At 43.5% G+C, this 116,442-nt stretch overlaps 1 protein-coding gene across 3 annotated transcripts; it reads left to right on the top strand.

Moving 5' to 3' along the window:
• The first annotated feature begins 5,558 nt into the window (after positions 1–5,558).
• Positions 5,559–113,849, top strand: PHAF1 (phagophore assembly factor 1). 3 transcript variants are annotated; one of them, XM_089692893.1, is made up of 19 exons: positions 5,559–6,416; positions 53,478–53,602; positions 58,023–58,105; positions 61,891–61,974; positions 62,068–62,111; positions 64,097–64,176; positions 64,259–64,353; positions 68,310–68,407; positions 68,785–68,897; positions 72,007–72,140; positions 75,264–75,347; positions 81,752–81,834; positions 89,101–89,144; positions 89,257–89,300; positions 93,475–93,533; positions 94,523–94,595; positions 97,499–97,584; positions 109,071–109,178; positions 112,735–113,849. In XM_089692893.1, exons 2-18 carry the CDS (start codon positions 53,539–53,541, stop codon positions 109,150–109,152), a joined length of 1,350 nt encoding a protein of 449 aa, XP_089549019.1. In that variant the 5' UTR covers positions 5,559–6,416; positions 53,478–53,538; the 3' UTR covers positions 109,153–109,178; positions 112,735–113,849. The 3 variants fall into 3 exon arrangements, with proteins under 3 accessions (XP_089549019.1, XP_089549020.1, XP_089549021.1); XM_089692894.1 differs by lacking the exon at positions 109,071–109,178 and having other exon boundaries at positions 5,561–6,416; XM_089692895.1 differs by lacking the exons at positions 109,071–109,178; positions 112,735–113,849 and having other exon boundaries at positions 5,566–6,416; positions 97,499–97,995.
• Positions 113,850–116,442: the final 2,593 nt, after the last annotated feature.

Below are 116,442 nucleotides of genomic sequence, written 5' to 3'. Positions count from 1 at the left end.
GAGATTTTGATCAGCCGCAAGGTGGATCCTCCTCCTCTGTTAGAATTCACTGATCAGCGCGACAACCAGTAGTTCTCCAAGATGTCTGGAGCAACCTACCCACCAGTTTCCTTTTAAAAATGGTACGCAAGTGAACATAGAAGAATTTATGCTGCTTTTAAGGCAAAGGGTGGTCATGCGAAATATTGATTTGATTTTGCTTCCTCTAATTCTGAAGTTTTTCCTGATTTACAGCGCTTTTTCACACCTGCCTAAAATTTTCATGTGTGGCCTTGTTTACACAGGCATAGACTACTGTATACACCTGTGCGAGAAAAGTGTGCTATTAACACAGCCGATGCTCTTGGGCCCCATTCACACACCATGTTTTTAGCGTTGGGTGTTTTTTTGTTTGTTTTTTTCTGGGGTTTTTTTTTAGTTCATCTTTGGGCATTTGAATGGTCCTCCCTCCATTCCAAATAGACACCTTTTTGGCTCACGAGCTTGCGTAATGTTTTAAATGTGCTTTTTCTGTGATTGACATGCAAATCTGTTGTGTGACAATTGCGGCAAAATTGCACCGCGTGTGCCGAGCCATTCAGAATGAATCTTATCCAGATGCGTGTTGCATGTTTTGCTGTGAGTCTAGCTCAATTTGGAATTGAGAAATTTTGTCGGCAATTCCAAATCACTTAGTGGGGCCTTAATTTTGCAGCTTTATTATTTGATTTATTAAGATATTTTTCTAAATTTTATGAATGGTGTATAGTTGCATGATAGATGCAGGTTCCACCATTTTGCTATATACCATTCAGATGAAAAAAGCATGTCTAATTGTTTAAATGGTGACATTAACTATTTTATATTTTATAAGAAATTGTATTATTTTTGGTGCTTTGTGATTTATTTTCTTTTACAAAGAATTTTATTATAGAATAGATAGCAGCAGAGAATCAGTCAAAAACAGATGCATCGACCAACAGGAATAAAACCTACAAGGTATTCGATGAATATTGCAGAATATGTACTGATGGAGGTGATTTATTTTTAGTTTGCATTTATAAAATTAGTCGTGCAATTTCTTGTGAGATTACAGCCTGCGTTCAGAGTTTGCAGATCGCTTCTCTTCTCCTTAAGGGAAGCGATTTACAATTCTTCATAAACTATCACTCACACTATCTCACAGAAGTGAGTACACACCTCACATTTTTGTAAATATTTTATTCTATCTTTTCATGTGACAACACTGAAGAAATGACACTTTGTTACAATGTAAAGTTGTGAGTGTACAGCTTGTATAACAGTGTAAATTTGCTGTCCCCTCAAATCAACTCAACACACAGCCATTAAGGTCTACACCTCTGGCAACAAAAGGGAGTACCCCTCTAAGAGAAAATGTCCAAATTGGGCCCAATTAACCATTTTCCCTCCCTGGTGTCATGTGACTCGTTAGTGTTACAAGGTCTCAGGTGTGAATGGGGAGCAGGTGCATTGTAGCGAAGTGTCATTTCTTCAGTGTTGTCACATGAAAAGATATAATAAAATATTTACACAAAGGGGAGGGGTGTACTCACTTCTGTGAGATACTGTACGTAAGATTTTACAGAAAATATTGCCATCTTTGCACAGATAGGGTTGTTCTCGATGTGCATAAGGTTGTTCTGGGCAATCATCTGGCAGACAATTTGTGGGTGAGATTAAGATTTTTTTGATCATGGGATTTACATAAGGCCCTGTTCACACCTGAGTATCAGAAATACATGCAGAAATTTTTATTTCGAAAACGCACCTACAATGTGAATTTGGGCGCCATTCATTCTCAATTGTGTCCCAAACGTGCTTAAAAAAATGGGTGTTTTGTCATGTGACAAAATGCACATAAAATGCACAAATTCACAATATCTAATAAAGTACCAAAGTCTGCTCCAAAAAAGTACACAGGAGCTACTTTGGCTCATTTTTGGAGCGGAGGGCAGACAATTCAAATGTATGGTGTCACTACAAAAACATGCAGAGAAAAAAAAATCATGAAATACTCTACGCTCCCATGTCGCCAAGCCTTACATCAACAAATGCAATGCAAAGCGTCGGATGCAGTGGTGTTAAGCGCTTCTGGATGAATGGTCAAATCTTCCCATAGATCAGTGTTTCTCAACTCCAGTCCTCATGGACCCCCAACAGGTCATGTTTTCAGGATTTCCCTCAGATGAAACAGCTGTGGTAATTACTAAGGCAGTGAAACTGATCAAATCACCTGTGCAAAATAATGGAAATATTGAAAACATGACCTGTTGGGGGTCCATGAGGACTGGAGTTGAGAAACACTGCCATAGACACACTCCTAAACCTTGTGGACGGCCTTCCCTGAAGAGCTGAAGCTGTTATAGCTGCAAAGGGTGGGCCAGCTCAATATTGAGCCCCCTGGACTAAGACTGGGATGCCATTAAAGTTTATGTGTGTAAATTACTTTTGGCAATATAGTGTGTGTGTGTATTATTTATACACACACCAGTATTCAAGTGCTAAAAAAAAATGAGTTCTAGTGCAGCAGCTTGAGATCACTTGCACACTTGATCAGATCCTCACAGTGCCAGGATTCCACTCAAGGCTTTGCTGCCCCCTTCAGATTGGGGAATGTTTCATTCTAGACAGACAAAACAACAAAAGAGTGCACCAGCCTAGTGTATGTAGTACCTAAGGCACCAATTATTGTTAAAAATATATAAGATCATGTTTAAGGGAAGGATAATAAAATGACTCATGTATGATGAATGAAGCTGTGGGTTTATGTAGGATTATGCTGTTATTTATATGGATATAAATGAATAAACCATAAAATGAATGATTCATATGAAATGGAGCATCTAGTGACATGATCATGTATTGAGTAGATAGATTTATGGTAGTACATGAAAACAATCTGGCCATATGAAAAGTAAAATCTGAGTAGATAATGTGATAGTAAAGACTGTCATAAATGTCATTTTAACCACCTCCCGCCCGCCATATAGTAATATGACGGACGCAAGGTGGTTCTCTTGTTCTGGCAGGACGTCATATGACGTCCTCCCATTCTCACCGCACATGCGTGGCTCAAGGAGCACGCAGCTAGGCGATCGGCGGTGCTCTGCGTCCCTCGAACACAGCAGATCACCGATCATGGAAAGAGCCGAAGATGTCGGCTCGGTCATGTGATCAGCTGTGTCCAATCACTTTATTTGGGTTTAATCGGAGGCACTTTAAACAATGGGAGGTGTGTACTGACTCCTATTTAACATGAGTCTGAATGTGATTGCTTAATTCTGAAAATCCGCTACATCCCCAGTTTAAGAGGGTGTGCACACTTATGCAACCACATTTTATTTTTTATGTTTTCTCCCCCCCTAAAAGATTTCAGTTTGTTTTTCAATTGAGTTGTACAGTTTATGGGTCACATTAGGTGGAAAAAGTTCTGAAATTATTTATCTTTGTCTCATTTTTTTACATCACAGAAACCTGAGATTTTAACTGAGGTTTGTAGACTTTTTATATCCACTGTATGTGTGCAGAGAAATGTCTGTCCGGTAGTACTGCACCACAGTAATTTTAACTCTATATAAAATATAACTTTCAGATTTGTATTTTATTTCCTTTTGCATAATTGAATACATATAACTGATACAGAGAGTAGCCAGACAGTGGTAAAGTGGCAACAAAACCAATGAATCCTTCTAGACAGATACAGTATAAGATCCTGACCTTAACAATAGCTGGTCAGCATCCATCGCTGTCTAGTGACTTTTGTCTCATCATGTATGAATCAAAGCATGGAAACTATAAGCACTCGGTCACACCAGTGCACTTTGTGAATTGAAATCACATCTACTGAATGTGAATGTCAGTGTCCTAACGTGCGATTTGCTGCAGCACGATTTCTAAAATAGTTCTTGCATTAGTTTTGCTGTTTTTTGTTGCGATTTCACATACATTGAATACAATGGAAATCGCACTGCAAATTGCAAAAAATCATTAAAAATCTTCACAAGTAGCAATAAAGTCTTCAGAAATCGCACTGAAATTGCACACAAATCGCACAATTTTAAAACACAGCGGTGTGACCGGTGACTACCACCCCGGTCAGGACTTGGTATGCGCTTTGCATGCCAAGCGACTTGCAAATCGTATGACAAGTCACACCCTATTGTCCATTATTAGAGTGGTCATATCAGTGTGGTTCCTACTTGATCAGAGCCGCACCGATTTCTAAAGTAGTGCATGTACTACTTTTGTTGCGATTTGCATAGACATCTGTGTCAGATATCTTGCAAAGTGCAACTGAAATCGGCAGGTCACCTGATTTTGAAATAGTGCGATTTCACTGTAAGTCACACGATTTCAAAATCGGCTTTGATGTGCTGAGGGGCTAAATGCCTGGACTTACTGGAGCGGGGTGGGGGGGGTGTGTGTGTGTGTGTTTATATAGCGCTGAAAGGTTTGCTCAGCGCTGTACATTATAGTGGGGGGCAGTACATGAGACAATGCAGTAACAATACAATACACGAGGGGTATGAGGGCCCGGCTCTTTCGAGCTTACAATCTAGGAGGGAGGGGATAGTGGTACAGGAGGAAGTGGCTGTGGTGGATGGAGTGGTAGGAGGAGATCGGCTATTAGGTGAGGGCGGGGTAGGCTTCCATGAAGAGATGGGTTTTCAGGGTGTGCCTAAAGGTGAGGAGGGTAGGTGACAATCTGATGGATTGGGGTAGTGAGTTCCAGAGGATGGGGGAAGTCCTGCAGTCGGGCGTGGGAGGTGGAGACCAGGGAGCTAGAAAGTAGGAGGTCTTGTAAGGAGCGAATATTACGGGTAGGGTGGTATTTGGGTATCAGGTCGGTGAGGTAGTTTGGGGCAGCGTTATGAATGGCTTTGTATGTCAGTGTTAGTAGTTTGAATTTAATGCGTTGGGCAATCGGGAGCCAGTGGAGGGAATGACAGAGGGGGGTGGCAGATGCGGAGCGGTTGGTAAGGTGGATGAGTCTGGCCTCTGAGTTCAGGATAGACTGAAGCGGAGATAGTCTGTGATGAGGTAGGCCGGTGAGAAGGGAGTTGCAGTAGTCCAGACGTGAGATAATAAGGGAGTGAACGAGTTGTTTAGTAGTGTCTGGGGTTAGGAACGAACGTATTTTGGAGATGTTGCAGAGGTGGAGCCTGCATGAGTTTGCCGATTGGACATGGGGTTGAAAGGACAGGTTTGAGTCTAGAGTGACACCTAGGACTTTGGCTTGTGGAGTGGGACTGATGGTGGCATTGTTGGTCATGATGGAGAGGGTGGGGGGGAGGGGGGCATGGGCTGGGGGGAAAATCAGGAGCTCGGTTTTGGAAAGGTTCAGTTTGAGGAAATGGAGCGACATCCAGTCTATGTCGTTCAGTAGGTGGGTGATACAGGCGGAGACTGAAGGGGTGAGGCAAATTTGTGTGTCATCAACGTAGAGGTGATAGTTGAAGCCGTGGGAGTGTATCAATTTGCCGAGGGAGGAGGTGTAGATGGAGAAGAGAAGGGGCCCGAGGACTGAGCCTTGGGGGACCCCAACAGAGAGGGGGAGGTGGTAGCGTTATAGGTAACGCTGAAGGAGCGCTGCGATAGGAGAACCAGGAGAGAGCGGAGTCTCTGATGCCGAGGGTGCGTGCGTGCATGCGTACACACACATACGCGTATGTGTATATATCTCATTATAACCCAGTATTTCACCTTCCTGAAAAAGTGGCCATGAAAAAAGGAAAGAGTGAGAAGAAAAAAGAATAGAGAAAGAAGGGAGGAAGAGAGAATGGAAAAGAGAAACTAACAGAGAGGAACAGAAAGACGGGAGGAAAGAGAGAAATAAAGAGGGAGAGAAAGAAAGGTAAAGAGAAATGACATGAGAAAAGGAGAGAGAAAGGAACATGGAGAACCAAAGGAAAAAGGGAAGAGGAAATGACTAGAAGAAAAAGACAGAGAAATAAAGGGAGAGAAAGAGGACAGAATGGAAAAGATGACCAGAGTGAAAGGAAGGAACAGAAAAAAAGAGCTGAAAAGAAGAGAGACCAGAACAGAGGGAGAAGAGAGAAGGAATGGACAAGAGAAATGACATAAGAGAAGAAAGAAAAAAGATACAAAGAAAAGAGAAACGGAAAAGATAGAAAACCTAGAGGAAGAAGGAGTGGAAAATAGAGAGAAGAGAGGGAGGGAGAGATAAGAAGACACGCAGGGTGGACGTGGTCTGGACGGGGATGCGATCTCTGTGTCTCACTCTGTGCTCTCCTATACAAGGATCCCCTTCCCCCCTCTCCATCCCCCTGATCCCCGTGTCCCTGTCACCCTCTCCAGCTCCTCCCACTTTGGGCGGGTCCAAGTGTCACTTTACGGCCCATCTCCTCAGAACCGGAAGTTTTTCAGCAGCGACCGGGAGAAGAAGGTAAACAGAGGTGAGAGGTGTGATTTGTAGAGCGGGGGATCCCCGTTTCGTGCCGTGTGTACCCGTGGTGGGCTCTGTCATCAGTGCCGGAGGTCAGGACATGGCTGCTGTGTGCACAGAGGAGATTATCCTACACAGGCGAGCTGTTGCGGAACTACAAGTCTCAGCAGTGTGTGTGGGGGATGGTGAGGATCCCTGTATTGTAGGCTGTGCTGTGTGGTGTGTCCTGTATGGAGCAGCATTGTGCTGTATGAAGTGTACCTGACATCTGCCACGATTACTGTTAGCAGGGCTGTGTATAGGGGGAGGGGAGAGGGAGACTCTGGATGAGGAGCCACTACAACTCCCAGCATGCCCAGCCAGCAGTATGTACAAAGCCAGCTGCTGCCCAGATCTGGTCTGGACTGTACCTCCCCTCCCCCTCCCTGTATAGTACCCTGTGTATTGCCTCCATTCCTATGTGTGAGATCTGCCATGACTGCTGATGCTGGAGACCTGGCTGGTGAATGGTCTAGTATAGGGGAAGGAGAGTCCTACAAGTCCCAGCATTTCTGCTCACATCAACAGACTGGCTGTGCTGGGATCTCGGAGCGCCAACTACTGTGACCTGGCCCGGGGATCACACATAGGCCGGGTACACGTCACGTGAGGTGCGTTTCCTGCGCATTGACATGAGATAACTTGATTTGGCTCTTTGTGTTGATGTGCGTGTTTTGTGTCATGGCGGGAGGTAAAACACTATTTTTTTTTCCCGTGACACATGCTGCAGTGTGCTGGGATGTATTGTGGTGATGTGTGCTTAATTTTAATGCATCTTTTTCCATTATCGTCGTGTCAGTGTGTCCTACGCCTATTGGAAACCATGGATTCCAGCTTGTCATTGCCTAGGGCCTGTGTGGAGCAAAGCAGCCCAACAGATGTTTTGAATGGGTCTTTCAAGTGGTAGTAAAGTCAATTTTGTATCTTTTACCTTCATGTAATCCTACAATAAGGCGTACCTGTAGGTATTGTAAATGTCTCCTCAATGTGCTCCGTTTAGGAGATATTTACTGTGTAGTAGCCGGTGACATCAATGGCGCATGCACTCTGAAGGAACGGAATACCCATGCCGTTCCTTCAGAGCTCTGTGCTGTAAAGAGTGACTCTCACGCGTATGCACAGGAGTGACGTCATCGTGGCTCAGCCATTCAACTCAGAAGGAAGATTGGGTGAAGATGGAATCCCTGTTTGGGGTGACAGTGCATCGCTGGAGGGCTTTGTTTTAAGGCAGGGGTCTCCAAACTATGGCCCTCCAGGTGTTGAGGAACTGCAAGTCTCGTGAGGCCTTGTAAGACTCTGACAGCCACCGGAAAGACTCCCAGAGGCAGAGGCATGATGGGACTTATTACATTATTATTATTACAGGTACTTATATAGCGCCATCAATTTACGCAGCGCTTTATGTACATATATTGTACATTCACATCAGTCCCTAACCCTCAATCTAATGTCCCTAACTTACATTCATATATACACATACTAAGGCCAATTTAGACAGGATCCAATTAACCTACCAGCATGTGTGGCAGGAAACCGGAGTATCCGGAGGAAACCCACGCAGGCACAGGGAGCACATGCAAACTCCAGGCAGGTGGTGCCATTGTTGGGATTTGAACCGACGACCCTACTACTGCCAGGCGGAAGTGCTAACCATTTAGCCACTGTGCTGCCCTTGCTGGGACTTGTAGTACATCAACAGCTGGAGGGCCATAGTTTGGAGACTCCTGTTTTAAGGTAAGTTTCACATAATATGCATACTAGCACTTCATAACATTGCCTTGCAGGGGGGGAGAAGTTTTTTTTTTTTTTAAATTTTCTCATGTTTACTACCATTTTAAAGCAGGACTACATTGCATCTGAGCACCACACACCAAAAACACTATATCATTTGCTTTTAATATTTAAGGAAAACTCCCCCATCCAATCATGTCTCCATGCTTTATTTTGTCAAATTACTTCCTCTAGCACACGGGTGTCAAACTGGCGGCCCTCCAGCTGTTCCCATGAGGGCCGCCAGTTTGACAAGTCCCATGAGGCATTGCAAGATTGACACAAGCATGAATCCCAAAGGCAGAAGCATGATGGGACTTTAAGTTTCACAACAGCTGGAGAGCTGCCAGTTTGACACCCCTGTCCTAGCATTTTTAGCCATGGCCATCTTGAGTAAGGGCAGATGATTCATATAGCATTTACTTCCTGCAATCCATCTGCCCTTACAGAAGATGTTTACAGCATGCAGGCAGGAGGGTGTGCTTAGCTGAGAATACCTCTCCTCCCCTCCTGAAGACTCCTGGTATGTATGACATCATTTGCCTAGGCATGGAAACTGGGAAGTAACTAAAGAAGTGTAAAAAGAAAAAAAAAAAGTCTAAAACAAGCAAATATATTTTCCTATCTATTTCCTAATGTTAGCAGTATAAGGATTAACACTCGTCAATGTTGATTGGGAGTGAAGTTCTGCTTTAAATAGGAACTTTACCCCCCTACTTCAATAGTTTCCCCCACCACTTTTAGCTTTTAGGGTGGGTTGGCCTTGGTAGGCATACATGCCCAACGACTTCAGTATTAAAGGTTAAGTTCACCGTTGGAAAATGTTACATGTTATACCCATGTTTAGGATGTGACATATTCCAGCACCCCCTACACCCCCACCCCCTTTCCTGTGACATCAAGCAGGGATTCTTCTCCCCCACAGCCGCTGTCATATTATATTTTAATATTTAAAAGTTCCACCTGTACGGCTGCGTTATTCATTCACAGTGATCTGTGAATGAAGAAACTACAAGTCCCACCTCCGACCATGGCAGACAGAATTGCAGTTCTCAATGAACTGCAAGGGCTGGATGAGCACTCTCATGGCCCACTGACATTTCCTCAAGCTTTCTAATAGAAAGCCAGTTCAGAGATATAGGCAGAAAACTGAAGGATGTGTCTGCAGGAGCCTGACATGCTTTGCAGGCTCCTGTAGGAAAAAATAATAAATGCATGTATTTTTACAGGGAAAAAAAAGTAATTCTTTTTTCCTGAAATGTGAGTTTAGTCTTGATGCTGGCCATAGACTGATCAGAACTTGGTTGTTTCAGAAGAGATCAGATAAATTTTGATCACTGTCTAGCCGTCTGTGCTTGACGGATAGTAATCATTTGAATAACTTCTGTCAAACTTTTTTTGATCGGCAACCACAGCCACTGATCATTATATTCTTACTACGGTGGGTCCTGCTGTTAACATAGAATGACCCTTTGGGGGGGAGGAGGGTGTTTCTCTTTCTGCCTAGTTTGTGTGGATGGAGGAAACTACCTGTCTATGGCCAGCTTTACTCTGTTGGCATCCAGCGCTCTGCTGCTACACAACAGGTTCCATGTCGCCATCTTCCTTTCTTTGTCATTGGGAGATAGCTGTTCTTGTAGCTAACCCCCCTTGATGACACCTTAAAGTGGAACTTCACTCTCTTAATCAACATTGACTATTTTTAATCCTTCTGTTGCTTTAGTAAATAGGAAAGTATACCATTTTTACAACTATTTTTAATTTTTTTTTTCAGTTACTTCCTGGTTTCTTGCCTAGGAAAATTATGTCATACATCCCAACAGTGTTCTGGAGGGGAGGAGGGGTTTTCCTCAGCTAAGCACACCCTCCTGCCTGTATGCTTGAACTAAGGGCAAATGGATTCCAGGAAGTCAGTACTACATGAATCATCTGCCCTTACTCAAGAAGTCCACAGCCAGAAATACTACAGGTTTTTTTTTTCAAAATTACTTTTCAGCACAATAAAGCATGGAGACATGGGTGGACGGGGGAGTTTGCTTTGAATATTAAAATTGAATTAAATAGCATTTTTGCTTTGTGGTGCTCGGACACAGTGCAGTTCTGCTTGAAGAATGCGTTGTTACCAGTACACCATCTTCACAAATGCAGACAGGATATTTATTCCTCACTCACAGAAAGAGACAGTTCAGGGCCACTACTATGACCAACTACTATGATGGTGCCATCTGCCTTGTCCCCTTGGCAACTGCTGTATAGTCAGTTATTGTGAGATGTGTGCTGGATTCTTTGTACTTATCCTTCAATGACGTGACTAAATGTCCTCCCTCCTCCAGCCACTGCGATGCTTCAGCTAATTTCCTCCTAGGATACCTGATGTGGATATCCCCGGAGGTTGCAGGGGGACATCATCCTCACCTAGGCAAGAATGGAGGCAGGGGGTGGGGTGGACAACAGATCAAGAAAAATGGTGAATTAAATAATAACTTTTACAAAAAATAAAGGTGGGGGAAATACAATGGGACAAAGGGGTATTTGTGCTGAAGGTCCACTTTAAAGACCTCTGTGTTGATCCGTGTATATAAACATATTACATAGGAAAATGATAAATGTGCTCTGTAAGGACAGCTTAAGGCAGTGTGTGTCAACTTATGAGGTACAATGGGCTTCAACTCTGGCTCCTGACATTATCGAAGGGCCACACATAAGGTCCAGTGTATGTATTGCTAAAGGGGACCATCAGAGATTGCAGACATATCAGAGAAACAGAAAAAATCAAAATCAGAGAGTGGTTAGAGAATGTAGACATGATACAGGGGGGGACAGATGTGGGGGATGGAGTGGTAGGAAGAGTGGAGGAGTTTGGCAAGTTAGCAGGGGGTGGGGTAGGCTTCCCTGAAGAGATGGGTTTTCAGGGTGCGCCTAAAGAGAGGAGAGTAGGTGATAATCTGATGGGTTGGGGCAGGGAGTTCCAGAGGATGGGTGACACCCTGGAGAAGTCCTGGAGGCGGGCATGGGAGAAGGAGACCAGGGAATTAGAGAGAAGGAGGTCTTGTGAGGAGCGGAGTGTGCGTGCTGGCTGGTACTTGGATATTAGGTCAGTGATGTAGTTCGGGGCAGTATGGTGGACAGCTTTGTACGTCAGTGTTAGGATTTTGAATTTGATCCGTTGCGCAATCGGAAACCAGTGGAGGGATTGGCAGAGGGGGGTGGCGGAAACGGAGCGGTTGGAAAGGTGAATGAGTCTGGCAGCCGTATTCAGGATCGACTGAAGCGGGGATACCCAGCGACGAGGCAGGCCAGTGAGGAGGGAGTTGCAGTAGTCGAGTCGTGATATGATGAGGGAGTGGATGAGCTGTTTAGTGGTTTCTGGGGTTAGGAACGTGCGGATTTTGGCGATGTTGCGGAGGTGGAGTCTGCATGAGTTTGTTAAAGATTGGACTTGGGGCTGGAAGGATAGGTTGGAGTCCAGAATGACACCAAGTACTCTGGCCTGCGGGGCGGGTTTGATGGTGGCGTTGTTGGACATGATGGAGAAGTCAATTGGAAATTCTGACACTTGCTCCATAACGGGAGTTGACTTCCTAGATTTTGTGTACACGGAATATCATGAGCATTCATTAAAGGGGTGTATAATATTCACATACTGGTGTATTGTGCAAGGAAAGCTTAGGCTAAACCCTCATTTGTCACATCCTAGTGACCAATACACCTGGGAAGAATTTACATAAAGGGGGCTGGGAGGACAAACAATGGCTGCTCCGGTTAGATTTCAGCTTTTAGCTGCAGTTAGAGGAACATACTTACCACTAATAAATGCAGACAATGCATCCCTATGGCTCCATTCACACACTGCATTTTTAGCAACGTTTACATAACATACAGTTTTATGCGTTTAGGAAAAATAAAATTGACTGCTTCCAGGAGTGATGTACCACAGCTATCTGTACATTTATTTATACTGGTACTTGTATAGCGCTGTCAATATATGCAGCGTTTTATTTATATATATATATATATATTGTACATTTCACATCAGTTCATAACCCTCAAGGGGCATACAATATATAAACGCAGTTAATCGCAGTACAAAGAAAAAATAAGTCAACAGTTGGATTAGAAAAGGCAAGAATTTTCTACCGTAGCTAAACGCAGCCGCATGTAAACGCAGATAAACCCAATGTACAAACGCAAGTGATCTCTGTGCCAGGAGTGTTGGAATTTCACAATAAAAAAAAAACCTGCATTTAGAAGCAGCAGAACAACCGCCCTTATGAAAGAGGCCTTAAAGGCTTTGGAAAAATCCATAATTACCAAATTACCGTATTTGCCGGCGTATAAGACGACTGGGCGTATAAGACGACCCCCCTACTTTTCCTGCTAAAATGTAGTGTTTGGGCTATACTCGCCGTATAAGACTACCCCTCTTCCAATGCACACCAGTGGGAGGAATAGTGCCCCATCATTGATGTCAGTGGGAGGAATAGTGCCCCATCATTGGTATTAGTGGCAGGAATAGTGCCCTATCATTAGTATCAGTGGAGGAATAGTGCTCCATCATTGGTGTCAGTGGGAGGAATAGTGCCCCATCATTGGTATCAGTGGCAGGAATAGTGCCCCATCATTGGTATCAGTGGGAGGAATAGTGCCCCATCATTGGTATCAGTGGGAGGAATAGTGCCCCATCATTGGTATCAGTGGGGGGAATAGTGCCCCATCATTGGTATCAGTGGGGGGAATAGTGCCCCATCATTGGTATCAGTGGGGGGAATAGTGCCCCATCATTGGTATCAGTGGGGGGAATAGGTGCCCCATCATTGGTATCAGTGGGGGGAATAGGTGCCCCATCATTGGTATCAGTGGCGGGAATGGTGCCCCATCATTGGTATCAGTGGGAGGAATAGTGCCCCATCATTGATGTCAGTGGGAGGAATGGTGTCCCATCATTGGTGTCAGTGAGGGGTGGAATAGTGCCCCATCATTGGTGTCAGTGGGGGGTGGAATAGTGCCCCATCGTTGGTGTCAGTGGGGGGGGGGGAATAGTGCCCCATCGTTGGTGTCAGTGGGGGGGGGGGAATAGTGCCCCATCATTGGTGTCAGTGGGGGGGAGGAATAGTGCCCCATCGTTGGTGTCATTGGGAGGAATAGTGCCCCATCATTGGTATCAGTGACACCAATGATGGGGCACTATTCCTCCCACTGAGACTTGCTGACCCTGTTCTCGTATGGTGCTGCTGCAGCCAGCATATGTGGTTGCAGCAGCACCTCTACACAGAACACTTACCTGCTGCTCCGGCACTCAATTTTCGCGGGGCCGCTCGGCTCCGCCCCCTCGCCGGTGATTGGCCGCCTGTGTGCCTTTCCTGAGCTACAGTTCTGGTGGCCAATCACCGGTGAGGAGGCGGAGCCGAGCAGCCGCACGAACATCCAGTGGCCGAACTGAAGGAGACGCCGCACTTCCTGGACCGGATCGTCGTGGGACTGGATCCAGGTAAGAGACATCAGCCCCTGCAAACCCCTGTACTTAATGCCGCAGCCCCCCTAAACGTGTACCGGCGTATAAGACGACCCCCGACTTTTGAGAAGATTTTCAAGGGTCAAAAAGTCGTCTTATACGCCGGCAAATACGGTACTCAATCTGTACTGTGGAGGTACTTTTGATGGGGTATGTCTTCTTTTAAATACATTTTCATTATGATAGATTAGAGCTTTAGTCAATAATACATCCTATACAAAACACTTATTATTATTATTGTTATTATTATACAGGATTTATATAGCGCCAACAGTTTGCTCAGCACTTTACAATATAAAGGGAGACAATACAGCAACAATACAGTTCAATACAACAGGGTTAAGGACTTCTGACATTCTGCTCCTTGGAGCTTACAATCTAAGAGGGAGGGGCTGGTGCTATAAAAAGTAATAACTATGGGGGATTAACTGATAGGAGGAATAGAAGATTCCATTACCTGAAGGCAGGATAGGCTTTCCTGAAGATTTAGGTTTTCAGAGATCGCCTAAAAGTGGGCAGAGTAGGCGATAGTCGGATAGATGGGGGTAGAGAGTTCCAGAGGATAGGGGAGGCTCTGGAGAAGTCTTGGAGATGAGCATGGGAGGGGGAGACGAGGGAGCTAGAGAGCAGGAGGTCGTGGGAGGAGCGGAGAGGATGGTTTGAGTGATATTTGGAGACAAGATTGGTGATGTAATTTGGAGCTTACAATGTAAGAATCAATACTGTTTTTAGTTGTTTAACTACCTGCCGACCGCAGATAGCCGAATGACGGCTGCACTGCGGCCGGCCAGTTCTGAGTGGATGTCATATGACGTCCTCCCAGAACGCGCTCTCCTGCGCGCCCCAGGGGGCGCGCACCGGGCGATCTCCGTGATCGCTGTGTCCTACGGACACAGCTGATCACGTGATGTGGTAAAAGGCCAATCACAGCGGCCTTTTACCACGTGATCAGCGGTGTCCAATGACACGCTGATCAGAGGGAAATGCAAGTGCCGGTTCTCGGCTGCACTTTCCTCACGCTGTCAGATCGTGAGGAAAGTACTGCCGAGAACCGGCAGTTGTCAGAGCGGGGATCGGCACCGATCATCAGGGCACTGATGATCAGTGCCCTGATGATCGGTGCCCAGCAGTGCCACCCGCAAGTTCCGCCCACCTGTGCCCAGCAGTGCGCCCACTAGCTCCGCCCACCTGTGCCCAGCAGTGCCCCCACCTGTGCCCAGCAGTGCACCCACCTGTGCCACTCTGCAGTGCCACCCACCTGTGCCCAGAAGTGCCACCCACCAGTGCCACCCACCTGTGCCCACCAACCTGTGCCCACCTGTGCCCACCCACCTGTGCCCACCCACCAGTGCCGCCCACCAGTGCTGCCCAGCAGTGCTGCCAGTCAGTGCCGCCAGTCAGTGCCCAGCAGTGATGCCAGTCAGTGCCATCTATCAGTACCCATCATCAGTGTCACCTATCAGTGCCGCCTATCAGTGCTGCATATTAGTGCCGCCTATCCGCGACACCTCATTAGTGCTGTCTATCAGTGCCGCCTATCCGTGCCACCTCATTAGTACTGCCTATCAGTGCCCTTTAGTGCTGCCTATCAGTGCCCATCAGTGCTGCCTCATCAACGCACATCAGTGAAGGAGAAAAAATACCTGTTTGAAAAATTTTATAATAGAAACAAAGAACTTTTTTTTTTTTTTTCAAATTTTTTGCAATTTTTTTATTTATAGCGCAAAAAGTAAAGCGCCCAGTGGCGATTAAATACCACCAAAAGAAAGCTCTATTTGTGAGAAAAAAAATTATCAAAATTTCATATGGGTACAATGTTGCATGACTGCGCAATTGTCAATCAAAGTGCGGCAGCGCTGAAAGCTGAAAATTGGCCTGGTAAATAAGGGGGTATAAGTGCCTGGTAGGCAAGTGGTTAAAAACAATTTTTTTCCTTCTGAGCATTCAAACACAAGTAGGGTTATTGAACTGAAATATACCCATGTGAATGGGTTTCTTGAGATTAGGTGATTAAAATAGAGATCAAGCTGGACACAGCTCAATATTGGGCACCACCCGGCTCGACCTATAAATCAGCATTTTGCAACATTTTATTCAGTTGCAGCACCCTAAAAAAAAAAATATGGAAATCTCAAGGCACCCCAATCAAAAATGTGAGTGGGGAACCTGAGCCTGGGATGATGTACTCTACCGCCTTGAAGTTAACTTTTTATACCAGAAATCCCCATTCACATCAGATTCCCCCCATCATCTCAAAATCCTCTCAGCACATCAAAACCCTTCATCACATCAATTTCCCTTATCATGTCAAAGACCCTTGCATCACATCAGAGGTCTCCCCATCATTTCAGAGTCCTGTCATCATATCAGAGGTCCCCATCAAAGAGCCCCCCAAATCACACAGTTCCTCCATCAGAGATCCTCAATCGCACAATGGGGTCCAGATGGTTGGTCAGAATATTTGGAGCTGGTTTAGCTCTTCATTTTCTGTGAAATGACAAACTTGCCCTTTTTAAAGTGATCTACCTTTCCCCACCTCAGATGCCTACTTAGCTGAATCTCTGAACTGCAACCTACTGCTGTGTTGATGTCCTATGGCCAGAAAGTTCTGGCTGAGTCTGTGCAGTTGATCCTTTAGTCCCTGTTCACGCCTGGGCATTTGTGATCTGCCTGAGATCCCAAACGTTCTGCGAAACTGAAAAATTGCACAACGCTTGTTCAGGTGCCATTCATTTTCAATGGCACCTAAATATCGGTGCAGTTTTGCCCCTATCGCCACACAGTTAACCGAATTGCGCGAAGATTGTTGCTCCAAAGGGGGCGACAAGATTCGTGTGATGCGGGTTGCCGCGAATGCAGCACGATTTATGGAGTGGCAATTGAGGCAGAACCGCAACCTCGTTGAAAATGAATGACACCAGAACAAGCGTGGTGCAATTTGTCAGTTTTGCAGAGCGCTTTGGGATCGTGGGCACAATTGTTGCGATTCTGCCAACGATCAAACGCCCAGGTGTAATTACGATCGCAAACTCTCAAGTGTCAATGGGGCCTAAAGTGAGAGCAGCAGCTCGTCTGGGTCTCTCCCTCCTCATTGGTTCAGACACAGCTCCGGGAGCCAGCTAGTTAGGAGGGAGTGGGGGGCGGGGCTGAGCCATGCTTTCTGTGTCAATGGACCCAGCGAGTGGGGCTCGGGAGTGAGCAGGCATGAGTGCCCCTATAGCACCAGCAGGAGACCCCAGAAGAGGAGTATCAGGGCAAAACCATTACACAGAGCAGGTACATATTACATGTTTGTTTTATTTAAAAAAATATATACTTTTAGTATCACTTTAAGGACTTCTGACATCCTGATGAGCATACTCCTGTCAGAGGGTGATAATAACAGCCAGACACCTACCCTGAGGGCCCTTTCTTTTGGGCAAGGTTTGTTTTATATTGCACAATACCTGCTGAGGTATTCTAGGCATATATTTCAATCTTTGTACATACAGGCATTTAGGGCACTTGGGAACTAAATGTGCTTCAAAAGCGACTGGTTGGGTATTTCTTCTCATTGAACAAATGTTGTCTTTATGTTCTTTGAAACGCTTGTGTCAGCATATACTGTATGTATAGTCCTGAAGTTATTTCCTGTTATGTTTTTGATTTGTGTGTAGCTTTTTATACAATGTTACATTACGCCAAATCTGCTTTGTGAGTAAAACTGGTCTGCATAATTCAGCTTGTGCTGCTGGCATGTTAGGATGTACCAGGTTAAACAAATAAACACTTATTAAATATTGAGCAATACGTGAAACACACAGAGTATTCTGTCATGAATAACTGGTAAATCTGGATGGCAACATCAGAAATATTGGGTTAAACATAAAGGGGCAGTATGTTCAAATTGTACTTGTTTTCTGATAATTAAAGTGGTAATGCTGTCGGTTCACACTGAATTCGATTTTGAAATCGTGCAACGCCGCTTGAAGTCGCACGATTTCAAAGCTGCATGCTAGTGTGACTTCAGGGGTGACTCGGCTGACAATAATGCAACAGATGTCTATGCAAGTTGCACCTGAAATCGCAAAAAATAGTGTAGGAACTTTTTTTTTTCAAATCGGTGCGGCACCACAAAGTCACAGTCCCACCGACTTGAACTGTTCCATTGCTGACAACAGGGTGCAACTTGTCATGTGATGTGAAACTGTCAAATCGCATGACAAGTCGCACTGGTCAACCAGGGCTTAAACATAAACCTGCAGGAGGTCTGTTTAATTAAAAAAAAAAAAAAAATATGAGTTTGTCATAACGTGCCCTTCAGTACTGCGCTGGCACCACTCCCCCTGGGACTGGGGGCTTCCATCTTCTCCTGGTCTGCCATCCAGTTTCCGTCTGTTCCGCTGCTTGAATGGCCTGGCAGTGAAGATGTCCCATCACAATGGCACAGGTCAGGTGCCATAAATACATGCTGAAATGTACCACTTGGTGTACATGACAGCTGACTGGCAGGGGTAAGTATTTATGACAGAAGAACCATATTACAGTCTTCCATTGATCGATAGTCCACGATTTATGGGTGTTGCACCACTCTCTCCTCTTCTGAACATTTATATCAGTCACTAGTGGATTGGCAACTGTAGCTGGCCTGTGAATGTTTTGCTTATGGAGTTCTCCCTGATAAAGCCAAGTGACCTGGTGGCGTAACACGTAGAGGAGGGGCTCTGACATCACGACGCTTAAGGAAAACCGCAACACACAGCAAGTACACAACAGTGATTTCAAATGCACATTGTGGATTGATTTTTAAGGGGATTAAAGTGATTTTAACTACAATTACATGTGAGTGCTCTACTATTTATTTAATAAAAGTTTTAAAAGAAGATAAGGCACTGTGTTTTACCTCTTCTGTCCTAAAAACCCTTCCTGTCTGCAATTTTTTGAAACTGAGAGTTAAATCCCACTTTAAACCACCTAAGCTTCCCTTTTGTCTCCCAGGCTAGCCTTCATCTCAGTTAGTCCTTTGTTTTTATTGCTATAGCTTTGTTGAAAATATAAAACTTTGTGGTATAAAAGGTTTGCATATCAGATTTCATATTGGATTGCCAAATTCACATACTTTAAATTGTTTTTTTTTTTTTTTGTGCAAGCAAGTAAAATCAGGTAAAACAAAACAAAGGGAAAGTTGGCAAATTGACATGTATACCTAAATGTCCTACAATAAAAATGCTCACAGCTAGCCTTTAACCTTTCCTATTGCTGTCTGTGAAAGTTCCTGAAGTGCATGCACTGGCTCCTGAAATTTAGAATTAATTTGTTACCCCTTGATTCAGAATGAAACTGGTAGAAACATGGGCATTTCGGACTGAGCATATGATGTAAATAAAATGGGGGGAAAGACTATGCTTTTGTGAAACCAAACAAAAAGTAGATCCAGAGATATAGGTAGTTGTTGACGTTATATGGAAATATTGACTTTTCATCTGAAATCCAGGCTTAGTCAGCTTTTTCTCACTTCCTGAGCCTTCCTATCTGTCCTTTTTGTATGATGTGCAGCATTTCTGACCATTCTTGTTAGAGATGGCTTTAGTGAAATTGTAGACAGCAGAACATTTTTCAGATCCAAGAAATATATAATAGTGTTGCGCTCGACTGACAAACAAAATAGGTGGTTTCAAAACCAAATATTTAACCAAGTTCTGTATCCAAATACAATATTGCAACATAAAGTGTGCTTATTTAATCTGTGACTTCACACTCCTTTGGGTGATGTAAACTCTTCCTCTATAGGTGTATATGCCATAAAGAGTAATAAAAACAGTGCCTTATCTTCTTTTAAAACATTTCTTAAATAAATAGTAGTGCACTCATGTGACGGGAGTGACATTTGGGGGTGGGGGGACCTCTGTATCATCTCCCCAAATCATTATGTTTAACCCACCCTGTGCCTGTTTAGGGGTACAGGGTGTGAATGTCCCAGTAATGTGCATTTGTGTGTTGTCCTTTGTCTAGGCCACATGGCTGTCCATTGTTTGTTTGCCATGTGCTACCCCCCATTGTGCTGTGCCTGGCTGGCCAGCCAACTATTATGGGATGTACTCTTTGTGTATTGGTGTGGGGGTTGGTCAATGTCCTTTGCCATGTGCTTCATCCCATTGTTCTGTGTCTTGGTGGGATGGGGAGGGGTGATGATGTATTTCCTGTTCTTGGTTGTGTTTCCCCGCCCTCTGTATATATCCTGTGTTTTGTGTTAAAATAAAGTGGAGTTGGCTTCCTGTTTTAAGAAGAGCTGGGTGCTAACTATTTCCTTAGGGATTTCAAGGGTGTGGTCCATGGATGGTGTTCGGACAGAGGAAGCTGCGGTATAACGGAATATACCAAAGTGCGGTCGGGTACCGATTCCGTTACAACTCACATGTAATTGTAGTTAAAAATCGCTTTAAACTGCTTAAAAATCAATCCACAGTGTGCATTTGAAATCACTGCTGTGTATTTGCTGTGTGTTGCCTGTCTCCTTAAGCGTCGTGACATCATAGCCCATCCTCTACACGTTACCCCATGGGTTCACGTGGCTTCATCAGGAGGAAATTAATAATTTTTTTTCCTGATGAAGCCACGTGACCCAGTAGCGTAACGCGTAGGGGATGTGTACATCACCCAAAGGAGTGTGAAGTCACGGATTGAATAAGCACACTTTATGTTGCAATATTGTATTTGGATACAGAACTTGGTTAAATATTTGGTTTTGAAACCACCTATTTTGTTTGTCAGTCGAGCGCAACACTATTATATATTTCTTGGATCTGAAAAATGTTCTGCTGTCTACAATTTCACTAAAGCCATCTCTAACAATAATGGTCAGAAATGCTGCACATCATACAAAAAGGACAGATGATGTGCAGCATTTCTGACCATTATTGTTAGAGATGGCTTTAGTGAAATTGTAGACAGCAGAACATTTTTCAGATCCAAGAAATATATAATAGTGTTGCGCTCGACTGACAAACAAAATAGGTGGTTTCAAAACCAAATATTTAACCAAGTTCTGTATCCAAATACAATATTGCAACATAAAGTGTGCTTATTCAATCCGTGACTTCACACTCCTTTGGGTGATGTACACATCCCCTACGCGTTACGCTACTGGGTTACGTGGCTTCATCAGGAAAAAAAATTATTAATTTCCTCCTGATGAAGCCACGTGAACCCATGGGGTAACGTGTAGAGGATGGGCTATGATGTCACGACGCTTAAGGAGACAGGCAGCACACAGCAAATACACAGCAGTGATTTCAAATGCACACTGTGGATTGATTTTTAAGCAGTTTAAAGCGATTTTTAACTACAATTACATGTGAGTTGTAACGGAATCGGTACCCGACCGCACTTTGGTATATTCCGTTATACCGCAGCTTCCTCTGTCCGAACACCATCCACGGACCACACCCTTGAAATCCCTAAGGAAATAGTTAGCACCCAGCTCTTCTTAAAACAGGAAGCCAACTCCACTTTATTTTAACACAAAACACAGGATATATACAGAGGGCGGGGAAACACAACCAAGAACAGGAAATACATCATCACCCCTCCCCATCCCACCAAGACACAGAACAATGGGATGAAGCACATGGCAAAGGACATTGACCAACCCCCACACCAATACACAAAGAGTACATCCCATAATAGTTGGCTGGCCAGCCAGGCACAGCACAATGGGGGGTAGCACATGGCAAACAAACAATGGACAGCCATGTGTCCTAGACAAAGGACAACACACAAATGCACATTACTGGGACATTCACACCCTGTACCCCTAAACAGGCACAGGGTGGGTTAAACATAATGATTTGGGGAGATGATACAGAGGTCCCCCCACCCCCAAATGTCACTCCCGTCACATGAGTGCACTACTATTTATTTAAGAAATGTTTTAAAAGAAGATAAGGCACTGTTTTTATTACTCTTTATGGCATATACACCTATAGAGGAAGAGTTTACATCACCCAAAGGAGTGTGAAGTCACAGATTGAATAAGGAAGGACACTTTATGTTGCAATAGCGATATTGTGTTTGGTTACAGAACTTGTTTGGTTAAATATTTGGTTTTGAAACCACCTATTTTGTTTGTCAGTGGAGCGTAACACTATTATATATTTCTTGGATTTGTTCTGACACATTAGTATGGCTATGCATAATGTGTAGGCGATCTACTGTTGTAATTTAATCTAATAGTTTAATCATTTACAGCACTTTATTGGTTTAATATTTTTTTGGCATCATAGTAGCTCGCAAGACCCCACATATTAACTTTTTCAGAACATTTTTCAGACTGTACATATTTTTAACAACCCCTTTTTAACCTGTTATGCATATGAAGTGGGACACAAATTTCTGGATTTACAATTTTAACAGTTCGTACTGATTAGAAAACTGTGGGGCTCATGGCAACTGTGCAGATTCCTGCCTAGAGTGCATCAAAACATAAGAACAAAAATGTACAGGGGTTGGACAAAATGTGGGAAGGCTACCTGATTTGCAGGTGTGAAAGTGACCGCATGTTTTGCCTTGAAAGCAGAAGTGATGTAACATTCTTTTGCTTCTGCTGTGTGATGAGACACCTAGCCGGTGGGAAGCCTCACTTTCATCCTTCACTGTTTGCCTCTAATAATATGGAGTCATGTCAGAGCTCACTGAACTTTAAAGAGGGCAAATTGTTGGTGCCGCTAAGCTAGTGCCTCTGTCACTGAAGTTGCCAATTTATTTGCTGTGTCGCAAGGTACAGTATCAAAGGTTATATAACGGCATGTTCCAGGACAACATTGTCTAATAAACAGAGGTCAACTGACCGAAAGAGACAAAAAGATATTGTGCAGGATTGTGACCCGGAATAAGAAAAGAACTTCTGCAAAAGTGACTGCAGAGCTCAATCTCAGTCTTCTAAAGCCCGTATCCACAAAAACTGTGGATAGAACTCCATAAGCAAAACATTCACAGGCGAGCTACAGTTGCCAAACCACTAGTGAGTGATATAAATGTTTAGAAGAGGAGAGAGTTGTGCAACATCCATAAATCGTGGACTATCGATCAATGCAAGACTGTAATATGGTCCCGCGAATTAGCTTCCTGCTGTCCCAACCACCGGTTGTGTTTTTGTGTGGCGAACACCATCCCAAGTTTATGACCAGGGCTGTCTTGTGCGATGGTAAAGCGTGGTGGCAACACAATCTTGGTTTGGGCAGCCATATCTTGGTATTCTGTAGGCCCCATCATCACCTTGAAAGGTAGAGTCACTGCCAGCGACTATGTACAAATTCTGGACGACCATGTGCACTCCATGGTGCAGACATTGTTTCCCGAAGGCATCGCCATTTACCAAGACAATAATGTTCAGATTCACAGAGCTGGTGTTGTCAAATCTTGGTTTGACGAGCATGTAGACAAAGTCTTGCAGTTCCCTGGGTGCTGCAGTCGCTCTAGCTCAATATCACACAGTCGCTATGGTCTGTTTTGGTGAACATGATTCTGTCTCTGTTTCCACCACCAGCATCTCTGCGAGAACTGGAACAATTTTTGCATGAAGAGTGCTATCAGATTCTAATAATTCTTATAATCCACCATCCAAAACTTTTGCCAATTCCCAGGAGAGTTCAGCCTTGGATGCAGAAGGCGGCCCAACAGCATTTTGGGTAACAATTTTGTTCTTTTACCTGGTGTTTCCAAAATTTTCTCCAACCCCTGTAATGGCCTAATTGTACATTATGGGACACAAGATGAGTATTCAGGTATAATGGGTATGCTGCTGCCTTCAGGAAATTGGTCTCTGTTAAAAAGAAAAAAAATGTAAGAACAGCCCCACATAACTGTTCCCACTTCCAAAATGCCAACCTTGCAAGGTTGCCTTTCTTAACGCCATCACTTCTGTGATGTGAGTTTTTGAGTTTGCGGCCTTAACCTCTTCCCGACCGGCCGTTGCATATAAACGGCCGGACGGTGGAAGTGCAGGGTCGGGTGGCCGTTTATAAACGGCCTCCCCGCACCCTGCTTGTGCGTGCTCCCTGGGAGCGCGCAGCACCGCGATCCGGTGCCCGCTGTGTCCTCCAGACTAGAGATGAGCGAATCGAAGTATCCGAAGTGGAATTCGAGTCGAATATCGGAAAAATTTCGATTCGTGCCGAATCCGAAAAACAGCCTAATTCGGACGCGCGAATCGAAATTTTTCCGAAAATGGCGGCTGACATGTGCGGCGACGGAGCGGGGATGTCGGGGAAGGCGCGCAGACAAGGCGCGCTGCCCCATAATGCATTCCTCAACGACATGTGATCGCATCAGCCAATCAGCAGCCAGCCAGCCAGCACTGTGTAATGGTCGAGGTATATATAGCGGCCATTTTGGAAATCTTCATTTGCCTGCAGTCATTGAACAGAGGCAGACCGCTCTGTACTAGGGACAGGGACAGAGTTAGGGCCACAGAAACGAGAATTGGGGACAGAGAGAAGTTACTTAGGGACAGAGAACCATTACTCAGGGACACAGACTTGTTAATGAGGGCCACAGAATCGTTATTTAGGGACAAAGAAACGCTAGTTAGGGCCACAGAATTCATACTCAGGGACAGACAGAATTGTTACTCAGTGCCAGAGAATTGTTACTTAGGGCCACAGAAACGTTATTAGGGCCACAGAATTTTTACTCAGGGACAGACAGAATTGTTACTGAGTGCCAGAGAATTGTTACTCAGGGACAGACAGAATTGTTACTGAGTGCCAGAGAATTCTTACTCAGGGCCACAGAATTCATTCTCAGGGACAGACAGAATTGTTACTCAGGGACAGACAGAATTGTTACTGAGTGCCAGAGAATTGTTACTCAGGGACAGACAGAATTGTTACTGAGTGCCAGAGAATTGTTACTCAGGGACAGACAGAATTGTTACTGAGTGCCAGAGAATTGTTACTCAGGGACAGACAGAATTGTTACTGAGTGCCAGAGAATTGTTACTCAGGGACAGACAGAATTGTTACTGAGTGCCAGAGAATTGTTACTCAGGGACAGACAGAATTGTTACTGAGTGCCAGAGAATTGTTACTCAGGGACAGACAGAATTGTTACTGAGTGCCAGAGAATTGTTACTCGCACAGACACAAAATTGTTACTTGCACAGACACAGAATTGTTACTCGCGCAGACACAGAATTGTTACTCAGGGCCACAGAATTCATACTCAGGGACAGACAGAATTGTTACTGAGTGCCAGAGAATTGTTACTCAGGGACAGACAGAATTGTTACTGAGTGCCAGAGAATTGTTACTCAGGGACAGACAGAATTGTTACTGAGTGCCAGAGAATTGTTACTCGCACAGACACAAAATTGTTACTTGCACAGACACAGAATTGTTACTCGCACAGACACAGAATTGTTACTCAGGGCCACAGAATTCATACTCAGGGACAGACAGAATTGTTACTGAGCGCCAGAGAATTGTTACTCAGGGACAGACAGAATTGTTACTGAGTGCCAGAGAATTGTTACTCAGGGACAGACAGAATTGTTACTGAGTGCCAGAGAATTGTTACTCAGGGACAGACAGAATTGTTACTGAGTGCCAGAGAATTGTTACTCAGGGACAGACAGAATTGTTACTGAGTGCCAGAGAATTGTTACTCGCACAGACACAAAATTGTTACTTGCACAGACACAGAATTGTTACTCGCACAGACACAGAATTGTTACTCAGGGCCACAGAATTCATACTCAGGGACAGACAGAATTGTTACTGAGTGCCAGAGAATTGTTACTCAGGGACAGACAGAATTGTTACTGAGTGCCAGAGAATTGTTACTCGCACAGACACAAAATTGTTACTTGCACAGACACAGAATTGTTACTCGCACAGACACAGAATTGTTACTCAGGGCCACAGAATTCATACTCAGGGACAGACAGAATTGTTACTGAGTGCCAGAGAATTGTTACTCAGGGACAGACAGAATTGTTACTGAGTGCCAGAGAATTCTTACTCAGGGACAGACAGAATTGTTACTGAGTGCCAGAGAATTGTTACTCTCACAGACACAAAATTGTTACTTGCACAGACACAGAATTGTTACTCGCACAGAGACAGAATTGTTACTCAGGGCCACAGAATTCATACTCAGGGACAGACAGAATTGTTACTGAGTGCCAGAGAATTGTTACTCAGGGACAGACAGAATTGTTACTGAGTGCCAGAGAATTGTTACTCTCACAGACACAAAATTGTTACTTGCACAGACACAGAATTGTTACTTGCACAGACACACAATTGTTACTCAGGGCCACAGAATTCATACTCAGGGACAGACAGAATTGTTACTGAGTGCCAGAGAATTCTTACTCAGGGCCACAGAATTCATACTCAGGGACAGACAGAATTGTTACTCAGGGACAGACAGAATTGTTACTGAGTGCCAGAGAATTGTTACTCAGGGACAGACAGAATTGTTACTGAGTGCCAGAGAATTCTTACTCAGGGACAGACAGAATTGTTACTGAGTGCCAGAGAATTGTTACTCTCACAGACACAAAATTGTTACTTGCACAGACACAGAATTGTTACTCGCACAGAGACAGAATTGTTACTCAGGGCCACAGAATTCATACTCAGGGACAGACAGAATTGTTACTGAGTGCCAGAGAATTGTTACTCAGGGACAGACAGAATTGTTACTGAGTGCCAGAGAATTGTTACTCTCACAGACACAAAATTGTTACTTGCACAGACACAGAATTGTTACTTGCACAGACACACAATTGTTACTCAGGGCCACAGAATTCATACTCAGGGACAGACAGAATTGTTACTGAGTGCCAGAGAATTCTTACTCAGGGCCACAGAATTCATACTCAGGGACAGACAGAATTGTTACTCAGGGACAGACAGAATTGTTACTGAGTGCCAGAGAATTGTTACTCAGGGACAGACAGAATTGTTACTGAGTGCCAGAGAATTGTTACTCTCACAGACACAAAATTGTTACTTGCATAGACACAGAATTGTTACTTGCACAGACACACAATTGTTACTCAGGGCCACAGAATTCATACTCAGGGACAGACAGAATTGTTACTGAGTGCCAGAGAATTGTTACTCAGGGACAGACAGAATTGTTACTGAGTGCCAGAGAATTGTTACTCTCACAGACACAAAATTGTTACTTGCACAGACACAGAATTGTTACTCGCACAGAGACAGAATTGTTACTCAGGGCCACAGAATTCATACTCAGGGACAGACAGAATTGTTACTGAGTGCCAGAGAATTGTTACTCAGGGACAGACAGAATTGTTACTGAGTGCCAGAGAATTGTTACTCGCACAGACACAAAATTGTTACTTGCACAGACACAGAATTGTTACTCGCACAGACACAGAATTGTTACTCAGGGCCACAGAATTCATACTCAGGGACAGACAGAATTGTTACTGAGTGCCAGAGAATTGTTACTCAGGGACAGACAGAATTGTTACTGAGTGCCAGAGAATTGTTACTCAGGGACAGACAGAATTGTTACTGAGTGCCAGAGAATTGTTACTCAGGGACAGACAGAATTGTTACTGAGTGCCAGAGAATTGTTACTCAGGGACAGACAGAATTGTTACTGAGTGCCAGAGAATTGTTACTCGCACAGACACAAAATTGTTACTTGCACAGACACAGAATTGTTACTCGCACAGACACAGAATTGTTACTCGCACAGACACAGAATTGTTACTCAGGGCCACAGAATTCATACTCAGGGACAGACAGAATTGTTACTGAGTGCCAGAGAATTGTTACTCGCACAGACACAAAATTGTTACTTGCACAGACACAGAATTGTTACTCGCGCAGACACAGAATTGTTACTCAGGGCCACAGAATTCATACTCAGGGACAGACAGAATTGTTACTGAGTGCCAGAGAATTGTTACTCAGGGACAGACAGAATTGTTACTGAGTGCCAGAGAATTGTTACTCAGGGACAGACAGAATTGTTACTGAGTGCCAGAGAATTGTTACTCAGGGACAGACAGAATTGTTACTGAGTGCCAGAGAATTGTTACTCGCACAGACACAAAATTGTTACTTGCACAGACACAGAATTGTTACTCGCACAGACACAGAATTGTTACTCGCACAGACACAGAATTGTTACTCAGGGCCACAGAATTCATACTCAGGGACAGACAGAATTGTTACTGAGTGCCAGAGAATTGTTACTCAGGGACACCTAATCGTTGAATTAAATAGTATGTCAGACAACATGCAGAGGAGTGGCAGAGGAGGCAATGTTTTAGGAGCGAGCAGACGTGGCAGCAGAGGAAGGGGTCGAGGCAGCAGTATTCGCAGCCAGAGGCCAGTGCTCCCGGTGTCATCCAGCGGTCGTGTCTCCACCGACAACCCTGCCGTCATTGATTGGTTGGCTCGGTCGTCTTCCTCTTCCCAGGTCACCTCTGACACCTACAGCCAACGGTCGGTGGGTACGTCAGACACAACCGTTAGTTGGCATGGCCCGGGACCAAGCCCACTGAAATCACGTGTCCTCTACCTGCCCCTGTCCTTTGCTGTTCCCTCACCAAGCGAAGTATCGCATGCTGTGGGCTCAGCCCCACTGTACAGTGAGGAAGAGCTAACAGAGGGCGGTCAGGAACGGGGGGAGACATCGGCCTTTTCAGCAGCCAAGCGAACAAGTACTGGCGAGGAGAGTGGCTCGGTAGCCGGTCTAGAGACAGGTCTGTCTCCTGACCCAGACGCAGCCGAGGGGGCTAGTAGTGAGGCGGAGACCCTACTTGATGATGAGGAGGTTGATCGCACTTGGCAGCCTCGTCGTCATCAGGCAATTTCTTCCGCATCATCAGGAGAAGAGGGTGGCAGCTTGGCAGCGAGCAAAACAGTCGGTGGGTTGCCCAGGAGACAGCAGCAGGGTCGCATCAGTGTCAGTGGAGCCAAACGTCCACGGAGTAGAGCACCAGCTCCACTGCAGCCTACCACCACGGCCAGTAGTGGTGCCGGTGCGCACGGAGGAAGTAGCAGTCAGCCAGTGAAGAGTAGCGGGGGCAAAGTTTCCTACTCGGTGGTGTGGCAATTTTTCCTCAAGCCGCCCGAGGAAGTAAACGTAGCCGTATGTCGACTATGTGGCCAGAAATGCAAGCGTGGCCAGGGGGCCCATGTTGGGACTACAGCGTTGCGTCAGCATATGCAGCGTCACCATTCGGTGGCCTGGGAAAACCGTGATAAACATACGGCGGTTCTGCCTGCCCCAGCCCCCGCTCCATCACCCGCTCCGTTACTTGCTCCGTCACCCGACGTCGTCAATCGCCCTCTATCAGCCAGTCAAGGCTCCAACACCTCTGCTGAGGGGAGTTGTCGCTCATTGGCATCTTCCGCTCGTTCAGATGCTCCTTCTCCTGCTACTCCTCTTCTCGGATTCCGTCAACAGTCTTTCTTGGAATCCGTATCCAAGAGACAACAGTTTGCGAGCACGCACCCGACGGTGCAAAAGCTGAACGTCCTCCTGTCCAAGTTGCTGGTGCTGCAGTCCCTCCCTTTCCAACTGGTGGACTCAGCACCTTTCCGAGAAATGATGGCTTGTGCCGCGCCGCGGTGGAGAGTGCCAAGCCGTCATTTCTTTGCCCAAAAGGCAGTGCCAGCCCTGCATTCACATGTAGAAGAGATGGTGGGCCAGTCTTTGAGCATGTCGGTCTCTGCCAAAGTGCACGGCAGCGCCGACGTGTGGAGCTGTAACTACGGTCAGGGACAGTACATGTCATTTACGGCCCACTGGGTGAACGTGGTGCCGGCACAGCCGCACCAGCAACTTGGACAGGTCACGACGCTTTTGCCTCCACGTTTGCACGTCCTTGGTCCAGCAAGCATGTCCGCCTCTACCACCTCTTTTTCCGCCGTGTCCTCAGCCGCCACCCCCGTGCCAAGTCCCATTACCCGACCGGCATATCACATGTGCAGGGCGCAACGGTGTCACGCTGTGCTGCACCTGGTATGCCTTGGCGAACGTAGTCACACAGGGGAGGAACTGCTGAGTGTAATGAACAGAGAAATCGACAGATGGCTGTCTCCGCGCAAACTAAAAATCGGAACCATGTTGACTGACAACGGAAAGAACATGGTGTCTGCTCTGCGTCAAGGAAGGTTGTGCCATGCGCCATGCATGGCTCACGTGTTCAATCTGGTTGTCAAGCGGTTCCTAAAATCCACCATCCCACTGCAAGACATCCTTAAAATGTCACGTAAACTGTGCATGCATTTCAGCCATTCCTACACCGCAAAGAACACCCTCATTGAGCTGCAGCGGCAGAACGGAATTCCACAGCATCGCCTGATCTGCGACGTTGCAACAAGGTGGAATTCAACCCTACACATGTTAGACCGCCTTTACGAGCAGCGAAAGGCCATCACCGATTTCCTGATGTTACAAGCGGATAAAGGTACTCCCCTGTGTAACTTAGATGTCAGCCATTGGCAGCTCATGCGTGACACCTGCCGCTTGCTCAGGCCCTTTGAGGAGGCCACGCTATTCGTGAGTCGGCAGGACTATGGGATGAACGACGTCATTCCTCTGTTGCACGTCCTGGAACAAATGCTGTTAACAATGGCTGGTCAGGGTGCGGTAGACGTGGCGCACAGATCTCAACGCCACATGACCCCTGTGGGGGCAGGACAGGAAGAAGAGGAGGAGGTAGAGGAGGACATTTGTGCTCAGGAATTATTGAGTGAAATGGGTGGTTTTTCCACTCAGCGGACAGGAGTGGAGGAGCAGGAGCATCTGGTAGAGGAGGAGGAGGAGGAGACAGAGGACCCAGACGCACCGTGGCAGTATGCTGTGGAGATGGAGGCAGGGAGTCCCTCGCATTCCTTGGCACAAATGGCCCATAGCATGCTCGGTTGCTTGCGTAGCGACAGCCGAATAATAACCATCAGACAGAGGGATGACTTTTGGCTGTCCACCTTGTTGGACCCTCGCTACCGGTCCAAAATGGTGGCCTTTTTCACACCTGCTGAGAGGGAGGCCAAAATTACGTACTATAAAAACCACCTATGTAGTCAGTTGGTCTCTGCCTTTGTGCGCCATCGTCCATCCTCAGACACTGTGGGCCCTGTGCGCTCGCGTTCCGCTGGCATGGCAGCAGGGGAGGGGTGGGGTGGTAGGAGCAGTGGCAGCTCCACCAGCAGCGGCTGCCTCAGTCTGCAGTCGATGATGAGTAGCTTTCTTCACCAGCGCAGTGAGGAAACTACTAACCAGCCGCAGCAGCAGCAGCAGCATCAGGTGGACCTGGAGCAGGAGCTCAAACAACAGGCTTGGGCCTACTTGGACAGCACCCTGCCAACCGAGGTAGACAATCCCCTTGACTACTGGGCAACGAAACTTGACCTTTGGCCCCAACTAGCTGAATTTGCCCTTGAAAGGCTGTCATGCCCGGCCAGTAGCGTGGCATCGGAGCGCGTGTTTAGTGCGGCAGGAGGTATTGTAACTCCGCGGAGGACACGACTGTCCACCCAAAGTGTGGAGAGACTGACGTTTGTGAAAATGAATCAGGCGTGGATTAGTCTGGATTTCAAACCACCAGTTCCTGACACAACTGACTAAATCCGCCATGAATCATGCCTCAAACATGTGCCACTTTCAGGTCTCCTCACACTGCTGGTGTGTTGAATTTTTTGACATAGGGTGCTGGCAGATTACGGGCCTCCTATAGCTGCTGCCAGGCCCCTAATCTGCCATAGGCCCCTATATACCACCTCCTCCTGCTGCTGCCAGGTCCAGAGTCTCTCATGGGTCCCTGTACGGCCTCCCATTGCTGCTGTCTCCATCGCCACACTCTGCTGCCATGTGCCACTTTCAGGTCTCTTCACACTGCTGGTGTGTTAAATTTTTTGACATAGGGTGCAGGCAGATTACGGGCCTCACATAGCTGCTGCCAGGCCCCTAATCTGCCATGGGCCCCTATATACCACCTCCTCCTGCTGCTGCCAGGTCCAGAGTCTCTCATGGGTCCCTGTACGGCCTCCCATTGCTGCTGTCTCCATCGCCACACTCTGCTGCCATGTGCCACTTTCAGGTCTCTTCACACTGCTGGTGTGTTAAATTTTTTGACATAGGGTGCTGCAAGATAACGGGCCTCACATAGCTGCTGCCAGGCCCCTAATCAGCCATGGGCCCCTATACCGCCTCCTCCTGCTGCTGCCAGGTCCAGAGTCTCTCATGCCATGTGCCACTTTCAGGTCTCTTCACACTGCTGGTGTGTTAAATTTTTTGACATAGGGTGCTGCAAGATAACGGGCCTCACATAGCTGCTGCCAGGCCCCTAATCAGCCATGGGCCCCTATACCGCCTCCTCCTGCTGCTGCCAGGTCCAGAGTCTCTCATGCCATGTGCCACTTTCAGGTCTCTTCACACTGCTGGTGTGTTAAATTTTTTGACATAGGGTGCTGGCAGATTACGGGCCTCCCATAGCTGCTGCCAGGCCCCTAATCTGCCATGGGCCCCTATATACCGCCTCCTCATGCTGCTGCCAAGTCCAGAGTCTGTCATGGTCCCTGTACGGCCTCCCATTGCTGCTGTCTCCATCGCCACACTCTGCTGCCATGTGCCACTTTCAGGTCTCTTCACACTGCTGGTGTGTTAAATTTTTTGACATAGGGTGCAGGCAGATTACGGGCCTCACATAGCTGCTGCCAGGCCCCTAATCTGCCATGGGCCCCTATATACCACCTCCTCCTGCTGCTGCCAGGTCCAGAGTCTCTCATGGGTCCCTGTACGGCCTCCCATTGCTGCTGTCTCCATCGCCACACTCTGCTGCCATGTGCCACTTTCAGGTCTCTTCACACTGCTGGTGTGTTAAATTTTTTGACATAGGGTGCTGCAAGATAACGGGCCTCACATAGCTGCTGCCAGGCCCCTAATCAGCCATGGGCCCCTATACCGCCTCCTCCTGCTGCTGCCAGGTCCAGAGTCTCTCATGCCATGTGCCACTTTCAGGTCTCTTCACACTGCTGGTGTGTTAAATTTTTTGACATAGGGTGCTGGCAGATTACGGGCCTCCCATAGCTGCTGCCAGGCCCCTAATCTGCCATGGGCCCCTATATACCGCCTCCTCATGCTGCTGCCAAGTCCAGAGTCTGTCATGGTCCCTGTACGGCCTCCCATTGCTGCTGTCTCCATCGCCACACTCTGCTGCCATGTGCCACTTTCAGGTCTCTTCACACTGCTGGTGTGTTAAATTTTTTGACATAGGGTGCAGGCAGATTACGGGCCTCACATAGCTGCTGCCAGGCCCCTAATCTGCCATGGGCCCCTATATACCGCCTCCTCATGCTGCTGCCAAGTCCAGAGTCTGTCATGGTCCCTGTACGGCCTCCCATTGCTGCTGTCTCCATCGCCACACTCTGCCATGTGCCACTTTCAGGTCTCTTCACACTGCTGGTGTGTTTAATTTTTTGACATAGGGTGCAGGCAGATTACGGGCCTCACATAGCTGCTGCCAGGCCCCTAATCTGCCATGGGCCCCTATATACCGCCTCCTCATGCTGCTGCCAAGTCCAGAGTCTGTCATGGTCCCTGTACGGCCTCCCATTGCTGCTGTCTCCATCGCCACACTCTGCCATGTGCCACTTTCAGGTCTCTTCACACTGCTGGTGTGTTTAATTTTTTGACATAGGGTGCAGGCAGATTACGGGCCTCACATAGCTGCTGCCAGGCCCCTAATCTGCCATGGGCCCCTATATACCGCCTCCTCATGCTGCTGCCAAGTCTAGAGTCTCTCATGGGTCCCTGTACGGCCTCCCATTGCTGCTGTCTCCATCGCCACACTCTGCTGCCATGTGCCACTTTCAGGTCTCTTCACACTGCTGGTGTGTTAAATTTTTTGACATAGGGTGCAGGCAGATTACGGGCCTCACATAGCTGCTGCCAGGCCCCTAATCTGCCATGGGCCCCTATATACCGCCTCCTCATGCTGCTGCCAAGTCCAGAGTCTGTCATGGTCCCTGTACGGCCTCCCATTGCTGCTGTCTCCATCGCCACACTCTGCTGCCATGTGCCACTTTCAGGTCTCTTCACACTGCTGGTGTGTTAAATTTTTTGACATAGGGTGCAGGCAGATTACGGGCCTCACATAGCTGCTGCCAGGCCCCTAATCTGCCATGGGCCCCTATATACCGCCTCCTCATGCTGCTGCCAAGTCCAGAGTCTGTCATGGTCCCTGTACGGCCTCCCATTGCTGCTGTCTCCATCGCCACACTCTGCTGCCATGTGCCACTTTCAGGTCTCTTCACACTGCTGGTGTGTTTAATTTTTTGACATAGGGTGCAGGCAGATTACGGGCCTCACATAGCTGCTGCCAGGCCCCTAATCTGCCATGGGCCCCTATATACCGCCTCCTCATGCTGCTGCCAAGTCTAGAGTCTCTCATGGGTCCCTGTACGGCCTCCCATTGCTGCTGTCTCCATCGCCACACTCTGCTGCCATGTGCCACTTTCAGGTCTCTTCACACTGCTGGTGTGTTAAATTTTTTGACATAGGGTGCAGGCAGATTACGGGCCTCACATAGCTGCTGCCAGGCCCCTAATCTGCCATGGGCCCCTATATACCGCCTCCTCATGCTGCTGCCAAGTCCAGAGTCTGTCATGGTCCCTGTACGGCCTCCCATTGCTGCTGTCTCCATCGCCACACTCTGCCATGTGCCACTTTCAGGTCTCTTCACACTGCTGGTGTGTTTAATTTTTTGACATAGGGTGCAGGCAGATTACGGGCCTCACATAGCTGCTGCCAGGCCCCTAATCTGCCATGGGCCCCTATATACCGCCTCCTCATGCTGCTGCCAAGTCCAGAGTCTGTCATGGTCCCTGTACGGCCTCCCATTGCTGCTGTCTCCATCGCCACACTCTGCTGCCATGTGCCACTTTCAGGTCTCTTCACACTGCTGGTGTGTTTAATTTTTTGACATAGGGTGCAGGCAGATTACGGGCCTCACATAGCTGCTGCCAGGCCCCTAATCTGCCATGGGCCCCTATATACCGCCTCCTCATGCTGCTGCCAAGTCTAGAGTCTCTCATGGGTCCCTGTACGGCCTCCCATTGCTGCTGTCTCCATCGCCACACTCTGCTGCCATGTGCCACTTTCAGGTCTCTTCACACTGCTGGTGTGTTAAATTTTTTGACATAGGGTGCAGGCAGATTACGGGCCTCACATAGCTGCTGCCAGGCCCCTAATCTGCCATGGGCCCCTATATACCGCCTCCTCATGCTGCTGCCAAGTCCAGAGTCTGTCATGGTCCCTGTACGGCCTCCCATTGCTGCTGTCTCCATCGCCACACTCTGCTGCCATGTGCCACTTTCAGGTCTCTTCACACTGCTGGTGTGTTAAATTTTTTGACATAGGGTGCAGGCAGATTACGGGCCTCACATAGCTGCTGCCAGGCCCCTAATCTGCCATGGGCCCCTATATACCGCCTCCTCATGCTGCTGCCAAGTCCAGAGTCTGTCATGGTCCCTGTACGGCCTCCCATTGCTGCTGTCTCCATCGCCACACTCTGCCATGTGCCACTTTCAGGTCTCTTCACACTGCTGGTGTGTTTAATTTTTTGACATAGGGTGCAGGCAGATTACGGGCCTCACATAGCTGCTGCCAGGCCCCTAATCTGCCATGGGCCCCTATATACCGCCTCCTCATGCTGCTGCCAAGTCCAGAGTCTGTCATGGTCCCTGTACGGCCTCCCATTGCTGCTGTCTCCATCGCCACACTCTGCTGCCATGTGCCACTTTCAGGTCTCTTCACACTGCTGGTGTGTTTAATTTTTTGACATAGGGTGCAGGCAGATTACGGGCCTCACATAGCTGCTGCCAGGCCCCTAATCTGCCATGGGCCCCTATATACCGCCTCCTCATGCTGCTGCCAAGTCTAGAGTCTCTCATGGGTCCCTGTACGGCCTCCCATTGCTGCTGTCTCCATCGCCACACTCTGCTGCCATGTGCCACTTTCAGGTCTCTTCACACTGCTGGTGTGTTTAATTTTTTGACATAGGGTGCAGGCAGATTACGGGCCTCACATAGCTGCTGCCAGGCCCCTAATCTGCCATGGGCCCCTATATACCGCCTCCTCATGCTGCTGCCAAGTCTAGAGTCTCTCATGGGTCCCTGTACGGCCTCCCATTGCTGCTGTCTCCATCGCCACACTCTGCTGCCATGTGCCACTTTCAGGTCTCTTCACACTGCTGGTGTGTTAAATTTTTTGACATAGGGTGCAGGCAGATTACGGGCCTCACATAGCTGCTGCCAGGCCCCTAATCTGCCATGGGCCCCTATATACCGCCTCCTCATGCTGCTGCCAAGTCCAGAGTCTGTCATGGTCCCTGTACGGCCTCCCATTGCTGCTGTCTCCATCGCCACACTCTGCCATGTGCCACTTTCAGGTCTCTTCACACTGCTGGTGTGTTTAATTTTTTGACATAGGGTGCAGGCAGATTACGGGCCTCACATAGCTGCTGCCAGGCCCCTAATCTGCCATGGGCCCCTATATACCGCCTCCTCATGCTGCTGCCAAGTCCAGAGTCTGTCATGGTCCCTGTACGGCCTCCCATTGCTGCTGTCTCCATCGCCACACTCTGCTGCCATGTGCCACTTTCAGGTCTCTTCACACTGCTGGTGTGTTTAATTTTTTGACATAGGGTGCAGGCAGATTACGGGCCTCACATAGCTGCTGCCAGGCCCCTAATCTGCCATGGGCCCCTATATACCGCCTCCTCATGCTGCTGCCAAGTCTAGAGTCTCTCATGGGTCCCTGTACGGCCTCCCATTGCTGCTGTCTCCATCGCCACACTCTGCTGCCATGTGCCACTTTCAGGTCTCTTCACACTGCTGGTGTGTTTAATTTTTTGACATAGGGTGCAGGCAGATTACGGGCCTCACATAGCTGCTGCCAGGCCCCTAATCTGCCATGGGCCCCTATATACCGCCTCCTCATGCTGCTGCCAAGTCTAGAGTCTCTCATGGGTCCCTGTACGGCCTCCCATTGCTGCTGTCTCCATCGCCACACTCTGCTGCCATGTGCCACTTTCAGGTCTCTTCACACTGCTGGTGTGTTAAATTTTTTGACATAGGGTGCAGGCAGATTACGGGCCTCACATAGCTGCTGCCAGGCCCCTAATCTGCCATGGGCCCCTATATACCGCCTCCTCATGCTGCTGCCAAGTCCAGAGTCTGTCATGGTCCCTGTACGGCCTCCCATTGCTGCTGTCTCCATCGCCACACTCTGCCATGTGCCACTTTCAGGTCTCTTCACACTGCTGGTGTGTTTAATTTTTTGACATAGGGTGCAGGCAGATTACGGGCCTCACATAGCTGCTGCCAGGCCCCTAATCTGCCATGGGCCCCTATATACCGCCTCCTCATGCTGCTGCCAAGTCCAGAGTCTGTCATGGTCCCTGTACGGCCTCCCATTGCTGCTGTCTCCATCGCCACACTCTGCTGCCATGTGCCACTTTCAGGTCTCTTCACACTGCTGGTGTGTTTAATTTTTTGACATAGGGTGCAGGCAGATTACGGGCCTCACATAGCTGCTGCCAGGCCCCTAATCTGCCATGGGCCCCTATATACCGCCTCCTCATGCTGCTGCCAAGTCTAGAGTCTCTCATGGGTCCCTGTACGGCCTCCCATTGCTGCTGTCTCCATCGCCACACTCTGCTGCCATGTGCCACTTTCAGGTCTCTTCACACTGCTGGTGTGTTTAATTTTTTGACATAGGGTGCAGGCAGATTACGGGCCTCACATAGCTGCTGCCAGGCCCCTAATCTGCCATGGGCCCCTATATACCGCCTCCTCATGCTGCTGCCAAGTCTAGAGTCTCTCATGGGTCCCTGTACGGCCTCCCATTGCTGCTGTCTCCATCGCCACACTCTGCTGCCATGTGCCACTTTCAGGTCTCTTCACACTGCTGGTGTGTTAAATTTTTTGACATAGGGTGCAGGCAGATTACGGGCCTCACATAGCTGCTGCCAGGCCCCTAATCTGCCATGGGCCCCTATATACCGCCTCCTCATGCTGCTGCCAAGTCCAGAGTCTGTCATGGTCCCTGTACGGCCTCCCATTGCTGCTGTCTCCATCGCCACACTCTGCCATGTGCCACTTTCAGGTCTCTTCACACTGCTGGTGTGTTTAATTTTTTGACATAGGGTGCAGGCAGATTACGGGCCTCACATAGCTGCTGCCAGGCCCCTAATCTGCCATAGGCCCCTATATACCGCCTCCTCATGCTGCTGCCAGGTCCAGAGTCTCTCATGGGTCCCTGTACGGCCTCCCATTGCTGCTTTCTCCATCGCCACACTCTGCCATGTGCCACTTTCAGGTCTCCTCACACACTGCTGGTGTGTTGAATTTTTTGACATAGGGTGCTGGCAGATTACGGGCCTCCCATAGCTGCTGCCAGGCCCCTAATCTGCCATGGGCCCCTATATACCGCCTCCTCATGCTGCTGCCAAGTCCAGAGTCTGTCATGGGTCCCTGTACGGCCTCCCATTGCTGCTGTCTCCATCGCCACACTCTGCCATGTGCCACTTTCAGGTCTCCTCACACACTGCTGGTGTGTAGAATTTTTTGACATAGGGTGCTGGCAGATTACGGGCCTCCCATAGCTGCTGCCAGGCCCCTAATCTGCCATGGGCCCCTATATACCGCCTCCTCATGCTGCTGCCAAGTCCAGAGTCTGTCATGGGTCCCTGTACGGCCTCCCATTGCTGCTGTCTCCATCGCCACACTCTGCCATGTGCCACTTTCAGGTCTCCTCACACTGCTGGTGTGTTGAATTTTTTGACATAGGGTGCTGGCAGATTACGGGCCTCCTATAGCTGCTGCCAGGCCCCTAATCTGCCATGGGCCCCTATATACCGCCTCCTCATGCTGCTGCCAAGTTCAGAGTCTGTCATGGGTCCCTGTACGGCCTCCCATTGCTGCTGTCTCCATCGCCACACTCTGCCATGTGCCACTTTCAGGTCTCCTCACACTGCTGGTGTGTTGAATTTTTTGACATAGGGTGCTGGCAGATTACGGGCCTCCTATAGCTGCTGCCAGGCCCCTAATCTGCCATAAGCCCCTATATACCGCCTCCTCATGCTGCTGCCAAGTCCAGAGTCTGTCATGGGTCCCTGTACGGCCTCCCATTGCTGCTGTCTCCATCGCCACACTCTGCCATGTGCCACTTTCAGGTCTCCTCACACACTGCTGGTGTGTTGAATTTTTTGACATAGGGTGCTGGCAGATTACGGGCCTCCTATAGCTGCTGCCAGGCCCCTAATCTGCCGTAGGCCCCTATATACCGCCTCCTCATGCTGCTGCCAGGTCCAGAGTCTCTCATGGGTCCCTGTACGGCCTCCCATTGCTGCTGTCTCCATCGCCACACTCTGCCATGTGCCACTTTCAGGTCTCCTCACACTGCTGGTGTGTTCCATTTTTTGTCATAGGGTGCTGGCAGATTATGGGCCTCCCATAACTGCTGCCAGGCCCCTAATCTGCCATGGGCCCCTATACCGACTCCTCATGCTGTGACGTTGCAACAAGGTGGAATTCAACCCTACATATGTTAGACCGCCTTTACGAACAGCAAAAGGCCATCACAGATTTCCTGATGTTAAAAGCAGATAAAGGTACTCCCTGTGTAACTTAGATGTCAGCCATTGGCAGCTCATGCGTGACACCTGCGCTTGCTCAGGCCCTTTGAGGAGGCCACGCTATTCGTGAGTCGGCAGGACTATGGGATGAACGACGTCATTCCTCTGTTGCACGTCCTGGAACAAATGCTGTTAACAATGGCTGGTCAGGGTGCGGTAGACGTGGCGCACAGATCTCAACGCCACATGGCCCCTGTGGGGGCAGGACTGGAAGAAGAGGAGGAGGTAGAGGAGGACATTGGTGCTCAGGAATTATTGAGTGAAATGGGTGGTTTTTCCACTCAGCGGACAGGAGTGGAGGAGCAGGAGCATCTGGTAGAGGAGGAGGAAGAGGAGACAGAGGACCTAGACGCACCGTGGCAGTATGCTGTGGATATGGAGGCAGGGAGTCCCTCGCATTCCTTGGCACAAATGGCCCATAGCATGCTCGGTTGCTTGCGTAGCGACAGCCGAATAATAACCATCAGACAGAGGGATGACTTTTGGCTGTCCACCTTGTTGGACCCTCGCTACCGTTCAAAAATGGTGGCCTTTTTCACACCTGCTGAGAGGGAGGCCAAAATAACGTACTATAAAAAACACCTATGTAGTCAGCTGGTCTCTGCCTGTCTGCGCCAACGTCCATCCTCAGACACTGTGGGCCCTGTGCGCTCGTGTTCCGCTGCCATGGCAGCAGGGGAGGGGTGGGGTGGTAGGAGCAGTGGCAGCTCCACCAGCAGCGGCTGCCTCAGTCTGCAGTCGATGATGAGTAGCTTTCTTCACCAGCGCAGTGAGGAAACTACTAACCAGCCGCAGCAGCAGCAGCAGCATCAGGTGGACCTGGAGCAGGACCTCAAACAACAGGCTTAGGCCTACTTGGACAGCACCCTGCCAACCGAGGTAGACAATCCCCTTGACTACTGGGCAACGAAACTTGACCTTTGGCCCCAACTAGCTGAATTTGCCCTTGAAAGGCTGTCATGCCCGGCCAGTAGCGTGGCATCGGAGCGCGTGTTTAGTGCGGCAGGAGGTATTGCAACTCCGCGGAGGACACGACTGTCCACCCAAAGTGTGGAGAGACTCACGTTTGTGAAAATGAATCAGGCGTGGATTAGTCTGGATTTCAAACCACCAGTTCCTGACACAACTGACTAAATCCGCCATGAATCATGCCCCAAACATGTGCCACTTTCAGGTCTCCTCACACTGCTGGTGTGTTCCATTTTTTGTCATAGGGTGCTGGCAGATTACGGGCCTCCCATAGCTGCTGCCAGGCCCCTAATCTGCCATGGGCCCCTATACCGCCTCCTCATGCTGCTGCCAAGTCCAGAGTCTCTCATGGGTCCCTGTACGGCCTCCCATTGCTGCTGCCTCCATCGCCACACTCTGCCATGTGCCACTTTCAGGTCTCCTCACACTGCTGGTGTGTTCCATTTTTTGTCATAGGGTGCTGGCAGATTACGGGCCTCCCATAGCTGCTGCCAGGCCCCTAATCTGCCATGGGCCCCTATACCGCCTCCTCATGCTGCTGCCAGGTCCAGAGTCTCTCATGGGTCCCTGTACGGCCTCCCATTGCTGCTGTCTCCATCGCCACACTCTGCCATGTGCCACTTTCAGGTCTCCTCACACTGCTGGTGGGTTCCATTTTTTGTCATAGGGTGCTGGCAGATTACGGGCCTCCCATAGCTGCTGCCAGGCCCGTAATCTGCCATGGGCCCCCGTACCGACTCCTCATGCTGCTGCCAGGCCCGTAATCTGTCATGGGCCACTGTTGTCGCTTGTTGGCATATTCCGCTCGTTCAGATGCTCCTTCTCCTGCTACTCCTCTTCACGGATTCCGTCAGCAGTCTTTCTTGGAATCCGTTTCCAAGAGACAACAGTTTGCGAGCACGCACCCGACGGTGCAGAAGCTGAACGTCCTCCTGTCCAAGTTGCTGCTGCCAGGCTCGTAATCTGTCATGCGCCCCTGTACCGCCTCCTCATGCTGCTGCCAGGTCCAGAGTGTGTCATGGGCCCCCGTACCGACTCCTCATGCTGCTGCCAGGCCCGTAATCTGTCATGGGCCCCTGTACCGCCTCCCCATGCTGCTGCCAGGTCCAGAGTGTGTCATGGGTCCCTGTACGGCCTCCCATTGCTGCTGCCAGGCCCGTAATCTGCCATGGGCCCCTGTACCGACTCCTCATGCTGCTGCCAGGCCCGTAATCTGTCATGGGCCCCTGTACCGCCTCCTCATGCTGCTGCCAGGTCCAGAGTGTGTCATGGGTCCCTGTACGGCCTCCCATTGCTGCTGTCTCTATCGCCACACTCTGCCATGTGCCACTTTCAGGTCTCCTCACACTGCTGGTGGTTTCCATTTTTGTCATAGGGTGCTGTATGGCCTCCCATTGCTGCTGCCTCCACCGCCACACTGTGGCTCCACACTCTGGTTTTGGCCCCGTGACTGCCCAAATGAGTGAAGTGTGCGGTGATTCTAAGATCGACGGCACTCATCTGCATGTCATACTGACTGACAGTATTATTTCTCTTCCCCAGCAGACTCCAAGGGCATTTAAATTAAAGGTACAGTGTTCTGCACTAATATTAAGTCTCTCTGAAGCCTAGAAACACCCTTTTTTAAGTTAAATTCACAGCGAATTTATTCGACTCGAATCGAATATTGTCCACGAATTCGCCGAATCAGTCGAATCGAATTTTTCATTTCTTCGCTCATCTCTACTCCAGACATAGTGAAACACCGATCGTCGGACGGGACCTCTGTACGAGGTCCCGATCATGTGATCACTGATTGGCCAATCAATGATCACATGCAAAGTAGTAAGCAAGATGTCACTTGTGACATCATTGCTTACTACGTGTGAAATCTGTGAATGATCACAGAGGTCACATGGTACAAGCCTATTCACAACAGGCTTGTACCATGTGACAAGCTGTGACCAATCACAGCTCACTCAGTACTTCTCAATGAGTGCAAGAATGCACACAGAGAGAAAGAGAAATGATTGCTTTTACATCCTATATGGGTGTAAAAGCAATGTGTAAAAAAAATCTTCATCACCCCCCCACAAGTAGTACAGTGTCACCATGGTGACACTGTACTGCTAGGGTGACAGTATGTAAAAAAAAATAAAATAAAAAATAATATAAAAAAAAAAAATAAAAATGTTATAATTTTTGGTTATAAACTAGTTTGGATTTTTTTTTTTACTAAAAAGATAACGGAATAAATTATGGCAAAGATTTATGATGAAATATTATTTATTTGCAAAATTTTATAAAAAAAAAACTTTTTTTACATAGCAAAAAAAATAAAAATCCCAGCGGTGAATAAATACCACCAAAATAAAGCTTTATCTGTCTCAAAAAAATGGTAAAAAATTCATTTGGGTACAGTGTTGCATGACCGCGCAATTGTCATTCAAAGTGTGATAGCACTGAAAGCTGAAAATTGCCCTGGACAGGAAGGGGGTAAAAGTGTCCGGTCTGGAATTGGTTAACCAGTAAATAGCCCTTTACACATGGATAACATTGTTTTAAGGCCCAGGAAGTGGTTTCTTCCTTCCACTTTATCCAGGACATTGTTCTCCCATCTTTATGTCCTGATCTGAAACATTCTAAGGAGATTTCTCTCCATTGCCTGGATGTGTTATGTGCTGTTCGAATATGTCCATCAGATACTGCTCCTTTTCAACAGTGTGGCTGTTTGTCATTCTAGAAGGTCCCCATAGGGGACAGCCTGCTTCTTGTTCTGCTATTGCTAGGTGGATTTGACAGCTCATCCTTGAAGCGTATGACCTCAAGGGCAAGGTGCCCCCTTTCCTAGTCAAAGCACACTTCAATAAAGCAGATAGTGCTTCTTGGGCTTTTCAGCATCAAGCATCTATTTCTCAGATTTCTACATGGTTTTCTGTTCATATGTTCATTAAAGTGGAAGTTCAGGCAAAAACCTAACTAAGAGTAAACCTACTCCCTCCCCTCATTCTAAATCTATTCAATCTAGCAGTGTAAAGAAAAGCTCTATATAATTACCTGTTCTGAAGACGTTTCAGTGTGGTGTCCAGCATCGGCTTCTGTGTAGAGGAGAGATCGCCAACAAAGACTGGAATTTTGGGCCTGGACCAGAGCAGGTTCAGGATAGGCAAGTATACAGATCACTTTTTTTTTTTTTTTTTTACAGGGTTAAATAGAATAGGCTTAGAAGGGGGATGGGAGTAGGTTTAGGCTTGGGTTTTGCCTGAACTTCCACTTTAAGTTTTACCTGGTAGATGTTCAGGCCTCAGATGATTCCATAAGTACGACCTTCTCTCGTAAAGTTCTTCAGGCTGCTCTGTAGGCTCTGTTGAGTCACCTCTGTTAACATGTTGGTATTTTGATGGCCTGTTGGCATTTGTTTGCCCTGTTGCCCTCCCCTCAGTTGGACTGCCTTTGGATGTCCAATTTACCTGAATTACTTCAACCTGTATTCCTTAATAGTAAAATGGGATAGAAGACGAGCGCTTGGTCTGAAAGATTCAAGCTGCTAGCATGAAGGTAAACCTCGTATAACCTCCTCATAGACAAATAAAAACACCAAAAATGCAGCGCTTGAGCATGTAGTGAGAAGAAATTAGCGTATGTACATCCGGATAAAAAGAAATACATTAAAGGTATAACATGCACCAACTTAAACGCACAAATTAATGCAAACAATGGACAGGTAAGTATTAATGATTCATCCGACCAAAACAAAGTGCATATAGTGATAGGGATGTTAGAGTCATTAGAAGTACATCCGTGTATCAATCAAATTCGTGACTTCCGTGATAGGAGAATAGCTGCAAAACGCACTAACCAGATAGCGCAGGAAAAAGCGCATTGGAGTATAATGACCTACTCCCGGTCACAGCCCAAAGATCATCAGCGAAGGGACCTCAGGAACACCTTTGCATCAATCATGCCGTCTCCTACCACCAGGGGGGGGGTACGCCTCCTTACAGTTACACGAATTTGCCTTATATCATCTTTCGCCAGGGGTGGTGTGCTTTCGTATCAGGAGATCACCTTAGGGACTCAGCAATAAGACCCAAAAGAGAGAAATCTTGATAGTGTAGTAATTTTTATTCAAAAGGTTGCTAAAGAACAAGTAGCACACTTACATAATGATATCCAGAAAAGCTGATTCACAGAATCCAAAAAAATGGCCGACAGTCAGATGCATGGACCATGTGGGTAACAAGTAGTATGAGAGGTATCCTTATCCCTAACGCGTTTCGTGTCAAGAGCACATTATCAAAAGGGTTAGTGCGTTTTGCAGCTATTCTCCTATCACGGAAGTCACGAATTTGATTGATACACGGATGTACTTCTAATGACTCTAACATCCCTATCACTATATGCACTTTGTTTTGGTCGGATGAATCATTAATACTTACCCGTCCATTGTTTGCATTAATTTGTGCGTTTAAGTTGGTGCATGTTATACCTTTAATGTATTCCTTAATGTATGTTTAAAAAAGTAGGATTGTTGACTTACTGTAAAATTGCAGGAACCAAGTCCCTCCCCCTCTGGTTCCTATGATCCACTCCTAATATTTCTTGCTTGCAAAACTGAGGCATTCTGGGAGTGGGAGGGGTTATATGGGGCTGTCCTAAAAGCTTTGTTTTAACAGTATCCAATCTTCTGAAGATTGTCGGGGACCGCCGTGGCGCCTCACGCCGGGACACAAGCACCAGGTCCCAGCGGGCCGCGGCTGACAGGACGCCGCGCATGCGCAGTAGGAGCCGCGGGCACGCCTTGGGCGGCCAATGACAGCCCGGGGGCGCGTCCTGGGCGGCCAATGACAGTGCAGGGCGCGATATTTAAAGATGCCCTGCACTGTCACAGATTGCCGCAAGGTCTATCTGTGATCCTGAGTTCCTGAACCTGTGATATTGACCCTGATTGCCCTGACTATGCTGCCTTCTCCTGTGTTTGACCCGGATTGCCCTGACTACTCTGCCTTCTCCTCTCCTGACTCCCGGCTTGTTTGACCTATCTGCGGACTGACTTATCCTGCTGACCCTGCGTGTGACCCGACTGCTCTCCGCCTGCCAATTCTGTACCTCGCTTCCCCCACGGGACCACTGCTCGTGATCCATCCTGCTAGGTCCTGCCGGCCTCCTTACATCTGGCTCTCCCGGTACCTATACATCTCCGGAGGTTCCCGCTGCCACTGGTGGGCCTGCTCAGAGGTCGTGACCTGGTCCTGGTCTGTTACAAGTCCATCCCCACCATCAGGGGCCCTGGTGAAAGCACAGACCGGGACTTAGACTCCACGCTTTGGGTAGGTCTGTCAAGTGGGCAGCCAGAGGCACCACCTGGCGGATCATAACAAAGATAGTAGCATAACTCATTGTACCTGAATACCCATCCTGTATTCCGTAATCTACTCCAAGAAAAGGATTTTACGGTAAATCACAAATCCTATCATATTTCAGCTTTTCAGTCCTTTTTGTTTTTTGTTTTTTTTTTTTCTTTTAACTTCAGGCTTTTTCTCTTTATTTGCATCTGGTGATCCTGCCAGTACTGTATTTGTGGGGGAGCATTTCCTCACTAGGCTACTTACTGGTCCTGATTAGGACTACAGACCACCCTCACTCTCATCATCTTTATAGCATAAGGGGAGATTTTCAGTAAATATAACTAAAGTAAAAATAAATACAGGATATTTGACCATATACTGTCCATTATAGTGGTTGGAATCCTGAGACATGAAATATAAACAAAGCATATCCTTCCTATAGTGTGTACTTTTCTCAGTTGAGAGCACTAAGTGTCAATTCTGTCTGCTGCTTTGTTCCTCTACTATCTGCATGAATCACTTCTCATTATCTTGACGCCAAGAAAAAAATTGTGACAGGGTAGGGACCTTCCGCAGATTGACAGCCTCAGCTCTGTTCCTGTGTGAAGGGGGTGCGACCCTTCCCTCCAATTGGCTCTCCGAGTTCTCAATGAGCTCTGCAGTATGTAATTTCAGCTCTCCACCCTTTTTTATAAACTCTCAGACAGACTTTATAAATTCAGCACTTTGTATGAATAGAAGACTGTAGATAAACAGGTACAACCTACTGTATGTAGGAGGATTTGTTTCATCTGTGTATCACCTGAGGCCAGTCACTTCACTGGGTATATGTAAGGGTTTACAACCACTTTAATTGTTAAGTGAACAAATAACATCATAGGCACACTCATGTAAACTTTATAGAACCTCAAGCCCTATAATCTATGTTGGAGTGTACAGAATGGAGTTCCACTGCTCAAGAGGTGTTTTTCTGTAGAGCAAAGGTTACTATTAAAATAGTTTCTGGATGTAAAAATATCTTGCCGAAGCTTACTCCATGGATAGTTGTTTTTAGTAACAGCCAGCCAACAGCTTCAGAAGTTCAAGCCAGGTGAGGTCTGTCACTGGTGTTTGTCATTCCGGCTACTAATTGAGGTTCTGTGCTTTATAACTGCTAACAGTCACATAGAATTTAGGACATGTGCCAAATGCATACCTATCCTTTGTAATAAGGCTGTAATGAGATTTGAAGTTGCTAGTACATGCATGGCTCGTGTTTCATCCGAATAGTCCAGAAGCCAGTTGCATTGCAGAATCTCAACAGTATTTGTAGGTAACGTTAAGTCTAAATTGGGCTTTCTAAACAAAGGGTCAGTTTAATGTCTATCAGACTTAAGGGGAGTAGAAATTCTCCTGGTGTCAGTGGGTGAAGAAACTGTCTTGGTGTCAGTGGGTGAAGAAACTGTCCTGTCCTGGTGTCAGTGGGCGTAGAAGTTGTCTCGGTGTCAGTGGGAGTAATGGCGCATCTTTGGCGTTAGGGGGAGAAATAGTATCCATCAATGTCAGTGGTAGCATATATGCCCCATTCAATGTTGGTGTCAGTTGGAGAAATAGTATCTCGTATCAGTGGGAGGAATAGTGCTGCAGTGTCAGAATAAAGGCAAGCAAAGGACCACAGTTTGGAGACCACTGGTCTAAACAATGAGGCTGCTTGTGACCTCCTAGGGGCACTAATAAGCGTCCTTGAATTGTTGGCAAATTAGAGTTACCTGTTTGAGGACAGGCAGATAACGCCCTACTCCTTGCTCTGTGGGATACATTTACCCATATATACTACAGTGCCTTAAAGTATTCATACCCCTTGACATTTTCCACATTTTGTCATGTAACATTCAAAAGTGTAAAAGTATTTTATTAGGATTTTATGTGATAGGTCAACACAAAGTGGCACATAATTGTGCAGTGGAAGGAAAATAATTAAATGGTTTTCAACATTTGTTACACATATCTGAAAAGCTTTCCAAAGTCACCTAATTTGTAAATAGAGTCCACCTGTGTGTAATTTAATCTCTGTATAAATACAGCGGTTCTGTGAAGCCCTCAGAGGTTTTTTAGAGAACATTAGTGAACAAACGGCATCATGAAGGCCAAGGAACACACCCAACAGGTCAGGGATAAGGTTGTGGAGAAATCAGGAGTAGGCTATAAGAAAAAAATATCCCAAGATTTGAACATCTCACAGAGCACTGTTCAATCCATCATCCAAAAATGGAAGGAGTATGCAACTGCCAACCCTACCAAGACATGGCCGTCCCCCTAAACTGACAGGCTGGGCAAGGAGAGCATTAATCAGAGAAGCAGCCAAGAGGCCCCTGATATCTCTGGAGGAGCTGCAGAGATCCACAGCTCAGGTGAGAGAATCTGTCCACAGGACAACTATTAGTCGTGCACTCCACAAATCTGGCCTTTATGGAACAGTGGCAAGAAGAAATCCAGTTTGTGAGAAGCCATGTGGGGGACACAGCAAACGTGGAAAAAGGTGCTCTGGTCGGATGCTTTTCTTAAGCAAGGACAGGGAAGCTGGTCAAAGTTGATGCGAAGATGGATGAAGCCAAATACAGATCAGTCCTAGAAAAAAAACCTTTTGGAGTCTGCAGAAGCCTTGAGACTGGGGTTGAGGTTTTCCTTCCAGAAGGACAACGACCGTAAACATCCAGCCAGAGCTACAATGGAATGGTTTAGATCAAAGCATATTCATGTGTTAGAATGGCCCAGTCAAAGTCCAGACCTAAATCCAATGGAGAATCTGTGGCAAGACTTGAAAAGAAGTTTTGCAAAGAAGAATGGCCAAAAATTTCACTCTCTAGGTGTACAAAGCTGGTAGAGACATCCCCAAAAAGACTTGCAGCTGTAATTTCAGCGAAAGGGGGTTCTACAAAGTATTGATGGGGGGGGCTGAATACAAATGCACGCCACACTTTTGGATATTTATTTGTAACAAATTTTGAAAAAGATTTATCATTTTCTTTCAGCTTCACTATTATGTGCCACTTTGTGTTGGTCTATCACAGTGGTCGGCAAGCCGCGGCTCGCGAGCCACATGCGGTTCTTTACCCACTCTAATGCGGCTCTTCTGTGTGCCGGGCGCCCGCTCCCCTCCCTCCTCTCGGTCGGCCGCTCCCCTGCCTCCTCTCGGTTGGCCGCCCCAAAAGTCCGCGCGGACCTTTTAATCTGGCCCGCGGATGTGGCTGTCAGGATGTGTGTAGGCGGGGCAGCGTGCCGAACGTGAGGGGAGGGGAGCTAGGCTCCTCTCACAGTCCGCCCTGAAGACCCGAACGGCGCGGGAAGACAGCGAGAGGAACGCGCGGAACAAAGGTAAGTGAATTGACACGGGGGACTTGGCTTACTAGAAGGGGGGGGGGAATAGTACTGTGGGGGATGAAATACTATATGAGGGATGAAATACTATATGAGGGATGAATTACTATATGAGGGATGAATTACTATATGAGGGATGAAATACTATATGAGGGATGAATTACTATATGAGGGATGAATTACTATATGAGGGATGAATTACTATATGAGGGATGAATTACTATATGAGGGATGAAATACTATATGAGGGATGAATTACTATATGAGGGATGAATTACTATATGAGGGATGAAATACTATATGAGGGATGAATTACTATATGGGGGGATGAAATACTATGAGGGATGAAATACTATATGGGGGGATGAAATACTATATGAGGGATGAATTACTATATGAGGGATGAAATACTATATGAGGGATGAATTACTATATGAGGGATGAATTACTATATGAGGGATGAAATACTATATGGGGGGATGAAATACTATATGAGGGATTAAATACTATATGGGGGGATGAAATACTATATGAGGGATGAATTACTATATGAGGGATGAAATACTATATGAGGGATGAATTACTATATGGGGGATGAAATACTATACGGGGGATGAATTACTATACGGGGGATGAATTACTATACGGGGGATGAATTACTATACGGGGGATGAATTACTATACGGGGGATGAATTACTATGGGGGATGAATTACTATATGGGGGATGAATTACTATGGGGGATGAATTACGATGGGGGATGAATTACTATATGGGGGATGAATTACTATATGGGAGATGTATTTTCAGTTTTAAAAATGTGGCTCTCAAAATAAATTTCAATCATGGTTTTGGCGAGATTTGGCTCAGTTGAAAAAAAAGGTTGCCCACCACTGGTCTATCACATAAAATCCCAATAAAATATATTTGTCTTTGGTTGTAACATGACAAAATATGTAAAATTTCAAGGGGTATGAATAATTTTTCAAGGCACTGTATATGGGCGTTGTTTACTAAAACTGGGGACTGCGAAATTTGGTGCAACTCTGCATAGAAACCAATCAGCTTCCAGTTGTGTGTGTGTATTGTGTTTTTTTTTTTTTATCAAAGCTTAACCACTTGCCCTCCAAAGGATTTAACCGCCCTTCCTGACCAGGCCATTTTTTTGTTATGGTGCTGCGTTACTTTAACTGACAATTGCGCAGTTATGCAACACTGCACCCAAATGAAATTTATGTCCTTTTTTCCCACGAATAGAGCTTTCTTTTGGTGGTATTTTAGCACCTGTGGATTTTTAATTTTTTGCGCTATAAAAAAAAAAGACCGCTAATTTGAGGGGGAAAAAAAACTATATTTTTAACTTTTTGCTAATTAAGCATATCCAGTAAAAAAAATTTAAAAATCAAATTTCAGCATACATTTAGGCCAAAATGTATTCTGCTATATGTCTTTGCTAAAAAAAAAAAAAAAAAAATCCCAATACGTGTAAATTAATTGGTTTACGTGAAAGTTATAGTGTTTAAAAATGGCGGTATACAGTGAGGAACAGAAGTATTTGAACACCCTGCGATTTTGCAGGTTCTCCCACTTAGAAATCATGGAGGGGTCTGAAATTCACATTGTAGGTGCATTCCCACTCTGAGAGACAGAATTAAAAAAAAAAATTCAGGAAATCACATTGTATGATTTTTAAAGAATTTTATTTGTCTTGCACTGCTGAACATAAGTATTTGAACACCTGAGAAAATCAGTGTTAATATTTGGTACAGAAGCCTTTGTTTGCAAAGTATGCTTCCTGTAGTTCTTGACCAGGTTTGCACACACTGCAACAGGGATTTTGGCTCACTCCTCCACACAGATCTCCTCTAGATCTGTCAGGTTTCGGGGCTGTTGCTGTGCAACACGGAGTTTCAGCTCCCTCCAAAGATGTTCTATTGGATTTAGGTCTGGAGACTGGCTAGGCCACTCCAGAACCTTGATATGCTTCTTACGGAGCCACTCCTTGGTTATCCTGTCCCATTCGCAGAAAAGCACCCCCAAAGCATGATGTTACCACCCCCATGCTTCACAGTAGGGATGGTGTTCTGGGGATGCAACTCATCCTTCTTTTTCCTCCAAACACGATGAGTGAAGTTTAGACCAAAAAGTTCTACTTTGGTCTCATCTGACCACATGACTTTCTCCCATGCCTCCTCTGGATCATCCAGATGGTCATTGGCAAACTTCAGACGGGCCTGGACATGTGGTGACTTGAGCAGGGGAACCTTCTGTGCAATGCATGATTTGAAACCATGACGGCGTAGTGTTCTACTGACAGTGACCTTTGAAACTGTGTTCCCAGCTCTCTTCATGTCATTGACCAGCTCCTCCCTTGTAGTTCTGGGCTGATTCCTCACCTTTCTTATCATCAGTGATACCCCACGAGGTGAGATCTTGCATGGAGCCCCAGTCCGAGGGAGACTGACAGTCGTCTTTAGCCTCTTCCATTTTCTAACAATTGCTCCAACAGTTGATCTATTTTCACCAAGCTGCTTGGCAATTGCCCCGTAGCCCTTTCCAGCCTTGTGGAGGTCCACAATTTTGTCTCTGGTGTCTTTTGACAGCTCTTTAGTCTTGCCCATGGTAGTAGTTGGCGTCTGACTGACTGTGGGGTGGACAGGTGTCTTTAAAGAGCTCAGACAGGTGCTACTAAGTTAGATTAATGAGTGGAGTAGAGGTGGACTTTTTAAAGGCACAGTAACAGGTCTTTGAGAGCCAGAATTCTTGCTGTTTCTTAGGTGTTCAAATACTTATGTTCAGCAGTGCAAGACAAATAAATTCTTCAAAAATCAGACAATCTGATTTCCTGTTTTTTTTTTTTTGTTTTTTTGTTTTTTTTTAAATTCTGTCTCTCAGAGTGGGAATGCACCTACAATGTGAATTTCAGCCCCCTCCATGATTTCTAAGTGGGAGAATTTGCAAAATCGCAGGGTGTTCAAATACTTCTGTTCCTCACTGTATATACTGGGATTTTTTTTTTATTACTAGGTGGCGATCAGCGCCTTTATAGTGGGACTGCAGCGGGCATTTTGACACTGGGGGGAACTGACTAGGTGTGTCAATGGGAATTTTGCCCATTCAGCCAAAAAAAATTAGTGAGGTCAAATACTGTTTTAGGATGAGAAAGCCTTGCTCACAGTCAGCCCTGGTTCACTTCGGTGCGACTTCAGATAATACATGCATTTTACAAATTGCATCTAACGTATTTCTATGGTAGTGTCCTAATCAGTGCAATTTTAAGTAGCACGATTTTCAAAAATAGTTCCTGCACTACTTTTTTCTGATTTAATTGTGATTTGCAATTACTGTTAAATGAAGTCACAAGCAATAGTGAAATCAGAGATAAAAATCTTATCTTCGGCTTTGAAATCGCGCTACTTCAAATGAAATAGAGTGATTTCAAAGTCGCATTCAGTGTGAACCAGGGCTCAGTCTTTAAATTTATTCCAAAAATGTTCAGTAGGGTTTTCCTGGAGTGTAGGCCTGTGCAGGTCACTCCAGTTCCTCCACACTAGGCTGGTCAAGCCATGTTTTATGGAGCTGGCTTTGTGTGCAGAGCACAGTCATGGTAACACAAGAAAGAGAGCCTTTCCCAAACTATTGCCACAAGATTGAAAGCACACCGTTGTCAAACATATTTTTGAGCCCTGGATTGTTCACACTGACGCGGTGTGATTTTTTTTTTTTCTTTTTTCCCCTCTCCCCCCTGTGCGTTTTTAAGTGTTATTTTAGGAACAGTTGAGGTGTGATTGTGCTGTAAATCTAATGCGATTTTATACAGCTGCAATTTCTGTTCTGGCTAATTTTGTAACATTATAAATGGGTGTATCTTGCACTGAAATCACATTGCATTTGAACACCCATGCATTTTCATTGCTGTTTTCATTCAAGTCTATGGGGCTCAAAAACACTCCACATTGCACCAAACATGTACAGGACGCTTTTGGAAATCGCATCAAATTTGGAATCAATTACCCAAATGTACCATTGTGGCGGGCACCCTGGGCACACGACTTCTTCTACCTGGTTCTGTTCATTAAGCTCCTCAGTGCTGACAGGTTTGTCCACATGAATGTCTTAGTAGCAGATAAATGGTAAAACCCAAGATTATGTTAACACAAAATGATCTTTCCCACATTTTTATATTTCATTACATGCTTTATAATTTAGTGAAGGCAACAAAGGAATTCATTCAAATTCAGTGATTCACAGTTTACCCTGTTTTTGTCTAATGAAAGATTTCATTATCATCTGTAATTCAATGTTATTTATATTCTATTATTAAAGCAAATAAAATGGCTTTTACTATGTTACAATCAGAAAATGCAGGCCTGTGTTTTGTACAGATTTTCTCATTGTAGATTCTTCTCCAATATTTTTACAGGTTCAGCTGTGTTAACAGTCTGGATCTAAGCTGACAGCTGGTACCTCCCCGTCCTGAGCCAATGCTGGATCTGGAGGTTGTTCCTGAGAGATCCCTTGGCAACCAGCAATGGGAGTTTACCTTAGGTGAGTAGTCGTATTAAGCCAATGGTGGTCTTTTATAGTATGAAAGTTGGTATTTAAAGTGTGCGTTCAGGCAAAACCCTACTAAGGCTATTCTATCTAACCCTGTAAAGAAAAGATCTGTATACATACCTACTCTGAAGCTGCTCTGGTCTGGTCCTAGGATCAGTGATCAGCGGTGACTTCTGAGTAGAGGAGGGGCAGCCGACAACGAATGCCCCATAGTAAGTCTGTGAGTGATGTAATCTCTCAGATATTTCGGATATATGACGGCGATCTCCTGTACACTGAAGCCTCCGCTGGAGACCGGACTAGAGCTGCTTCAGAATAGGTAAGTATAGCGATCTTTTCTATACAGGGTGAGATAAAATAGTCTTCGAATGGAGGTGGGAGTAGATTAAGCTTTTGTTAGGTTTTTCCCGAACTTCCACTTAAGTCATGAGGCTGGGCTTGATGAGAAAAATAATTGTCTTCTGAGGCTACTGTACATTGCCCTCTGTCTGACTAGACACCCAGATTGTGGGGAATGCAACATCCATTTTGTTCTGTGTATACTATCTTCATGTGTGTAAATTACTGTTGACAACCAAGAAAATTTGGCAAAAAACTGGGCAGGTGAAAGAATACAGTAGAGGATCCCAAAAACTGGAGAAGAGAAGTACATTTTTTTTTTTAAAGTGTATTTATTTTCCCATTGTTCGTTTAAAATGAGTAACACCCCAGTCACATCGGGTGCGACTTGGCATGCAATTTGCAAATCGTATGCCAAGTCGCACCTTATTGTCCACAATCAGCACGGTCAAATTTGGTCGGAGCCACACCGATTTCTGAAGTAGTACATGTACTACTTTTGGTGCAATTTGCAGTTGTCTTGCAAATCACACCTGAAATCGCATCTCACCCGACTTTGAAATCTTGCGACTTCACTGCAAGTCGCACGATTTCAAAGTCGGGCTTGATGTGACCGGGAGCTAAGAACAGTTAACAGGAGAATGGCACCTGTAGTACAATCAATAACTATTAGGAAAAAAATAAGACCAAGGATCACACATATATGGCTTGCATCCCTTTTTCTTCTCCAATTCTCTTTACTGCTCTTCTGTGCAATATTTAGACTCTGCTATGTCCAGCAAGGGTTGCCAAATTGTTTAACATTTTTGTGGCCTTGTCATTTTCACATAGGTAAGTTTAAACTTCAGCAGAACAGTCAGAGCAGAGCTTAATTCATTACATGGACAAGGTGGCCCACAGTATTGGTGTTTAAACCGAGCAAACAAAACCAGAGTTCTGTTCATTGCAGCAAGTCGTATAAAGTGCCATTTAGAGTGAAAAATAAAACCTGTTTACCGCAACCAGCACTTCATTTACCTTTTCTTTTAATTTTTTGGTCTGTGTATTGCACAATAACCAATCTGATGTAACCCATGCGTCCTTGTGTGAAAAACTGCATGAGTTTGTTTGTGCAAAGTGCCAAAAACCAAGCTGAGAAAGAAACCGTGTCACCTGATTTCAGGAATCTGGCCTGTTTTCTTTTTTTGAACATTGTGTTACCAGTAACATCCTGGAATGAGTCATCTCAGCAGCCACTTTGTACAATGTTTTACAATATTATTCAAAAAATATTCTTTTGTTAGGAAGACAAGTGGATAGGGCTACAGCAGGTGTGATGCCCTTAATGACTAACCATAAAACATATTTAAAAAAAATTTTAAAAATATATATATATATATATATTTATACAGTTGTGCTCAAAAGTTTGCATACCCTGGTAGAAATTGTGAAAGTTTAGTATTGATAATGACAATATGACTGATCATGCCATAAAACTGTCTTTTATTTAAAGATAGTGATTAGAGATGAGCGAATTATTCAAAAATTCGATTCGGCTGATTCGCCGAATTTGCGGAATAAATTTGATTCGATGCGAATTTATTCGCTGCAAATTTAACTTATTAAAGGGTTTCTAGGCTTCAGAGAGCCTTTATATTAGTGCAGAACACTGTACCTTTAATTTAAATGCCCTTGGAGTCTGCTGGGGAAGAGAAATAATACTGTCAGTCAGTATGACATGCAGATGAGTGCCGTCGATCTTAGAATCACTGCACACTTCACTCATTTGGGCAGTCACGGGGCACGACGAAGAAGATGAAGAAGAAGATGAAGAAGAAGATGAAGAAGAAGAAGATGAAGAAGAAGAAGATGAAGAAGAAGATGATGATGAAGAAGATGAAGAAGAGGAAGAAGAAGAGGATGAAGAAGAAGAAGAGGATGATGAAGAAGAAGAAGAGGATGAAGAAGAAGAAGAGGATGATGAAGAAGAAGAAGAGGATGATGAAGAAGAGGATGATGAAGAAGAGGATGAAGAAGAAGAGGATGATGAAGAAGAAGAGGATGATGAAGAAGAAGAGGATGATGAAGAAGAAGAGGATGAAGAAGAAGAAGAGGATGAAGAAGAAGAAGAGGATGAAGAAGAAGAAGAGGATGAAGAAGAAGAAGATGAAGAAGAAGAGGATGAGGAAGAAGAAGAGGATGAGGAAGAAGAAGAAGAAGAAGAGGATGAGGAAGAAGAAGAAGAAGAAGAGGATGAGGAAGAAGAAGAAGAGGAAGAAGTAGGATGAAAAGAATTCCAGTACAGCAAAAAGTGTATCTGCAGAGAGCTCCGCTATTTCTGACAGTTCTTTGACAGTTCCTTCACATTTACAGCGGTTGAAACATTGTATCTATTTGTTTCCGAATAAAAACATCTGTATCCTAAATGGAAACAAATAGATACAATGTTTCAACCTCTGTAAATGTGAAGGAACTGTCAGAGAACTGTCAGAAATAGCGGAGCTCTCTGCAGGGACACTTTTTGCCGGCTGTAGAAGGGATGAAAATCGGCCGATCGGGAAAAATTCGATTCGTGCATCTGAAGTTTGCTAATTTTCGGATTCGGTGCGAATCGAATTTTTCCTAATATTCGAAACGAATTCCACTTCGCCAAGTTCGATTCGCTCATCTCTAATAGTGATCATATGAAGCCATTTATTATCACATAGTTGTTTGGCTCCTTTTTAAATCATAATGATAACAGAAATCACCCAAATGGGCCCTGATCAAAAGATTACATACCCTGGAATGTTTGGCCTTGGTACAAGGTGACACACACAAGTTAAAATAGCATTTAAGGACAATTTCCTACATCTGTGGTTTTTAAATTGCAATTATTGTCTGTGTATAAATAGTCAATGAGTTTGCTGCAGAGAAGAACTGTCAAAAGACCTGCGTAACAAGGCAATGGAACTTTTATAAAGATGGAAAAGGGTTTAAAAAGATATCCAAAGCCCTGAATATGCCAATCAGTATTGTTCAATAACTTACACAAATTTTCCACTTCTTGATATCTCTTGATACCAAGCCAAGGTTAGGTAGACCAAGTGACCACTATACGTACTAAGACTGGGATGCCATTAAAGTTCATGTGTGTGTATAAGAGCAGGCGTCCCTATACTTTTGGCAATATAGTGTGTGAGATATATATATATATATATATATATATAAAAATTGCACCCATCTATACACAGGTAAAATAAGTATTGAACACGTCCGTCACCATTTTTCTCAGTAAATAGATTTCTAAAGGTGCAATTGACATGGCATTTTTACTTTCCAATGGGGACGCTAGCTCTGGTGACGTGGGGGTCCCCTAAGAATTCCTTTAAGTTGCAATGATTTCCTCTCACTTCCTGTTTGCTTATGGGACAGGAAGTCAAGGGAAATCTCTGCAATGGGACACAGATGACAAAAAAAAAAAATCTGACGGGTTGTAACCCTCCATTACTCTATCCAAAATTTAAAAAAAAAAACAAGTTTTGCCTATAGTTTTACTGTAACAAAAACATTCTTTTTACAGTGCAATAATGTTTTCATTGTTTGCGCCATTAAAGCAAATTCAGCTGAGCATGTTAAATATTTTGGATTAGAACTATCCCAGCTGAGATAAATTGGACAGCTTTCCAGTAGAAGAATGTTTGTTTCTATTGTTTTATTTTACTTATGGTAATATCTAGAAGGATAAGCTCAGTTTGGAGGTATTTGGGGCAATAGTTCAGCAATAGGTTGATTTTGTTTGGGATGAAACTAACTGAAGTGTTTGTCTAACAGTACTAATAAATCTTCTATTTCAAAAGAATTCCCTGTAGGTTTTTCCTAAGTTGTGCAAGCACTAGGGTAGGAATTCGAGTAAGAGCTCCAGGAAGTGGCCAGGCCAGTTCTTATTCCACATAGGTGGTTTAATTTTCGGCACCAAAGATCCTGGCATGCCCCTGTCTCCCCAGCTCCGAACTCCAGAGAGGGCTTATGGAAGACTCTGTACCTGAAAAGCGAGAACACTCACCATTAAACTACTTTTGTCATAAGATATATTTTTGGTTGTCTGTTGCAGGAATGCCCCTGGCTCAGGCTGTGTCTATCCTCCAGAAACATTGCCGAATGATCAGGAATGTGCAGATCCTCTATAGCGAACAAGTAAGTGGACCCTTCAGTAACTTTACAAGTCTGAATAAATAAAGGTCACAATGTGACATAATCTAGAAGCAGAAGTTTTTCTTTTTAAGTGTTCTTGCATGGCAAGACCACTTACTGTTATCTCACATATATATTCTTATTATTATAGCCAAATTTACCACCCTAACTCCTCCCACAGTTTTTACACTACATAGACAGTAATATACCATAACGTGCGGATTGTTCCCGATTGGTGTGCTATTACTTTGTGGAACGTTTTGCCGAATGGTTCACGAAATATCGGTGTTTTTGTGGTGACATTGGTTCCATAGGAATGAATGGCGGAATGTTCAAAACTAGAGTGGGAGCTGACAAAAGCTAGAGTGTGAGCTGAAAAATCAGGACATGATTTCTAAACTGCCACCACTCCCTCATTTTCAAGCCCACCTACACAAATCTTATATCAAAACGTTCAGCTATCCCTGCTGCCACTAAAAATGTCCACGGCTAAGCCATAGTTCTGATACTTTTCACAATATGACCATTTGTTGCAACTCACGCCGCCCATTGACATTCATTGAAACTCCACTCTAGCCACCTCAAATTTGAAGGGCAATTTCTAAACTGCGACTGTGCCTTCATTTTTAATATTTCAGAGACATACTATGCTTCAAAATGTAGGTCTGGGTCTTGTGATTCTCACAATATAAAATTCTTTGGTGTAGGATTTATAATTTTTAAACTACAAACGTTTGAAAATGGCAACCGCCAGTGAAGTGAGCAAGTTGGAGCAGTTTGTTTTTAACCGCTCTTCTCTGCCCTTGATGTAGAGTGAGTTGCCATAGGAACCCAGGTGTGTGAGCAGGCAGCAGAGTGACAAGCCACTCCACCCACTTACTCCGCCCACTCCAGTTGTAGACTACTGGTGGCGGCAAGAACACTTCACACAATTTCCTCAGAAATTGTAGCTTTTCTAGTTATTGAAAAGCAGTCCTAGAGCCCCAGTCAAGTGACATTGCCAAGGCTAAGATGATGTCATCAGTCTGCTGCAGGCAAGAGGCAACTTTCCCTAGTCTGCTCTTCACCAGTGATGTAAATGCAATGTTGTAATTTTTTAGCAGATCACAAGGGGAAAGTCTGCAGCAGAGGACTAATGTATCTCAGACATTTGTGCAGCAGCACAGGTATTGGTACTGACACGAGTGTGTCATCTCTGAGCCTGCAACAAGGTTTATAAAGTAGATGCAGATCCTGAATAGTGCCTATACAAAGATGGCACCATTCTTCTGGAAATAAAAGCATTATCAGCAGGAGACCTGTGATTCCTGTATAGTAATAAATAACAAGTTTTAAATGAAAGGAAAGCCCGGAAGGCCACACTAAAGCACATATCCAATTTTATTGTATAGAAAAGCAACTTAAAAACGCCATACTATATGCCAGTAGGGGAAAAAAGTTTCACGTATATCGCACTAACCTCAGCACTTAATCATAACCCCTGAGGTTGGTGCGATTCGCGTGAACCTTTTCTTCCCTCACTGGCACACAGTATGGGGGTTTTAAGGTGCTTTTCTATGCAATAAAGTGGTTATGTGCTTTAGTGCGGCCTCCCGGACTTTCCTTTGCTGAAGGATTGTGGGAGTGGCGAGCCTACCTGTAGCAGCGCTACCTTCAAGTTTTTACATTTACATATTACATAGTCACTAAATGTTCCTTTTTATATTTTGCACAACTGACTCCAGATTAAGTGACCTAGATTTGGAATATATACACCTTTTATGGAACCTTCAGGCAGCGATTTTACCTTGTTGCCTTTTGGATGTGCAAGAAATCCAACCCATGCATCTATGGTGAAGGAAAGCACAGTGTAAACAATCGTGCTATGGATTTCTTTTGGTGACCTCACTATAACCTAAGTACAGCATCACCTTCTTAAAGGAGAAGTGTGGGAACAAAAAAAACACACACACATACTCCCCTAATATGGCTGCAGTATTTGTGTGAGGTTGCAGCTGTCCCTCATTATCTCTAAGAATTGAGTATTCATGTGACCACGCATTTCTTTGGTCCACTGTGGGCACAGTGAGAACCAGGCAGGAGAGGGGGCGGGAACAGCTGGCTCAGGCTCTCAGCGGCTTGAAAAAAAAAAAAAAGGAAATCCCAAATTTTGGGTTGACATCAGAACATTAACCTCCCTGGCGGTATTCCCGAGTGTAGCTCGGGGTAAAGTTTCAGTACCAAAAGCGGTAACCCCGAGCTACACTCGGGCTTACCATGCAGCGTTGCACAGGGATTCCCTACAGCGCTTACTTTGTCCTTCGCTCCCGCGATGCGTCCCCTGCAGCGTCCCCGGCCATCTCCTCCAGCCGATGCCGGCATCTGGCTTCCGTGTTCCGGTCCCTGTAACGTCGTGACGTACGGGCACCGGAACCGGCGGCAAATTTGTAATTTTAAAAAAAGACATTTTTTTAAAAACGATTATTTCATAGCAAAACATTCCTGTATCAAAGCATTTCACATACATTTTGTCCCTACTGGTTTGTCCTGTGCCCTGCCTGCATTTTGACTGTTCTTTCTGCCTGGAAACTTAGAAAAGTCCACGGCATCCAAAAAGCGTCCCTTTATTTCAAAATCGGTTTTAGACCGGCTAGAGAACAGCGATAGTAAATCAGAACTACTTGCAGAATTGAGTGATAATAATTCATGGGGGAAATTCGTCATCAGACACTGAAAACGATTTTGCGACTTTGCTCAGTGATGTGCGAACTTGGCGCTATATTTCAAATTTCAGTGTTTTTGGTTTGATTAAATTATTGAATTAAATTTATTATTATTATATTATTATTTTTTATGAGTATTTATTAAGTAAGTAATTACTAAGAATTGCAGGCCTGCAATACATAGCACCAAATTTCCATGCAAAAAAAATGGTACCGCTTTTGGTACAAAATTCCTGACATAATCATACCGCCAGGGAGGTTAATAGAGGGGAAATCTTCCAGTGGAAACACTAGTTCTGATGACACACAGGGATTCCCTCACTTTGAAGGGATTTCCTCTCACTTCCTGTTTTGGCTATGGAACAGGAAGTGAAGGGAAATCTCCCCAATGGGATAGAGATTGAAAACAAAGCTGACAGGGTTAGGACCCTCCCTTACAAAGATATTGCCTTTAGTTATACTTTAATTGAGATGTAAGGTCTGTTGGTTTTTCCATTGTAGTCTATGGAGCCAGTTTTAATAGAATAGTTATTTGTGAGCCACCAGGAGTTAACTTACTCTATTATTAGTGTTAATTGTGTGCTTAAGTGAATATTAATTAAATATTGGATCGCCAGGCACTAATTACACCCTCTCTAGGTGTATGAAATTAAACTATGAATTCTTATACTGTACCGCGCTCCAATATTATCAACCTTTTGTGATTAACCAGCCAGGCTGGTTATGGAGCCAGGCTGCACTCCTGCCATTGCAGTTTCTGAAAGACACTTCTGGGCTCTAACATAGATGAATGCCATGTTCTGGCCTGAGGCTGCTTTATTTTTCTTTTAGCTGTACACGTTCTGGGGGCCAATGTGGGAAACTCCTTTATTATTTCAGTTCCACTTTAGGTTTCTTTTGCAGATGTTTAACATTTTCTCCACATTCAGCATGTATACTTTATTAAAGTACATTTAAATGAAAAAAAAGTCTGATTGGATGTAGCAAGCATTTGTGTTCTTTGTGTTCTTGTTAAGAAATAAAAACAACTGTTGTGGTTTTTTTTTTTTTTTTGTTAATATTCAGACTTTGTATTTTTGTTCACAGTGTCCTTTGAATCATGACCTCATACTTAGCCTTACTCAGGACGGGATCAAACTGTTGTTTGATGCATTTAATCAAAGGCTAAAGGTGAGAAGCTTGTAGAAATGGGAAAATGAGGGTTCTTATTGGCTTATTCCATTTTTCTAATGCTCTTGATATTTCTAATTTCTTTATATTCAGGTGATAGAAGTATATGATTTGACAAAAGTAAAATTAAAATATTGGTAAGTGTATCTGTCACCATGGCTTGTCCCTCACCTGACCACATCTTTTGGTCAGCTTCATTATCGCCTCCCTTTTTTGTTTTGTCTCTTGGTATAATCTCTTACATGATTTTGTTGTTTCTGTGACTTTTATACAAAACTCCCCACTTTCTTTGCTACTTACATTGTATATCTAAGCAAAAAACATACTCACTACATGTCTGCAATGCATTCGCATTTTCCCATGTTTTGCATATTATGCTGCAAGTACAGAAACAATGCTTGCCGATCTGTCTATGTTAGCTGATAACACTTGTTGTATTAAAATTCCAAACTGTGTTGTGGACTACAGAACATGTCACTATAACATCATCATCTCTTTATTTCCATAACATAATGCAGATGTGTTCTGTAGACCAACAGATAACTCATGCAGGGCTGCCAGCATAGGATTCATTGCAAAAATGTACCCCTACCTTTATTATATTTTTTACGATTACAACCCCCCTCCCCCCTGCCCCCCCCACCCCCCCATATAACCTTCACTCATGTGTGTGTGTGTGTGTGTGTGTGTGTGTGTGTGTGTGTGTTTTTTGGGGGGGGGGATTTCTCTGCTTGCTTTGACCCTGGTTCTTTCTCTGTAACCTTTGTTTTCAATGCCTTTTTTCTCTGCCCTCTAGTCCCATGTAAACACTTCCTTTTCTTTGTCTGCTGCTACCTTTTCCTTGTAACATTTTTAATGGATAAGTTCACCTTTTGACAAAAGATAATAAATGCACATTTTTTTGCAGGTAATTTTTTTTTTTTTATAATTTTTTGTTTCTGGCGCCTAAAGCATTGCACAAGCGATCAGCAGATCACTGGTGCCATGCAAGTCTTCTGCAGACCTGTCAGTATATCTGCTTCTTTGTAAGGGATGTACGGGCAAGCAGATACACTGGCAGGAAGAATCGGTGAACTACGATGGCGCTCCACAGTGCTCTGGTAGTTCATTGAGAGCCACAAAGGCTGTCGGGACTTGTAGTTCATTCACAGAACACGTTTTTAAAATAAATTGTGACAGCTAGCGGGGAGGAGAAGATCCCTTGCTAGCTGTCTCCTGGGAAGCGGGGAGGAGTGGGGGCTGGTCCATTCATAACATGTTACACCCTGAATATGACAGGTGAACTTATCATTTTACGATCTCTGCTTTCTGTTTGCATCTCTCTCTCCCCCTCTCTCCCCCCTCTCTCTCTGCCCCTCTCTCCCCCCCCCCTCTCTCCCCCCCCCTCTCTGTCCCTCTCCCCCCCCTCTCTCTCCCTCTCCCTCCCCCCCTCTCCCCCCTTCTCCCCCCTCTCCCTCCCCCCTCTCTCCCCCCTCCCCTCTCTCTCCCCTCCCTCTCCTCTCTCTCTCCCCCTCCCTCCCTCTCTCTCTCCTCCCTCTCGCTCTCTCTCCCTCTCGCTCTCTCTCTCTCTCCTCCCCCCCTCTCTCTCTCCTCCCCCCCTCTCTCTCTCCTCCCCCCTCTCTCTCCCCCTCTCTCTCCCCCCTCTCTCTCTCCCCCCCTCTCCCCCCCCTCTCTCTCCCCCCCTCTCTCTCCTCCCCCCTCTCTCCTCCCCCCCTCTCTCCTCCCCCTCTCCTCCCCCTCCCCCCTCCCCCTCCCCCCTCTCTCTCTCCCCCCTCTCTCTCTCCTCCCTCCCCCTCTCTCTCCCCCTCTCTCTCTCTCCTCCCTCCCTCTCTCTCTCTCCTCCCTCCCTCTCTCTCTCTCTCCCTCTCCCCCCTCCCCCCATATCCCCCCCCCCTCTCTCTCTCTCTCTCTCTCTCTCTCTCTCTCTCTCTTTCTCTCTCTGTCCTTGCTGCTCAGTCTGGGTTCTTCTATGAGCCAACTCCCCCATAATACATGCTTTTCTCCTTCTGATTCCCATTCTGACCTCTAACTGCTATAAATGGGTTTTTTTTTTCTGACTTTTTATGTCTATTTTCTCTTTATGCAAAATCAATATGAATCACCTGCCCTCTTTTTGTTACAGTGGGGTTCATTTTAATTCCCAGGCCATAGCTCCCACTATAGAGCAGATCGATCAGTCATTTGGAGCAACACATCCAGGAAGTAAGACCCCCACTTTATTAATGTTGGGATGTACTTGTTTCAATACAGCAATTATCTTCATGCTGCCTTATGTTCATTTCAGTATACAACTCAGCAGAACAACTGTTCCACCTCAATTTTCGAGGTCTGTCGTTTTCCTTTCAACTGGATTCCTGGACGGAAGCCCCTAAGTATGAGGTAAGAAATTCTGCTTGTTAAAAAGGATATTATTTACTGACTGCTTAAAATCTGTGCAAGCAAAGGTATACCCTGTCATGAACGGTATAGATTGAATGAATGATTTTTGGCTTCTAAGTGACTCATAATATACTGGTTTGACTTGCTGACCAATCGGTCAAATAACATATGTCCAGCTAAAATTTTGTCTAAGTATACTATCTCATTAGAACTGGTCTTGGGAAGGGACAAACATTAGGGAATGGCAAAATGGTTCTCGAACTTGCACTTTAAGTTTGTGAGATAGAGAAGGCAAAATGGCTTTTGCTTTTGGACTAGAGGTTATAGAGGAAGCCAATTAGAAGCTGTCCACATTAAGGGTGGAGTGGGTAGAGCAGTGACTACTAACCTGTCAACCTCTGTAACATTAGGAGATGCAGAGCAGTAGCTCACAGGACATAATATACAGTGCATTCATAAAGTATTCAGACCCCCTTCACTTTTTTCAATGTTATGTTGCAGCTTGATACTACAGTTGCTTAAATTCATTTTTTAAATCTGCATTCGGTACCCATTAATGACAAAGCTAAAACCAGAATTTTAGAAATGTCTGTGAATTTAATAAAAAGAAAAAACTGAAGAAATATCACATGTACTTACATATTCAGACCCTTTACTCTAGTACTTTTTTGAAGCACCTTTGGCAGCAATTACAGCCTCGAGTTTGGGCATGACGTGACAAGCTTTGCACACCTGGACTAGGGGAATTTCATGCTATTTTTCTTTGCAAATCCTCTCGAGCTCAATCAGATTATATGGGGACCATCTGTGGACAGCCATTTCAGGTCTCTCCAGAGATGATCAATAGGGTTCAAGTCAGGTCTCTGGTTGGGCCACTCTAGGACATTCATAATATTGTCCCTAAGCCACTCCTGTGTTGTCTTGGCTGTGTGCTTAGGATCATTGTTATGTTGGAAGCTGAACTTTCTAAAAAATATTGTCCCATCTCCATACAGGATCTCTTGAGCTCTGTCAGAGTGACCTTTAGGTTCTTGGTCACCCCTCTTACTAAGGCCCGTCTCCCCCAATTGCTCAGTTTGGCCAGGTGACAGCTCTTTGAAGAGTCCTGGTTTTGACAAAATTCTTCCATTTGAGAATTATGGAGGCCACTGTGCTCTTTTGAACCTTCAGTGCAGCAGAAATGTTTGTAGCCTTCTGCAGATACGTGACTTGCAATAATCCTGTCTGAGCTCTGCAGGCAGTTCCTTTTGACCTCCTGGCTCTTGCTCTGATACAGTATGCATTGTCAGCTGTGAGACCTTTTATAGAGTGCTGTGTGCCTATCCATGTCCAATCCATTAAATTTACCATGGGTGAACTCCAATCGAAGTGTAGAAACATCTCAGCAATGATCAAGAGAAATTGGAGGCACTGGCTAAATTGTTGCTAAGTGTTGTTGCAAAGGGTCTGAATACTTAGATCAATGTGATATTTTAGTTTTTTTCTTTTTCATACATGTGCAAACATTGCTAAAATTCTGGCTTCACTTTGTCATTATGGGGTACTGAATGTAGAGTAGCCTCCCTGACGGTATTCCCGAGTGTAGCTCGGGGTAAGGTTTCAGTACCAAAAGCGGTAACCCCGAGCTACACTTGGGCTTACCATGCGGCGCTGCTTCGGCATATGTTCTTTACTTACCTTGTCCTGCGCTCCCGCGATGTCCCTCCTGCAGTGTCCCCTGTAATGTACTCCAGCGGATGCCGGCATCTGTCATCTGGGTTCTGTCCCCTGCGAGCGTCGGGACGTACGGGGGACGGAACGGCGGGAAATTTGAAAATGACAAAAAGTGACATTCACTAAATACACTAAAATTACATAGTAAAACATTACTGTATCAAACCATTTCACATACATTTTGTCCCGAGTGCTTTGTCCTGTGCCCTGCCTGCATTTTTACTGTTCTTATTGCCTGGTAATTGAGAAACGTCCATGGCGTCCAAAAAGAGACCCTTTAGGTCAAAATTGGTTTTAGACCAGCTAGAGAACAGCGATAGTAAATCAGAACTACTTGCAGAATTGAGTGATAATGATTTGTGGGGAAATTCGTCATCAGACACTGAAAACGATTTTGCGACTTTGCTCAGTGATGTGCGAACTTGGCGCTATATTTCAAATTTCAGTGTTTTTGGTTTGATTATATTATTGAATTAAATTTATTATTATATTATTTTTTATGATTATTTATTAAATTATAATTTATGATTTCGTGTTTCAAATTTTAATATACCCGGGATGTTTACTAGACTCTTGTTCGGGCAGATTTCAGTGAGTTATTCCTAAAAATTACAGGCCTACAATAAAAAAAATACATATTTCCATGCAAAAAAGTGTACCGCTTTGAGCACAGAAATATGGACATAATCAGACCGCTAGGGAGGTTACTAAGAAATGAATTTAAACAATTGTGGTATCAGGCTGCAACATAACATAATGTAAAAATTGAAGGGGGAAGGGGGGTCTGAATACTTTATGAATGCAATGTAGATAGGTTGTAAAGTGTGATGGGGAAGTAAATGAGCAGAAGCACTGTGGAGATGATCAGAGTGGGTAAGGCAGTTAGATCTGATTGTGCACAGGGTTTAGAACAGGGGTCTGCAACCTTTAAGACATAAAGAGCCACTTGGACCCGTTTCCGAGAGGGAAAAAAAAGACTGGGAGCCGCAAAACCATTGCAACATTTAAAACAAATCCGACACTGCATATATTGCAAAAAGCGTTCTGGTCATGAAGGGGGTTTAAGGGCCCAGTAAGCAAAGGGTTAATCAGGGCCACAGTGTATCGTCATAATCACAATCATAGCCTTAGGTCAGTGGTGGGCAACCTTTTTTTTCAACTGAGCCAAATCTCGCCAAAACCACGATTGAAATTTATTTTGAGAGCCACATTTTTAAAACTGAAAATACATCCCCCATATAGTAATTCATCCCCCATATAGTAATTCATCCCCCCTATAGTAATTCATCCCCCATATTAAGTCCCCAAGTCCCCCCTGTGTCAATTCACTTACCTTTGCTCCGCGCGTTCCTCTCGCTGTGTTCCCGCGCCGTTCCGGTGTAGCATGAAAATCTGTCTCCTATGAGGATCTGTCCCCCTCGACGTATCTGCGCATGTGCCAGTTTCAGGCATTAGCAGCCGATCGGCGATCTCCGGCACATGCGCAGATACGTCGAGGGAGACAGATCCTCATAGGAGACAGATTTTCATGCTACACCGGTCTTCAGGGCGGACTGTGAGAGGAGCCTAGCGGGAGCCTAGCTCCACGGGCTGGATTAAAAGGTCCGCCGGGCCGTAGTTTGCCCATTGCTGCCCTATTGCCTGTCCCCTGGTGGGCAGTGTGCTCCGGAGCTGCAGCCAAGGTGAAAAAGAGCCGCATGCGGCTCTGGAGCCGCGGGTTGCCAACACCCGGTTTAGAAGATGTGATCAGATCATTGAATTCTGGAAGAGGAAGAAAAGTGAGGCTAAATGTAGTTGGGTTACAAATGAGAAGGAGATTGTTGCTTAGATTAAAGGAGGTAGAGTAGGAGTTGATTGAGGATGGGGAGAAACGGTTTAGAGCTAGAACTGATTGCTCCTGAGGGCTTAGGAACTGAGAAGTTGCAATGTGGCAAAATTATCTGGTCATGAACTAAGGCCAAAGAGGAGCTAGGGGAAGTATCACCTATGAACTGTAATTTCTCCTTCCCAGGGTATTTTTTTACTCTTTCACTTTTGTGTAAAATTTGTATTGCAGTTGTTTGCACTAGCTATGACACACTTCTGACATTGGATGGAACTTTGCCAAAGTGGGAAGGAGCCAGGCTTAGCACAGGAGACTTGTACATTGCAATGCGTTACTGTGTTTTCACTGCCACTATGTGGATTACAGTATATGTATGCAAAACAAAAGTCAATGCAAATGTTTATTCTTGCTTTTATAGCCCAACTTTGCCCATGGATTGGCATCACTTCAGATACCACATGGAGCCATGGTGAAACGCATGTATATATACAGCGGTAACAGCCTCCAAGATACAAAGTAAGAGACAACTTAAAGCACAGCTGCTATTGTTTACATTGCTTTAGGCCACTCCCAGAGGATACATTACGTTCACAGAAAGTCAACTACCTGGAATAGCTGTAATACCAGACTACACAAAAAGTTTCAGTGCAAGAAAAATTCTGGTAGTATGCGAGGTCAAAAGAAAATGCATTTGCAATGAAAAGACACTTTGGGGCATAAATTATTAAAACTAGCTATAGCCCTGCATTGTGCTATACTTTGATTGTTTGAGGAACTTATAGTTTGTTTTCGGAACTAAAATTTTGTTCCAGCAAAGAAAATATTTCTGATTAGGGGACAGGCATTCTTTAAGAAAAAAATGTGTAATTTTTTCCTATATTTTTACATGGTAGAGCTCCAGCTATGCCTTTGGGATGCTACATGGGCAATGTATATGCAGAGAGTGTGGATGTCCTGCGAGATGCATCTGGTCCCCTAGGGCTGAGACTCCGTTTACAGAGCACAGGTATGATGAGCTATGCATGCAATATTTATTGGAATGTGCATATTAAATCAGAACAAAAACAGTTCTGCTGTGATACATACTTTCCTAAAACACTACATAGCTTAGCTAGCGATAGCACTCTCCAGTGAGAAGCCAGGGGACACAGGAATATAACTGAGCATTGTCATGTTGCTGTGATTTCAGTGCTTTTCTTTTTATTCAATCTATATTTTCAGGAAATAATACACTAAAATGAATTTAAGTGCACACAATCAAAATATAATTCCCAATTTTTTTGTACAAAATAAAAGATGAGGTTGTATTGAGAAAATAAATACCAAATTTGTCAAGATTTAAAAGTGCCTATGAAACACTGAAAATTTACAGTGCCTAAAGTTATCAACAGGCGATGCTTTAAATGCCTTTAAAGTTCACCAGTTTATCCGTTCATCAGCTTAGAGATAACTATAAGGCTACATTCACACAGCTAATCAGGGCCATATGGCACATTTTTCTGTCCCTAACCACAGGTAGCTACTGGATACATGCATACAGCTGTAGCTCCTGTCAACCTGTCATTGCTTTGTAAAGGCTTTCTGACCACTAGTGTTTGGATACACCTGTGATTACAACTGCTAAAATCAGCTGATTCTTGCCACAGGAATCTAATCGACCTTGTGAATGTAGCCTAAATGAGGAACCTATAATTTATTTATCTCATTCTGGCTTGTGCAACCTTACCCAATAGGTATTGTACAATTGCTTCAATAGACACACACCCTATGCAAGCATTTGTATGTATATGCCTGGGGCAACAGGGAAGCTTTTATTTTTAGCAATTTTTATATTACATTTTTAACACTTTTTTTTTTTTTTTTTGTTAGAAATTATTGCTATCAGAATATTTACAAGACAGGGGTCTCTACAGCCCCCCAGGTCACGTTTACTCAAAGGTCCAGGAGCCTGCTAATAAAAATTGAAACACGGTCATGGCTGCTACTGTAGTGATGAGGTTGTTTTAACCCCTGCAAGGCTTAGACTTACAGGGCATGTCCAAAGAACTGAAGTGGTTAAGCACAGGCATGCTATGGACAAGGCCCTGACACTGACATTGTGATGCTTTTGTGTGATAATAAACAAAAGATAATTGGCCAGCAATATGATGTCTATTGGTTCACTATTTCCCCTACTCAAACCAAAACATTCCTCCAATGGAGAGCACAAGTAAAGGGTTCTTTTTAGGGGTGCTACAAACTAGCTAATCAAATGGCAATAGCTGTGGGACAGGAGTTCAAGGAATTGTCAGTTTTTGGAATTGCAGCAAAACGTTTTTTGTTTTTACTTTTGAATAGATCATGGAAGGAGAAAAACCCATCTCACTTTTCTTCATATATATGGCTCTATTAGAAAGATATCTTTCTCTTACGTTACAGTGACAACGGTTTCACCAGACAGGAAGTAAAGGAAACTCCTACACCAGCACATTGGAAAAAAAAAAACAACTTTTTGTTAGTAGAGTAGGGGAAAGAAGAACTCCTGTCTGCTTTGAATTTCTTTTGTATGTATTTTGCACATTGTCCCTCCTTTTCTGTCTGGTAAACTTGTCACTGTGACGTTAAGTGAGGGGAAAGATCTCTCACAAAGCCCCAGATAGCAGTAAAAACCGACAGGAATTTCAATCCTTCCAACCAAAAACTAAAATAAAGAATTTGGTCAGACATACACTTTTATTGCTTTTAAGAGTAAATCCGCTTTTGCTGACCAAAAAACATTCCCATTTCTGTGGTCTATGTACATTGTGAGGATTTGAACAAACTTTGTTGCAGATTCCTACCTTTTGTTGTTCTGAGAATATAGCTGGCTGTTTGCCTATGTCCATGTGCAGAATGAATCTGTATGTGAGTGCTTTCATAATAATCAGCTGGTGCACCTGCAGGGCTCTAATGAGGAAAGTGGCAGAATCTGCATCCCTTTACACCCCCGTCACATCGAGTGCAACTTGGCATAAGATTTGCATGCCCTGCAACTTGCAAATCATGTGCCAAGTCGCACCCTATTGTCCGCTATTAGAGCGGTCATATTGGTGCTTTTCCGAATTCGTCGGAGCTGATTTCTAAAGTGGTGCATGCACTACTTTTGGTGCGATTTGCATAGACATCTATGTCAGATGTCTTGCAAATCTCACCTCAAATCGCACAATTTCAAAATCGGCTTTGATGTGACCGATGTGTTAGATGCAATTTCCCTTTGTGAGTATCTTACCAAAAATGACATTTTTGTTGCAGAGAATGTTCAAAAGCTGACTTGTATCTTACTGCAGACTTCTAGGAAAATTAGTAAGCCAATCACACAAGCAGGAAATTACATTTCCAGGGGGCGTTCTGTACACCATCTGTGTACAGAATGCCTCCAGGTTGCCACATTGTATTACATTTTACAAAAGATTACAATGCTGCAGATTGAAATGGAAAGGTCATTTTAAACAACATTCAATAACAATATGACTTGTGTCACAGTTGTATACGCTATATTAGTTTTTTTTTAATATTTACTTATTTTCTACGAAAGTGAAGTTACCCTTTAAAGCAGTTGCAGACCTTAAACATTATATATGAACAAAGCATATCCCTCCATAGTGTGTACTTGTTGTCTCCATTAAGAGCACTAAGTGTCATTTCTGTCTGCTGCCTCCTTCCTGTTATCAGTATGAGTCACTTCTGACAAGTCTTCCTGACGCCAAGAGAAAAATGGTGATAGGGAAGGGAGCTCCAGCCAATTGACAGCCTCAGCTCTGTTGCTGTCTGTGTGCCGTGTGGAGGAGAGTGTGTCTCTTCCCTCCAATCAGCTCTCGGAGCTCTTTTCACTGAGCTCTTCAAAGTTTAATTTCAGCTCCCCGCGCCCTTTTTTTTTTTTTTTTTTTGAACTCTCACACAAGCTGTATAAATTCAGCACTTTGAACAGAAGTAAAGAAGACTTCCGATAAATAGGTGTAACTTATGCAGGAGGATTTGTTTCAGCTCTGTGTATCACCTGAGGCCAATCGCTTTTCTAGGTATATGTAAGAGTTTACAACCACTTTAATAATTTGCTGGTTTATAGCTGTGTAATACCTTGTTTTCTTCACTGGCAGGTTGTGGTCCAGGAGTAATGGCCGATGCTAAGCTGCGTGTATCTGAGCGGTGTGTGTATTTTGGAGACTCGTGTCAGGATGTGCTGAGCACACTCGGAGCTCCACATAAAGTCTTCTACAAGTCAGAGGACAAGGTAGATGGACCTGTAACAGAGTATTTGTTAAATGGATGGGGTCTGTAAAATTAAAGTCCACAGAGCACCTTTTATTTAACCGCCTTCCGCATAAGGAAATGACGGGAGGGTGGCGGTTCTCTTGTTCTGGGAGGATGTCATATGACATCCTCCCACTCTAGCTGCGCATGCACACCCCTGGGGGGTGTGTGGCGATTGGTGGTGCGCTGTGTCCCTGGGACACAGCGGATCACCGATCGCAGTAAAGAGCCGATGATGTAGGCTCTATCATGTGATCAGCTGTGTCCAATCACATGTAAATAGGAAATGCCAGTTATCGGCAGTTCTCTCTTCACGTTGACAGTGATTGAGAAGAGAGACGGTAAGCTGCATTCCTCAGAGGGGACATGTACACTGGGGGGACCTCCTCCTGCAACATAATTTCATGACTGACTACAGCTATCCGCCAGAGGGCACTTTACTTACTGATTGGTTTGCCTGGAACATCTATTAGTCTATTGATTTTGTCTCACTCACAGCACAACTTTTATGAGGGTGATAGGACTTTTAAGTTTTTAAATTCCTAATTGAAATTCAAGTGGTGAATCTCTGCAACTATATATACAGTCAGGTCCATAAATATTGGGACATCGACACAATTCTAACATTTTTGGCTCTATACACCACCACAATGGATTTGAAATGAAACAAACAAGATGTGCTTTAACTGCAGACTGTCAGATTTAATTTGAGGGTATTTACATCCAAATCAGGTGAACGGTGTAGGTGTATTACAACAGTTTGCATATGTGCCTCCCACTTGTTAAGGGACCAAAAGTAATGGGACAACTGGCTTCTCAGCTGTTCCATGGCCGGCCAGGTGTGTGTTATTCCCTCATTATCCCAATTACAATGAGCAGATAAAAGGTCCAGAGTTCATTTCAAGTGTGCTATTTGCATTTGGAATCTGTTGCTGTCAACTCTCAAGATGAGATCCAAAGAGCTGTCACTATCAGTGAAGCAAGCCATCCTTAGGCTGAAAAAACAAAAACCCATCAGACAGATAGGAAAAACATTAGGCGTGGCCAAAACAACTGTTTGGAACATTCTTAAAAAGGAGCGCACCGGTGAGCTCAGCAACACCAAAAGACCCGGAAGACCACGGAAAACAACTGTGGTGGATGAGCGAAGAATTCTTTCCCTGGTAAAGAAAACACCCTTCACAACAGTTGGCCAGATCAAGAACACTCTCCAGGAGGTAGGTGTATGTGTGTCAAAGTCAACAATCAAGAGAAGACTTCACCAGAGTGAATACAGAGGGTTCACCACAAGATGTAAACCATTGGTGAGCCTCAAAAACAGGAAGGCCAGATTAGAGTTTGCCAAACAACATCTAAAAAAACCTTCACAGTTCTGGAACAAGATCCTATGGACAGATGAGACCAAGATCAACTTGTACCAGAGTGATGGGAAGAGAACAGTATGGAGAAGGAAAGGAACTGCTCATGATCCTAAGCATATCACCTCATCAGTGAAGCATGGTGGTGGTAGTGTCATGGCGTGGGCATGTATGGCTGCCAATGGAACTGGTTCTCTTCTATTTATTGATGATGTGACTGCTGACAAAAGCAGCAGGATGAATTCTGAAGTGTTTCGGGCAATATTATCTGCTCATATTCAGCCAAATACTTCAGAACTCATTGGACGCCGCTTCGCAGTGCAGATGGACAATGACCCAAAGCATACTGCAAAAGCAACCAAAGAGTTTTTTTAAGGGAAACAAGTGGAATGTTATGCAATGGCCAAGTCAATCACCTGACCTGAATCCGATTGAGCATGCATTTCACTTGCTGAAGACAAAACTGAAGGGAAAATGCCCCAAGAACAAGCAGGAACTGAAGACAGTTGCAGTAGAGGCCTGGCAGAGCATCACCAGGGATGAAACCCAGCGTCTGGTGATGTCTATGCATTCCAGACTTCAGACTGTAATTGACTGCAAAGGATTTGCAACCAAGTATTAAAAAGTGAAAGTTTGATTTATGATTATTATTCTGTCCCATTACTTTGGTCCCTTAACAAGTGGGAGGCACATATGCAAACTGTTGTAATTCCTACACCGTTCACCTGATTTGGATGTAAATACCCTCAAATTAAAGCTGACAGTCTGCAGTTAAAGCACATCTTGTTCGTTTCATTTCAAATCCATTGTGGTGGTGTATAGAGCCAAAAATGTTAGAATTGTGTTGATGTCCCAATATTTATGGACCTGACTGTATATGACTGAGAATTATGTAATCTCGATTGACTCTAACATTGATTTACATGCATGATTTCATCTATTTAGGATTAGTTATTCCTCTATTTGCTATGTCTGTGCTCCGCCCCCACACATCTCCTTTACCAGGTCATATGGGATGACTTTATGCTGGTGAATGTGAGCCTTGTGATATACCATTTTGGGGATTGACATCTTACAATTTTACATCTTTCCCGGACTTTCCTAGTTTTAAGTGACAACGTTGTCATATGTTAACGGTGATGGGTGGAGACTATTTTAAATTCTTGTACATGCTTGTGCATATGTGTTATATGTGAATCAATAAAGGTTTTTAGTATCGTTAAAACTACCCGAGTACCTTCTTTTTTTATGGGGGCTCTCCTCCGTATATATTTCTAAACAAGTGGTTAAAAAGGTGAGATATTAGCTGAGCCATAACTGTAGCCATAGCCTTGACTAACTGGGATATAGTGGAAGAGCTTTTGTACACGTCTCTCCACCCTTTGATTAAATGTGCTAATATAATACAAAGTACCAACTTATTATTCAGTGCAATATAATATATACAGAATCTGTATTCAAAAATCCAATTTATGCACGTGGGTCCAAAAAATGTTACACAGTAAAAAAAGAAATGCAAAAGATTCAACAAAAAGCCACTCTGCAACCACATAAAGCCCAACTCCATGCACAGCTATTATAGTTTGTTATTTTATGTTTTTATCTTTGATACTGGCAATTAAACCATTTTTTTCGTGGGGGTCTATGACAGACACCAGTTCCTTTTCATATATATATATTTGTTACTAAAAATGTATATTTTATTCTATTGCTCACTAAACAGCAATTTTCTGCTTTCCTTCCAGATGAAGATTCATTCCCCGTCCCCCCATAAGCAAGTCCCAGCAAAGTGCAATGATTATTTCTATAACTATTTTACGCTGGGTGTGGTGAGTATAAACTCTCTTTTATGTGTAGTCTTTATTTGTAGCAATATAATATGATACTCTTGTACAAATTTAACATGGTAGGTATATTAAGTGTAAGTAAACCCTAGCAATTAACTCATTTGATCCCTTTTAAGTGTGTTTGTTTATTATACCAAACAAGTGTAGTTTTTTGTTATATCTGCTTAATAAGTGCAAAAAACAAATTGATTTTTGTTGAAAACAAAATCCTGTCTTCTGCACATGTCCTGTGTTATCTTAACCTCCCTAGCGGTATTCCCGAGTGTAGCTCGGGGTAAAATGTCAGTACCAAAAGCGGTAACCCCGAGCTACACTCGGGCTTACCATGCGGCGCTGCATAGGGAGTCCCTGCATAGCTTACCTTGTCCTTCGCTCCCACGATGTGTCCCCTGCAGCGTCCCCGGCCATCTCCTCTGGCCGATGCCAGCATCCGACTTCTGTGTTCCGGTCCCTGTGACGTCGGGACGTACGGGCTCCGCTGGCAGCGGGAAATTTGAAGATTTTAAAAAATGTCATTTTTTTTCCAAACAAATTTTACATAGTAAAACATTGCTGTTTCAACCCATTTCACATACATTTTGTCCCGAGTGCTTTGTCCTGTGCCCTGCCTGCATTTTGTCTGTTCTTTCTGCCTGGAAACTGAGAAGTCCATGGCATCCAAAAAGCGTCCCTTTAGGTCAAAAGTGGTTTTAGACCAGCTAGAGAACAGCGATAGTAAATCAGAACCACTTGCAGAATTGAGTGATAATGATTCGTGGGGAAATTTGTCATCAGACACTGAAAACGATTTTGCGACTGTACGAACTTGGCGCTCTATTTCAAATTTCAGTGTTTTTGGTTTGATTATATTATTGAATTAAATGTATTATTATATTATTATTTTTTATGATTATTTATTAAATTATAATTTATGATTTCGTGTTTCAAATTTTATCATCCCCGGGATGTTTAATAGACTCTTGTTCAGACAGATTTCAGTGAGTTATTCCTAAAAATTACAGCCTACAATAAAAAAATACATATTTCCTTGCAAAATAATGGTACCGCTTTCAGCACCAAAAATCTGAAATAATCATACCGCCAGGGAGGTTAAAGAGCCTTCCTGCTTCTTGTCTTGGACTATAGATCAATGAGCCATTACATTTGTTGTAGTTTATTAATAGACATGTGGGAGGGATGACACCACTAATTCCCCAAAAATAATGTGTTGAAAGCTCCAACAGGACAAAAGAGCTGACTGTATTTCTGTTAAACAGGTATTTTTCTGTACCTGCAGGGTCTAAAAGGGATCAAACAGGGGAAATGTGTATGTATTGTAGAGTTGTAGAAATCTACAGCATTTGTTGTGTTTTTTTTTTTTTTTTTTGCCTGGAGAAAGACTGGTTAGAAAAGTGTTCCTTATGAGAGAATACTATACAGAAATAAAGGCTGTCTGTTTGTATTTTTGTTTTTCTAGACTTTCCAACTACTTTTTGATTTGAAGCTTAATGAAATCTCACCAGAAATTGTCAGATTTCATTGAAACCAGGGTTTTGTCTTGGGGCCATTGCTGTTTAGTTTGTTTATAATGATATAGAGCAGTGATCTCCAAACTGCACCCTGAGGTCCAGTTGCAGACCTTTGCTTGCCTTTATCTGGCCTTTGGACCACTGTTCCTATTGACACCGAGGATGAAGCACCATTCCCTTCACTGATGCCAATGATGGGACTTTATTCTTCCCATTGATACCAAAGATGTGGAACTATTCCCCCCACTGACACCAACGATGGGGCACTATTCTTCCTCCTACTGACCACAGTACACTTATCCCAAGCCTGAAGCATTGTTTACTCCCACTGATGCTGTGACACCTTTTACTCCTACCGGTCACAGTCCGTCCTCTCTAAAGTCTGAAAGACAGTAAACTGGCCTTTTTGTTTACAAAGTTTGGAGAACCCTGCTATAGAGGTTGGAATTGGGAGCTCAGTTTCAGGGTTTGCTGATGATACTTAATTATGCAGGGAAATAACTTCAGCGCAGGATGTAGCATCATTACAGGAAGACCTTGCCAAAAATTAGGGGATTGGGCAGATGAGGTTCAATATTGAGATATATGAGAAAGATGAGTTGCATTAGAGGGGTTATAATTACAATGCAGAAATATCTCAAAGGTGACTCCAGTGACTGTAATAAACTGTTTATTCTAAGGTCCCTAAAGAGTACACGTGGCCTTGATTTAAGGTTAGAAGAAAGGAGGTTTACCCTTAGATTGAGGAAAGGGTTACTCCCTCCCTCATGAAGTGGTATTAGCTGAGTGTGTCAACAACTAGAAGTCTTCCCCTGGAAGAACATACAGGGCTTTGGAAATTGTTAGAAAACACACACACACACACACTCTCTCTCTCTCTCTCTCTCGACCTCTCGACCTCTCCCTCTCTCTCTCTCTCTCTCTCTCTCTCTCTCTCTCTCTCTCTCTCTCTCTCCCTCGACCTCGACCTCGACCTCGACCTCGACCTCTCCCTCTCCCCCCCCCTCTCTCTCTCTCTCTCCCCCCCTCGACCTCTCTCTCTCTCTCTCTCGGACCCCCCCCCCTCTCTCTCTCTCTCTCTCTCTCTCTCTCTTTCGCTCTCTCTCTCGACCTGTGTCTTTTTTCAACTGTATAAACTATATAAGCATACAAGCAATGCACTCATAAAGTTTGAGAGTTTGGTTTGATGTACCAACAGATTGCTATATATTTCGCTTCAGTCTGTTTGTTGTCTTTTTAATTACCCATATCATAACTAGACTGACGGTAATTATTTCCACTTCATATACACAAGTGTTTGGAATCATCCAGACTTTTTAATGCTTTTGATAGCACTTCATATTTTATTCACCAAGCTAGCATTACGTTGATTAGAAATTTAAAGTCAATAAACTAACAATGTTAATAATTGTTTTTATTCCATATCATCCTTATCAGACATTCATTTCTTTTAGATTCATCAAATAATCCTCATTTGCTGCTAGTACAGCTTTGAATTTGTTTTTCATGTGCTCCACCCAGTATCGTCTTTTACCTAGTTGCACTGTTTCTTTTTTATTTGTTGGTTTCAAATGTGGCATTTTTTTTTAACCTCTTTGTAATAAAACCAACAGCTTGGAGATGACACTGGTATTTAATGTGTGCTGTTGAGCTTAACACTTTTCAAGCATGTCATTTGAGTGTAAATAGGAAATAATTTTGTAGCTAGGGTTAAAGAGGAACTTTTCCCATAACAACTTTATATTTTAATGTTCTTTAGCAAGGAACATACTTTCCACATTATCAATTATGTTACCAAAATTAGTGTGCTGTAAATTGCCTCCAGCATTGTTCCTGTTTCTTCTTTCTGGGGTGCTGCAATTTTGCTGAAGCCCAGAGCCCCTGAGCGGCAGTAAATCTTTAGGCTGTCAGCAAATTGGCCTTTAGTGGATTTTAAACAGTATAGGCACTTATTTGTAATGTTTTACGCAGCTGCACCTGCAAAAAGGGCCAGCCTGAAGTGACTTTAGCAGCCTTTATTCTGCGGTTCAAATCAGAACTTCAGGTAAATGTGTAAAAAAAAAAAAAAATAATAAATAATGAGTTTAGTTATACATTCCTTAAACAGTGTGTTTGCACAATGTAATAAATGTATTATTTTTAACATAGATCTGGTTACTTCTGTTTATCTTGTCAACAAGCTTCTGTAAGACCCTGCAGAGCAAACCAGGAAAAGGTAGATGCCTCACATTGAGCCTGATGGGGATCTATTACTTTTCTAAGTCTTCAGTCTAATACCATGAACATGCTTACAGGATAGGTGAACAAAGTGATGACCTCTTCAGTATGCTTTTTGTTCCTTTGCAGTCCAGTCACAGGTTGCTTAACTAAAGTGTAGTGTGGAAGAGCAGGCTATGCTTTCAGGATCACAAGACTGGCTGAAAAGAATTGCAGATCCTTTAGCACAATGTTTCTCTGCCCTTTTTTAGTCAAGGCACTCTTTAACATTCTGCACAATCTCAAGGCACCCCATTCTAAAATGTAAAAAACTATTTTTACTCGTCCAGTACACCCAACGTTAGAGGTGATAATGAATTAAAACTCATAAATTTCCCACATGAAAAGTCAAACCTTTCACCCTTGAAAGTGCAAAAACCAATAACCTTTTCATAAACCAATACCATAAACTCATATATACAAATTAATGTCCATCACAAGTCCCATACAATAAATAAAAATAAAAATATAAAGTCCCAAAAAACTCATAAAGTTATAAATTGTGCAAATGATACTCCTCACTTCTTCAATCTTCCAAAATGTGATAATGTCCAAATCTTCCCTTTAATCCAAACAGTACCTCAAAAAAATATAAACTAAATATGGTGCATTATCCTTTAGAATCAATATATGTGATAGCATGCAACACACTAGTGACACAACATCACACATGTGAAATAAAAGACACAACACACCACTAAACTAGTGGTCCTACAATACCACCACTGCAAAACGTGACACTCTTCAAAGCACACTAAATGATCAGTGACTTAAAGTGTCAAATACGTGCCACTCCACGTGTAGGATAAATACAGTTACCCCCTTAGACTTTGTGCCACATATAGTTGCCTTCACTGGGGGTGTGTCATCCTTAACAGTAGTTGGCAATACAGCTTCCTCGCACAATGACGGGCATCGAGATCCCCGTTCCTCACAGAACAAATGGGAGCAGACTTTATATTTTTATTTTTATTTATTGTATGGGACTTGTGATGGACATTAATTTGTATATATGAGTTTATGGTATTGGTTTATGAAAAGGTTATTGGTCAACGTTAGAGGTGATTTATTTTTCCAAAGCAAATACACATTTGCACACTGGTACCGACTAGTATTCCAGTTTTTCTCTTATGCAGGCCATAGATGGGTCGAAAATCGGCCGATTTTTCGGCCGAAAATAAAATTGGCCGATTTTCGGATCGTTAGTGGGCTATTTGTTCGGCCGTTTTTCGGTATTTTGGCAGATTTTTTTTTATCGGTAAAGTTGGAAAAAAAATCGGCCGATTTTGCCGATCGGCCAATTTTCGCGGCAATGATGGGCAAATCGGCCGATTTTTTTACCGATAAAAAATCTGCGCATGAGCAGTGACCTGCAAGAGGAAGACAAAAAGAAGAAAAAGAAGAAGAGGATGATGATGAAGAAGATGAGGATGATGATGATGAGGATGATAATGAAGAAGAGGTTGATGAGGATGATGAGGATGATGATGAAGAAGAGGATGATGATGAAGAGGATGATGAAGAAGATGATGATGATGAAGAAGAGGATGATGATGATGAAGAAGAAGAGGATGATGATGATGAAGAAGAAGAGGATGATGATGAAGAAGAAGAAGAGGATGATGATGAAGAGGAGGATGATGATGATGAAGAAGAGAAGAGGAAGAAGATGAAAAATAAGAGGAATTCCAGTACGGCAAAAAGTGTCCCTGCAGAGAGCTCCGCTATTTCTTTGACAGTTCCTTGACATTTACAGCGGTTGCAACATTGTATCTGTTTCCGAATAAAAACATCTGTATCCTAAATGGATACAAATAGATACATTGTTGCAACCGCTGTAAATGTCAAGGAACTGTCAAAGAAATAGCAGAGCTCTCTGCAGGGACACTTTTTGCCGGCTGTAGACGGGATGAAAATCGGCCGATTTTTTTTTTTTTATTATTTTTTTTTTTACACCATTGCTGGTAACGTCGGCCGCTTGAACGACCCATTTTTCGTTTTTTAAAAGAAAAATCGGCCGTTTTTCTCCCCGTCTATGGCCTGCATTAGTTTCTCTCCCTCACTCTGCTAATGTGACCCCAGTTCTGACGGAGAGGGTCAGGGGAGGGGCAAACAAGGATCATGTGCACTACCCCATGTCCTCCTTATCAGCTGATGATATCATTGGTTGTTAGGATGCAGGCAGCTAGAAGGTCATAAAAGTGCACAATGAAAACCCAGTGACTTTGTTTACTTAAAGTCCAGATTGATCCACCTGCTGGCTTGTATACAACTTTTGGGCATTTTGCCAAGGAACCCTTGAAAAAGCCTGAAGGCACCCCAGAGTGCCTGGGAACCTTGGTTGAAAAAGGCTGATTTGGCATATAAAAGAGTCCATATATTTGTATTTTGAAGGTGTATTTAGTTATATGTGTTGAATTCAGTGATAAAGGTATGTTTCCTGCATAGGGTTTGCCTTGTCCTGTGAAGCATTAGTGCACCTTGTAACACACTCTTGCTTACTAGAACAGCTGCACAGTGTTTGGTTCTCCTGACTGCTTATTGGACTGGATTGGTATGTCTGTTTAAACTCCATACTGTAGCTTGAATCAGAATTAATCCTTGCTTGTGTCTCATTTGCAGGATATTCTTTTTGATGCAAATACCCACAGGGCCAAGAAGTTTGTTTTGCATACAAATTATCCTGGACATTACAACTTCAATATGTGAGTTGATCTGTGACTAATAGTCATTTGTAACCAGTTTAAAAAAGAATTGCATATTTGTTTCTGCCATACTGTATGTAGATTGGATACATAATTTCATTAATAAGATTTCTTCTCTAAATCTGATTAGACTTTTTCAAGATACTGCCTTAAAGTGTTACTAAACCCAGGACCCTGCATTCACTATATTCGGTCTTCCACAGTACACAGAACATGGAAGTGCAATTATTTTAGTAAATATAAACTGCTAAATATCTTTTCTCATCAGCAAAATATAGCAGTCTTGTGACTTCTATCAGTATTGGCTGAGCATTGGTTAATCTTGTAGGAAGAGTTTTCATTCTCCTCTTACTGTCCTGTGAGGCCTCATGACCCTTGACCATCTGTCTGGACAGCACTGGCCCTGTGCTGATCACATGCACCGTCCTAAAACAAAAACAGAAAAAAATAGCAATACACACTAAACTGAGCAGAATTACCGCTGCTGCTCTGTACTGTGACAGATTAATTGGGGACAGTAAAAGAAGGGGGGAGGTTCAGAGAAGACAGGATCGATTAAATCAACCCCTTAGTTTCCACAGTGAGTATAACAAGCATGCTTTACTGCATTTACAGACTAATTTTACTGTTGTGGGTTTAGTAACACTTTAAAGAAGAAGTACAGCCAAAGGTCTTTTCGTTCGTCCTGCACTCCTGTGGTCTGTTTTCAGCTGACAGCAGACTGAAGCTTGCTGTCTGCTGATGTCACTCAGGCTCCGATCCAGGCTGGGGAAAGATCCACCTCCAGAGTCTGGAATGAGCTGCTGAGAGCCTGAGCCAGCTGCTCCCTCCACCTCCACAGCCCAGCACGCCAGTGAGCGGGGTGGGGGGGGGGTCTGAGCAGAGAGCGGTGACTGACAGTTCACTCAGCGGTCATGTGATCGCTGAGTTCTCACCCTTACACCCTTAGAGCTGGTGGGGTACAGATGCAGCATCGGACCAATGCTGCATCCACCTAGGTAAGTGTACTGGGGAAAAAAAAACAAACAAACAATACTTTTCCTTTAAGCAGGTAATAGATGACACAATTTTCTTTCCTTCCACCACGGATGGGAGGAAACAAAATCACTTGATCAGCACTGACTGTGTTGATGGGGGAATGCTTCCCGCTGAGCAATTGTGTTCTGCTGATGTGGAGCCTTCCCGGACTGGCAGTGTGCAATTGTCACCGCTGGCGGCAATAACATAAAAAAATTTCAGCAGACTGGTTGTACTGAAGTCAGTCGATGGATTGTCTTCAGTACAAACAGCCTGCCTATAGATGGTTCGAATCTCGGCCAGTCTCTGCTGAACTGACCAAGATTCGATCCATCTATTGCCGGCTATAAGCATGGAGCAGGGATAGGAAAAATTGTTTTCTTAATTATTAGAAATGTGTATTGTTGTAACAATGGATTGCTCCCATTGTGTATAGATAGATGATAGACAACCTTTATTGGGTGTAAGCTTTAAATAATAAAGCCAGAGGTTTAAATAGATTTTCTTTTGGAATAGTTGCTACCATTGTTTGCATCATCTGGTCCCACATCTCTTGACTGGTACCTGCCTTTATCCTGCAGCTAGAATACGGGAAGGCAGGGGCTGTGTCAGGTTGGCTAGACTAAAATAGATCCCACCTTTCCACTTCCCAACTAAAGATTAGAGATGGGAGCTGAGGAAGCAGTATGAAGCTGGAAGATATAAAAAGATGTCACGACCCACAGGTCCGTATGGTTTTAGGATGGCTTTACAGCAATAAGCACTCTTGCTTTTTAACCCATGACTCTAAATAACTTGACCAATTTTCAGCCCCAAAAAGTTCTTTAAAAAGACACTGTAAGGTGTATACAAAATACCCAGAGCTACAAGATTCCTTCCAAAGACCTAATATACCAAAGAACCCTTGTAATATGGTACGAAAAAAATATAAAAATCATGCCTTTTTTATTTTTTTCAGGTCATGGTTCTCTATTGTTTTTAGTCTGTCGTAACAATTTTTTTAACATATAGAAGTAAACGCTACAATAAATTCACAAACTCATTTGATGTTGTTCCCAGCTTCAAGAGAGTGAACGGCACCCCTAATCTATTGGTGCAACAAACAAAGTCCAACATTATTCAGATGTTGAGAGTGCAGGGTATTATCCAAGTCCTGCCTAGTAAAAAATCATAATGATGTATGGGTGATCTGGCTCGAACATACTTGCTTGGGAAAAATAGTTCAGTTGTACAGCAGTAATTCCCTCAAGAAACCTCTGCCAAGTGTGCGCTTCAGATATGTGTAAAGCCCATAAGATATTCCACCAAGAGCATGCTTGTTCAATATTTCACATGGTTGTCCTCCACTTTGCAAGTCCTAATAGTAGAAAGTCTCATATACTGTACATGAGAGGACTTGCAAAAGTGTAGTCATCTCTGGTAACCCCAGATCACGTATCTCTGGTATGATGGAGTTGCTGTCAGCCACATACACGCCAGCAGTTCTAGTGTCTCTTAAATCATAAATTATACCAGTCTGTTGGTTGAATGAATATTGATAAAATATTAATGTTACTGCATCCAGCCATACATAATGTAACTGGATCCATCCATCCATCCATACATAATGTATGCATAGAATTCAGCAGATAATCCTTTTTAAAAAAACTGTTAAGATCTTACAATGCAGTTGGGACAATGTCCAGTTATCTCCCTATGTAAATGTGACAAGTGTTTGGTACTAAAACTTCTGTCCCTCCATATAGATGTCAAATAATCTGTCTCTGAAACAGCTGTCAGTGCCAGACAAACAGATTAAAGTGAGAAAATGATTCATGACAAGGGACCTGGTGGGCACCTACAGTCATGGCCGAAATTGTTGGCACCCTTGATATTTCTCCAGGAAATCATGTATTTCTCACGAAACGTATTGCATTAACACATGTTTTGCTATACACATGTTTATTCCCTTTGTGTGTATTGGGACAAAACAAAAAAAGGGAGGAAAGAAAGCAAATTCGACATAATGTCACACAAACCTCCAAAAATGGGCTGGACAAAAGTATTGGCACCCTTTCACAACTGCGGATAAATAAGAATGTTACAAGCATGTGATGCTCCTGTAAACTCACCTGGGGCAAGTAACAGGTGTGGGCAATATAGAAATCACACCTGAAAGCAGATAAAAAGGAGAGACGTTCACTTAACCTTTGCATTGTGTGTCTGTCTGTGCCACACTAAGCATGGACAACAGAAAGAGGAGACGAGAACTGTCTGAGGACCTGAGAACCAAAATTGTGGCAAAATATCAACAATCTCAAGGTTACAAGTCCATCTCCAGAGAACTAGATTTGCCTTTGTCCACAGTGCGCAACATTATCAAGAAGTTTGCAACCCATGGCACTGTAGCTAATCTCCCTGGTCGTGGACGGATGAGGAAAATTGATGAAAGATTGCAACGCAGAATAGTCCGGATGGTGGATAAGCAGCCCCAAACATGTTCCAAAGACATTCAAGCTGTCCTGCAGGCTCAGGGAGCATCAGTGTCAGCGCGAACTATCCGTCGACATTTAAATGAAATGAAACGCTATGGCAGGAGACCCAGGAGGACCCCACTGCTGACACAGAGACATAAAAAAGCAAGACTACAGTTTGCCAAAATGTACTTGAGTAAGCCAAAAGCCTTCTGGGAAAACGTCTTGTGGACAGATGAGACCAAGATAGAGCTTTTCGGTAAAGCACATCATTCTACTGTTTACCGAAAACGGAATGAGGCCTACAAAGAACAAAACACAGTACCTACGGTAAAATATGGTGGAGGTTCAATGATGTTTTGGGGTTGTTTTGCTGCCTCTGGCACTGGGTGCCTTGACTGTGTGCAAGGCATCATGAAATCTGAGGATTACCAAAGGATTTTGGGTCGCACTGTAGGGCCCAGTGTCAGAAAGCTGGGTTTGCGTCCAAGATCCTGGGTCTTCCAGCAGGACAATGACCCCAAACATACGTCAAAAAGCACTCAGAAATGGATGGCAAAGAAGCGCTGGAGAGTTCTGAAGTGGCCAGCAATGAGCCCAGATCTAAATCCCATTGAACACCTGTGGAGAGATCTTAAAATTGCTGTTGGGAAAAGGTGTCCTTCCAATAAGAGAGACCTGGAGCTGTTTGCAAAGGAAGAGTGGTCCAAAATTCCGGGTGAGAGGTGTCAGAAGCTTATTGATGGTTATAGGAAGCGACTGATTTCAGTTATGTTTTCCAAAGGGTGTGCAACCAAATATTAAGTTAAGGGTGCCAATACTTTTGTCCAGCCCATTTTTGGGGTTTTGTGTGACATTATGTCATATTTGCTTTTCTGCCTCTGTTTTATATTTGTTCCAATACATACAAAGGGAATAAACATGTGTATAGCAAAACATGTGTTAATGCAATACCTTTTTTGTGTGAAATACTTGATTTTCAGGAAAAATATCAAGGGTGCCAACAATTTCGGCCATGACTGTATATACAGCTAAAGTATAGAATTTTCAACACAGTTGAATAGTAGATTAGGTGTGCCCAAATTCTGCATATTAAATGTTTACAATCTTAATATATCCTGAGCTTACTGCAGTCTTTGTTATATGCATACACATTGTTTTTATATTACGAGCCTATATACACTCTATGTGGACACCCCTGCAAATGGATTTCGGGTGTTTTCAGTGAAGGGTATTGTTGATGCTCCAGCATGGAAAGTCATTTTAGCCAACTGTGGGCTTCCAAGTACATAGTATAAAAGTTGGCACAGAAATTACTTAAAAGTCCTTTTTTGCCCCAATAGACAGCAGTTTTTTGGAAAATTTGTGGTGGTGGTAGATGACCACAGTTAGTACAACTGCTGCATCTATCTATATTAGGACCTTTTGGTGTTTCTGCGAAGTGTACAGGTGAAACTCAAAAAATTAGAATATTGTGCAAAAGTTCATTTATTTCAGTAATGCAACTTAAAAGGTGAAACTAATATATGAGACTCATTACATGCAAAGCAAGATAGTTCAAGCCATGATTTGTCATACTTGTGATGATTATGGCTTACAGCTCATGAAAACCCCAAATCCACAATCTCAGAAAATTAGAATATTGTGAAAAGGTGCAATATTGTAGACTCAAAGTGTCCCACTCTAATCAGCTAATTAAGCCGTAACACCTGCAAAGGGTTCCTGAGCCTTTAAATGGTCTCTCAGTCTGGTTCAGTAGGAATCACAATCATGGGAAAGACTACTGACCTGAAAGTTGTGCAGAAAACCATCATTGACACCCTCCATAAGGAGGGAAAGCCTCAAAAGGTAATTGCAAAAGAAGTTGGATGTTCCCAAAGTGCTGTATCAAAGCACATTAATAGAAAATTATGTGGAAGGCAAAAGTGTGGAAGAAAAGGTGCACAAGCAGCAGGGATGACCGCAGCCTGGAGAGGATTGTCAGGAAAAGGCCATTCAAAAGTGTTGGGGACTTTCACAAGGAGTGGACTGAGGCTGGAGTCAGTGCATCAAGAGCTACCACACACAGACGGATCCTGGACATGGGTTTCAAATGTCATATTCCTCTTGTCAAGCAGCTCCTGAACAACAAACAACGTCAGAAGCATCTTACCTGGGCTAAAGAAAAACGGACCTGGTCTGTTGCTCAGTGGTCCAAAGTCCTCTTTTCTGATGATGAGAGCAACTTTTGCATCTCATTTGGAAATCAAGGACCCAGAGTATGGAGGAAAAATGGAGAGGCGCACACTGCAAGATGCTTGAAGTCCAGTGTGAAGTTTCCACAGTCTGTGTTGATTTGGGGAGCCATGTCATCTGCTGGTGTTGGTCCACTGTACTTCATTAAGTCCAGGGTCAACGCAGCCATCTACCAGGAGATTTTGGAGCACTTCATGCTTCCTTCCGCAGACGAGCTTTATGGGGATGCTGACTTCATTTTCCAGCAGGACTTGGCATCTGCCCACACTGCCAAAGCACCAAAAACCTGGTTCAATGACCGTGGGATTACTGTGCTTGATTGGCCAGCAAACTCGCCTGACCTGAACCCCATAGAGAATCTATGGGGCATTGCCAAGAGAAAGATGAGACATGAGACCGAACAATTCAGAAGAGCTGAAGGCCGCTATTGAAGCATCCTGGTCTTCCATAACACCTCAGCAGTGCCACAGGCTGATAGCTTCCATGCCACACCGCATTGAGGCAGTAATTGCTGCAAAAGGGGCCCAAACCAAGTACTGAGTACATATGCATGCTTCTACTTTTCAGAGATCTGATATTGTTCTATGTACAATCCTTGTTTTATTGATTGCATGTAATATTCTAATTTTCTGAGATTGTGGATTTGGGGTTTTCATGAGCTGTAAGCCATAATCATCACAATTCTGACAAATCACGGCTTGAACTATCTTGCTTTGCATGTAATGAGTCTATCTCCTATATTAGTTTCACCTTTTAAGTTGCATTACTGAAATAAATGAACTTTTGCACAATATTCAAATTTTTTCAAGTTTCACCTGTATATGGGGAAAGAAAGATAGTGAGAAAGAAGGTGGAGCGTGCGCACATTCTCTAAGTGTAGTTACTTAATATGCCGGTCACGTCATGTTACACAGTGAGTTCATATATTGTATATATGACTTTATTGCTTTATCAATAAACTACACTTACATGGCACCCTCCCTCTCTCTTTCTTCACCAGTGTGCATCCAGGGTTGTGGTAATAATTTGGGGAAGGTCTTCTTTTATTGCAGCATGGCTGTACCCTTTTGCACAAAGCCAGCTCCATAAAGATGTGGGATGATAAGTTTTGGTGTGGAGAAAGTTGTGGCCTCCACAGAGCTCTGATCTAATCCCTGAAGCCCTGAACTCAATTGAGCACCTTAGGAATTGTTACAGCAAGCCAAGGCTGTGTGTCCGACATCAGTGCCTGACCTCATAAGTGATCTTTTGGCTGAATGGACAATAATTCCAACAGGCAACTTCTTGAGAAGGGGAGCGGGGGACTCCACATTAATGACAATGGTCTTGAAAACAGAACATCCATCAGGCTCATATAGGTGTGATGGTCAAGTGTCCTCAAACATTTGGCCATATATTGTATGTTAAATCAAAGTTTTTTTTGCTTGTGCACCCCTGTGATTGAATGCTGTAGATGACACCTCTTTATTTTCATTAGATTGTTGCTGTCATATTTCAGCTTGTCATATCACAGTATTTGATTCTTGTGTTATGTGAAACTTATAACTTTTTTCTGTTTTAGTTATCATCGTTGTGACTTTCGGATTCCGCTAACTGTGAAGAGAGGTGAGGTTAATAGGTTTAATGCATGTTTCACAGCAATGTTAACTATGACTGCTTTCTGTCCATGTGGCCATGCTGTAGAAGATGACACGGTTTTCTGTTATTCTTTGTACAGGCAGGTCAGAAACACAAACAGAAATCTGCACCACGTACAGTAAGGTGAGATACCATTCTTTACAGTTGGTCCACCCAAACCTGATGTTTCGTGCTAGGCTGATGCTGGCTGAATTACATATTGGCTTTTTATATTTCTTGGATGTGTATGGAGGAGTTCCTTGTACAAAAATTCATCTCCCTTGAAGGACTTTTTGAAACATTTAATGGTTGCAAGCATCAAATAAACCCAACACGTTTCAGATGAAAAGCCTCCCTTTTCTTCAGGGCTAACATACAAAAAAAAAAAAAAACAATAAAAAGTAAAACACATTATGATTATCTCATGTAAACAATATAGTAATACAAGTCCATGAAATGCAAATGTCAAAATTGTCAATCAAAATAATCTGACAAACAAGATGATTCAATACTCTTATAAATTATAATGCATAATAAAGACTCCCTTATAGATTGCATCATTTCCGTGATGTCAGAAAGAATGAGGATTGTGATCTCCGTGCAGCATTAACAGACAGGCGTAAAGACTTGGGGGTGGGGGGAATAAATACAGCCACACTATACCAGCAACTAAAGGAAAGAGCTTTGACAGAGTTCTAGCATAGTATATCAGTTGGAAATGGAAAACTGCCAACCATAGATTGACAGTGATTTGTAGGTAAGCAGTATTTGGCCATCTTTTACATGCTGTGTCTCTTCAATTCTCATAAATAGTGCGTAATGGTTGCTTTACAGAATTTCTTCCTTCTTGTGTTACGTATGCATCGCTTCATGCAGCAGAGCTGACAGAAAATGAGTCCTCTGATTGGTAGTCAAGGGAGGTTAGGTTGGTGCTGACTTTAGGACCACTGCACACAAAAAAAAACAAACATATAGCTGATTTACAATACATGCCTTCAACAACTGGGAGGGGTTTTTGTTCTGTTACCTGTATAAATGTCTATTACTGAGTTTGTGCGGGAGGAGCGCGGTTGTGCTGGATATATTGTTGTTGTTCTTATAGAGTAGTATAAAATAACCATGACTGCCATATCTGTCTGTTTTGAAATGGGAGTGTATCTCCTATGCTACTCCAACTCCAAAGTAGTGCTCTGAATAATTATTTCACAGCTAATAACAATAAAGTGCACAAAATATATCTAAAAAGTTGTCCTACTTCCATCAGAAACTTTTCACAATTTACCACATTTGCACGTGAGATCCCCTCAGGAAGAAACTCACTGGAGCAAATTGGCACCCATTTTCATGACTGGAATAAACCGTTTTGTGTTAATAAACACAGATCGCTAGTTATGACACTCGATTACTCCTCCATCTGGCTCAGATAGCTGTAAACTACTACACTATTACTACATAGTAGTAAAACCATCCACATTTCTTTTTATTTATAAAAAAACACTCACAAAGTTAAAAACAAATGTTTTTCACATAATCAATGTGGCATCAAGCAATGCTTTATAGTGGTCGCATCAATGTCTCATGATCTCTAGAAACCTCGGGCCCTTACTCCATGTTACTTCAGGTTCCGGCTCTGATATCACTTTTGTTTGCTCCGTAGCCATGCCCGACATGTTTCGCCTTTACAATTTTATCAACGACATGACTGTAATATGTATATACAAACATAATCAATATAATAAAAGCATATTGTGCCTCTTAAGAGAAGATAATGTACAAATGTAATTCTGGTTCTCTTTAGATACCTGAAATTTAGAGTTGATTAGAAACTTTAAAATTAACTTGTGCTCAGATCATGCCTATTAAAGCATTTACAATTTCTGAACAAACAGTAAAAGCACTGAGTTCAATATACAAGCATTGAAACCTTAGATATTTTCTATGACAGGAGATATAGGCAGGCTGTCAGCCCTCTGATGTAAACAGCCAAACTGAATGAACCCAACTTTAAAGTGATTTTTTTTTTTTGTAAAAGAGCAAACATGTCTATACTATCTGCCCTGTACAGTGGTTTTGCACAGAGCAGCCTGGATCCTGTCTCGGGTCCCCGCAGGCTCTCTGCTGCTTTTTTCTGTCGGGTGCCCCCAGAGCAAGCAGCTAAGAATTTATATAATTTTTATAGAAAAGGATCGCCCCCCTTTAAAATCACAGCTTGTTGCTTTTGCAGCCTGAAATTAAAACAGACATAGTTTTTGCTTTATCCAGCTGTGCAACTTATAACATCCAAGTGAAAGATATAACACCACCATGTCAGAAAAAAATTCAAAAACCGTTCCATTGAGTTGGAAAAAGAATCACCCCCTCTTTAAAAATGACTTTTAAACTCAATCAGGCGTAGCTAATCACCTTCTCAATGCCACACAAAGCCATTTGACTTTCAACTGTGATCAGCTGTGGTCATTTTGATTAGCTCAGCATGAAAAGAGCTTTCCTGGAGCATTTCAGTCCCTGGTATTGGATCTCCAGGATAAAGTTGTGGACAGGCACAAATCAGGAGATAGATACAAAAACATTTAAAGGCTTTATCAATGCCTAGAAGCACAGTGAAGTCTATTCTTAAAAAGTGGAAGGTATTTGGTACAACACAGACCCTCCCTTGATCTGAACATTGCTCCAAACTGGATGAAAGCGCCAGGAAGAAACTGGTCAGAGAGGCTACCAAGAGGCCTTCAGCAACTCTGAAGCAGTTGCAGGAATTGATGACAGTGGTCATTGTGTGCATGTGACAATATCACAAATTCTCCACAAATGTGGCTTGTATGGAAGGGTTGTAAGAAAAAAAGCCACTCCTCAAACGCCATATATAGTCATGACTGAGCTTTGTAAAAACGCACCTTGAAGATTCTGAGGCCACATGGAAAAAGGTGTTCTAATCAGATGAGACTAAAATTTAATTATTTGGCCTCGACGCTAAACGATATGTCTTACGGAAATCCAAGACAGGTCCCATCACACCACCCAAATAATGCCATTCCTACAGTAAAGCATGGAGGTGGTAATATCCTGTTATGGGGGTGTTTCACTGCAGCAGGGACTGGAGCACTTGTCAGGATAGAAGGAAAAATGGGTGGGACAAAATACCATCAAATTCTTGAGGAAAATCTACTGCCCTCTGCCAGAAAGTTGTCAATAGGAAGAAGGTTTACTTTCCAACATGACAATGAACCAAAGCACACAGCAAAAATGACCACACAGTGGTTGAAGGAGAAAAAGGTGAATGTCCCTCGTATGGCTTAGTCAGAGCCCAGATTTAAAGCAGAGTTCCACTCACCCTGTCAAAAAATAAGTCAACAGCTACAAAAACTGTAGCTGCTGACTTTTAAAAAACAGACACTTACCTGTCCCTCGGTCCCGTGGTGTGTCCCCCACAGCCCATTTCACCGGCCGTCCTGTATTCTAGGAGGCCGGCTTTTTCAGTGTGGGCACCCGGCTGTGATCGCTTGCGGCTTCACAGCCGGGTACCCACTGTGCATGCGCGAGTAGCACTGCACTTCATGAATGGTCCTGTAGTCTTCTGGGACCTGTCACGTGTCCCAAAAGACTACAGAGTGGGAGGGAGGGAGGACACCTTCCGTTTCCCATCGCCTAAGAGATCAGACCGGAAGTGGGAGTGGGTACCTGTCAAATTTGGATACCCGCCCTCCAAAGGTGCCAATCCTTAATGGGGAGCAGTCCTTAAAGCGGAACTTCCCCTTTTGGGTGGAGCTCCGCTTTTAAACCCATTGAAAATCTGTGGAATGACTTGAAGACTGCAGTCCACAAACGGTCACCTTCAAATTTATCTGAACTTGAGCTGTCCTGCAAAGAGTGGGCAAATATTGCAAAGTCTAGATGTTCAAAGCTAGTAGAGACATATCCCAGCAGACTAAATGCTGTAATTAAAGCACAAGCTGCTTCAACAAAATACTGACACAAGGGGGTGATCCTTTTTCCAACTCAGTGATTCTGTTTTTGAATTTTTTTTTTTTCTGACATGTTGGTGTTTATATCTCTTACTTGGATGTTATAAGTTGCACTTACTAAATATAGCTGGATAAAACAAAAATTGTGTCTTGTCTTCATTTCAGGCTGCAAAGCAATAAAATGTGATTATTTTAAAGGGGGTAGTTCTTTTCTATACCCACTGTAGTTAGGCAAGCAAGAGGTTGCTTTAAAACTTTTACTGCTTGTGAAGAATGTGAAAACAATTTAATGTCCATAGTCTGGGTGCAGGTGAACTGTAAGAATAGTATTTGTCTAATTCCCTGTGTGTGTATTGCAGTGGGACAGTATTCAAGAACATCTAGGGCACCCAGTGGAGAAGCCAGTTGTCCTTCACAGGTAAATGTCTGAATATTTGACCACCCTGCAATGTTTATGGGTAGCTGTTTTCTTCATGAAACACTTTTGACATTCTCTATTTAGGAGGGTTCACACTATCTCATTTGTTAACAGGCATGTGTGCTCTGCAATGCCATTCATTTTACTTGTCACCCCAACACACTAAGACAACCCACCTGTACAGTAGCAATGCACTGCCATGTATTGCATTTCCGCCACACCGGGCTGCATTGGCAGCCCATTTAAAATGAACGCGCAACATAACACGCGTTAATGCATTGGACTTGTGTGAACACGACCTTAGTTTAAATACCGAATTTGTGACTCGAGAGTGTCTTTTAACATGGTAGGTTTTTTTTCAGAGGCATTGTATTATGTTTGAAGCTTGTGAAAAGGGTTTGTTCTTGGCAGCATTTCATTTTTTTCTAGGGGGTCCCTGCTGGCATTGCTGGTTGGGTATCCAGTTGGAGTTTATTCATAAGACCCCTGCAGGTCTCTAGCTGAAGAAGCCCCTGTAGGTGTCCACAAAACACATCTCTGCAGCTACAAATTGCTGATTTAAGATGCAGTACACTGGACTACGTTAAGTAAACCTGCACGTTTACTGTCAGACCTTGGCAAACTGAATTACTTAGCAACAGTACTGAACAGTTGCTAAGAAGTGGCAGTTCTATCGATTGCAATTGGTTTTCAACACAACAAAAATGCTCGTCTTAGGAAAGGGGATTTACGTTACTGCTACCGGTATAAATCATTCTTTCTTAAATGGCTCTTCGTTATGTTCAGTCATTCAGATGCCATTTTTTTTTTTTTTTTTTATGCAGCCAATGAATTAAAATGCTGAATGCCGTTTGCTTCATATAGTTGCTCTCGAGCAATATCCAGTTGCAAATACCATCTTTTTGTGTGTTTTTTATTTTCCTTTTTTTAATATACAGTATACATTTTTTTTTAATGAAACATAATGTGTTTCTTTCTCATCTTTACAGATCATCATCGCCAAACAACACAAACCCCTTTGGATCAACCTTTTGTTTTGGTCTCCAGAGGATGATTTTCGAGGTAAAAAAAACAAAAAAACTAGTTCTTTTTCACCATTAAACTACAGACTGACTGCTAAAAAAAAATGTGCAAAATGTAAGTGTCAAAATGCCTAAGATATGAGATGACTAAAAACTGACAGATCAGCCACGGAAAGTATGTCATTGTAGCAGCTGCAGACAATCCTAACTGACGGATCTCAGAGAGAAGTTGAACAGAAAGTTTAAAAAATCAGTTGTTTAACCTATATTGTTTTCTTTAACATAGACCAGTGGTAGGATAGTCTGCAGTGTGTTGAGAGGCACCTCTACCTCCAATCTTTTAAAGCATAATAGTGATAGGGGCTGAGGGTTCCTGTTTATAGCTGTTAAGACATTGTGAAAGTTCAGGTTACACACAGAAGTCCAAATGTTTTCTGTCTATGGCCACCTTTACTCTTAGCAATGATCCAATGAAAGTCATAGCTATATGTGGGTTGCTATAGATAACACCACCTACTCTCCTTTCTTTTTAAATGAATAAGACCTATTTTTCTGAATTTTTGAAAACTTTAAACACTAGTGAAAAGCACAAGTAATGCCAAATCCAGTGCCGGGACACGGTCCTCTAGCACCCAAGGTGAGGATGCCAGATTATGCCCACCACCAAGCTTTTAGTTTTGGCATACAACTATAAACAAAACTTGGGGAAGGAAGGAGGTAATTTAAAAAAAAAAAAAAAAAAAAGGGTTGGCTAAAATGTCTACAAATTTTAAAGTTAAAGAGTTTAGAGTTAAAGCTTGAGGTTAAAAAAGACTAACTAACAGGGTTATCAACAGTCAGTAAATTTACGGATAGTTTGTATAAAGAAAAAAAAAATTAATCTATGGCGGACTTAAGGCAGGTTTTGCCTCTGCTTTATCCAGGCTCTGGCCACATCCCAAGTTAAATATTAACATGATTAACTGGTAAAAATAAAATTGCGGTATCAGTTTAGATCAGGGGGAGGTGACGGGTAGATATCGAACACTTCCCTGCTAAGCTTACCCGTGCCACGAAGGCACAGGTCCTTCCCTCAACTCCTGCCCCCTCTGCCACTGTCATCCTCACAGTAGAGCGGAAAGCGGGAGGCAGCACAGTTCTGGATGGTGGGAAGGGAGCAGGAGCTGCCTCAGTGAACTTTTCAAGTTAACCAGCAGGCGATTGGTTGGTAAGACGCAGGGCAGTCCTAGCAATCAGTCACCAGCTTGTTAATATGAAAAATTAAAACCCGCAGCTCCTGCTGTACATTACTGTGGGGGGGGGGGTGATGTGAAGGGGAGCAGAGCACACTACCGTGGAAGTGATGTGAATAGGGGCAGAGCACACTACTGTGTATCTTTTATATCTGGTTGGATCAGATGATCTTATACCTAGGGTTACACAAAGACATGTCCAAGTACTGGGTCTTCTGATTGATTAAAGTGGTTAGAAATCCTGGTTTGATCACTGTTGTTCCCTCTCTGATAAACCACAACTAGTAGCATCCTCCCACATTCTTCTTTAACTCCTTCTTGTTGACATGAAAAGAAAATTTCCTGTGCATACTGTTAAATATTACACCTTAATATTAGCAATATTTCAAAGCGTAAGTAAGAAAATGGAAAGTGCATATCTTTTGCACTGTAGTTTCCCTAGTTCCAAAATCCTGTGTCACAAGTCAAAAACTCTGCAGAAGCATTTATGATATGGTGTCCTCAACAAATGAGGGTGATTTTACTAAAAACTGAAGAGTGCAAAATTGGGGCAGCTGTGCATAGTAGCCAATCCGCTTCTAGCTTCAGCTTGTTTCATTAAGTTTGATAATAAAACCTGGAAGCTGCTTGGTTTCTATGCAGAGCTTCACCAGATTTTGTAATCTAGGTTTAGTAAATCAACACCAATTTGTTCAATGTTTTTGCCATTATTAAAGCCAAAGTCCAAGTACATATAAAAGACCCACCAATTAATGTAGATACCTATTCTGTACTTAATAAATGAATGTACTGTTAAATTCAACTAGTGTAAAGACCTGAATTTGACTTGATTTAAGGCTCTTGCAACCCTCTGTCCAGCAGCATTCATACTGGAAGAGGGAGATGCTGCACTTAAGATCAGGTATCCTGTATGCACATGTACTGACGAGGAACACACTGACAGGAGAAGAGAGCAGAGGAAAGGGCACATACTTCTCCTGGTGCTCCTTTATTGTCCAGTACAAGTGAGGGGGTGGGGGGCAGACCTTTCAGTGTTTCTTGACTACAGCTGAAAAAAAAAAAGTCACCATCCTGACTGTACTGTGTAGCATAGCTGTGTAAATCTCTGCACTAGATGGACAAAAATACAAATCTTTTGGTGAGTAAAACAGGTCTGGTGTTTGCACATTCATGGTGTGCTTGCCTGGAATTCAGATTTAGGAAAGGCGATTGTAATGCAGAAAACGTTTCCAGGGCATATAGTTCATTTAAAGTATAATTAAAGGCAAAACTTTTTTTTCTTTTTAGATATGGATAAGGTATCTGATATGGATAGATATGTGAGGGGAAAGAACTGTCAGTGTCACCCTCTCTGTCCTGATCACTAGTGTCACTGGAAGTGAGGGTAAATCCAGAATTGAGTTACCACAATGAATAGAGGGAAAATCTTCCAATGGGGAGTTGTCTACAAGGGGATCTCCCTCACATTGCAAATATATCCTCTCACTTCCTGTTGAGTCTATGGGACAGAAAGTGAAGGGAAATTTCTCTAATGAGCCACAAGTGGCAAAGAAAAAAATGACAGCAGTTCTAACCCTCCCCTTATTAAATAACAAAAAAAACTTTATAGTTTTGTTGTAGGCATGGGTAAATTATATGCAGCCTTGCTGAAGCTTATGAAATAGGTATTGTTTGGATGTATGTTTTTAACTTTCCTTTCTTTGTTTTTAAGGTGATGCAGAACAACCACATAGCATCAGTCACTCTTTACGGTGCCCCAAGAGCCAGCGGGCAGCAGAAATCCTCCGGGCTCAGCCAGTAAGCATGGAACAGCGGGTGGGGTGGTACAGCCCAGTGTGCCTTCACTTGCTGACGGATACTCACACAAGACCCAGCTGTGTGTGCTGTTGGCAGAGAGGCGAGGAGCTGCATGGATTGTGGGTGACTGCAGCTGCTGCCTCCTTTCCAGTTCCTGCCGGGCGTCCTCTTCATTGCAGCCAGCGTGCCCTCCATATCCCTGTGACCTCCTCCATAGAATGTCAGGGTCACCTGGGAGCTCTCTGCTGCGCATAAAGCACAAACATGCACGAGCCATGTGCAGGAACAGGGCGTAAGAAGCCTTTGTGTTGGTGTTCTTGAATTCATGTTGTATTCACACCTGTATATATTAATATACGTGGGTATGTAAACACATTGAGATGTCTGTGGTTAAAGACAGTCTAACGTAAACGGTGTGTATATATACATAGATTTATTTATATATATACATACACAGCCACGCATTCAGGTACTACATCATGTGACTTTAAAAATGGAATACACACAACCTACCGTCAGAATCTGTGTGTTTGTGCACAAAAAAAAAAAATCTGTTGTTCCCCCCACGTCACAGGCTTCTGTTCCTGATGCTACTGATTCATAATGGATCCTTAGTATTCGTTTCCTGACTAACTGCCATGGTTAAGAGCATTTAAAGGGGAAGTATTTATCTTAAATATTTGTTTTCTAAGTTGTACATATTATGGGGGGCATGTTGATCTCAGCTTTTGAAAATATCCTGATTATCAGAAGATGTTGTCTAATACTGTAAGCCTGGAAAGATAGAATACTTCCCATTTAGGCGATTCTACAGATTCTTTAGGATCCAAGCTCAGTTGGGAGTGCTGAAGTCGTGTAGCTTTATTAATTTGCTGCCAAAAGAAAGCACTGCAGGTATTGCAGATACATGGCACTCTGTGGGGTTAATCATAACTCGGGCTTAGTGCATCTTAGAGTTCCCACATCTTAAATGTAAAAACGGAAGCTGTTTTGTGGGTAAGCTCAGTATTCGGTGAAGAATATCAGTTTTCTGGGGGGCGCTGGCATCACTGAGGCATGAAATAAAAATGATGAACTGAAGGAACTGCACTGTTTGTATCAAAAGCAGCCACACCGTGTAATATTGCTATATGATACCCAGTGTGCATGTTGTGGATGAGTATACATTTAACCTGCATCAATCAGTTTTCACATGTGCTGTTCTGATAGAATGCTCAGGGTTTCTAGGGGGCCCAGGTGCACTCTGCTAGCTAGAACCCCCTCCCTTTTGAGCAGAGTAGGCAGGGCGGAGAAATGCTGTAACAATAAGATCACCTTTGGTGGTACTGCTAATGACCAGCACAGAAATACTTCAATATACATTCACTGTGCTTGGTCATTTAATATCACAGATCGACTGCAGCCACGAGCAGCTCCACCTTGGGGGAATCTTATTGCAGCACCTCTGCCCAGTAAAATTTACTGTGAGGGATACTACAGTTGGCCATACATAGAGCAAATTTCTCAACTGGTTCCTGTAAACCTGGCAAAGGGTGCCCTGTTGGCATTCTCCCACCCGACATCCTTCATTCTGAAAAGTAAAGGTGCCAGATGGAAGATTGTCATCTGAACAGCGGTTGCATCCACTATTTGGGTTTTTGACAAGCCTATATGATGGTTGTCAGAATACAGTAGTTGGCAGAAGAGACTCCTCCACCCACAATATTTATCGTAGATGGGGAATCTATTGATTTCTCTTGTTTAGCCCCTGACACTGAACAAGTGAAATCTTACAGTGTATTGCCATCTTAAAGTAGTTGTAAAGCTTATTTGATTTTTAAAAATAAAAAAGAGGGTATACCTACCTGCTTTGTGCAAGAATTTTGCTCCTCCTCTTCTCTAAGTGCCCCTATAACAAGCTGGCTGTTATGGGGACACCCATGACCATAGACCATATCTCAGCCCTGCTCACCACTTCCACCTCATAGGATTTGACTGACAGCAGAAGCCAATGGCTCCTGCTGCTGTCAGAGCCTCCTGTGAATACAGGAAAAGAGGAGAAGAACTGCTGTACATGGGCACAGCATTGGATCAAGAAAGGACTTGGGTAAATATTTAAGGGGGAGTTGCTATTGAAAGTTTTTTTTGTTTTACCTTCATGCATTAAGGCAATAAACCAATTGCCTTTAGAACCACTTTAAGGAGCAATACGAAGCTAGAGGGTCCTAGTTCCTCTTTCTACATACCTGAATTTGATGTAGTGGATGGGGTGGTCACAAACACTGGGTGTTGGATGCAGCAGAACTACTGCTTTATATCTTTATGTGCACCTTAATTGCAAAGAAAGGATAGAAAAAAACCTTGCTTGCTTGTACATTGCATTCAAAAAGTATTCAGACTCCATTCACTTTTTTCAATGTTATTGTGTTGCAGCCTGATACTACAGTTTAAATTCATTTTTTTTTCTTCTTAATCTACACTCAGCGCCCCATGATGACAAAGTGAAAACAGAATTTTAGAAATATTTGCAAATGTATGAAAAAGGAAAAACTGAAATATCACATTGGCATAAGTATTCAGATTCTTTTCAACAACACTTGAAATTTAGCTCAGGTGCCTCCCATTTCTTTATCATTGCTGAGATGTTCCTGCACCTTGATTGGAGTCCACCTGTGGTAAATTAAATTGAATGGACATGATTTGGAAAGGCACACACCTTTTTCTATAAAATGCCTCACAGCTGACAATGCATACTGTATCAGAACAAAAGCCATGAGGTCAAAAGAACTGTTTGCAGAGCTAAGAGACAGGATTATTGCATGGCACAAATCTGGGAAAGGCTACAAAATATTTCTGCTGCACTGAAGGTTCCCAAGAGCACAGTGGCCTCCATAATTATCAAATGGGAGGAGTTTGGCATAACCAGGACTCTTCCAAGAGCTGTTCACCTGGTTAAACTGAGCCATTGGGGGGGAGAAGGTTCTTAGTAGGAGAGGTGACTTAGAACCCGATGGTCACTCAGGCTGAGCCCCAGAGATCCTGTGTAGAGATGGGGCAAAGTTCTAGAAGTACCACCATCACTGCAGCCATCTGGGCTTTATGGCAGAATGGCTAGACGGAAGCCTCTCTTCAGTGCACATGAAAGCTCGCTTGGAGTTTGCGACCAGCGCTTGGAAGAGTCCAGGTTGTGCCAACCATCTTCCATTTGAGAATTACGGTGGCCGCTGTGCTTTTGGGAACCTTCAGTACAGCAGATTTTTTTTTTTTTTTTTTTTTTTTGCAGCCTTTTTAAGATATGTGCCTTGCAGTAATCCTGTCTTTGACCTCATGGCTTTTGCTCTGATACAGTATCCATTGTCAGCTGTGAGGCCTTTTACAGAGTACCTTTCCAAATCCTGTCCAATCAGTTTAATTTACCACAGGTGGACTCCAGTCAAGGTGTAGAAACATCTCCACAATGATCAAGAGAAATTGGAGGCACCTGAGCTAAATTTCAGGTGGTGTTGCAAAGGGTCTGAATGCTTATGCCAATGTGATGTTTTTCCTTTTTCATAAATTTGCAAACATTTATAAAATTCTGTTGTTACTTTTGTCATTATGGGGTACTGAGTGTAGATTAAGGAGAAAAAGATGATTTGGAACAACTGTAGTATCAGAGTGCAACAAAATCAATCCAATGAAAAATGCGAAGGGGGTCTGAATACTTTATGAATGCATTGTATTTAAAGCTGCTTACATTTTGGCACATTCATGTCTTATAATCAGATGTGCAACTCTGCTAATACAGAAAGTATTAGCACTGTAAACCATGGTGGCCACTCAGAGCTGAATATTCAGCATGGAAATAAGAATAGATTACAAATATTTGCTATGCACACATTCCGTCTATGCTATAGGTTAGTAAATAATCCCTTTGTTAGTCAGTGACCGAACATTATACTTCATGCCTCTGTTATGGCCTGTTCCTAGTAAACTGACAGCCCTGATACTTGGTCTTCTCACACAATGACTGCCTTCTCAGTGTATGCAACAGGTACACTTTACAAAGGGTATAATGAGTTACTCCTCATTTGAGCCCTAACCTTGAATCTTGCAGCCTTTACAATAAATGTGCATTGTTTGTGGTCTGCCCCATCAGTGAGGATAAGCATGCAAAAATAAGATGCTTGCCTTTTTTTTCTTTTTTTAACCATTTGCACTACATACACTTTACTTGATCAGTCAATGTGTTCACTGAACATCATCTGAGGGATCTTATGGACATTCGGATGTTGAGCGTAAAGCTTATTTATATGATGGGAAATTAACCTTCTCCCTGCTTTCCTGCACTAATGATTACTTGACAAGCTTTTTTTTCTAATTATATAACGACCCCTCATCTCTGTTAACGGTTTTGTTTTCATACCCATTTATTTGTGATTTGTAACTTTTTTTTTTTTTTTTTTTATTTAATAACTACCATAATTACTCCACTTGAATCTTTTTAGTTGTGGTATTTTAAGCAAATCCTCCAAACTGTTTTTTTTTTTATTCTAATTTTAAAAAAGTGCTCAGAAAGTCTTATAATTATTGGTACAGTGTTCCAGACCGAGGCCAAACAAGCCCCATTTGCACCTTTTGTCAGGGCACTTTCCCCTCTTACAGACAACAGCCAAAGACCTGATCTGCACGTGTGTTGGGGGAATACTCTCCGCTTTCAAAAATGACTAATTACTCCACAGTTCATGTCGCTTGACCTTGTCACAGTTGCTCTATCAGGGGTGGCCAACCTGCGGCTCTCCAGCTGTTGCAGGACTACAAGTTCCATCATGCCTCTGCAAGTCAGTAACTTCCCATCTTTGCAATGCCTCATGGGAAATGTAGTTCCACAACAGCTGGAGAGCCACAGGTTAGCCACCCCTGCTCTAGATGGAAGATTGGGAGTAAATTTCTGGAATATTGAAGTTTTATTTCCAACAAATCCTCCTTACAAATCCTGTTATTTTGTTTACGTGGAGGGTGATATTTGAAGCCTCTGCAGCCTTGTTAAAACTATGTCTTATTAGTTAAATGCTAGTTACCTGGCTCTCATGTTGTAACCTTGGCTAACTGCTGTAGTTGTAGATACTGTGGAACAATTTTATCCTCAAATTCATGCATTGATGTTAAAGTTGCTCTCAGTAGCTCAGCTAACTCTGTTCTCCCTCACTGAAGTGGCTCAGCAGCCCTCTAATCTTTTATAGCATGAAGCAGGATCTAAAGGGGGAGCAGGGTGAACTGAGCAGCTGAGAGAAATGACTTGGGTGTTTTCTGTTCTGAATATTGAGAATGAATTGCTCCAAAAAAACTGCAGTTACAAAGATAAGTGTTATTTAGTGCTAGTTAAGAATATACAAATACTAAATGTCTATAGCCTAAAAAGTTTCATTTGAAAGTTACAGCACTGCATTTAAACAGCAGAGTTACAGAGATCTGTGTGTTACTGCACAAGGCTTCCCACATCCACCCAGTTTCACCAGAAACAACAGGTTTTGGTGGAGTTGTATTTTAAAACTTTGACATGTCCTTTATAGTCTTTAATAAGATATCTCCCAAACTGTGGCCTGGCCACTCCCAGTGAGCCACAGGCAGAGTGACCTGTAGTATTCTATGTCAAGGTTTATTAACTGTTCAAAGCAAAAGTAATTTTCAGGAAAGAACCTGTTACTATTGGAGCAGTGGGGGGTGCGGGAGGGGAAAGACTGTCTGTAGTATAATTCCCATTTGTAATATTTTGCTGTAAACTTGTGATACATGGACAAACTTTTGTGTGTTTTCCACAGAAACAAAATTGTACAGATTTTGTATATAATATTTTTTTGTAAGACTAACTTGTGTGTAGGTTATATTGACACACAGGTGGAGAGCCAGAATGAAAAAGAGAAGGGCACCCCAGGACCAGAAAGCAGTGCAGGAATTGTCTTCCTGGTTCAGTCATCGTGTGGCCTGCATCTCTGTCAGAGGTTCAGGTCTTGTCACTAGTTCAAATGTTCACTTTTCTGAACCAATTCTCTGCAACAAGTTTATTTCAGTTCACAGGCTCGAATGATGTCCTCTTGTATGGTAAGGGAAAATACCTGTGTGAGAAGCCTCAATGTTCTTCACAAGGAAGTCGAATAGTTTTGATTTTTCTGCCATGGAAGTAGTACTCTTTCCTGCAAGTCAGGAAAAGGCAGCTTCTGTCTGAGATTTCATGACCTAATCTCCTAGAAATAACAATATATTTTAGAAACAGGCCAACAGTACAGAAATCGGTGTGTTTTATTCTACACTGTACTGCTGCTACCTGACTGCACGGAGTATAGCAGGACACAGATGTACAAGGGTGGTCAGATATGCAGGCATGATCCATCCACCCGAAGGGCTAGTCTCTTGACAGACTGTCCCATAAACATGTATGTTTGAATTAGATAACTACTGATTTGTGTCCATGGGTGAACATTCGTAGCTAGACTCACCCCAGTGCCAGCTGATCTAGAGAAACAATTGTGATTAAAAAAAAAAAGTCCAAACCTGTCTTGGTATTCTTTCCTTCCAAAATCAGTTGGTAAAGTGCATCTAGTTGTGTCGGTTGATGAGAGACTGTTATTTAATCTGATTGAAAATCAATGGATGGGGTAGCTCCCTCTATCACAACCCCAAGCACACTTCACTGTTGTGTATACAATTCACCATATGTATACTCCAACAACATTTCATCGCTTTGTGTACACTTCCCCTCTATGGGTGCTCCAACTGTATTTCACTGCTCCATGCACGCACTCCCTGTACAGATACCCCAACTACATTTCACTGCTCCATGCACGCTCTCCCTGTACAGGTACCTCAACTACATTTCACTGCTCCATGCACGCTTTCTCCTGTACAGGTACCCCAACTACATTTCACTGTTCCATGCACGCTCTCCCTGTACAGGTACCTCAACTACATTTCACTGTTCCATGCACGCTCTCCCTGTACAGGTACCCCAACTACATTTCACTGCTCCATGCACGCTTTCCCTGTACAGGTACCCCAACTACATTTCACTGCTCCATGCACGCTCTCCCTGTACAGGTACCCCAACTACATTTCACTGCTCCATGCACGCTTTCCCTGTATAGGTACCCCAACTACATTTCACTGCTCCATGCACACTTTCCCCATATGGATACCCCAACCACATTTCAATGCTCCATGCACACTTTCAACATATGGATGCCCCAATGACATTTCATTGCTCTTTGTACATTCCCCCTGTATGTATTCCCTAAATACATTTTAGTGCTCAGTGTACACTTCCTCTGTATGCATACCCCAACAACATCTCACTGCTCCATGAACACTACCTTTGTACACAGAGCAGTGTAGTTTGGTTATCCACACGTTCCCTGTTTGGATGCTCTAATTATATTTCACTTTTCTGCTTACACTTCTTGTATGCATACCATAACTACACCTCACCTATCTGTGCAACCTTCCCCATGTGTGAATAGCCTGCCTACATCTCGCTGCTCTGTGCATACTTCTGTATCAAAACCCAAAATACATTTCACATCAGTTCATACTTCCACTGCTAACTACATCACTGCTCTGTACACACCTTTCCAGTATGAATAGCTAACTATAACGCACTGCTCTGTGTTTAATCAACATTAAGGGCGGGTTCACACCAGAGGCAGTCCAGTGAATTTTTATTCTGCATCAAAAACATGCACAGTGTTTTCTCCATCTATTACAATGGCCTTCGTTCACACCAGTGCAGTCAACCAAAGTAGAACCTGCTGCATTTTTTTCTGTCTGCAGCAAAACACATGTAAATGCATTAAAAACACATCAGAATGCACATTGTCCTGAGATTTTAAGTGTCAAGAAAAAAAAGACTGGAACATGCTGAAAACGCATAAAAAATGCATGTAATTGCATATGCAAACTGCATCTGGAACGTAGAACTAGCCGTGAGTCTGAAGGGAAACCTTTTGTGTTGTCCGTAGAATTAATTTCAGAGGGGTTGCTCAGGTAAATTTAAGCACATTTTGTTTATGTGAAAGATCTTTATTAATTCCTGGAATACAAAATAAGAAATGCATATAATGTTAAAACGCATATTCAATTCTAATCTTATGGGTTAAAAAGAAAAGTTCTCAAAAAAAAAATTTTTTTTTATTGTTACTTTTAAGTAGAAAAAAAGAGTTGGATTTGTTGTGGTTAAAAGCAGCATTGATTTATTTATAAAAACTAGAAATAAGAAACCAAAGTAGTTGTTCCTCTTAGTAGCTAATCAAGTTTAATCTAACATGAAATAGGCAATCTGTTTTTCTCTTCCCCAGTTTCTTCAATAATAAGTCTCATCATGTTTGTGGTTGAAAGCTAGAAGAACGATTGAGATGTTATTGGTGAAAATTTTTTCCAACCTTAATTTTTAGTCTTTTTGCTATTAATATTGGCAGTGAATTTGGAACTTACAGGGTACACATTCTAAGGTAAAGTTTATTAATAATTAGTATGTATAGCTGAATTGTCTACCATCTTTCTCCATTTTAGTGGATAAAAATGATCACAGGTAAATTATTATGGCCAGGATCTTATTTTAAAGGGGACTTTAGGATCCTCTATAAAAAAAATGTTACTAATGAAAGGGTGGTTTAGATTTCGAACTTTAGTCTATTGAAAAATTGTCTATGATTTCTAAAGCTAGGATCACTGCCGATGTGCAGTTTAGCTCATGTACACCAGACTCCCAAATAGTTCAGGGTGATTGGGAGGCACGCTGTGTCATCCATCAGTCATGATAACATGCATATGAGAGTGTCTATTGAAAGAAGTGTTCTTTTTGCCCGTAGCAAACCATCACCTGTTTTTACAGCTCATAATGAATCTGGTAAATTTAAGCAATAACAGGTTTTCATTGACGTGAACCAGTAATGTATAGGCCCCATTTAGGACCTCCAAGAAGGCTAAAGTTAGGCATGCAAAGTTGTCACCATTTGCCTTTATTTTCCACTGTACCAGGAGCCCTCAAACACAGTGGGCTCAGTACATAATGTACATGGCAACTTCAAGCTCTGAAGCTTGCTTCCCCCAACTTCAACTTTTGGCCTTTCCGACTAATGGAGAGTTGTGCATTACGGAGGTGGGTGCCAGATTTGGAAGTATCTGCATACTGAACACCCCTTCGTGTACTATTTTTTTTATCTCCAAAGATAAAGAGCTGTAGATGAAGGCAGCCAATTACAAGTTTAAGACCCTTTTAAAAAGTTAGACCCTCTCAATCATCCTGAATGCCCACCAAAGTGATGCAAAACACAGATTATATAATGTGCTTTTATTAACAAGTGAACACGTGTGCTTTTACCGATATGTGTGAGAAAGCAGACCAGTTGGTTCTCACGGAGAAGGGAGTTAAGAGATAAAACGCTGCTCTATCTCCTGCCACAGACCCTGCTGCAGAATGCAGTCTGCACTTGTTTCCAGTCCTGGGTCAGCCTTCTCTTGTAGCGAATTGCTGCTTGTATTTATATTTTGTTTACATTGCTCATCCCTTATAGTATTATGTCCTGTAGGCCATGGTGACATCACCAGTCCATGTGACTGAACATAAAGAGACTGATGTATATGGGGGAGGGTGGGAGGGAGAATTGCCTGGGCCAACAATTAGAATCACTTTATGGAATTAACATATGTTTAGGGTCTCTTGTGGGTTTCAGAGCCAAGGTATCTTGTGGGGTGCTTTTTTTCTGTACAGGGTCAGTTCTAAAATTTTGTTGTTTTAATAAAATTCTAAATAAGGGTGTTTGTGGTCATGCTTATTTTCCTGTTTTATCTTTACTATTATTTTATAATTAAAAAATATTCTGGAATCTGTAGCCCCAATCAGCATGTATACCCACAGGTCAATAAAGGGAGACCATTGGTCACAATCTTGGATTGTTGATTATTCCTTTTTTTTTTTTTTGAGACAGCAAATTTTGCTTTACACTTACACAGAGCTTCAGATAATGGAAATAGTGGCTATTGTGATATTCGTATTCATATACATGACTATCCTCCTGTGTAATAATCACATATCAGGACAGAGATCTTCTAAAGTCAAATTTAGATGGCTGTACTGTATGTCTAGCACTTCTGACCACCCACAGTTTGTTTGGTTGCACATGCATTTTCGAGCTTGCTGAAAAATATCTTCTTAAGCAGACACACAGCAAAATTTTTGCTATATTTACTTTTTTCATAAATCACGCAGACTATAACGGTGGATCCATGGCTCTGTATGTGTGTGTTCAAATTCAAGGACAGGGAGACATCTGCCTGACTGATGAACCTAAACCTAAAATTGCAGAAAGCAGAAGTCAGGTTTCCCATATCTACACATTGAAATGAAAATACAAGTTAAAACAAAGCTTTCACATCTATATTTCTATATATTGGGTATTAATGCATTTTACCTTTTACTTGTTAATTCCTATCTGTTCGATGGGGGGGGGGGGTGTCTAACATTAGGCATACCTCACCAACAAGTTAATAGACTATGGAGCATTAAATTAATTGTCCTTGTGCTGAAATGCTGGAGATTACCCATGATTAAAGGAAGTAAATATCGTTTTTGATATTTGTCATAATGACCCTGCACTGATTGAAATCTGGCCGGTTCTGCAGGATGAATGATGTTGAATTTGCAAACAGTGAGTGGCTGTCCCCTGAACTTTTGTTTGACTTCAGTCAAAAGGATGTGTTTGAAAATTTTCCTTGATCAGCTGCTGATCAGTGTATTCTGATAGTAGTAGGTCCTGCTCACAGAAGACACTGTCCTGGGGGGCTTCCTCCATCCACCTTGTTAGTTTTGAACAGGGAAAAAAAAAAATTAGAAGCTTAAAGTGGAATTCCAGTCCTAACCTCACTAACGCGAAATCTATTTACACCCCCATTCTAAGGCTGTTCTATTTACCCTGTCACTAAACTTGCCTATTGTGAAGCTGCTCTGGTCCGGTTTCCAGTGGCAGCGTCTGTACAGGGGAGAAAGCCAACAATGGCTGGGAAAAAAGTCTAGGAGATGACATCACCCATAGACTTACTATAGGGCATCTGTTGTTGGCTGCCTCTCCTCTACACAGAAGCCGCTGCTGACCGGTCAGCATGGGACTGGCCTAGAGCGGCTTCAGTATGGGTAAATCTATAGATCTTTTCTTTACAGGGTTAGATAGGTCCAATGGGGTGGGAGCAGGTTTAGTGTTAGTGAGATTTTGACTGGAATTCCACTTTAAATAACATTTAAATGTTCCCTCCCCTTTTAGAATAAGTCTACAACTGCACCCAGAGATCTTTCAAAATCTCTGTCAGAGACCACTCTCCTGTGTCTAGGTGTTGACAGCTTAGGAAGTCTGCCTGTCAGTTGTCCACTTCTGCAATGTGAACCATCAAGAGAGCTGGAATGTTTCTCCCCAGGAGCGTATAAAACTTGTTTCTTTTGAAGTAGCTTGAATTGTGATCCCGCTGATGGTTTGTTTTTTTAGACCACTTTTGTTGAACTGCCAGACTATACCCAGACAGGGTGACCATGCTGAAGAGAGGAGCAATGGCATAGAGACAGTCTGATGGATGTCTGTTCCAGGATGTTGATGGTAAGTTTTGGGGACCAGGTTCCCTAGATAGTGAAGGAATTGTAAACCAAGCCTGTAAGGCTGGCATCTGTTGTCATCATTTTTCAGAGCTGTGAAGGAAAGATTTTCCCAATGCTAAGGGCAGCATTGGAGATCCACCATGTCTAGGAGAGCTTTGGCTGGACTGAAGTATTGAACACTCCAAGGACTAGATATGCATGTTCCATATTGTGAGTATGTTGAAGAGGTCTGGAGTGAAACTGGGCCAAGGGAACTGCCTGAAAAGAGGCTGCCAACAAGCCCAGAACCTTCATGCAGGAGAGAACTATGGGTGTCAATTTGACCTGAAGGTCCTTGTGTGCAGCCACAGTGAAGCAATCTCCTGGGGAAGGATAATTCTGCCTTGGGCTATGTACAAGATTAGAACCAGTTACTCCAGCTAGCGTAAGGGCTGGGGAACAGACTTCGGAAAGTTGATTACTCAGCAAAACGTTTAAAGGACAGTGTCACAGGAAAACCTGTGTAACAAACAGCGCCCACCCCCAGGAAAATATTACCTGTCTTTTAAATAGCTGTGATGATCCAATAAGGCTCACCACTAGCTAAGAGATTGTTAGAGTGATGAAAAAAACAAAACAAAGCATTAAATTCTAAAAATAAGGCTGAGAATAAAAAAATTAATCCAACAGTACAAATATACATCTAAAAAATGATTTAAAAAATATGCAAACAATGAAAAAGCAATATGGATACAATAATATTTAAAAGCGGGTAGCCCAGATTAAAAAAACAGTCCAAAAGCCGCTGTAACTAAGCGGGTGCTGCTGCATGGGCTGACACAGCAAACCTGTGTAAAACAAGAAAGGAGAGAGAAGCGCACACCCCATAGTTTAGCGTGCAAAAGGAAGTTTAATGGACAAAATACAATCAATAGTTGCACTCACAAACAACTGGGGGGTATAGAGGCTTGTCAGGTGGCTGGGAAGGTAGTTCCAGAGTCCGTGTATGAGCTATCCCAGATCCCCACCCTGGCCAAAATACAGGAGGGCATTTCGAAACATGGCACGTTGACAACCGGAGGCTTTTGGCTCTTGGACTCCAGACCTTGCAGCAGCTCCATCCATCTGTGCCATTTCCACTTTGGCCCGTGCCTTCCCCAGCTGGTGGGGTGTGCGATCCTATCGCTCCTTTTTTTTTTTTTTTTTTTTTTTTTTTTTTTTTACACTTTATTAGGTGCAACTGTTCAAATGCTTGGTAACACAAACTGCTAATCAGCCAATCACATAGCAGCAACTCAATGCATTTAGGCATGTAGACATGGTGAAGCTGACTTGCTGAAGTTCAAACCCAGCATCAGAATGGGGAAAAAAATGGGGATTTAAGTGACTTTTGAACGTGGCATGGTTGTTGATGCCAAATCAGCTGGTCTGAGTATTTAAAAAAACTGATAATTTCCTGTGATTTTCACGCAAAATCATCTCTAGAGTTTACAGAGAATGGTCAAAAAAAGAGAAAATATCCAGTGAGCCTCAGTTGTGTAAATGAAAATGCCTTGTTGATGTCAGAGGAGAACAGGGAGACTGGTTGTACCTAATAAAGTGGTTGGTGAGTGTAATTGTTCTAAGAGAACCAGGTCCTCAAAGGCAGGTTCTTGCTCTCTTCATATGGTCTGTCCAGTTAGCAAGGGCCTGGCAAATAGAGCAGCAATAGCTGGCTGCAGGGCAGGACCTGCAAAGACAAATAAGGCCTTTAATAGAGCTTCCAGGGGCCTATAAACAGAATTACTAAAAGCCAGGAAGCAATATAAACACATAGGAAAATCCTGTCTTACCTTATCCACGATGCTGAGCTTACTAAAAGTCCAGGCTTTGCTTGTCACAATCGGCATACCTGTGAAGGGTCTTCAGTGTCTGGGAGCCATAGAAATAGACAATGGCCCTGGCCCTGTAAAGCACCCTATGGCTAACTACACATGCCTAAGGCAGATAACAGTGCCCGATGCAGACTTTACAGGCCACCCCAACACAGGAGAGCTTGGGTACTGTCCCCAAGGTACAAATCAAAGGTAACCAATCTGGAAACGGCTAGATAGCCCAGGACAGTAAGTCAAATCTTGATAGAAGTTTCAGAGAAAAAAAATGATTAGCTGGCTTTAAAAGAAAAATCCTCTGTAGGTGAACAGGTCCATCACCTAAGGACATTAGCAAAAATCTGGAGTCCTATGCACCAAAGCAAACGGCCCATGTGCATGGGGCCTTAATCTCAATCATCAAGTACACTTTATTTCTTCGTAAACGAGCCAGCAGCTCATAGTAGCTGGATTTCCATTGCATACGGATACCTCAAATACGAGACTTTTAATGACCATTCACACTACTGTGCATTAGTACACATGCATTAACCTGTTTCTACCTGCATAACGTGTGCAGTGGCAAAAGGGTGGGCTTTTATGCCCATATATTGCACATATGCATCACTGGGTGGCCACTGCACGCTCTCCGCACAGAGACTGAGCTATTGCAGTCCTCGCTAATGATCGGTAGCCAGTGGGGCCTGCTCCTAATCGTGACCACTGAGACAGCCCATCACAGTGATCACATTATTGCTGATCCTTTCTGACCCCAGGGCATTCCCACCAGTGTCCATTTAAAAGGGTCTGAAGTGGCTTATCTACATTGTATTTAGTCACCTTTTCATTTGAATGGGCTGCCTAATGCACGAAATAGCTGCATATAGCACTTCTGGCAGTGCACCACAATACACATCTGGGGCCATTCATTATAAATGGCACCCAAGGTGCACTGAGTTACATTTTTGTAGAATGAATGGCACTGTGTGACACCAACGTGATGCCGTGCATTGCTTTATTGTTCCTGTTGCCAAGGCAATAGTTTGAATACGTATAATACTTGTAATGCATTTCATGCAGAGAAAAATTAATTTTGCTGTTTGAAAATTCACAAGTGTGTAAAGCATATCCAAAGCCAAAACTTCATCAGTTGTTTTTCTTTCTTTTTATTTTTGCTTTGTCCCATGCCAGAGATTCCTCTTTGCTTCTTTCCCTGTAGATACAACAGGAAGCAAGAGAAAACCTCTTCAAAGTGAGGGCAATATTCTCTAAGTTGTCATTAAAACAAGTGTCTCTAGTGAAAATTGTCTCCTCTATCTTTGTTCCAGTGATAGCTCAAAATGTTGGATTTTTCCCTCAATTTCAGTCCTAGTGACAATGGGCACCAGGACAAATGCAGAGGCTATAATACCCCCAGTGGATACACACACACTAATTAATAGTGACAGGGCTGCTATTCATTCTCTGCCTTATCCAAAGCTACAAAAATGTTTTGGCCTCATATACACCCTAATTCGATTCATGCTGCGTCTTGATGCTCAGAACATTACTATAACTTCTGGCCCATGCCAAACCACTTCAAAGCCATTAGCCTCAATGCAGGCAAAACTCTAGGGGCTCTATTTATTAAACAAAAAAAAATATTCAAAATCTACAAATCATACCCATTTGAATGTATTTTAAAATGTGCGAAATTTTATTTTCTAGAATTTATGTTATCTTTTGCAGGATGAATATAACATTTTCTAGTACACTAAGAGCCTGAGAGAGAACAGCCTGTGAATATTTGATCAGCAGAGAAAATAGCCTACAACAATACTATAAAACAACAGCCTGAGAACATTCAAACAGAAGAGGAAATAGCCTAAAGTGGTTGTAAAGCTCAGACATGAAATAAGAACAAAGCACAGCCTACAATAGCCTAAGAACTTACAGCTGGAATAGCCTAAAAGAACATTCAACCAGAGAAGAAAGTACTTTCAAGAGAAACTTCCTCCTGAATGTGTGAATATACTTGTGCTGAAAGATTCTTACTAACCCAAGAAGTCCAGCACTGTCTTCCCCACAGCTGATTCTTCTCAGGACTTCAGATCGCCAGGGTTGCTCCCTTGGATTTGGGAGCTTGGTGTAACTTGATGCCTCACAGCCAGCATTCCAGTGAGCATGTGCAAGATCTTGGAACAAAGCAAGATTGGTCCTGTAGACTCCTGGGAAGTGTGACATTATCCCAGGAGGCTGCGGGAAATGGGGTGTGGTTGACTGAGGCAACATCATTCTCTCCTAGGTAAGTATGAAGGAATTGGAACTGGTTACTATCAAAAAAGGTACTTGCTCCTTGGCAAAAAGGCTGTAGTTTCCTTAAAGTCTGCGAGGAGCAACAAAACAATTTCGTTTTTGTGTGAAGGTCCACTTTAAGAACATTTGATTTTGCCCTATTTGCACTACCATCGTGTAAAGCCTTAAGAATCCAGCCTGAGCTGTGCCAACCCTCCCCTTCCAGGAAGATAAGTCGAAGCTGGTCAGAACTGCCTCAATTTGCACAGACCTTTGAAACATTTTGTTTCAGAACCTACAAGAACACAGCCAACCTCCTTCACAAGGCACTTAGCGTTATCAGAAGGAGAAATAATGACCATACAGATCTCCACAGTACATAGTAGTATTTGAAACTGAAACCCTGAAGGTGACACACCAGTTTTTGTTCAGATGACTCCTTGGAGTTGTGTAAAAACCTAAGAAAAGAGATTGAAACCAATGATACTGATACTGAAACCAATCACAGCCATTCTTCTTTTGTGTTTTCTAACTTACAGTCAGGTCCATAAATATTGGGACATCAACACAATTCTAACATTTGTGGCTCTATACACCACCACAATGGATTTGAAATGAAACGAACAAGATATGCTTTAACTGCAGACTGTCAGCTTTAATTTGAGGGTATTTACATCCAAATCAGGTGAACGGTGTAGGAATTACAACAGTTTGCATATGTGCCTCCCACTTATTAAGGAACCAAAAGTAATGGGACAGAATAATAATCATAAATCAAACTTTCACTTTTTATACTTGGTTGCAAATCCTTTGCAGTCAATTACAGCCTGAAGTCTGGAACGCATAGACATCACCAGACACTGGGTTTCATCCCTGGTGATGCTCTGCCAGGCCTCTACTGCAACTGTCTTCAGTTCCTGCTTGTTCTTGGGGCATTTTCCCTTCAGTTTTGTCTTCAGCAAGTGAAATGCATGCTCAATCGGATTCAGGTCAGGTGATTGACTTGGCCATTGCATAACATTCCACTTCTTTCCCTTAAAAAACTCTTTGGTTGCTTTTGCAGTATGCTTTGGGTCATTGTCCATCTGCACTGCGAAGCAGCGTCCAATGAGTTCTGAAGCATTTGACACCTACCTCCTGGAGAGTGTTCTTGATCTGGCCAACTGTTGTGAAGGGTGTTTTCTTCACCAGGGAAAGAATTCTTCGGTCATCCACAACAGTTGTTTTCCGTGGTCTTCTGGGTCTTTTGGTGTTGCTGAGCTCACCGGTGCGTTCCTTCCTTTTAAGAATGTTCCAAACAGTTGTTTTGGCCACGCCTAATGTTTTTGCTATCTCTGTGATGGGTTTGTTTTGTTTTTTCAGCCTAATGATGGCTTGCTTCACTGATAGTGACAGCTCTTTGGATCTCATCTTGAGAGTTGACAGCAACAGATTCCAAATGCAAATAGCACACTTGAAATGAACTCTGGACCTTTTATCTGCTCATTGTAATTGGGATAATGAGGAAATAACACACACCTGGCCATGGAACGGCTGAGAAGCCAATTGTCCCATTACTTTTGGTCCCTTAATAAGTGGGAGGCACATATGCAAACTGTTGTAATTCCTACACCGTTCACCTGATTTGGATGTAAATACCCTCAAATTAAAGCTGACAGTCTGCAGTTAAAGCACATCTTGTTCGTTTCATTTCAAATCCATTGTGGTGGTGTATAGAGCCAAAAATGTTAGAATTGTGTCGATGTCCCAATATTTATGGACCTGACTGTAGATCTGAGCAAAAATTAATGTCTACTGAGATGATTTCAAAAGTAGTGATGGTGCCAGTATTATCCAAGAGTTATGTAATTAAAAATGCAAATACTTCAGCTTCTTGCATCATCATTTCCTGTTTATCTCCAAGAGTCAACAGCATGAACCAATTACATCAAATGATGCTTGAGAGTTCTCACCTGCTGTATATAACATAAAATGTATTATGTTCTACAATGCTACCTCACTGTCTGTTGATTATTAGTTGAGTTTTGCCCCTACTGCACCTGTTGTTAATTTCATTCAAAACAGCTGAAACTGATTAATAACCCCCTCCGCTACTTAACTGACCAGATCAATATCCCAGAAATTTTCCTCTAATTTGTTTGAGAAGTGTATGTATGTATGTGTATGTATATATATATATATATATATATATATGTGTGTGTGTGTATATATAATATACATATATATATATATATATATATATATATACTCAACAGACCTCCTTCCCACACATAGCTGAGATCAGATTCCCCACAGAATCGATTTACACAATATGTGACCCCTGTACCCTGCCGAGCTAACCCTTGTCCTCTGCACTGCTGACCCTATCTTCTGTCCTGCTGACCCCTGTCGTCTGCCATGCTAACCCCTGTACACTGCCCTACAAACTGCCCCCCCCCCCGGCATTTTTTTACCGCACCCCCAAATCAGACAGGCTAGATCCAACCCTGCCTTTGATCACCCTAATACAGTGTCAATGTATATTATTAGCACAGATCACTGTATTAGTGTCACTGGTTCCCACAAAGTGTCAGTTAGGGCTAGTTTCTCAATAGATGCAGTTCAGTGTGCTTTTTTTCTGCATCAAAAATGCACAGTATTTTCCATGTATTCCAATGGCCCTAGTTCACACTAGTGCAGTCAGTTTCCAGAGCAGAAAAAGAAGTAGACCATACTGCATTTTTTCTGCTCAGAATCATACTGGAACATGGCAAACTGCATCAACTCATGGGGCCCCTGGGCAATAGAGGATCATGGGGCCCCTGTGTCCTCGCCCACACTCAAACCACACTCAAAAAACCCTATGAAAGATACCAGGGGCACCTCATGGGGCCCCCTACTAAACCCCAGGCCCTCGGGCAGTGCCCGAGTACCCGAATGGTCAGTCCACCCCTGCCTGGTTTACCCAACTTGCTGGCCTTGTTTACAGCAGCTCTACATGAACTGAAAGGGTTCAAAGTGTACAGTACCGCTCCAGTACTGGCGAACTGCATACACTTCTAGATGTACATAGTTTTTTGTCCTAATTTTAGTTGCACCTTAAATCTGAGCTCCACCCTATAGGGGAAGTTCCGCTTTAAGCCTTTGTCCCCCACTCCCCATTAATGATTGGCACCTTTGGGG

This window comes from Staurois parvus, unplaced genomic scaffold (genome assembly GCF_062004578.1).
Source record: "Staurois parvus isolate SC_StPar_1 unplaced genomic scaffold, SC_StPar_1.0 ptg000607l, whole genome shotgun sequence".
Taxonomy (NCBI): domain Eukaryota; kingdom Metazoa; phylum Chordata; class Amphibia; order Anura; family Ranidae; genus Staurois; species Staurois parvus.
This window is presented reverse-complemented; position numbering and strand designations above follow the sequence as displayed.

What these genes read in the sequence shown, in the direction of transcription:
- PHAF1 (XM_089692893.1), top strand. Translation starts at nt 53,539, where the DNA reads ATGCTGGATCTGGAGGTTGTTCCTGAGAGATCCCTTGGCAACCAGCAA. An exon ending in AGATCCTCTATAGCGAACAA is followed by an intron (nt 58,106 to 61,890) that starts GTAAGTGGACCC and finishes TTTTGTTCACAG; the next exon opens with TGTCCTTTGAATCATGACCT. An exon ending in TGGAGCAACACATCCAGGAA is followed by an intron (nt 64,177 to 64,258) that starts GTAAGACCCCCA and finishes TGTTCATTTCAG; the next exon opens with TATACAACTCAGCAGAACAA.